The 119,897-nt window shown below is 38.6% G+C and overlaps 7 protein-coding genes across 10 annotated transcripts; 2 read left to right on the top strand and 5 right to left on the bottom strand.

The window, feature by feature from the left end:
* Positions 1-3,714: 3,714 nt before the first annotated feature.
* Positions 3,715-24,871, bottom strand: LOC110685515. 3 transcript variants are annotated; one of them, XM_021862051.1, is made up of 2 exons: positions 23,167-24,871; positions 3,715-4,332 (listed from the first exon to the last, which is right to left on the bottom strand). In XM_021862051.1, the coding sequence occupies exon 1, from the start codon at positions 23,979-23,981 to the stop codon at positions 23,307-23,309; it is 675 nt and encodes a 224-aa protein (XP_021717743.1). In that variant the 5' UTR covers positions 23,982-24,871; the 3' UTR covers positions 3,715-4,332; positions 23,167-23,306. The 3 variants fall into 3 exon arrangements, with proteins under 3 accessions (XP_021717743.1, XP_021717742.1, XP_021717744.1); XM_021862050.1 differs by lacking the exon at positions 3,715-4,332 and adding an exon at positions 22,290-22,570; XM_021862052.1 differs by lacking the exon at positions 3,715-4,332 and adding an exon at positions 22,290-22,508.
* Positions 16,724-18,167, bottom strand: LOC110685583 (uncharacterized mitochondrial protein AtMg00810-like). The gene is made up of 2 exons (XM_021862138.1): positions 17,710-18,167; positions 16,724-17,582 (listed from the first exon to the last, which is right to left on the bottom strand). The coding sequence occupies exons 1-2, from the start codon at positions 18,165-18,167 to the stop codon at positions 16,724-16,726; spliced, it is 1,317 nt and encodes a 438-aa protein (XP_021717830.1).
* Positions 20,252-22,463, bottom strand: LOC110685582. Its single transcript, XM_021862137.1, has 2 exons — positions 22,271-22,463; positions 20,252-20,709 (listed from the first exon to the last, which is right to left on the bottom strand). The coding sequence occupies exons 1-2, from the start codon at positions 22,461-22,463 to the stop codon at positions 20,252-20,254; spliced, it is 651 nt and encodes a 216-aa protein (XP_021717829.1).
* A 966-nt stretch (positions 24,872-25,837) lies between the features above and the next one.
* On the top strand, positions 25,838-46,474 carry LOC110685514 (protein PIN-LIKES 3-like). The gene is made up of 10 exons (XM_021862049.1): positions 25,838-26,099; positions 26,284-26,363; positions 26,458-26,582; positions 26,757-26,878; positions 44,274-44,465; positions 44,559-44,651; positions 45,051-45,151; positions 45,257-45,309; positions 45,415-45,600; positions 45,964-46,474. Exons 1-10 carry the CDS (start codon positions 25,965-25,967, stop codon positions 46,089-46,091), a joined length of 1,215 nt encoding a protein of 404 aa, XP_021717741.1. The 5' UTR covers positions 25,838-25,964; the 3' UTR covers positions 46,092-46,474.
* Positions 46,475-46,979: 505 nt separating this feature from the next.
* On the bottom strand, positions 46,980-67,874 carry LOC110685513. 2 transcript variants are annotated; one of them, XM_021862047.1, is made up of 5 exons: positions 67,705-67,874; positions 66,944-67,072; positions 53,643-53,693; positions 49,096-49,147; positions 46,980-47,521 (listed from the first exon to the last, which is right to left on the bottom strand). In XM_021862047.1, exons 2-5 carry the CDS (start codon positions 67,067-67,069, stop codon positions 47,295-47,297), a joined length of 456 nt encoding a protein of 151 aa, XP_021717739.1. In that variant the 5' UTR covers positions 67,070-67,072; positions 67,705-67,874; the 3' UTR covers positions 46,980-47,294. The 2 variants fall into 2 exon arrangements, with proteins under 2 accessions (XP_021717739.1, XP_021717740.1); XM_021862048.1 differs by having other exon boundaries at positions 66,953-67,072; positions 67,705-67,868.
* A 1,322-nt stretch (positions 67,875-69,196) lies between these two features.
* Positions 69,197-73,205, top strand: LOC110685512 (coiled-coil domain-containing protein 115-like). The gene is made up of 6 exons (XM_021862046.1): positions 69,197-69,551; positions 70,228-70,345; positions 70,683-70,817; positions 71,068-71,202; positions 71,321-71,428; positions 72,863-73,205. The coding sequence occupies exons 1-5, from the start codon at positions 69,387-69,389 to the stop codon at positions 71,413-71,415; spliced, it is 648 nt and encodes a 215-aa protein (XP_021717738.1). The 5' UTR covers positions 69,197-69,386; the 3' UTR covers positions 71,416-71,428; positions 72,863-73,205.
* A 1,024-nt stretch (positions 73,206-74,229) lies between these two features.
* On the bottom strand, positions 74,230-78,736 carry LOC110685511 (cytochrome b-c1 complex subunit 6-like). The gene is made up of 5 exons (XM_021862045.1): positions 78,605-78,736; positions 77,374-77,419; positions 74,978-75,065; positions 74,595-74,684; positions 74,230-74,507 (listed from the first exon to the last, which is right to left on the bottom strand). Coding segments are annotated over exons 2-5 (213 nt in total). The 5' UTR covers positions 77,376-77,419; positions 78,605-78,736; the 3' UTR covers positions 74,230-74,474.
* Positions 78,737-119,897: the final 41,161 nt, after the last annotated feature.

Below are 119,897 nucleotides of genomic sequence, written 5' to 3'. Positions count from 1 at the left end.
TAATATTAAAAAGGAATTTTATTATGGTTCATATAATTTTTATTGATGCTATAAGCATGAGGAAGGAGCTATATAAGTATTTATGTACACGAGGAATAAATTGTATGTTGGTGTCTTAGTGCACTTAAGGTGTTTTTAACACCGAGGGATAGGATTTGTGACACTTTATGCGTTTAAAGTGTCATTGGCACCGAGGTAGAATTAAAAAAGGATTCAACATTAAATATTATGTGGTCACTAATTATCCAAGAATTAAAATGGTATATTTGATTGATTGAATAATTATTATTGATTGAATGATTATGGTTGAGAGTCATCACCAAGTTAAATAATCTGTAAATAACGTAAAGTGAAAGAGATTACGCACCAAAACTCTTGGAACGGATATACCTTGATTATGAACATATGGGGGGGGGGAGTTATGTGACTTTATATTTGATCATAACTTCTACTGGAGTACAGGACGCTGTACATTCCTTTTATTATTATTATGCGCAGGAATTTCGCAACCTATGAGTGGTTATTGATGCTGACACGGTTAGCTCCCGTGTCAGTAACCTCAATTTATTCGGGGGAGGTTGAGTGGGAAACCCGTTCGATGCATAGTCAATACAAAATAAATTATGTAGTGTCTAGTGAGAACTTTTATTGATTGATGTATGCTTGAAACACAGGTGCAACCAGGTAAGTTGCGTGTTGATAGGAAATTATATGTTAGTGTGTTAATTACGCTTATGTACTCAGCTTTGCTGATTGTGTGTTTTGTGTGTTTGTTGGCCTTGTCTTTACCTTGGCCCTATGATGACCCATTTTTAATGGAGAGTATTGGGAGAAAGTAGAGATAAGCTTTTCAGGTGATGAGGCATTTTCATGAATGGGCATGAGTGAAGAGCGAATCATGCTAGCTTCCATATGTATATGAATGTGTTATTGCTTTAATTATTTATGACTTTATTTATTTTATGTGCCTAACGAAAAGGATTTTGGATTTCGATTTTGGTTAATAAAGGGCCTACAATGGTTCCAAGTTGTAGGTTGTTTTTTATTTTTACTTCGTTTGACTTTACTATCATTGGTTGACTGTTTAAGTTGACTTGTTTTGAAATTAGTCTTCCATTGTGTGTCTTTGATAGTTGCCTTAACAGTTAACACGGTGGCGATAATGTCTTAGATATTCCTATTTAAAGTTTGTAGACAGGGCAAAACATGTATTTTAAAAGGAAGGAATTTCTAGGGTGTTACAGATTTAATTGATGAGTTACCGATATTTGCGATGAATATCATGAATTTCAATTGACTTTTTGAATTTGTGATAAATTATTATGATTATTCATTATATTTATTATGAATTTGTTTGTTATTATGATTTTTCATTTTATTTATTGAGTTGATGTTATTTGTGTATAATTTTTGGGGAAAAAAATGAACAAGTGTAGTATTTTAAAATTGAACATTTAATACACCAAAAATGAACATTTAGTACATAAAAAATTTATAAATTTTAACGATTTATTTTATCTTTATTTTATGTTAATAAATATGTATCATACTATTGTGAATTTGAAAACCCCCAAATGAATATATGAAAATTATGTTCATTTTCAGCATATTCATAAATTTTTTTTTCGTATTCATTTTATAATTTATAATTTTATGATTATACTTCCACCGTTCTATTTATATTGCAGCAATGGACCTTTACGCACTATTCATCACTCTTGTGTGACCGTATAATATGATTTACAAAAACTTTTGCATGCCCCGGTTTACAATAATTTTATTGTACATCGAACATTTTGCGAAAAGTGACCCCTTTTTTTTTGTACAAAAGTGACCCTTTTTCTTCACAAAAGTGCTCCATATTTTCACAAAAGTGACCCCTTTTTTTCACAAAAGTGACCTTTTTTTACATAAAAATAAACCTTTTTCAAAAAAGTGACCATTTTTTTTACAAAAGTTACTTTTTTTTTTCTTCATAAAAGTGACCTTTTTTCAGAAAAGTAATCAAACTAACATATGCAAAACAGAGTATCAAAATTAACGAAACAAACACAAAAATTAACAATAGTCATGAAAAAACTATACAATCACTCAAACAAATCAAAAGTCATCGCCGGAACCACCGTTAGCGACGCCGATCGCGTTGAAACCATTGTTGATTCCACCATTTCCGACCATCTCACCAAGCAAAGCGATGAAAAATTTACAAAAAAAATTACAAATACTAACCTAGAGCAGAAACATCAACATCATCGATTATCACCAGAAACTAGAGGAGAGAGAAAAACAAAAGAAGTTGAGAAGTAGAGGAGAGAGAAAAAACAAAAGAAGATGAAAACTAGAGGAGAGAGAAAAAACAAAGAAAAAGAAGATTCAAGAAAAAAGAGAATTTGTAGAATAAAGAGGAGAGAGAAAATAAGATTTCATTTTTTCCTTGCCAAAATTGGGCCACCAAACTCACGCTTCCTTTCGATTTTCACTAAAATAGTGAACACCCGATTTAATAAAAAGTTTGTGTATGATTTATAAGTTTAAACAAAATATAGTCACGTGAAATCTTGTTGGATTCGTCTCATAAAATATTTTCACAATATAAAGTTTTTATAATTTTTACTCTAACACAATTATAGATATCTAGTACTATATAAAATGTGCTTCGGGATGAGTAATTTCATCCTTGTCGCAATATTAATAGAACGGAGGAAGTATATGATAATCATGCACATTTTTAATGTACTAAATGCTCATTTTTTTATTACCGAAGTTCATTTTTTGGTAATGCTAGTTTGGATGTAATTCTAGTCAGGACGTGTGCTAACTTTTAAAAATGATGTTCATGCACGATCCAAGGCCCACTAGCATGCTTATTGTTCGTGTTGGACTTGTGGTGAGCTCGTGTCGAATCAATCCATTATCCATTTTTGTATTGTATTAATAAATTCATTTTAGGAAAATTTGCCAATTACTACCGCAAGTTAATACCACTTTGTAAATTACTACCGCAAATTAAAAAAGTTGTGAATTACTACCGCAAAAAATTTTAAGATGTTGGGTTTAATGGGGGTTTGGTAGTAATCGCAACATCTTAAAATTTTTTGCGGTAGTAATTCACAACTTTTTTAATTTGCGGTAGTAATTTACAAAGTGGTATTAACTTGCGGTAATAATTGACAAATTATCCTTCATTTTATAATCATATAAATTCAGATTATTAGAAAGTATGTAGTACTGTATTACATAGTTAGGATTAATAAAGGTGAACCATCCAAATTTAAAATTTATATAACCAATTTTTTGTTAAACAAATTAAGAAATAAAATGTGCATGATCAAGCGTGAAATTCCAACTTTGCAATTAAAAAAAAAAAAAGGGAAGAATTATAACACAATGATTTACTATACATTACAATATTTCAACTTCACCCGATTTTTGTTATTTAAAGCATTTCTTCAGAGCTAGAGTCATAACTTGATCGCCGAAACTAAGTCAAGATGATTGGCAATACACTAGAAAGTCTAGAATGCAGGAAGAATAAGAATGTAATACAGTACAAATTATCCATGAACCTTCAACACAGCAAATAGAACTGATGATTATTCATGGTATAACTTCCAACAATTCACTGCAACTAAGATGAGCCCTCTCAGATGGGATACCGAGAACTATACATTAGTAGCATCGATGTATCAGCATATATATGCAATATTAAAACTGGCAATACAGAACCAGACAATGCTTAGTCTTCGGTTCTAACTAAATCTTTGCTCATCAAGTAACCATTAACTAACTGCGAGTGAGTGATAAATATTTTTGCCCAACATTTTAACAAGTCACTCGTACATTTATTTCAGATCAGAGAATTTATCAATAAAGAAACAGCCAAAGAATCAATATTCCTATGAAAATCATACAAACCATTTTGAAATTGTAATTAACGCATAATTGAATACATTGTTCTAGAAAAAATGCTACTGAAATGGTATTGCCACTAATCATTATCTACTGAAGTAAAAATTTAGATTCTTCAGAGTTTGCACGACATATGATGACTCTAATTACGGAAGCAGATAGATCCAGCTTCGGTGTAAATCGTGTAATACTGTAATAACCACACAAGCTCATATCATATCAAAGATTCATATACCTTGGAAGTTGCAGAAGACGGTGGATTCCCAATCACCTTAAAACATGAGTATTGTAGAAAGGGCCATAGCACAGGACAAGCAGCTTCAAGTTATAGCCCCGCTCTAGCTTCAAAAATTACTAAAGATGCATAAATCACAGAAGAAATTCTTGAAATAGTCTTGTCTTGAACTCCAATAAAAAATTGACCTGAAAAAACATCAATGATACCTTCTCTTACATAGCTTAATAAGCACTAAAATAGCTTTCAAATCATGAAGTCGTTCAATATAATTAATTTTAAACAATACTATGGAGTATATTACAAAATTTCACTTTTCAGCAATGACATTTCAATTAATCTCGGACTACAAAATTAAGGTAGCTTCTCCTTGATCTCCTAGATCCTTAAGAACAATACTAGGTCGTTAATTATGACAATTCAATTAATCTCTGACTACAAAATTAAGGTAGCTCACTTCTAGATCTCCTAAATTCTTGAGATTAATACTAGGTAGTTATTAAAAAACAAAAAAAAAAACAAAACAAAACAAAACAAAACAAAAAACAATGCTGTCATTTCTGAAGTGCATTATTATCTTTTAGGATAGCCATCCCTAAACGTATTACAAAAATTATGCTTCTTCAGCGTTTGCATTTGTAGGACTTAGAACCTGTTCTCTTTGCCTGACAGCAAGTTTTTTCATCCAAATTTATAAAGGCATGGTCTGGTGTGGTTTGATGTCACAATCAGACCAAACTTAAACCATATTATTACACTCTTGTATAAGAAGAAACATTGTTAGATTCATCTTAATGTCATAATGTGCACTTTCTAAATATTTGATTTTCAAAATTTTATTAGTATACATTTAATAAAACTTAGTAATAAGTGTTTGGGTCCAATTTAGTCCAATTGGGCCTGGTCACTGAATGATCCAATTAAAAGCCCAAGGCAAAGGTTCAACTCTCCAAATATGCTAAAGTCAAAAATCAACATCCTCAAAGCCATGTCAAGGTCAGTCAACGGCCCAATCAGCTTGGCCCAGCCCAACTGATTTCCGGGCCCAATCCGCCTCCTTCATTAGCCAAGGTATAAAAGCCAACAATTTGGTCAATTCTTGGTAAGAGAAAGACAAAGACAAAGACACAAAAGCCTCAAGCAACTAAACTCTTGCACAGCTTTCTCTCTCTAATATACTGACTTAAGCATCGGAGGGGCCTTCCTCGGCGTCCCCCCCGAGGCTAGTTTACGTGTATTTGTTGTGCAGGAAACCCTCGGCTCCTGCGTCGTTCGGACCGAGGCCAAGTTCCCTCAAGATAAAAGGATCTTCCGAGATTCGATTGTTTTCATCCGAAACAATTTGGCGCCGTCTGTGGGGAACGCTACTAAATTTCGCGTCAGTCATCAAACACTCCGGCAGTCGCCATGACTAAGAGTGGAAAGAGTTCCAAGAAGGCTAAGAAGGGAGGAGGCCGGATTACGGTGAGGGAACGCCAGCCGGTTTATCCCTCCCCGGAGCAAGCCTCTTCCGAATCGGAGGCCCCCATTTCTCCGGAAAGGGAAGCCTCAAGAGGTCCTAGCCTCCAGGAGGAGAACACCTCGCACCACACTCGGCAGCCGGGGCCATCCCCGAGACCGAGTGGCTCAGGAGCGAGGAACTCCCCGCCGCGCCATAGCGTGCAATCCAGGTCACATCCGCGGGAGACTCCTCCCTCCGGACCCTCCACCGAGGAAGTGGCCAGAGCAGTGGCCATCTGCATGGAGTTCCTTAAAGCTCAAGGGGCTCCAATCCGGATGCCTGATGATCACCAGCCGAGAAACCTGAAAAGGAGGATCGGTCAGGATGATGGTGGACAAGTTCCACCACATAGACAGCTCGGCCAGAGGTGGCGAGGGGACACCCGAAACTCCAGTAAGGAGAGGAGGAGGAACCCTCAACCCTCTGACCACTCTGAAGCTCAGAATTCCATGGGGCCCTCCAAGGACCCGGAATTCGCCCGCCAAAGCGTTCACGAACGCTTGGGTTCGAGGGAGGTGAGTGTGCATAGCCGCCTCACCTTCCCAGAGGATACCGGACCCCACCCAACCTTGTCTCAGCCGGGGACGAAAACCACTTCCACCTCTGAGAGAGGAGGGAGCGAGGTCCCTGAGGCCGGGTACAAGGGGAAGGCGGTCATGGTTCCATCGAACTCGCCCTTCCAGAAGTGGATTCTGGAAGAGCATGTGCCAACGGTCAAAATCCCGGCACATATTACTTACGATGGTACCTCAGATCCTAAGGATCACATTGCCTCTTACGAGGGGCACATGTATCTGAACCCGAGGTCTGAGGCTACCTGGTGTAAATACTTTCCTACGACCCTCAAAGGTGTTGCCCAATCCTGGATCACCAAAGGGCTCAAGGAAGGCTCCATAACCGGTTGGAACGACCTCTCCAACAAGTTCAAGAGCAAATTCTCTACGGCCAACCGCCGAGAGAAGACCACTGCAGAGCTAATGAGTCTGCAGCAGGCGGAGGACGAGAGCCTCCGCGACTATCTGACTCGCTTCAGCAACGAGTCATCCGGAATCACAAGCCTGGATCAAGGCCTGGCCGTGTTCGCGCTACGGAACGGCCTCCAAGCTGGAAAGTTCCTGGACTTCATGGTCATGCATCCCCCGCAGACCCTGGAGGAAGCCTTGGAAGCATCGGATAGGTTCATCCGAGCCGAGGAGTGGAACAGATCCAGGTCTCAGTCTCGTCCGAGAATTGAGAAGCCGAAAGGGCAGCAGCCCGAAGTCTCGGCGCAGAGGAAAGGGAAGGCTAAGGCCTCAGAACCGTCCTCTGCTGCCGAGCCGAAGAAGGAAAGACAGGTCTCAGTCTCGTCCGAGAATTGAGAAGCCGAAAGGGCAGCAGCCCGAAGTCTCGGCGCAGAGGAAAGGGAAGGCTAAGGCCTCAGAACCGTCCTCTGCTTCCGAGCCGAAGAAGGAAAGACAGGTCTCAGTCTCGTCCGAGAATTGAGAAGCCGAAAGGGCAGCAGCCCGAAGTCTCGGCGCAGAGGAAAGGGAAGGCTAAGGCCTCAGAACCGTCCTCTGCTGCCGAGCCGAAGAAGGAAAGACACTTTCCCTACACGGGAAGGTACGATTCATACACTCCACTCTCCCTTCCCCGTGCTAAGATTTTCAGCACGACGAAGGACGAGAGAAGATTCAAAAAACCTCGTCCGTTGCCTCCCTGGCATCAGACGAGGGGAAAGGACCAGTGGTGCGAGTTCCATGACTCACCCGGACATCGCACCGAGGACTGCGTCCAGCTGAAGGACCAGATTGAGGATCTGGTCCGCAAGGGGTACCTGAGCCAATACCTCGCGGACAGGCGCGAGGGGAAAAAAGCTGAAAAAGATTCTCGGCAGGACCTCAACTTCGCTCGGAAGAAGGATAAGGGACCTCAGGGCAAGGAGTCCCTCGACATCCTAGTTATTTCCGGGGGAATCTCGCGAGGCACAGCCAAACGCCAACTGAGGGGTCTAACCCATCAGATTCATCAGGCTGAGCTTCGGCAGTCCCAGTCACCGGCGCCGAACATCCTGTTCACAGCCGAAGACTGTGAGGGGGTGGTATACCCCCACGATGACCCACTAGTAATCATTTTGGGCATCGCCAACCGCAACGTCTGGCGGACCCTCGTCGACGGCGGTAGCGGGGCGAACATCCTCTTCCGAGGAGCGTTCGACCAGCTGAGGATGGGAGCCGAGCACCTGGCCCCCGCACCCTACCCGGTGTCTGGATTCAACGGCTCTTCCTCGTATCCTGACGGGAAGATTACACTTCCTGTCACCATCGGCGAAGGCCGAGCAGCTAGGAATATCATGGCCGAATTTTTGGTCGTAGATGCTCCATCTGCATACAACGTGATCATGGGGAGACCCCTCATTCACGGCATTCAAGGAGTCGTCTCCACGTATCATCAAATCATGATATACGTTTCAGACGAGGGACGCTCCGAGAAAATAAAGGGCAGTCAAAAAGAAGCCCGCCGATGCAATCACCTCAAGCCATCCACGTCTCGCCGAGGCGACCGTGGCGATGGGGAGGAAAAGCACCGGGACCGAAACGCCAAAAAGCCGAGAGGCTCAGACGTTTCGGCTAATGAAGCCCCAGACAACGAGAAATCTGATGGGGCCAAAAGGCTGACTCCGCCTCAGGGCCGAACGACTCTGATGGCCAGCCGCGGTCAGGAAAGTCTGCTAATATTGATAGCAGGCCGGAATTCGAGGAATCCAACTCTAAGAGCATGGAAACGGATGACCTGACCGAGTCAATAGAACTGACCGTAGGAGATCCGAACAGATGTGTTAGCATCGGGTCGTCACTGGAGCCAAACACCCGTGCGGCACTCGTCCAACTCCTACGGGCCAGTGGAGACGTGTTCGCCTTCTCAGCCGCAGAAATGCCCGGGATTGATCCGGACTTCGTCTCCCATAGGCTTAATGTCGACCCCTCCAGTCGACCCATTAAGCAGAAAAAGCGGAACTACTCCGCCGAAAAGAACCAGAACATCGCAGCTGAGGTCGATAAGCTCCTAGATGCTGGGTTCATTGAACCCTGTCAGTATCCGGAGTGGCTGACCAATGTTGTAATGGTTCAGAAGGCAAATGGTAACTGGAGGATGTGCGTTGACTTCACGGACCTGAATAGGGCATGTCCCAAGGACTCCTATCCGCTGCCGAGGATCGACCAACTGGTCGACTCGACAAGCGGGCATGCTCTGCTCAGTTTCATGGACGCATTCTCGGGATACCATCAGATCTTCATGCACCCCGAGGACCGAGCTAAAACAGCGTTCATAACAAGTTCCGGGTTGTACAATTACAGAATGATGCCCTTCGGATTGAAAAATGCGGGGGCAACATATCAGAGGTTGGTTGATCAGGTTTTCGCCGAGCAAAAAGGCCGAAACATGGAGGTTTATGTTGACGACTCAATCGTCAAAAGCATAAAAGAAAAAGATCATGTCACGGACCTAGCCGAAACCTTCGCCACCCTCAGAAAATACAAAATGAAGCTGAATCCGAAGAAATGTGTCTTCGGCGTGAAGTCAGGCAAGTTCCTCGGCTTCATGGTCAGCAAGAGGGGGATTGATGCAAACCCCGCCAAAGTACAAGCTGCTTTAGACCTCCCCGAGCCGAAGACAAAAAGGGATATTCAGCGTCTAGCCGGGAGAATGGCTGCCTTGTCCAGGTTCATCTCACGAGCCTCAGACAAAGGGCTCCCTTTCTTCAAGGCGCTGAAGCTCCAAAATTCAAAAGGCATTGAATGGGGAGACGAACAAAAGTCAGCCTTTCAGCAGCTCCGTGAACACCTGGCTCAACTCCCAACACTGGCAAGGCCAGTCGTAGGAGACATCCTATACTTATACGGAAACCACATAGGAGGGAGAACCTTAGCCCACAAAGCTCTCAGGGCAGGGTATTTTTGGCCTACAATGATCTCGGATGCAAAGAACATGGTCAGAAAATTCAAGGTTTCATTCGGCGCTGTCCGGGGTATTGCATAATGATGCCTTGTACCTCGGCAAGCCGTAAAACCTGCCAAAAAAGGATACAAGCCCGAAGTATTGCATAGTGATGCCTTGTACTTCGGAGAAGCTGTTCCTTTGGGCAAAAAGGCCATAGACTTATCCGAAACATAGCCTAAAAAATAGGAACTGATAAAGCCCCGAAGTATTGCATAGTGATGCCTTGTACTTCGGATGAATCAGTTCCGGGTGGTAGTTGCAACTCTGAAGTATTGCATGATGATGCCTCGTACTTCAGATAAACTGCTGCCCCGGCATGGTGTTTCGGATAGTTGTTCCCTTGGATGAATTGGAGAAAGTGTCACAAGAAAATGCGAGAAATGCCAAAAATTTGCACCGGTAATCCATCGGCCATGCCTAGATCTCCAGCCAATTCTTAATCCTCTTCCATTTGCACAATGGGGGTTGGATATTCTGGGGCCCTTTCCCGAGGCCCCATACAAAAGAAAGTGGCTGATAGTCGGAATCGACTATTTCAGCAAATGGATTGAAGCGGAAGCTGCTTCAAGCATATCTGAGCAAACTGTCAGACAGTTCATCTGGCAGAACATAATAACTCGGTTCGGCATCCCAAAAGTTTTTGTGTTCGACCACGGCAGACAGTTTGACAACCTGCCCTTGCGCCGATACACTGATCAATTCGGGATAAAATTGGCTTACTCCGCGGTTTGCCACCCTCAGAGTAATGGCCAAGCCGAAGCCGCAAATAAACAGATCCTTAACGCTCTCAGAAAAAGAGTAGAGGATCAAAAGTCCAAGTGGGTAGAGGAACTTCCGGGAACCCTCTGGTCACTCCGGACAACCGAGAAGGAGGCAACGGGGCATTCACCTTTTCAGCTGGTGTATGGATCCGAAGCAGTGCTTCCAGTGGAAGTGGGCTCAGAAAGCCATCGAGCCAGTATTCATTCAGATTGCGTGTATTCTTTAAGTCTTTATGCTTTCTACGGTTTTTCAAAAATTCAAGGTTTCATTCGGCGCTGTCCGGGGTATTGCATAATGATGCCTTGTACCTCGGCAAGCCGTAAAACCTGCCAAAAAAGGATACAAGCCCGAAGTATTGCATAGTGATGCCTTGTACTTCGGAGAATCTGTTCCTTTGGGCAAAAAGGCCATAGACTTATCCGAAACATAGCCTAAAAAATAGGAACTGATAAAGCCCCGAAGTATTGCATAGTGATGCCTTGTACTTCGGATGAATCAGTTCCGGGTGGTAGTTGCAACTCTGAAGTATTGCATGATGATGCCTCGTGCTTCAGATAAACTGCTGCCCCGGCATGGTGTTTCGGATAGTTGTTCCCTTGGATGAATTGAAGAAAGTGTCACAAGAGTACCATCTCTAGAGTGAAAACTCTCAGGTGGGAAATCAGTACTTTAAAAACAGATGTAGAAAATAAAGCAAAGTGTTCAAAGATCCTCGGCTTAGCCGAGAAAAATTATCAGCCATTCCAGAATTCAGAAGACCTCATCTTCAGATTTCTGGGGGGGCAGAGGGAAATAGAGAAATGGCACAACTGATCTAATACCCTTCAGCTCAGCCGAAGTTTGATACTTATGTCAGTTTTTTCACAAGTTGAAAACATCCGAGTACAAACGGCAAAAAGAAGTCTCAGCAGAAATGATTCTCGCTAGCCGAAGTTCTGCACTTAGCAAATATTTGAAAGATCATTCAAAGAAAGCAGTAAAGTGCGAAGACTGGTAAAGCGAAGAAAAAAAAAATACACAAGAAAGCTGAGAAAGTGAACTTCTTTGAAATAAAAATGTTGAATTACAAAAATAGTCGGCAGCCGCCCACAAGCGGAAAGTAACAGCTGCCGAAATACGTACAGGCAAAATAAAAATATAATAAGCTGTTGTACGATAAGGCAAGCTGAAGCAAAAAAAACAAAAGGCAAAAATTCAGAAAGCGGCAAGTCTAAAGTTGAGCGCATGATGAACCGCAAGATTCTGAAGACGACTGCCCGAGTTCCTATGCTTCAGCCTGAGGATCAGACTGATCAGCTTCATTGGGCCCAATGGTGGTCTCAGCTCCAGCAGCAGAAGAAGCAGGCTTTGCACTCTGCCGAGCCTCCCTTTCCCTCTGCTCAGCCTCCGACTCCATCCTCTCAGCTTCTTCCTCGGCTTCCTCAGCCTTAAGGATTTCAGCTTCGATTGGAGTGGCATACTTCATGTGAGGGTCTTCGGGATCTTGGACCCATTCAGCACATTTGGACCAGTCCAGCTTCGGCTCAGCATGAAGGCAGACCCTTCGGCACACTCTGAACCCGTTTCTAAAACCCATTTCATACTCTTCTTGGGTATAGATACGGACTTTGAGTAGAGCCTCAGCATCGGCCAACTTCTTCTTCGTCTCCTCCAAGTCTTCCTCGGATCTCTTCAGCTCATCGACGAGCTTGGAGGAGGAGCCTTTCAGCTCGGTAAACTCTTGCTGAACCTGGGAAGCCTCGGCCTGAACTTGGACCATTTCTTCCTTCTTGGCAGTGAGCTGATCCTCAGCCTCTTGTAGCTTAGCTCTTTGAGCTTCAGCAGCAGCAGCAGCCCTTGAGAGTTGGACATCCCTAGCTTGGAGCATCTCTTCAGCAGCCATTCTGCTGGCTTCAAGAGATTCTAGCTGATGCTGCACCTCAGCCTGTGCAGCAGCTCCTTGGATTCGGCTCTCGATAGCAGCCTTGAACTTGGAGATGTCCACCCCCAGGTGCTCTTGGAGGAATTTTTCCCCTTCCATCAGTGGGGGAAAAAACCTCCATCTCCATAGCATCACAGAAGGTTTTCAGAGCTTCGGCAGCTTTTTTACCGTACTCCTCAACCTCCTGCTGCTTCTCTTCAGCTGCTGCCTGCTTCAGCTTAGCAAGCTTTAGCTCTTCCTCGGCTACCCTTTGATCGTGCTCGGCAGCGTCCACCCTATCTTGTAGGGAATCTATCAGCTCTACAGTGAGAGTCTGATTGTGCACGAACTGAAAACAGGGGCACAAGTTAAAAAAGTAAAAAATTATAGCTGAAAGGTTGAGTTCAGAAAGAAATCAAGGCAAGGAAAATTACCTGCATCATCAGCAGTTGGTTAGACCTGGCTGGGTCAGGAACTGATCTACTGGATTCGCCCATCCCAGCAGTGGCCTTCAGCGACCAGATCCTTGCCCTGTCTACTTCGGACATGCCAGCAAAATTGCCGAAGTAGGCTGCAGCTCCTTCTCGGTTTTGACCCCATATGAGGTCCCAGATGTGATCTGGGATTGGAATTCGGGGGGCCGAGAAACCCATTTCTCCAGAATGCAGAGTCTGGAAAGAAGGGAAGGACGACGATGGAGCTTGATTAGCTTTGGTTGTCTCAGCATCGTCCTTCTCAGAGGAGTCAAGTACTATGACCTCCTCTTCTTCAGGGGTGAGGACGAAAGCCTCAACCTCTCTTGCGATATCTGCCGTGAAGCCTTCAGCACTTGACATCACGGCATCTTTATTTCCGTGCTCAGCAGCACTCTCCTTGATTTCTTCTTGGACCCCTCCCTTAGGTCCGGGAGTTCTCTGATCCACCTCCATCTCAGGAGGTGGTGGAGGGGTCTTTTGAGGAGATTGGGGTGTTGGCTGGGGAACCCTCGGCGATCCATTGCCTTCCTCAGGTTCCCTTATTGCGACGCCGATGGTCATCGGCCTCTGCTGAAAATCATGAGGGCCGATGATGGCCATCCTTCGGCGCCTTTTCAGAAGGGGCTGCTCGTCCATATCTGAGTCTGAAGACTCTTGTATTTGATCTTCGGGACGAACAGGAGCTTTGCCTTCTCTGTGTCTGTTACTCTCTTCAGACTGTAACAGACAGGGGGGAAGAAGAGTAAGAGTGTGAGTAAAAAAAAAAAAAAAAAAAAAAAGAAAGAAAAAAAGTTGTCTAAAAACTCACCGAGGTCTTCAGCAAAGCCTCGTCTTCTTCAGCTGCTCTAGCTGCAGCTTCGGCTTCAGCAGCTCTGGAGGACCCTTCTCCTCCTTCACAAGCTTCAATAACCCGTGCAACCTCTTCGGCTGTACGGGCAGCTTCAGCTTCTTCTTCCAGCAGCTGAAACAAGGGATCCCTCTTCTTCCACCAAGGCTTCTGCCTCTGATACAGAGCAACAGCCTCAATTTGGAAGTGGGAAGAGTCTAGGTGAACCTCTCGGCGCCTTGGTTCAGTGATAGGGGGAGCCCGATCAGTTACGACTCGTTCTCGGTTGACGCCAAGGCGAGCGTAATCAATGCCGATGTTGGTCTCGTCCCGTTCTGAAAAAGAAAAGGGGAGAAGTCAATTCAGTTAGTTCGGCACATCACAAGAAAGCAAAATGAAAGAAGAAAAGAGATAATTAAAAGGCCTCGGCCCCAGCCGAAGAAGATTACCATCCCTAAACTTTCGGCTGAGGCCGACAGCTGCCAGCATATTCTCTTGGAAAACATAGTGCGAATCGGGGAGCCAAGTCTCCGGGATATGCTGCATTCGGCCGCTGCCTCCCCGGTTCGGCAGCTTGCCGAAGATGTTCTGCTGATTAAGGTTCGGGTCTGGCCCACTATCTTCGGGAGGACCTAAACTTCCCATATCAGGATCCGGCTCGGCAAGATACCGGGGAGCGCTGAAAACATAAGGATGGCTCGGCTCCGTGGGCGCCCTAACCCAAATCCATTGACCTCTCCAGTCCTTGTCTGAAGAGTCGTTCGGCCACATGGTTAGGAACGGGGGCCGAGACTCAATCCGATACCACCCAGAACCATGGCTTCCGTGCCCACTCTGAATATTTGGCACTAGCCGATGGAGCTTTCTGAAGCAGTGCAGGTTCGGCACGTATCTGAAGAATTTGCAGACCCATAAGTACGTCATTACCCTTCGGATGCTGGTGGGGGTCAGCTGGCACAGGGAAATGTTGTAATGGATCAGCAAGTCTCGGACGAATACGTCCAAAGGGAACCTCAGCCCATACTGAAGCTGTCTCGTGTACACCCCCACATACCCCGGGGGTGGACGATGGATTCTATCGGATGCTGAGGGCATTCGGCACCAATATCCATCAGCTTCAAAAATGCCGTAGTGCAACTCAATTTGCTCAGCAAATCGATATTGATCGGCGTTCTCTACCCACCATGAGTAAGGACGGTTCTTTATCATGGCCGAAGCTACTTCGGCATCCTCCCACTCTGAAAACCCTGGGAGGATATCCCAAAGGACAGCGGGAACTTCATCATCCCGTCCTGAAGCTCTCACCCCCTCAGCCCTCTGAGGAGGAGCCGAAGAAATGGGAGTCGCCCTAACCCCTTCAGCAGGGTCAGACTCTGTCCTTCGTCCATTCCAGGTCCCAATCCTGACCCTGGGATCGGGGATTAGCCTTGCTCTTCTTGGAGCACGGGCTCCACCTCTAACTCCCCTCACCATTGACGAATTTCGAAGGAAAAAGTCGAAAAAGGGGAAAGAGTGCAAAGTCGAAGAAAGATGAAATAAAATCAAAGGAATTTACCTTGATCTGAAGCAAAAGCCGCCGATTTACGAATTGGTAGTGACAGGTCTCAGCTTCTAAGCTTAATGCTCGGGGAATTTGCGAAGTTTTGATGCGGGCTCTTGAGCGTTCTTGAGAATTCTGGGTTTGTGTTGATGAGTGAGTGGGGAGAGAAGACGCGCCTCTATTTATATCTCCAGAAATGGGAATTCAAGGAGTCTGCGTTTCAATTTCTCTCAAGCACCCCACTAAGTAGCCGTTAAACACACGACCTTGCAGTTAAATCGCCCACTACCCGTCCAACTTCCGCAGTCATCCACATTAACTGTTGTTATCTCATTAATCATGGGTTAATTACGGTTTAAATTCACATTTTTGGATCAGCAAATCATTCACTTCCCTCCTTTTCTGGTTAAATCAAACCCGACCCGTCATCCTTCCAAATCGGGTCTGGGGGGCAAGTTGTTTGGGTCCAATTTAGTCCAATTGGGCCTGGTCACTGAATGATCCAATTAAAAGCCCAAGGCAAAGGTTCAACTCTCCAAATATGCTAAAGTCAAAAATCAACATCCTCAAAGCCATGTCAAGGTCAGTCAACGGCCCAATCAGCTTGGCCCAGCCCAACTGATTTCCGGGCCCAATCCGCCTCCTTCATTAGCCAAGGTATAAAAGCCAACAATTTGGTCAATTCTTGGTAAGAGAAAGACAAAGACAAAGACACAAAAGCCTCAAGCAACTAAACTCTTGCACAGCTTTCTCTCTCTAATATACTGACTTAAGCATCGGAGGGGCCTTCCTCGGCGTCCCCCCCGAGGCTAGTTTACGTGTATTTGTTGTGCAGGAAACCCTCGGCTCCTGCGTCGTTCGGACCGAGGCCAAGTTCCCTCAAGATAAAAGGATCTTCCGAGATTCGATTGTTTTCATCCGAAACAATAAGTATATGAATATTAAAAGTTTTAGCCACATATGATATGATTTGGTCAGACTTTTACAAGGATGAGTGAAAATTTACAAATAAGTTGAATTGAACAAATAAGTGAAAATTTACAAATAAGTTTTAGCCGCATATGATATGATTTGGTCAGACTCTAATAACTAGAGCGCATTCATAACATACATTGCAGACTCGCATTATAACAAAGTTCGTATCAAAGAAAGCTACGTCATGTTACAGTAGTAAAAAACATTCATAAATATGCCTAATCTTGCACTCTCCCTATGGATTGACCTGACAGAGGCTGCAAAACCTCATTTCTAATTGAAAGAATTATATTCCGTGAGTATAACATTGGTATGCTTTGCAATATATACAGAGTCTAGGATAAGGTTATGCCTCTAATCTAGCTATAAACAAGGAAAGGAAATATTCCTACGGCTAAATATAAGGTAACCGAAATATACAAAAATATTTACACTTATCTTATCACACCCCCACAGTCGAAGCGGGAGGTGGACGGACCCTGACACTGTCCCTAAAATCATTAAAGAGAACGCGTGGGAGACCCTTTGTAAAAATGTCCGCAGTTTGATACCTAGACGGCACATGAAGTACACGGACTTCACCACGAGCAACCTTTTCCCGAACAAAATGTATATCCATCTCTATATGTTTTGTTCGTTATGCTGAACTGGATTGCCTGATGAATAAATAGCACTGACATTGTCACAATACACCATAGTCGCCTTTTTAATCGGAGAATGCAATTCAAGAAGAAGATTTCGGAGCCAACACGACTCAGATACTACATTAGCCACACCCCTATACTCGGCCTCTGCACTTGACTTTGACAATGTTGGTTGTCTCTTAGATGACCAAGAAACCAAGTTATCACCCAAAAATACACAATAACCACACGTTGAGCGTCTTGTATCAGGGCATCCACCCCAATCTGCATCAGTATACGAGACGAGAGTAGAAAAAGAAGAAGGATACAAGTGAAGACCATAGTCTATAGTACCCTTAATATATCTGATTACCCGCTTAAGAGCTGACATGCGATCAACCCGCGGATCATGCATATGAAGACACACCTGTTGGACGGCATATGAAATATCCGGCCGAGTGAAAGTGAGATATTGTAGAGCCCCTGCAAGACTCCTATACAATGAAGGGTCATCAAAAGTAGCACTAGAAGTAGCACTAACCTTTGGGTTGGTATCAACTGGAGTGGGAGACGGCTTACAAGAGGACATCCCGGCCCGGTCAATTATTTCTTCTGCATATTTGCGCTGTGAGAGGAACATACTACCCTTATGCCTAGTGACAGCAATACCAAGAAAATAATTTAGAGGACCGAGATCCTTCATAGCAAACTCGGAGCTAAGAAGATCCATTATGGAACGTCGGAGGGTATCTGAAGAAGCTGTGAGAATTATATCATCAACATACAATAATAAGTAAGCCATTTCCGACCCTTTCTTGAAAATGAACAAAGAATTGTCCATAGTACTGTTGGTGAAACTAATAGACAAAACAAAATCAGCAAAACGCTTATACCAAGCGCGGGGGGCCTGTTTAAGTCCATACAGAGACTTACGCAGAAGGCACACATAATCAGGATGAGTAACCTAAAGGTTGATGCATATACACTGTCTCTTGAAGCTCGCCATGCAAAAAAGCATTTTTGACATCTAACTGATCAATAGACCATGCCTTAGATAGAGCTATGCTGAGAACAGTACGAATGGTAGCCGGTTTCACAACCGGACTAAATGTCTCTCCACAATCAATGCCAACCTGTTGAGTTTTTCCATCACCTACAAGACGGGCTTTATGCCTCTCAAACACACCATTAGATTTAACTTTATGAGCAAAAATCCACATAGACCGAATAACATTAACATCAGGAGGACGGGGCACCAACTCCCACGTCTTTTTCTTAATAAGAGCATCAAATTCCTCATCCATGGCAATTTTCCAGTTAGGGTCACGTAGAGCCTCTACCGGATTTCGAGGTAAGGGTGACCTCGATACGGAAGTGTGAAGGGACTGCTGAGTGTATTTAGGATTGGGCTTAACAATCCCATGTTGACTTCTAGTCACCATCCTAGGTTGTTGGACTGGAATAGTAATGGGAGGTGGTAATGGGCCTGTTTGTGTTTGGGTTTGTGGGTTAATTGGTGAGGGAGAACTTTGTGGCGGTGGGTTGGAAGGAGAGGGAACGGAGTGGCAGGTTGGGCCGTGGGGGATGCGGCATGAGGCTGCTGGGCCGAAGGAGAAATGGGCCTTGGAGAAGTGGGTGGAGCGTGAGATTGGACCTGCTGATTATGTATTTGATGAATAACATATGGATGTAATCCATCCGCAAGAAAATCATATGTATTAGCATTAGGGACATGTAATTTTGCAAATGGAAAAACCGTCTCATCAAATAAAACATGGCGACAAATGATGATTTTATTAGAAGATAAATCAAAACATTTATAACCACGGTGGTTTGTAGGATATCCCAAAAAACACACGGTGTTGATCTTGGTTGAAGCTTGTTAATGGTAGTAGAGGGAATAAGAGGATAACATAGACAACCAAAAACCAGTAAGTGAGAATATGAAGGAACCCTTTTGTAAAGAATTTCTAAAGGAGACTTATTTCCTAAGAGTTTGCGAGGAAGAATATTAAGAAGATATGTCGCCATTTGCAATGCATGATGCCAAAACGAAGGGGGGAGAGATGCACGAGCAAGTTAAGTATGGGTGACATTATTTATGGATCTAATTTTTCGTTCGGCTTTCCCATTTTGAGAAGAGGTATGGGGACAAGATAGACGGAAAGACATGCTATGTGTGTTGCAAAATTCCCAAAAAGGACCATTATCAAACTCCCTTCCATTATCACATTGCACATTCTTAATATTACGCTCAAATTGGGTGAGTATATGTGTTTTAAAAGTTAAGAATTTATCAAACACATCCGATTTACGAGACAAAGGGAATGTCCATAAATAATTCGAAAAATCATCCAAAATCAACATATAATATTTATGTCCCAAAGAACTCAAAATAGGGGAAGACCAAAGATCGCTATGAATAATATCAAAAGGCATAGTTGTACTAGACAAAGAAGAAGCAAAAGGCAATTTAATGTGTTTTACCATTACACAAGAACCACAAATACTTGAATTTGAAATACTAGTACAATCAATGCATTTATTTTTCCTAAGAGCATCTAAGACGGGAGCCCCCGGATGACCCAAACGATCATGCCAAAGTTTAGGAGAGATGGCGGCAAAGGTAGATGTAGCTTGATTGTTGATTTTGGTGGTGATAGGATAGAGATCTCCTTGACAATTACACCTCATTATTGGCTTCCCTGCCCGAAAATCCTTCACACAAAACCCAAATGGATCAAATTCTAATTATCAGTTGTGAATTTACGAACATAAATAAGATTTTTAACTAATTTGGGTGCATGGAGGACATTATGTAGGGTAAGGGGAGGATTAGAAGAGGGTAAGATGGTATTTCCATAGCCAACAATCGGAATAGTACAACCATTTCCAACAATAATGCCATTATTAGAATGAGTGCTCAAATTAAAATAAGACGAGAAATTACCGGAAGAAGAAGTCATGTGAGAGGTGGCGCCGGTGTCCATGTACCATAACGGATCCGGTTGAGAAAGAGTCATAGTGTGCATAACTGCCTCAATATCCGTGCCTCAATATCCGTGGGAGTAGAGGAAGGGGACTGCTCATAGGGAGATGCTACATAGGCCTGCTGCTGTCCAGAGGGTCGTGGGCCAAGGATTCAGGAGGCCTTTGCTGCCGTGGCCTGGCCCATCCTTGGTTAGGATACGGGCAGGGAGGCATGGGCCAGGCCCCGTTCATCCATCCCCATGGAGGGAATTGCTGCTGCCAGAAAGGAGGAGTGGAGTTCGAATACGGAGCAGCTGTACCCGAGCCTCGACCGCCTAACTGCTGCCCCTTACCAGACTGGTTACCACCACCTGCACCACGGCCACCCGTGTTGGCGCCGCCGGCGCTTCCGTTGTTGCGCCGATTTCCAAAACTCCGGCGACCCGGATTCTTGCCTTTCGTCCCCCCCCAAATTGTCAGAGGAATGTGGGGAATCACCTTGCGACACCATCATCGCTGATTCGGTAGCCGCTTCTTTGGCCATACCAGCCTCTTCTTATGTCAGCATGGACCGAGCCTTATAAAAAGGGGGAAGCGGATTACTCTGTCGGATAAGAGTGCCGACAGCACGATATGCCTTTGAAAGGCCATCAACCATCTGTAGCACCATTCGACTGTGAGAAACAGGGGCCCCAACGTTTTTCAATTGATCAGCAATTGACTTGAGGCGTTGACAGTAGGACGACACATTAGGAAAATTCTCCATTGATGTGGTAGAAAATTCCTGTTCAAGAGCAACGGCGCGGGAATGTTTGTTGTCTTGAAATATGTCACGCAATCTATTCCAAGTGTCCATAGCCGTCGAATCGGGTTCAATGCTGGTGTTCAAAAGATCCCTAGAAATGGTGGAGTATATCCATGATATGACCGTGGCATCCAAAGTCGACCATAGTTCCTTCTCCTCATAAGTTGCGGGAGGTGGCTTCTCCTTACCCTTTGTTATGAACCGAACTGCTGTAAACAATAAAAACAGAACAAAGTTACCGGGAAATAGACTGAGTCGCGGACTATGTCGCTCTCTTTAGAACATTCACGGTACTGCCCTTTAATTTGTGCAAGCAGCTCGTACAACAACCGGATGTTCCCCAGGATAAAACAGTCTTCCTCTGTTGTAATTATACCGGTGGAACTGCACAAAACCACCGGGCAACTAAACACCAAAAAAGAAATGAAACTGCTCGAAGGTTTTGTTTTTGTGAGGAAAAATAGAGAGGAGAAGAAGATTGCTTTCTGTATTTTTTGTGTATGAAAAACAGGAAATCAACACGCCTTTTATAGGAAAAATTGCAACGTAACTGCTGCTGTTTAATTAGGCACTAATCACGCAATTAAAACGGTCATAAGTTGAACGTTCAAAACGGTTACAGAAGATTAATGCGTGGCAAAACGTTTAGCAAAAAATCAGTGAAAACGTTTGCATGATTAACGCTCCATTAATCAGTTTTGAAAAACGGTCAAATGTAATCAGTCAAAAACGTTTGGCAAAAATCAAGGAACTAATCACGCAATTAGCCTTGTCCAAAAAATAAGTTTATTTAATAAACCCGACCCGACCCGACCCGACCCGACCCGACCCAACCCAACCCAACCCAGCCCGGCCCGGCCCGGAACTCTCATTTCCCACCAATGTGGGACTTTGAGTTTTTTCACAAAATTCACACACTACACACTTGTTGTTCCAACAATCCCCCACTTGAATTTTTTGAAAACATTTTCGAGCAGAATCCATACATATATAGGTTGCGCATAAACAGAAGTGTTTTTCAACTTGAAATTCGACGTAGTGAGTACGATTCAGATTCAACAAGGGTGACTCGAAGTTTTGAACCCTATCTCTGACAACGTACCACACACAACCTACTCTTGGTGTTGTTCTAGACCCGTGCTATTTCGGCCATGCACGTCTATCCCAGTGTAGTGAATGCTCTAGAAATGCTGCCACACATTTCATAGGAAGCGGCCTAACTTCCACATTCACATAGGTGAATCTATCAAGAGTACTCCTGTAGCTTGGTACTCCACTCCAAATTGGAGTATAGATTTCATTAAGAGTTCCTATTAACTCATCCTTGATCGCTTCAGGAAATTATGTCTTTTGAACATATTCAACTCATAACACACCATAACTTGTTATTACCCTTTGAACCTATTTCTTGGGATCTCCAGTTCATAGGTTGGGTTACCATTATGTGTGGTTCATTTCAATGGCAATAGTCCCATTTTCTTAGAGGAAAAATGGACTTTCTCCCTAGCTAATCCTTTCGTCAAAGGATCAGCCCGACCCGACCCGACCCAACCCAACCCAACCCAGCCCGGCCCGGCTCGGCTCGGTTCGGTTCGGCGCGCGTGTGTGTGATAGATGGTTTACCATATAGGTCCTCCCTCTCCACAAAATGTGGGTAGCCCAAGGGCCACACCCCTTTAGCCCACTCTCTATATTATAAAGAGAGTAAAACTCTCATTTCCCACCAATGTGGGACTTTGAGTTTTTTCACAAAATTCACACACTACACACTTGTTGTTCCAACACCCTTAGGTGGAGTGATTATATGATCGAGAACTTTGTGAGAACGCGCGTGAACCTTAAAGAGTTCCACCCAAGTTGAGTATTGAACATTCTCCATCTCAAGAACAATGGGAATGCTACTCTTAATATTTGAGATTGTAAAAGCAGGATGAAAAGAAGAAGAAGAAGCTTTGTCCGACATCTTGAGGTTGCCGGAGAGAGGAAGAAGATGACGGAAAAACAGAGACTGGGCGGAGAAACAGAGTGTTAGGGTTGAGCGGAAGACGAGAGATGAATAACCCTAGCTAACTGATACCATGAAAGAATTATATTCCGTGAGTATAAAATTGATATGCTTGCAATATATACAGAGTCTAGGATAAGGTTATGCCTCTAATCTAGCTATAAACAAGGAAAGGAAATATTCCTACGGCTAAATATAAGGTAACCGAAATATACAAATTTATCTTAACACTAATCAAGTACTGTAGTGGTCAAACCATGGTTGTTCTGCGTTATTAATTTTGTGTGAATAGCAAAAACCTGCTTGTCGTTATTAGAAACAACAATATTCTATCTTTTAAAAACAGTTTTTCTAGAAGACTAGAAATCTTTCACTATTAAAGTTGCCTACTTATAAACTGCTCAAGATCCTGCATTAATTGTATTCTAATACTACTAGGTAGATTATATGATAAACCTATGCAGCAATGATTTCATCTTCATCATTGTTAAGACTCTTCCTCATCTCTACTATACAATATGATCACTCTTTCGAGATAAAGTCTCGAAGCTTGATTCATAAACTAATCAATGACTTACTACATTACAGTATTTTAAACAACCATAATGCACATACATTGCCAAAGCCATAATGTGAGTAAGCAATATAACCTGGAGTATACCTCTTACTAAAATGATTCGGATGGCACAAACTCGTTTCGCCTCAATTCATCGCCCGACATCCGGCCACAACCACATACACAATAAACAGTTCATTCATATACCCATTAATCCATCACCTCAGTCCAATCAAGTCTCATCCTCAGGCAGCCGGGGGATCGCGCCGCAAGAACTCATCAATCGTGGAAGGAAACTCAATCCCATCAAAACCCTCACCATCACCATTACCATGAACAAAAGCAGCCTTTCCTAATAGCAAATGAGCCAATCTAAAAGGTTCAATCTTTTCCTTTCTAAAATAACTAATCCACCCTTCTAATCTCTCCATTTCCTTCTTACATTTGGGACCCTTCACCCCAGCAATCTTCCCGAAAAACCCACTACCACAATGACAAGAATCACAAGTTTCCAATTCATAATCAGAATTTGAGTCACAATCAGATAACCCTAACCCTAGAAGTTCAATTAACAATCCAATTTCATCAAAATCTGTAATTTCTTCTTGGAGGGTTTCAGGTGGATTGATCAAAAGGGGTTTTTCTAGCAATGATTCTGCTTCATGGGTTGGCGGGAAATCTGATGAATTTGAGAGAAATTGAAGTGGTGTCTCACTGTCTTCTTCTCCTTCTTTAAGATTTGAAGATTGACGATGAAGTTGAGTGGTATTATTATGAAGATAAATTGGGGAAGAGAGAGATTCTGTTGTAGAAGTATTGATTTCTGGAGTTTGAGAAAGCGTAGAATTTGGTTGTTCAAGTTTCAACCTTTTCTCAACTTGCTTGAGAGAAGAGAAGAAGTTAGAATGTAGCCTGCTCATTGGCTTCGATTGGGAGGGATCGCCAAGGATGGACTTTGTATCACATTTTTCTTTTTTGCTTTTTTAAATTCGATAATAGAAAGGCATCTAATAATTTTTTATTTTTTAGTTGATGTTTAGAGAGCCATAATAATAAGGGTAGGTGATAAGAGTCGATTTCAAAATTTATTCGGGAGAAGAGCTCAAATCACTTGATCTATCCCTCACTCATAAAGGTTTCCCATAATATGAAGGCACGATCCACCCTCTCCTCTTAGACTCCTACCATAACAGCTTTTTTATTTTATTTTTTTTAAAGAAAAAAACAAGAATAACTTAAAAAATACAAAACAAGTCAAAAAGAAAAATACAAAAGCTCACTACAAGAATAACTTAAAAAACAAAACAAGTCAAAAAAAAAAAAAATACAAAAGCTGACAATGTTAGGCTTTCGTGGCCAATTAATGAGTCGGAGTAATCCAAGAACATGGGACCCTTTTTTTTTTTTTTTTTTTGACAAAAGAACTATCAAATAAATATATAAAGGCAATATTACAACCTAATGGAGCTAAAAGAAGCAAAAACCAACTTAATACTAACAACTACAAAAACTACCTTGTGTAAAGATGCTAATACAACACACCTAAACCTATAATCATAGAGCGCCTGCCGAAGAGAACCAGAGTACCAGAAAAGATTCACAGCACCCCAAATACTACAGAGTCTAGCCAACCAAGAGAATCGTACCACATACTCAATGCGGACCGAGAGATGTCGAATTAACCATAACATTCGAGATGGACAGAAAACACCAAATAACCTCAATGCAGAATACCGGAAGTAGCACTAGCATCGGAAAAAGAGTGCACACAAAACAACTCAAAAGAGCAGACTAGATATCACGCAATAACCACCCTGAAGAAATGGGAATAGGTTTGGAACCAAGCAGCAAGGACAATAGCGTAGAACAATTAGTGTACATTAGATCCCGATTGTAAGCTTTCCGAATACCCATTTAGAGTACCCAGAGACACACTTGTAATTCTGACAAGCCTTGGCACCGTCCCCAAAAACCTGCGAAGAATCAATTTTCCGAAGAATTAGTGTACCTTAGAATCCGATTGTAAGCTTTCCGAAGACCCATTTTAATGTCTACCCTTAACTTATTATTATTTAAACTAAATTAATGTATTATTTTAAGTTTTTATTATTAACTTTTTTTATATGTGATTTTATAAGGAAAAAAAATAAAAGAAAAAATATAAAGTTTTGGGAGGATAATTATTATTGTGAATGCGACATATGTACTTTTGGGATGATTCTCATAATTAATTTAGCATTTACTATTTACTTATTTAGTATAGATTTCTAATCTTTATTATTTTTCTCCAAAAAAAATTTCTCATTTTGTAACCACGCAAATAATAACCTATATCATTTCAAAGACCTACTATAAACTACTTCCTCCATCCTTAAAAGATAACCTCAAACAACTCCTTTTTTTTTTTTTTTTCCTTTGTTTTAAACAAAATGAAGATGTGAAGGGTTAATTTATAGGTTAGTTGTGCCATATAGTCATCAACTCATGTGTGGTTAAAATGTTAGATAGATATATTACGTATATAGATTAATAGATAGGATTTGTTGAGTTGAATTGAATTGTGATGTTTGTCAAAAAAGAATTGAATTGTAATGGTTCGTTGAATAGGTACTATTACTATACAATAATTATGATGGTGGACAATAAAATTGCGAACAATTGTACGTCCACGTGATGCAACATATTACCATAACCCATTTCAATCATTTCATCATAACTCCAATTTAATCTACTCCGTATGTTACGTGTAATAAACGTTGATCATAATATAAAAAATTAAAAAGCAAACAAACCATTTGAAACTATTATTAACATCTAATCTTTTTGGGGTATAAACTGATTTACATGACTTTGATTTTGTTACAGGACTAAATTTGGTCGGATAAGATAACTAAGTTGCCAAGATGAAGGTGCTAGATCTACTTGTTGTAGCTTCCATGCCCATTATCAAGCTTCTTCTCATCACCGCGATTGGTTCATTACTCGCCATAGATCGTGTTGATGTCTTGCGTGACACTTCGAGGAAGTACTTGAACAAGGTAATGTTAATATGTTTAGTTTTTGTTATTGTTACAAATTTATATGAATTTCTCATTGTTGGAACATCGAGTTATATATATATGGTCTAGTAACCGGAGAGGATCTATGTATCCCATTCTAATGTAACCGCGTTGATTTTCTATGTGTGTTTAATCTTGTTCATTTTCTTGTTGGATAATTTAGCTTGTGTATTTTGTATACAACCCGGCTTTCGTGGGTAGCAGCTTGGCACAAACTGTGACTTATGAGAGCCTACGCACACTGTGAGTTACATCTACTATACTGTGTATGTGTTAGTTCATTCTTTGATATATGTTTCATAGGTTTTTTTGTTTAATTTCCTGTGTTCATTTTTAGGTGGTTTATGCCAGTAAATGTTTTGATCACAAATCTTCTAGGTTCGGCGCTTGGTTGGGTACTCGTGAAAGTTACAAGAGCTCCAAGGCATCTAAAAGGCCTCATTATAGGTTCATCTTCTGCAGGTATATATATCGAAATAACATGCTAGATCGAGTCACATATATATATCGATTTAAGATACTTGAATGAAGTTGTCAATGTTTTTTTTTTTCAAGGTTAAGGTTGCATCCTTGAGTATAGGTTCTGTAAATAAGGCTTCTGCCTTAGAATTTACTATTTGAGTTTATCTGAATTAGGGAACTTGGGGAACTTGCCCATTATCATCATCCCTGCACTATGTAAAGAGAAGAGTGGACCCTTTGGCGCGCCTGATGTTTGTTACTCTTATGGCATGGCTTACGCTTCACTTTCCATGGCGGTATGATTGCTAACTTGAACACTTGTACATATGAATGGTCATCACATCGATAGTGTAACTTGAAATAGGAATGTGATTATTGATCTCGGATTGTGTTAAGATTAATGCTCAAAGACCTCCCCTCTCATTCATTGATCAATCATATTTATACAAGAGGACCTTGATCTCCAAGGAAGATCATAAACAATCTATATCAAACTAGGAAACTAAATAATATCTTTTCCTAAGATAAGATTATAGAGTATCTAGCAAATATATATTGTAGATTCTATCATATCTTTCCTAATACCCCCCCTAAAGTTGGAGCAGTTGGATCAAAGATGCCCAACTTGCTTAGAAGGTAATCAAATTGTTGTTTTCCCAAGGCTTTAGTAAACAAATCGGCTAGTTGCTCATTTGTACGCACATGATGTGGAATGATCAAGCCTTCTTGAATGGCATCCCTTACAAAGTGACAATCCACTTCGATATGTTTGGTGCGCTCATGAAATACGGGGTTTTGAGCAATGTGTATGGCCACTTGACTATCGCAGTATAGAGGTATAGCCTGAGGATGTTGAACACCCAAGCTCAAAAGAAGACCCCGTAGCCATTTCATTTCCATAGTGATTGCACACATAGAACGATACTCCGATTCACCCGAGGAAGTCGCAACTGTTGGCTGCTTCTTGCACTTCCACGCAATGGGAGAATGGCCCAAAAATACTAGCCATCCCGAGACTGAGCGGCGTGTTAGAGGGCAGGCAGCCCAATCCGCATCACACCACCCTTCAAGGGTGAGGTTGCTGTCCGCACGCAGCAATATACCTTGTCCTGGTGTACTTTTCAAGTAGCGTACAACACGGAGTGCAGCATCCCAGTGAGCTACTTGAGGTGCTTGCATAAATTGAGATAGCACATGTACGGAGTATGTGAGATCAGGCCTAGTAACGGCCAAATAAACAAGGCGCCCAACCAAGTGTCTATAAGGCTCCGGGTTTGCAAGAAGAGGGCCATTGGCACGTCCCAAATGATGGTTTTGCTCCATAGGGGTCATAGCCGGTTTCGACCCTAAGAGCCCGGTCTCTGAGATGATATCAAGGGCATATTTGCGTTGACATAAGAACAACCCGACGCTACTTCTTGCAACTTCAATTCCAAGAAAATATTTAAGTACTCCCAAATCCTTCATATGGAAACAAGTACTTAAATAATTTTTGAACAATTTTAGCGTTGTTGAGTCGTTTCCGGCAACAATTAGATCGTCCATATAGACAAGAACATTAAGTTGAACCGATCCCTTAGTGTAAGTAAAAAGGGAATAATCCGAGTATGATTGTAGAAAACCATACTTCGTCAAGGCCGAAGTCAACTTGGCAAACCAACACCTAGGAGTTTGTTTGAGTCCATATAGAGATTTTCGAAGACGACAAACAAGTCCCGGTTCATCTGTAGTGAACCCCGGTGGAAGCTTCATGTACACTTCTTCATTTAAATCACCATGAAGGAACGCATTATGGACATCCATTTGATGTAACTCCCAATTCTTGGAGGCATCAATGACAAGAAATGCCCGAATCGTGGTCATCTTGACAACCGGGGCAAATGTTTCAGCATAATCTATGCCTTCGGTTTGATGGTTACCAAAAACAACCAATCTTGCTTTCAACCTTTCAATACTTCCATCAGATTTGTATTTAATTTTGTACAACCATTGACTTCCAAGAGCCTTTTTCCCGGGAGGTAGTTTCTCTAATGTCCACGTGCCATTGTTTTCTTAAGCACGCATTTCTTCTTTCATAGCCATCTTCCAACCATGATCTTGCATTGCCTCTTTGAAGTTTCGAGGCTCCTTTCCTCCTGTTAAAGCTGCAACAAAATTTCGGTGTTTTGCAGAAAACTTATCACAACTAACATAATGTGCTATAGGATACGGCATACCTGAGGGAGGAGTAGCAATTGGATTGAGTGATACTTCGGATGGACTATTTCGAGCAACATGGGTATTGATCGGTGGACAATAGGTTGTTAGTTTATTATCCTAGATCAAAATTACAATTTATAACTCCTATCCTAGCTCTATCAAATTTTGCTTTAGATAGCGGTAAGGTAGGGTCGATTCCCAAGGAAACGGGGGTTTAACACAATTAATACGAAATCGAGGAGAAATTGCTAATAACAAAAGGTGGTATTTGAATTTGTGTTGAAGAATTTTATGGACAAACTAACTACTATTGAGCCTAGAATAAACTAGAAATAAGGGAAATAGATTAAACACTTTTAAAAGCAATTAAATGGACAAGATTATAGAGATAACAATGACAAAAGCACTAGGGAAAGGGGGATTCAATCATGAACAAAGAGTACTAGTGAAAACCGAAAGGAAACCGATTCTAGGAGTATAAACTCTACCTAAAATAGTTCATTCTCATGCAACTACTTAAGCAAGTCGACGAAATCATTCACACCTAGATTAAATCATTCTCATGCATTCAATCAAGGGCTAGATTCTTGGGATTAGAGGTGCACATACTAACTCCAAGCATATTATAGCTCAAATCATCAACTCAAGAATAAGTCCCAATCAATAATCAATAGATATTCAAATACACATGATTTTCACCCCCTTCCCTAGCTAAAAACCTAAGCTAGAAGGAAGGGAATGGCCATAACAACTAACATAAGCATGTATTCAATACCAACACAACCTAACATGATTCTAACTTGAAAGGAAAATCAAAGAAACTAATAAAGCTTGAATATTTATGGAAATAAACTCAAGTAAGAGCAATAAAACAAAGAAGATCAAAAACTAGAGAAACAAAAGTAAAGATTGATATTATAAAGATTAAAGATTACCAAATCATCAAAGTAGTAGCAACAATCTAGAAGAAAGCTTGAATATTTGGTTACAAAGATTGAATCTTGAACACTAGTGTTTTCTCTCTCTAGAAACCATGAACTTCTCTCTCTACCAATGATTTTTGGGGCCAATGGAATAGTGGATGCTAAGAAAATCAAGCAAGGGACTATTTATAGTCTTCAACCAAAAGGAAGAAAAAGGGCAAGGGAGAGGGCTCTCCGAACAGGCAGCCGCGCCCTCTCCAAGCTGGGTAAATAGCCTCGTAAAACCCAGAAAGCCGCGCCCGCGGGCCTAAGTGCCGCGCCCGCGGGGCTTCTCTGCCGCGCCCGCGGCACATATGCTCCGCGCCCGCGGCTCGCCATCTCCACTTTCTTCTGCTGGCTTCAGACTTTTCCTGTCCGCGCCCGCGGCTTACCATCAGAACAGCGCGCCCTCTCCATCCTGGCATCTCCACTCCTTTGCCAAGCTCCTTTGGCATCTCCACTCGAGCTATTGATTCGTGAATCGCAGATAAGCGCTGCGAGCTGTCAAAATACATAAAAAGGAGGTAAAAACTAGAAGAAAAGACAAAAAGGGGAGGAAAAATACGAGAGGGGGCTAAAGTGACTAAAATCAAGATAAAAGGGGTTAAAATAGGCATAAGAAAGTGACAAATCCGGGGGAAATCGGTAGTAAAAAGGGGTTAAAATGGTGGCATAAATGCCACGCATCAAAATCCCCCACACTTGCCTCTTGCTTGTCCTCAAGAAAGACAAAGAGAGAAAGAAAAATCAAACACCACAAAGACAAACATAATATGGCATGGTTTTGGGAAAAACAGCATAAGAGATCCAAAGAACAATTGCTTTATCTGGACTCAACAATGACAAAAACGTCAAAGAGTATTAGCTATTCTCAACTACGTGATGCATGCACGCCTCAAGATGTTAGAGATTGCAAGAGTCGAGCCTCAACTAAGCATAGAGAACTAGTGAGTCATCTTTCGCTCTAATCCCCTCTAAAACGGTCCGCGTTCTCCCCACTAGATACAAATCGTCCCCCTAGATGGCTCCTCATGATTCCACGAAGGAACCGGAAAAAGATTTAATTTGAGGAAGTAAAAGATCATCCCGACATCTCAACTATGCACGTTCTTTCCATAGGGTTGAGAACCATCTCCCTCCACCGTTTGTTGACCATGCACTCTTAAAGTCAAAGGGGCTTCACAAGGGTTGTACTGACACGGCTTAAGGTAGAGGTCGGAATATTCAATTTGAAATAGTGGCGGTAATTCCTAAGTGAAGCAAGAGAAAGGGGGATCCTCAAGGTCAAAACTCAAAACACAACCACAACTCAAACGAATATCCAAACATTTTGATTTCATTCGCATCACCACCCTTTATTCAAGTATATATACAAGATAAATAAATTTCTCATTTCATCAAATAAAGGTTTTTTTTTTTTTTTTTTTTTTTTCAAACTTCTTTACATATTCAACTCTAGAATTACAAACCAATTCCACAAATGATTCACGTTCACATTCATGACGCTCTTTCACACTCGCCTCGCAAAGCCATTGCTTCATTAACTAATAGGGGTTAGTAAACATAGGTCGCTAGGCTTGTAATGAGGTTGAGACAAGAATGGGAAAACATTAGGCTCAAATTGGTTGGCAAGAGGGATGATGCAAAGAGAAAAATCAAATTTGTAACTAAATAAAAGAGAAAATAAACAAAAATGAGAAATGGTGCCCTTTTCCTCTCTCAAAAGTCCAAGGTCGCGATCTTGGGAGCTAATAGTCAACACAAGGATTCAAACATGCATAGTCGAGGATCCCAATACGCCGCTCAACAAGTTGATGAAGGCATGAACAAGAGAACCTCACAAGGGATGAGAAAGGTAAGCAAATACCAACTAGAGGGCTTCAAATCCACTACAGGGAGCAACTCCATCTTACCACATCCCGTGAACTAGGGGTTCAAACGCCCTCACAAGTTCTTACCCTTGCTACCTTAACTAAGGCTCGTCTAATTCAATCAACAACAATCTCGAAATGTGCACCTCATCACATAGTTAAGAAAAAGGACAAACATTCAAGGATGCATCATCACGGAGATAGAATCCAAATGTAGCAAGCAAGTTCTAAAACACATTCATATCATCATGCCATAATTATGCTTATCACACAAAAGGAAGTAGAACAAAGGAAAGAGAGAATCAAGAAGGTTCATATGAGAGGCTTAAAGATTCAAATAAATCCCAATCGACATACAAGTGATCGTTCGGTCTCAATACCAACGATCCCAGGTTCCTTGGAACCGCATGCAAACATCCTCAAACCATTCAACTCTTTCCTAAGCTAAAGCCTAAACTAAACACGACACGAGAAAAGAAAAGAAAAGTAAAGGAAAGATCTCACCAATGTCTCTTGAAGAAAAAAAATAAAGCAACCAAGCATTTTACCGTGCCTCCACATGTTGCTTTCAATTTCTTCCAAGCTACAAAAGAGAGGAAAACAAAGAAAAACAAGGCAAGCACTACAAAGAAAAGAATGTTAGTACTAGAGAGAGAGAAAAAAAATCCATGAACTAAATTCTTTGGGTATGACCTACTACCCAAACATCCCATCATTATAGAGTCATTATCATCAAAAAATTGTCATCGTATCATCATCATCATAGAAACGGACATCATAGACACCAGACAACAACAACGCTACCAACGACACCTACACCCAAAACCCCTAAATAGTCCCTTGAGTCCTAGGTGCCTTCCCCCACACTCGCCTCAAGCATTCCCTAACACTCTCCTTTGACTCAGACACCCCCCCCACACTAGAGTAAAGCGTCGTCCTCGATGCGGCGTGAGGACAAGTAATAGGGGGGGGGAAGATAAAGGGAGGGAACAAAAAGAACAAGGGGGAAACTAATGGCTACTAGAGCCGGCACCGTCGTTATCCGCGCTCCCATCGTCGTAGGAGAAACCCGATAGGGGGCCATAGGGGTCCCAACCTCCGGAGTAGTCAGGTGGCCACCCATATAATGACCTTTGAAGAGGTCAAGCTGGGACGCGGATAACTGGTCATATGGCTCGGGTTGGACAAGGGGGTCGGGGTGAGAGGGGTCGACATAGGGGTAGTTAGGATCACCCCTGTAATCACTCCCACCCGAAACCCGATAATCATAATGACCGGACTCATCAGGGAAATCACGCCTAGGCACAGTAGGGTCCGAGGTCCCTTGCCAATATGGGTACGTAGGTAGGTTGTCACCCCCCCAAGATGGCACGGGCCCTTGTTGGGCCGGCACATAAGGGTAGTTGACCGGGGGAGTGACATCCCCTCTACGCACACTCAAATCATATAAGGCGTTGGTTTGGTAAGAGAGGTGTTGGTGAGAAGCAAACATACCTTGCATGCCGAGTTGCATGCTTTCCATTTGGGCTCGCATTGCCTCCATTTGTTGTTGGTAGTCAGGTTGATGATGTTGTTGTTGTTGCCTTGATCCTTGTTGTTGTTGTTGGTGGTGGAACTCATCCTCTGTGCTCTCATTGCTTTGGCCGGACCCTTCCCCCGTGACCATCCTAGCGCTAGGAAGGACGCCTGAGTCCTTCTTTACCCACCATGGGTAATTGACTCCTTCCCTTGTGAAAGAAGTGAATTCCGGCTTGGGCAGGAAACAGTGGTGCTCGTGGGAGACAAGTAAGCTCCAAGTCTTTCCTCGATCCTCGGTATCTGCGATGAACTTCATGGTTTTTAGTTGGTCGAGGTCGAGCCAGATATCACTCCCATCACTCTTCCCTACGGGGGTGCAAGATTCGAGCTTAGCCAAATGCCCCAGCTTCTCGGCTATCCGAGTTACCATCCCTCCAAAATGAATTTCCCCTTTCCTTGTACCCGACTGGACACTCTCAATGCATTTGGTGAATAGAAACCCGAAGTTCATTCTGTGCCCAATTTCCGGCTGCGTAGCTAGCCATAATAGTCGGATTTCCTCGGTTTTAATCTTCCCCAAGTCCTGTTTATTAAAGACCGTGTACCCAAGGATTCGATGCAGAAGTCTGATGGCTGGGTGCATGATCTGACTGGCTAAAGAGTACTTGGAGTTGAAGGCGTCCATTCTCGAAATGACCTTCCACCAGTGAAGGGGCTCATAAGCATGGAGGCCCGCATGTTCGGGGAAGAACATATCGGCATCGGGGTTGAAATCCAGCAGTTGGTTAAACTGGCGGAGGGTGAAGGTTTCTTTTTTGTTGAAGAGTTGGAAGGAGATGGAGAGATCATTATCTCCTGCGACATGAGTTTCGAAGGAAGCAAGAAACTCTAGGGTAGGCTCTTTGTAGGTTTGATAGGCACTTGACACAAAGGAACCGAGTCCGAGGTTGTTGAACAAGAACCAACAATCCTCATCGATACCAAGCTTGGTTGTGGTGGAGTGATGGTAATGCTTGGTTGGTCTCAATTTTCTGTTTAGGAGGTTGTCATAGATGGGTTTGTGGTTTTTGTTGTGGAATTTGAGGGGTGGTAGAGGTGGTGGAGCGGTTTGGGGTGTAGGTTCATTTTGTTGGGGGTTGGAAGAGGATGAACCTTGGAGTTCCTTCCCACTTTTTCTCTTCTTAGAACCGAAAACCATTGTCACCAATATCAAATTGCAGTCCAATTCCAAAACAATCACTCACAATAATCACACTACAACAATCTCCAAAACCAAGAATCACCAAGTTCAAACCACAAGCAAGCAATCTATGACAAGGAACAAACTAACACAAACAACAACTCAACAATTAATAATTCTTAAGATGATGAATGAATACAATATAGGCATGCACCAATCAAAAATTTCAACATGAAAATTCATAAACATACAATTTCTCAACCAAAAGCATGTTTCAAATTCAAAGGTAAATGAGAGTAAGGAAGAAATGTATACCAAAATGGATACCAATAATTGCTCCTACTATCCCCTTGAAGAAGAAATCAAGACTTCCTCCAAGAACCCTCCAATGGTGAAAGAAATTGCCACACAAAGAGGAATACCGAAATTGGGGGTTTTAAAGGACGAAATTTCAGATTTTTGGTGAGAAAAATTGTAGAAGAGTGAGGGAATTGTTGAAATTTGATGGAATTTGATGAATTAGGAAGAGAAATTTAAGAGGAATGGGTTAGGGTTTGGAATGGAGTAAGGAGTAGAGAGAGAAAAGGGGAAAAAAACTGATTGTGTTTTCGGGCATATGGCTGAAAATTAAAGGAGAAGTCGCAGACCTGAAGGGTCGCGCCCGCGGGCCTAAGGGCCGCGCCCGCGGCATGCTCTGACCGCGCCCGCGGGATCGTATGCCGCGCCCGCGACTTCAGGGTTTCAGGTTTCTGTTTTTCTGTACTGCAGGATGCCGCGCCCGCGGGGTGGAACTGCGCGCCCGCGGCGGTGCCTGTCCGCGCCCGCGGTGGAGCACGCCGCGCCCGCGGCTAACTCAGCCCGCGCCCGCTCTCTGTATCCCTGAGCCATCTCCATTTTATGTGGAAAAAAATGAAAACCCCTGCCGCGCCAGCGGGGCCTTCTGTGCGCGCCCTCTCCAGTTATGACCCAGGCATCTCCGCTTTATCTTGAAAACAGGGGAGGGGCTGCCGTGCCCGCGGGCCTATGGGCCGCGCCCGCGGGTGGCCTGTGCGCGCCCTCTCCAGGGTCCTCTCTGGGCATCTCCACTTCCTCTTTCTCCAAACTCCTTCTCTTCTCCAAACCCAACTTAATAGATCATGCACCCAAAGATCAAGGTACCTAAAGAATGAACAACGCACTCAATAAGAGATTAAAGGAAAAATCATCCAAAAATAGTCAAAGACAAAAAACACAAAATCAAAAAGGGTTGAGAATTCGGGTTGCCTCCCGAAAAGCGCTTCTTTATAAGGTCATTAGCTTGACCATTTCACATTATCATCAAGAAAGTGACTTAGGATCCGGCGGATCGAGCCTCATGCACTCAATCATGCCAATTTGATCATTGCAATGGTAGAGCTTCAAACGGTGTCCGTTGACCATGAACTTGTTCCCATTCGCTTCTAACTCAAAGGACCCATAAGGAGTTGTTTTTGAAATTGTGAAAGGCCCCGACCATTTAGACTTAAGTTTTCCGGGGAACAAACGGAGCCTAGAATTGAATAACAAAACCTTGTCCCCAACCTTAAAGCTCTTGTTCCTTATATGTTGGTCGTGCCACCTCTTGGTTCTCTCCTTGTAGAGTTTCGAGTTCTCATAGGCATCATAGCGGAGCTCCTCAAGTTCATTGAGCTTAAGTAGCCTCTTTTCGCCCGCCAAGGTCATATCCATATTGAGCCCTTTGATCGCCCACCAAGCTTTGTACTCTAACTCGACCGGCAAATGACAAGCCTTTCCATAGACCAATCGGTAAGGAGTAGTACCAATCGGGGTCTTGTAAGCTGTCCTTAGAGCCCAAAGCGTATCATCAAGTTTGAGAGACCAATCTTTTCTAGACTTGTTCACCATCCTCTCAAGAAGGTTCTTGATCTCCCTATTTGATACTTCCACTTGTCCTTGAGTTTGGGGGTGGTATGGTAGGCCGATTTTATGATGAACCCCATAGCGTTTGAGGAGAGCTTCAAGTTGTTTCTTGGTGAAGTGAGAACCACCATCGCTAATAAGAACTCTTGGGACCCCGAATCTTGGGAAGATGATCTTTTTTAGAAGCTTGAGAACAACCTTGTGGTCATTGGTGGGCGAGGGTATAGCTTCGATCCACTTGGTCACGTAGTCCACCGCCACCAATATATAGAGATTGCCACAAGAAGAAACGAAAGGCCCCATAAAGTCGACCCCCCATACATCAAAGGGTTCAACCTCCAAAATATTTTGTTGAGGCATTTCATCACGCTTGGTTATGCCCCCACTTCTTTGGCACTTATCACATCTAGATATGAATTTGTGGGCATCCTTGTGCATTGTTGGCCACCAAAGAAGAGATTGAGAAATTTTAGCCACGGTCTTTTCTACTCCTCCATGCCCACCACATGGCAATGAATGACAATGCTCAAGCACCCCTTCGATCTCATGATCCGGAACACATTTTCTAAAAAGCCCATCTCCACATTGCTTGAATAGATAAGGATCGTTCCAAAAATACCTCCTCACTTCTTTGAAAAACCTTTTCTTTTGTTGAGAGGAGAACTCCGGGGGAACGACACCACATGCTAAGTAATTGGCAATGTCCGCATACCAAGGGCTTGGTGTTGATGCAATGGCCATAAGAGCCTCAAAACCCAATTCTTCATTGATAGGCACATCTTCTTTAGTCTCAAAAGGAAGTCTCGATAGATGGTCCGCTACATAATTTTCCGCCCCCTTTTTGTCCCTCATCTCCATGTCAAAGTCTTGGAGAGAAAGAACCCAACGAATGAGACGCGGTTTTGCTTCCTTTTTGGTCATAAGGTAGCGGACCGCGATGTGATCCATGTAGACTATCACCTTTGAGCATATGAGGTAAGACCGGAACTTATCCATGGCAAAGACAACCGCTAGCATTTCCTTCTCCGTTGTGGTATAATTCTTTTGAGCTTCGTTGAGGGTTCTACTTGCGTAGTAGATGACACAAGATCTTCCTTCTTTCTTTTGCCCAAGCACGGCACCTACAGCAAAATCACTTGCATCGCACATTAGCTCAAAAGGCAAGCTCCAATCCGGAGCTTACACCACAGGAGAAGAGATGAGGGCTTCCTTGAGATTTTGAAATGCCTCAAGGCAACCCTCATAAAAATTGAACACAACATCCTTTTTGAGTAACTCGGTTAAGGGTTTGGCGATAGATGAAATTTTTTTGATAAACCTCCGGTAAAAACCGGCATGCCCAAGAAAAGCTCTCACTCTCGTGACGGAGGTAGGAGGGGGCAACTTAGCAATCACCGAAACCTTAGCCGAGTCTACTTCAATGCCCTTTTTTGATACTTTATGGCCTAGGACAATACCTTCCTCGACCATAAAATGGCATTTTTCCCAATTCAACACTAAACTCGTCTCTTGACACCTTTTCAAAACTTTTTCAAGGTTAATAAGGCATGTGTCAAAAGACGATCCACCAACACTAAAATCATCCATAAAAACTTCAATTTCATTCTCAAGCATTTCAGAAAAAATGGAAGTCATGCATCGTTGGAAAGTTGAGGGAGCATTGCATAACCCGAATGGCATTCTTCGGTACGCAAATGTCCCATATGGACACGTAAAAGTAGTTTTCTCTTGATCATTTGGATGGATAGGGATTTGGAAAAAGCCGGAGTATCCATCCAAAAAGCAAAAGAAAGCATGATGGGAGAGTCTTTCCAACATTTGATCCATGAAGGGGAGAGGAAAATGATCTTTCTTAGTGTTCTTGTTCAGCTTCCTATAATCAATGCACATCCTCCACCCAGTGACCGTCCGGGTGGAGATTTCCTCTCCTCCTTCTCCCTTGACAATGGTCATTCCACCCTTTTTGGGGACCACGTGAACCGGGCTAACCCACTTGCTATCGGAGATAGCATAGATTATACCCGCCTCACGCAATTTCAAAATTTCCTTCTTGACTACCTCTTGGAGGTTGGGGTTTAACCTCCTTTGAGGTTCAATGGAGGTGGATTGATCATCCTCAAGGTGAATACGATGCATGCATAAAGAAGGGCTAATACCCTTAATATCGTCAATGATATACCCTATCACATTTCTATATTTTCTCAAAACAACAATCAATTTTTCTAAATCAAGACCATTAAGGGAAGCATTGACAATAATGGGGTATTCTCCTTCATTTCCAAGATAAGCATATTTCAAAGAAGGGGGAAGGGGTTTGAGTTCTACCTTGGGAGGAGGATTAGAACTCTCCTCCAATTTTTCCTCCTTATGCTCAAGCTCATCATGCTTAGTACCGTTCTCTTCTTCCTTTTTGGCTTCTTCAATGGCCATAGCAAATTCCTTTGCTTCTTGGGAGAAGTAATCTTCCTCACATGTGAGAGCTTCGGCCATAGGATCTTTAGGAATCATGACAACCCTTCCCAAACGATCTAGCTCTTCATTGACAACATCGACCCTATAACACTTCTCAACCATGGGGGTTTTGAGTAGCTTAGAGAATTCAAAGACAATTTTTTCATCGGCCACTTCACATGTAATGGTATTATTCTTGCAATTGATTACCGCCCCAAAGTTTTAAGAGCTTCACGGCCCAAGATCAAAGGTGTATCCACATCTTCTTCCATATCCATCACCACAAAGTCACATGGAACATAGATATGCCCAACTTGAATAGGGACATCTTCAAGCTCGACACAAGGTAGCTTCACCGATCGATCGGACAATTGAATGGTTTTCCTAGTGGGGATCATCTCAATGTTAAGCTTTTGAGCAATGGATAGAGGGATTAAACTAACACTTGCTCCGAGGTCGGCTAGGGCACCCCTAGCTTCCATGTTCCCAATTTTGACCGGCAAGGTAAAGCTTCCCGGGTCCTTTTGCTTCTTGGGAATTTTGTGTTGAACAAGTGCACTCACTTGATGGGGAAGAGTGATAAGCTCATCATTGAGCTTCCTTTTGTTGGTGAGAATGTCTTTCAAGAACTTGGTGTATGAAGGCATTTGTGTGACAACTTCAATGAAAGGGAGGTTAATGTGTAAGTTTTTCATCACACTTAGAAACCTTGCAAATTTATCGTTCAATTTTCTCTCCGCAAGCCGACCGGGAAAAGGAACCGGTCCATCAAGGTTTCTAGCCTCACTAGAAGTTGAGGATGTCACCACATCCTTATTCTTCTTTTTCTCCATACTCTTCTCTTTCTCATCAACCTTCTCTTCTTCAACTTTCTTATCATCACTCATCTCTTCTTCTCCCTCCTTTTCCTTACCATCCTCTTCCTAGGGACTCTCATAAGATGTACCCGATCTCAATGTGATTGCCTTGCAAGAGTCGGGTTTTACAATATTGGAAGGGTTGGTTTGTGATTGTCCGGGAAAAGTGGAAGATGAGTTAAAAGAAACTCTCTCGGCCAATTATGCTAGTTGTGAATCAACCATCTTGTTATGAGCCTTGACTTCTTGCATTTGTTGATTCATGGCTTGAAGTTGTTGAAGAATTTGAGTTTGAGTAGAATCGGGTTGAGATGCTTGCTCTTGACTTCTTTGAGTTGCTTGGGTTTGATTTTGGTATTGGTGTTGATTATTGTGTTAGTTGTTTCTTGGGTAGTTTCCTCTTTGATTTTGGGTTTGGAATGGAGGAGGGTTTTGATATTGGGTGTTGGAATTGTATGGTTGTTGAGCCTGTTGATTCCATTGTTGAGGTTGGTTTGCAAATCCAGGTGGTGGTTGTCTCCAAGCTACTCCTCCACCATTTCCCCTATACCCTTCTTGCCTTGTGTTGTATGCCGCTACATGCTCCAGGCTCAACCCGCCACAATAGGATGTATCATGGTTGGTGCCACCACAATTTTGACAAGAGAAAGAGTTGACTTGGGAGGAGCTTGAACCACTAGCAACACTTGTATTCAACTTGGCAAGCCCTTTTGTCAACATCTCAATTTGATGTTGCAATTGATCGACCTTCTCCAACTCATACTTCCCACCTTTCTTTGGTGCATTCCTCCTTCTTCCTCCCCAAGAGTAATTTTTAACTACCTCTTCGATCGTTGCTTCAACTTGATTTTGAGGGACTTTGATCAATTGTCCACCCGCTCCCGCATCCAAATTAGCTCGGGACATCGGTTCCAAACCATCATAGAAGAACCTCATGAGTAAGCTTTGATTGTACTCATGGTGAGGACATGCTTGCACCAACTCCTTAAACCTCTCCCAAGCTTCACTAAGACTCTCCTCCGCCTCTTGTTCAAAAGATGCTATCTTCCTCCTCATCTCGGCGGTTTTCTCCTCGGAGATGAATCTCTTCAAGAATGCTTGCACAATTTCCCTCCATGTCGTGAGAGAATTAGGCTTGACTTGCTTGAGCCACTTCTTTGCTCTCCCCGCAAGAGATTGCCGAAATAGGTGCATCCGGATGTATTCTTGAGAAACTTGGTTGGTTTGTATCATGGCACATAGTTCGAGGAACCTATCAAGGTGCTCAATGGGGTCTTCACTTGGCAAACCCGAGAATTGCTCCGCTTGAACCATTCGTGTGTATTGAGGATGGATGGTGAAGTTAGTCTCAGTGACGGGTAACAATATCCCACCGGTGAGCTCATAATCCTCCGGATTACCGAACTCACGGAATAATACATCCACTTGTTGTCCCGCCATTTCGTCACCTTGGGAATGTGAGGAACAAGAATCACTTTCACTATCAAAAATTGCACCAAAACCTCTTCCCTCTTCTTGATAGAGTCTACGGACTTGTCTCAAGGTTCGGTCGATTTCGTGATCAAGGTTGTGAGTAGGTGGTCCTTGAGATCTTCTTTGCATTCACCAAAGCTAAACAAACAATTAGCAATGACTAGCAAGTGGAAAAGGAACTAAACAAAAAGCAACAAAATCCACAAATTACGCAAATAAGTGTGCAAAACTAGCCGTTTCCCCGGCAACGGCGCCAAAATTTTTGATCGGTGGACAATAGGTCGTTAGTTTATTATCCTAGATCAAAATTACAATTTATAACTCCTATCCTAGCTCTATCAAATTTTGCTTTAGATAGCGGTAAGGTAGGGTCGATTCCCAAGGAAACGGGGGTTTAACACAATTAATACGAAATCGAGGAGAAATTGCTAATAACAAAAGGTGGTATTTGAATTTGTGTTGAAGAATTTTATGGACAAACTAACTACTATTGAGCCTAGAATAAACTAGAAATAAGGGAAATAGATTAAACACTTTTAAAAGCAATTAAATGGACAAGATTATAGAGATAACAATGACAAAAGCACTAGGGAAAGGGGGATTCAATCATGAACAAAGAGTACTAGTGAAAACCGAAAGGAAACCGATTCTAGGAGTATAAACTCTACCTAAAATAGTTCATTCTCATGCAACTACTTAAGCAAGTCGACGAAATCATTCACACCTAGATTAAATCATTCTCATGCATTCAATCAAGGGCTAGATTCTTGGGATTAGAGGTGCACATACTAACTCCAAGCATATTATAGCTCAAATCATCAACTCAAGAATAAGTCCCAATCAATAATCAATAGATATTCAAATACACATGATTTTCACCCCCTTCCCTAGCTAAAAACCTAAGCTAGAAGGAAGGGAATGGCCATAACAACTAACATAAGCATGTATTCAATACCAACACAACCTAACATGATTCTAACTTGAAAGGAAAATCAAAGAAACTAATAAAGCTTGAATATTTATGGAAATAAACTCAAGTAAGAGCAATAAAACAAAGAAGATCAAAAACTAGAGAAACAAAAGTAAAGATTGATATTATAAAGATTAAAGATTACCAAATCATCAAAGTAGTAGCAACAATCTAGAAGAAAGCTTGAATATTTGGTTACAAAGATTGAATCTTGAACACTAGTGTTTTCTCTCTCTAGAAACCATGAACTTCTCTCTCTACCAATGATTTTTGGGGCCAATGGAATAGTGGATGCTAAGAAAATCAAGCAAGGGACTATTTATAGTCTTCTACCAAAAGGAAGAAAAAGGGCAAGGGAGAGGGCTCTCCGAACAGGCAGCCGCGCCCTCTCCAAGCTGGGTAAATAGCCTCGTAAAACCCAGAAAGCCGCGCCCGCGGGCCTAAGTGCCGCGCCCGCGGGGCCAATGTCGCGCCCGCGGCACATATGCTCCACGCCCGCGGCTCGCCATCTCCACTTTCTTCTGCTGGCTTCAGACTTTTCCTGTCCGCGCCCGCGGCTTACAAGCCCGCGCCCGCGGCCCATCAGAACAGCGCGCCCTCTCCATCCTGGCATCTCCACTCCTTTGCCAAGCTCCTTTGGCATCTCCACTCGAGCTATTGATTCGTGAATCGTACATAAGCGCTGGGAGCTGTCAAAACACATAAAAAGGAGGTAAAAACTAGAAGAAAAGACAAAAAGGGGAGGAAAAATACGAGAGGGGGCTAAAGTGACTAAAATCAAGATAAAAGGGGTTAAAATTGGCATAAGCAAGTGACAAATCCGGGGGAAATCGGTAGTAAAAAGGGGTTAAAATGGTGGCATAAATGCCACGCATCAGGTATGAGTAACAAAATCTCGATATTTTGTGTTTTCATATTTCGGCCGATGTCCACGCCCCAATAACTCGGGTGCCGTGGTGGCCTCATCAAGCCCGACCCCTGCTGCTGCCGTGTCAGTGGAGGCAGCCCCTGCTGCTGCCGAGTCCGGTCTGTGCTGGTGAGCCAGGGTGGGGTGGCAGGCACGGGGTGCTGCTGCACTGGCTGCCCCTCCTCACTGTCATATATGGGTGGCAAAGAATCCACATTGTCCCCCATATGAACTGTAGCTTGCATATTAGCCGTATTAGGGTCAATGTTGGCACATTCGGCATCCAAGTAAGGATATACATCCTCAAAAAAACGCACATCGCGTGACACAAAAAAAAACCTTTTTATCCAAGTCAAACAAATACCACCCCTTCTTCCCAAAGGGGTACCCAACAAAGACACATTTTCGACTACGACTTGCAAACTTATCTCCCTTTGCCCTTTGATTATGAGCAAAACACAAGGAACCAAACACACGCAATTCATTAAATAAAGGTGGGCTTCCAAACAACATTTCATAGGGAGTTTTATTGTTTAGAAGAACGGAAGGTGTTCGATTAATCACATGAGCTGCCGCAAGAGCACACTCCCCCCAAAAATATATTGGTAGCCCCCCCTAAAATCGGAGGGCCCGAGCAACATTGAGAATGTGTTGATATTTTCTCTCTACTCTCCCATTCTGTTGAGGGGTGCCTACACACGAGGTTTGAAACAAAATACCTTGGGCAAGGAAATAATTTTTCAAGCAAAGAAATTCGGTACCATTATCACTCCGGACAATTTGTATTCACTGTGAAAATTGTCTATCTACCATGGCAATAAAGGACATAAATATCTTAAACACTTCCGTTTTATCAATCAATAAATATATCCATACGGTACGAGAAAAATCATCAACCAAGATTAAAAAATAATGAGCACCACAAGAAGAGGGTTCGGCATAAGGTCCCCATAGATCACAATGAATTATTTCAAAAATACGAGAAGCTTTATTATCACTTAAAGGAAATTTGTCTCTAGTGTGTTTAGAACGATGACACACCTCACAATTTTTATTTAAATGACCACTAGAATTGCTAAGAAAAGGAAGTAGCTTTACAACTTTTTCGGAAGGGTGCCCCAACCGTTTATGCCAAAGTTTAAGGGTATCTTCAATCGAAATAGCCGCAATTGATGCCTCCTCCTGAAGATAGTATAGTCCATCCTTGAGATCATCCGTTCCAATCACCTCCCTCGTGCGTTGGTCCTGTATAGTACATATAGAAGAATTAGTTATGACTTCACAATTATTAGTAGAGCACAATTGTGAAACCGAAATCAAGTTGTATGATGTCATTATGTTGGCCTGTTATATTATTGCTTTCTGAACTGTCAACTCTGTCTGTGTGGCGATCAAATGCTTCAGTTAGGGGCCATAATTTGCTGGTCATATGCTTTCAACATTGTCCGCCTATCTGCATTGGAGTTCTTAGAGAAAGAAGTACCTGCAAGTAGTCGTACTGAAGTTAGTGATGAACTCAATGCGTCGACATCAGAGAGCTATGTAGAACCCCTTCTACGTAGAGCAAGTTATTCTCTAAGGGATTTAGGAAATGAGGTAAAATTTTCAAGTATTAGTTTACAACTGTTTGATCAAATAAGCTATTAAAATCTGCTTTTATATGATATACTCCTTTTTATGAGTCAACAGGTTCCTTCCTCATCTAGTATAAAGAATTGGATAATCAAATTCTTAGACAAGATCAGTCTCAAGGAATTGTTGGCACCTTCAACTCTTGCAGTGGTATTTCCTCATCGCCCTTCCTCTTAATATTCCATCAATGCTCGTATATTCTATCCTCGCTCCAATTGTTAATTACAGTTACATGTAGATGCTCCTTGTTTTAGGATGTCCTAAAAGGCTGAAACAGTGATAATTTGCATTGATTTTTACTGTTATACAGAGTATTATGTTAGTCACTTATTCTTTAAATTTGTGAGTATGCAATCAGGCTATCTTGCCATATTTTTTTAGATGTCATACACTCACACGAGTATTTGTTTGTCATTCATGTATTTTTAACCATAATTGATTTCATTATAGTTACAAAATCCATGAACTATCACATTCGCTGTCATATGTTAGCCTGCTAAAGCTAAATCTCTACTATGCTGATCGAGTAACTTTCTTATAATCATGCAGATATTTGGGTTTATCATTGGAATGATTCCTGCATTACGCAATTTGCTTATTGGCAATGAAGCTGTCCTGCATATAATTGAGGACTCCATTTATCTGGTTGGGTATGTAGTGCTGTAGTCTATGAACATACACTCTTGAACTCTTATTTCATTTCAGTATATCAGATAATAATATCATTCTTTCTATAAAACTGCTATTACAAACAGAGATGCAGCAGTCCCGGCCATGACCTTAATACTAGGGGCAAGTCTAGTTGGAGGTATATATATTTAGAAACTCAATCTACCTCCAATGTTCTATGAAAATGATTTCAATCTAACAGGTGTAAGAATCAAGAAGTTCTGATAAGTCGGATGAATTTCAGGCATAAAAGGATCAAGAATCCAGCATAGTGTAGTCATGGGAATCATAGCAGTTCGGTATATATTTCTTCCATTGTTGGGCATCCTTATTGTGCGCGGAGCAGTGCATTTTGGCATCATCCAATTCAATCCTCTGTTTATGTTTGTTCTTCTTCTTCAATACGCAGTGCCACCTGCAATGAACATTAGTAAGTAACATCACCTTTACAGCTTTACTGTGTTTGAATTTTGCTAATTTATACCCTTGGGATTATGGTCTTACGGTTAAACTTTTATTATTCTTCCCCAAAATGTTTCTCTACTTTTACAAGGCGCATAATTATATATATTGAGCTTTCACCATTAATTACACTATATTATATTTTTACAAGACGTACAAACTCTATGAAAAGATCATGGAAGTACATTTTAATATCAATATATAAACTTGTTATGGATCAACAATCTTGAATGAACATATATAGTTATCGACATTGGATGTTATTTTCTTTGTTTCAAGTCTAAAGTTTACGTTCTATGTTACGAGCTGCTCATTATGGATTTTACTGCAGGTACAATGACAGAGATGTTTGGAACAGTCGAGAGTGAAAGTTCAGTAATAATGTTATGGACTTATGCTTTGTCCCCAATTGCGCTCACTCTTTGGTGCACTCTCTTCTTGTGGCTTGTATCTTCATAGTTCGAAAGCAAATTAAAGCTAGTTTAATGTCTACCTAGAATCTTTAGCTTTGATTGTAGTGTTGCTCTAAGAAATTTGAAGGAAAATTCAAATGTGCCAGTAAATTAGTTGTTTAAATTGTAAAAATGTTGCATGTATTGTCTAATGAGTCACCATTAATGAAGAAAAATTCTGTTGTAGTCTAGCTACTCAGGATACTCGGCTCTCACCCAAGAGACCTAGGTTCGAGTCCCGGCAACGGAATATATGTTTTTACCAAGGTAAGCTTGGTCTAGTAGTAAGATTGTCACCTTCCAACCTTGAGGTTCAGGGTTCAATCTCCACTAGAGACACTTTGAGGGTGAGGATCCCTTACCTTTCCCCCTCACTCTCAAAGTGACTGACCCGCAAATACCGGACCAAAAAAACCATTAGTGTTGAGGTTTAGTCAAGGTTTTTCTCCTTACCTTAAAAAAAAATTGTAGAAAAATACATGTACTCATGTATTTATTCAGGGAGTGTTCTTCACACTTTTCTGCAATTTGTGAGGTGAAAACTGAGAAGGCGAGAAGGCGGTTTAATCATCCCCTCTTCTAAGTACTTTATTTATGGGAAGTGAGGAAAAGAAGAAAAGGGACAATAAGGGCTTGTTCTGATTGACTAAACTGAGCTGAGCTGAACTTAACTTAACTTATTGGAGCGGAGCTGAAGAGAAGAGGCCCTAATTCAACATAATTTTTATTCTTCAACCTAATTCCCAAATTCCGATCTTTCCAACACACCAAATGCCCCCCCATTCCTTTTAACCTTCCTTTACTACCTAAAGCAAACTCCTTCAATTTGGTCCACCTCTCCCTCCAATGGAGGATCCAAGAATTTAATTAAATATGCATACAAAAAAATTACATGTCATAGTTCAAAACCATAATCGGATACCTGAAAATGAGGTAAAAAGAGAGAACAGGTCATTCTCATTCATCGTTTTTGGCAGCAATTACAACATCAGGAATGCACGCTCTGCAGTCGTTAAACTAGGCAACCCAAAAAATATAGAGGGCATTCTTAGCTATCATACCTGTACATGTTATATTAGGTTACTTAATGCATCCGTATCAAAGCATATGGAGTGCCTGACCAAACTAGAGCTCTGAATTACCAGCATTACTACATAGAACAAGTCATTATTCCCAACCAAGACAAGGGATCCAAAGAAAAACCTTCCCCTTAATTCTTCTTAGTTGGATCATTTTTTTGTGCGGGAGGATCAGGAGGTTTCTCCATCAAATCTTTCTCATCAACTTCGGTTTGCACTCTAAATTTTAGAATCTTGTGGAGGGATGTTACAGGCTTTATATGCTTGGATGAACCCGAATTCGGGTCAGCTGTACGATCATTCTTGAAACGCTTAGCTTCTGAAGGTCCTATTTCTTCATGAATTAAAGATGTCTTTTCTGCCAAAAATCGTAGAAAATTACTGATAAGTAATTTACCAAATAATTAAAAAAAATTAATACGATACTTGTATTTCTTTGTTTAGATATACTCATATACACAAGTTGACAAGTAGAAGTAGGAGAACCATATAAAACAGCACAATCAATCTGTGCTTTCTTCAGTTGCATAAATGACAGTTCAAGTTGTGGTGTTCTTCCCATTTCAAAGTGGAAATAAAAAAAACGGATTTTTCACCAAATACCACTGAGTTAAAGCTTAATTCACCATATACCATAGAAAACTTTCTAATACACCGTATAACCTTCAGTTTAACTAAAATGTCACAACATGCCATTAATGACTAACGGACGTTAACACCAAAATGTCACAACATGCCATTAATGACTAACGGTCGGACGTTAACACCGTTAGTCATTAAGGCTAATAAGGCCACGTGGCAACATATGATTGGTTCCCTTTTAAATTACTTAATTTTAAAATAATTATATAATTTTAATTAAAAAAAAGAAAAAAACCCAGCCACCCACGTCCCTCCATCCAGCCACCACCATCCCTCCAGCCACCCACGTCCCTCCACCCAGCCAGCCACCATCGGTCGGCGAAAAACTCGACCATAACCCTTGCGTTGGCGCCGAATTTCGACCACAACCCCCGCACTGACCTGAAATTCGACGAGAATACCCCCGTCGGGCCGCCGTACTCCCTTTCTCTTGAACCACCAGCGAAATCCTAGAAGAACAATCGAACCACCGGTCACGAAACAGCCCATCTCCCTCGAAGAACCCTTCGCTAACCATCGGTCAGCGCCCAAACCCCCCTCCCCCGCGCCGACGAATCAATTTCGCCCGTATTGGTGCCATTTCCACCCCAAACTAAACCACCACGTATGTCGAAATCCTAAAACCAAAATCTAGGGTTTCGATTTTGGTGTTTTAGGGTTTCGGGGTGGTGGTTTTCGGCAAGTTGGGCGGCGGCGACGTGTGGGAGTGGATTTAGGCTGTCGCGCGAAGGTGGTGGCTGGAGATTTCGGGAGGGAAAGGGGAATTCGTAGGTGGTGCTTGGGAATTCGAGAGGGATAGGGATACTCGCAGGTGGTGGCTGGGAATTCCGGAGGGAAAGGTGGCTGGGGTCGGGAATTTCACCGGCGGGGAGGGGGGACGATCGCCGGTCAGCTGGGGGTAGGGTCAGGGCTAGGCTGGTGGCGGCGATGGCTAAGGTGGTGGTGTTTTTTTTAAAAAAAAATTTAAAATAATTTCTCTAAAGTTAGTTAATTAAATAAAGAATATTATTAAGAACCAATTATAAGCTGCCATGTGGCACAATTAACGTTAATGACTAACCGAGTTAACGAAAAGGGCAAGTTGTGAAATTTTCGTAAAACTGAAGGTTATATGGTGTATTAGAAAGTTTTCTATGGTATATGGTGAATTAAGCTTTAACTCAATGGTATATGGTGAAAAATCCGTAAAAAAAAAATGTTCTTCAACTCAATATTGCTACATGACTTTCTAATGTTTTATTTGATTTTTATTCTTTAAGACTACACATAACAGAGGAAAATATAACTCACCATCCTCTGAAAAGATTAAGCATGTTCCGACTGTTTCTTCGTATTCTCCAATCTGCAAATGGTAGGATATTGTTACAAACTAAAAATATATTCTAAAGTAGTAGGGGCTAAATGGGTCCGAATCCTCTATCCCACTCATATGTCCCATTCCATGTCCCATTCGTTTTGATTGGTCCACGTCACTTTAAATATCAATATTAATATTTAAAAAATTTAATAGCAAATTAAATTAAATAAATTTTACATAATTTATATTTTAGTCCTTATCTTTTTTTTTTTTTCTCCTTTACACAATTACGTTTAATTCAATTGCATCATTTTTTTCCTGTATACTACCTCTATAACTCTAGAAGAACCCTATTTTTTTTTTTTTTAAAGTTACCTCAATTTATTCTTTCTCTAATTGCATCCATAAATACTAAAGCACTAAAATTCACTTTAATGGATACTCCACGAGAAGTACTGACAAGCGATTTCGACAATTTACCATACGAGGTATGAATCTTATTGAATTGCGTATCTATGAAATACTATATGCATATGTTTTGTTTGTTTTTGGTCATTAGGGTAGCTATTAGATCGCATATTGATAATTACTATTAGTATAAGCCATAGTACTGTCAAAATTATACTGCGTATATAGTTGTTTAGGTTTTGGATGATTGTATTTTTATTGATTTTTATATGCGATTTTTGGTGGTACAGAATTATCATTTTGATAAAGAAATTGGGTCATTACAAACTAGTCGTAGATTATCTTTTGAGGAGCATGAGCAATTGAATGATAATGATGATGTGGTCAATAACTCTAAAAATAACTTTGAAGATAATAAAGTTGAAGAAGATAATTTTCTGCCAAATATGAATGAAATTCACTCAAAGCTGCCCAATGAAGCCATTCCAATGATAAGGATGGAGTTTGCATCAGAGAATATAGCTTATGATTTCTACAACAGATATTCTAGAGCTATTGGATTCGGAATTCGGTTAAGTAAATTCATAGAGATGACAACACTGGTACTATTCTAGATAGGATCATTTGTTGTTCTTTTGAAGGTTTAAGGGGAAAAGATAAAAGGGCCCCTTATGTGAAGAAACATCGAGCTTTGACACGAGTTGGATGCTCTGCAATGATAAAAGTAAGCTCCCGAATTAATGGACGATTTCGTATCATTAAATTCGAACCACAACACAATCATGTTCTGTCAACACCATCAAAGACTCATCTATTTCGTTCACATAGAAGTATCAACTCATCTCAAGCTAGTGAACTTGATATGGCATGCTCTTCTGGCATTGCACCAAAAGCAAGTATGGAGTTGATGAGTCTAAGGGCTGGTGGGAGAGATAATCTTGGTTTTCTGCATGTAGATTGTAATAATTATTTGAGGAAGAAAAGAGATAAAGAAATGAAAGTTGGAGATACCGGCGGGGTTTTAGAGTACTTGCAACGCAAGCAAACTGATGATCCAAAGTTTTTTTATGCCATACAAGTTGATGTGGATGATCTCATCACAAATATTTTTTGGGCTGATGCAAGAATGATGTCTGACTATGACTATTTTGGTGATGTAGTATGTTTTGATACTACTTACAAAAAACATAAAGATGGTCGTCCATTTGCTATGTTTGTTGGAGTTAATCATCATAAACAAACCATTATTTTTGGGGCGGCTTTATTGTATGATGAGACAACAGAAACTTTCAATTGGCTATTTGACACATTTGTGAAGGCAATGCATGGAAAGAAGCCTAAAACTATTCTGACCGATCAAGATCAAGCAATGGCAAATGCATTATCTACAAAATGGCCGGAAACTTATCATCGACTATGTGTCTGGCACATGTACCAGAATGCTCCAGAATGCTGCAAAACATCTTCACCATGTATTTGAGAAATTTAAGGATTTTGCTAAAGATTTTAGTAGTTGTGTTTATGATTATGATGATGAAGCAGATTTTATAGATGCTTGGGACAATATGTTAGTTAAATACGATCTGGTTGGCAATAGTTGGTTGGAACGGGTGTATAATTTGAGAGAGAAGTGGGCACTAGTTTATGGGAGACAGACATTCTGTGGTGATATGAGTACAACACAACGTAGTGAAAGTATGAATGCTCAATTACGAAGGTATAGTAGCAATAAAAATCACTTATGTCAGTTTTTTGAGCATTTTGAGCGTCTTCTGAATGATAGGCGTTATGAAGAAAGTGTGGCAGATTTCAAGACTAAACATAGTTCTCCAGCTTTACCATATCCAGTTCGAATTTTAAAACATGCATCAACTATCTACACTGCCGAAGTGTTTGAGTTATTCCAATGTCAAATTTGGAAAGCATGGGATTGTATAATAGAAGAAGAGGAGGTTGTTGGCACAACTTATAGGTATAAAGTTTATCCTCCAAGGAAAAAGATTGATCATTTTGTTACATATAACCCAGAAAATGATACTATTTCATGTAGCTGTAGAAAATTTGAGTTTGTAGGGATACTTTGTTCACATGCATTGAAGGTTCTTTGTTCAAAAAATATTCACAAGATTCCAAACCAATATATTCTACAAAGATGGAAAAAGGATGTGAAAGTTGAAATTTGTCAACAACATAAGTTGTCTACTCGACAAGTAGATGAAAAAATATGTTCGAGGATACGATTTCAAGAATTGGGTAAATTATTTACCCACTTTGCAGGAGTTGCAGCTCAAAGTGAAGATACTTACAAATGGGCTTTAGATGTACACCAAAAGTCATTAGCGGAAGTAGAAGCACGTCTAAAGAAATTGATATGTGGAGAAGAGGATGATAATGAGGAAGAGAGTTTAGATTGTGAAGAAAATGTTAATATAGAGTTGCAATGTAATACCTCAACAGTGAAAGGAATAAAAATGAGAGGCAATAGTCATGGGAGTAGGGGGCGTGGAAGAGGTAATGGCTCCAATAATGGTTCTACTCGTTGCAAGAGTTCCTTAGAAAAAGGTCGTACTCGCAAAAAACATTGCACAAACGATCAGGTATTTGGATTATACATATAGTCTTACAATTACTACCTGCAATATTTTTTCTTATTGATAATTACTAATATTCAAGCTAATGTATATATAACAGGTCAACAAAACAACTTTTTCAGAAATGAATTATACTCCTACTTCTGAGAGGCAAATGGATTATACCATCCCATTGTCAAATAATTACCCTATAACACATTTCAGTTATACTACTCCTTTCTTCTACAAAGATGTTGATAGTGTTGACCTTGGCTCAGGAAGTTTAACTCAACTCCTAAATGTAAGTTTACATATCCTTGTAGTACTATATCTATTGTGGACTTAATAGAAGAACTCATACAAGCATTTCTTAATAGGGACAAATGTCAATTGGAGTCCCACAAACATATAATGATCAAGAAGACCGACACCTTTTTTAGAGGTATATGACATACTTTTTTTTGAACCAAAGTATATGACATACTTGTAAAATTTGATAATACTTTTAATACTTTTTTATATTTTAATAGTTGGTTGGCTTGATACTTTGTAACTTTGATCTCTTGTTGGCATGTTGTAGAATGATGAATCACACGTTCCATGACTAGAGGGATAGATCTTATGGAAATTATGGCCTAGTTTATTCTTCTGTGCTCACATCTTTTCAACAACTAAGCTAATCTAGTTCTCAGTTTTATTTTTGTGTGTATGTTTTCTGCATTTTCAATTTCTTAAAGGTTTAGAATTTATAATGAAGTTGTATCTTTACTCAATTATGAATTTTTATAATAATGATTGATATGCTCGGATTGTTTTATCATGTCTATCAAGGATTCTTCTAGAGTTATAGAGGTAGTATACATGAAAAAAATGATGCGATTGAATTAAACGTAATTGTGTAAAGGAGAAACAAAAAAAAGATAAGGACTAAAATATAAATTATGTAAAATTTATTTAATTTAATTTGCTATTAAATTTTTTTAATATTAATATTGATATTTAAAGTGACGTGGACCAATCAAAACGAATGGGACATGAAATGGGACATATGAGTGGGATAGAGGATTCGGACCTTGGGCTAAATGCCTAAATCCAAGAAAGTAATGCACTTGGCAGTTGGCAATGAAGCATACTGAAAAGTTCACCATTTATTATCAACCATAAAAAAAAACAAACAAATAAATAAATAGAAACAAAGCCTAGTTTGAAATTGAAGATTGAATTTTTTGTTTCTTGATCTAAATCTTTAGTTCAGCCATAGTTTAATATGTTGATTTTTTTAAAAAAGAAAAGATAACAAAGGGATAACTTGGCCAGGAATCTGCTCCTACTGTATTCTGAGTCCTAGAAACAGTGAGATATAAGAGAAAATTGAATGCAAAATAACACAGAAATAGTATCTATAATAGTCCTTAACTCGACCATGCCCTTATACCCATTAGATGAGGTGATTAAACACAATCAGGGCAAGATAACTTTGACCAAATTCAGGATGTACTTAACATGAGAAGAAAAATGTACCTTGAGCATTAGCAAGAAATCATAAGGATCAAGAGACTCACCAGCTTCAATTTATTCCCAATGGTCAGTACTGGATTCTGAGTATCCAAACCCTGCATCAAAATTCTATATATCAAGAAGATAAAAATAATACCTAAATACAACATTACACAAAATCAAAACTTAAATAGTATTGTCAACCTTAATTATAAGAATGATTTTTCCATGCTTAAATGAAAAGGGAAAAAAAACATAGAGAAGGGAGGGCCCACCTTAAGGACACCAAAAATAACCCGCCAGAATTTATTTTGCTGTAGGCGGGGTTTAAGATGATAGAGATCTACTACCCTGTTGTGTGTCTCATCTTATACTTCAACCTCTCTTACTTTGACAAACTATTAACATTAACTAACAAAAGTACAAATAAAACCAATATGAACTACAGAAGAACAGCCTAGCAACAATGTGGCACAAAGAGGAGGATATGTGGCATGAGATAAGACCCTTAATGAGTTAAACGATCCAATTCAACTCTTCAGGAGATCAACATGTATGAAACCTGGCCTTTAGTTCAAAATAAAAACTTGTGAACTGTGGAGACATTTTCCATGACATATGTGATATGTAGGCTCAAGAATGCCACAAAAGCAGTAGATGCATCTAGGTTTGAAAGATAACCCATACAGTTTTCATATCATGTGATCTTAAGGGTCTACAGTGTATAAGTATAAGACCCCTATTGAGCCATGCGCCGCATGGCGTGCCTAGACAAGGGCACACTACGGCTTGGCTAGGTGCTAGGCCTTGTACATATTACTATATGACCCTATGGCATGGTTAATAAGTAAATAAAGGCATATGGTTGCCTCTATATATTAGCTTGGTAAGCTAAGGTTCATTGGATGGACGTTGGACCCAAGGGTTTGGGACAATAGTCCATTATTGTGTTTCTGTCACTGGCGTGTTCACTAGGTTTACAAGCGTAGAGCAAAATAAAGCTCTATAGGGGGAAGGTGTCTCTCATGGCTTGGTGCGGCCATGGGCGCATCATCGGCTAAGGCCATGATGCATGGTTCTAAGTATGGTGTGGGCTATCTAGAACTTGGGCACAAGGTTTGCTTGGTAACTTAGTGGGCTAAGTGATTTGGGTTTGAGCGAAGGCTCATGGCGAGTCTTTGCTGGTACGTGCTCTACATGGCTGCGAAGCGACGCGTCGGTTGGGCACCGGCGTTGGTGCGGAGCATTGCTCAGTCAACGGCACGCGGTACACCGAAGCGATGCAATGCTTGGGCACCGGTGCGGTGTTGCGAAGCAACGCGACGCTTGGGCTCTGGCAATGTGCTGACGAGGCAGCACGTGGGTGCAATACCTAGCGGGAGTTAGCACCGATGTTGGAAGTTATTCCGTATGTGAAGGGATGCTTTGGAATTTAAAGCAAGGCGTTGTTTGGAGCTTGATGACAGTTATGTGAACGGTTACAATCTATGGATAAGGATTGGATGCTTGGCCAAGGCGAAGCGACACTTCACAATGTGGATGACGGTTTATGGGCAAAGGCATTTTGAATGGAGCGAAGAGACATGAGTGATGATGGTGGCGATCCGCGACATATTGGTTAGGATTGCTGACTTGTATTAGATTACGGTTAATTGCATGAGCGTCACTTGGCATGCATGCGTGATTAGTGTCTATTCGCATTGGAGGGGGTTGTCCTCCTTTGCCTATAAATAGATGACCTTAGGTCTGTCCAAGGCATCCAGATTTATTGTTTAAATACGGTATTAATGATATTAATAAAAGTATGCTTTGTGGTATATCCTAAGTGTTCTATCGTGTTTATTATATTGTGCATTCTTATATAAAGTTAGTATGAGAAGTTAGGCTAGTTAGTATATCTAACGCCATCATAGTTAGCGAAAAATTTAACTGAGAGCGGGTTTTTACGATAGACTTGTTGCATTTATATGTCTCCTCCAAAGAAAATCGCTAAGAAGGTTGCTCGTCCTGTTGCTCCTTACTTACGAGAAATTAAGAGATTGAAGAAAGAGAAGTCTCATCGTCGCAAGGAACTTGATTCTCAAATTAAAAGATAGTGTTGAGGAAGGTTTGGATTACTTATTTCCCAATCATTGTTGTTACTCAATCAATTACCATCACAACGATCCAATCCCATTGAGAGTGCTTCCACCCCCACAAAGTCCTGGCCCTCAATCTTAGTCCCACAAAATTAGCATTCTTTCGAAAACTTCAGTCACTTAAAACTCGTAGAAAAATGTTGAAGTTCTCCGAAGAAAACAAGGTCTCTTTGGCCAAGATCGAAAAGTACTTAGGCTTGGGAAACGATGATCTTCCCCCTAGTACAATACGCGAATCAGTTCAGTTACTTTATGAATAACTGAACGAAATGAATGGGATGATACAAAATCTTGTGTGAAAGCAAAGGGAGATGTTTAGCCCTAATGGTACTCCTTTATACAAGAAGAAAGAAATGGAGACGTGTAGACACCCATTTGTGTCTCCCCAAAACCAAACCCAGTGATGAGTACCTTTCACGTCGAATCATAATCGAATGAAACGAAAGTGTGGAAAGGTCTAGTGTTGCGGAAAGTTTTATTTCTTTTCTTTTCTCTCCTCTCTGTTTTTTGAAAACTTTATTTTAAGAAAACAGCCAATCCAGTTTGGTTGGTCCATGATATGGGTCCAATAGTGGTGTAGTTGGATGGGGCTTGCAAAGACCTTTCTAACGATATATTATAAGCCCAATTCCGATAAATATTGAGGAAGTTATGGCCAATTTACTAAACTGAGCCCGGTTTGAGCTTTATGTACGGCCCAATGATCTAGGGGAGGGCCTAATATGATTTATCATTCCTAATGCAATTAGGAATGGTTTTGGTCTTCTAGAACATTCTAGAAGGTTCTCATCATTCTTAATTCAATTAGGACTCTTCAAAGTTTTAATTAGATCAAATAGCATTTTCGACTGAAATTATATTATTTTATCTTCCACTACGGTAAAATTATCAGATTTTCGGAAACGCGTTGAATTCCGAATTGGCGTCCAACCCCAGCGCCTGGAACCAGGATTGGCGCCAGACGCCAGCATTGGCGCCTGGTCCTGGCGCCAATGAGCCAGGTGTGGCGCCAATGTGTTTTTGTGGTCTTCAGACTCTGTTTTGATAAATTATCTTTTTTGGATGTTTTTTCTCTATAAATATCGTATCAAAAACTCCGTTTTCAATCATCAACAAGCATCAACAATCATCAATTACCATTCATTAATTCTCTTCATTCATCATCTACATTATTCATCAATTTTCAATAACATTAATTCTTTAGTATTCTTTTCTAAACTTTGTTTTACATACAAAATTCCGCATTCACAAGATCTAGAAACACCTAACCATATTTGAAGTTGCCTTCGCCCTAGACGTGAAAGGTTTTAATTTCTGAGGGTTTAGTCCCAAATCTCTCTTTCAATTATTTAATTTAATTGTTTTGATTATTATTTTCCTTGAAATTACTAACGTGTGTATTTTGTTATTAGAAAGAGGTACGAGGCATCCAAGTAACTACTTTAATTGATTAATTGATTTATGATATAGAAATCATGCTTAGATTGTTATTTTGATTCCTAGTATCATGTTTAGGGTAACTTTAATATTAAGTATGATTAAAAGTATGATGCCTTTTATTCTCTTCCTAATATTTATGATTGTTAGTATCATGTTAGGGCTAAAGATTTGATTTTTATTGCTTAGTGACATGCTAGGGTTTGTTATTAATCTTGTTCGTATCATGCCTAGGATCTTGCTATGCTTTAAGATGATTATGATTGATATTATTATTATTAATGATGTTGATTATTTATTATGTTGCTTGATATGTATTATATTTTATTATTTATTGCTTGATCACCTTTATTGCATGTTTAAAGGGAATTGGTACTTGTAATCACGTTTAATAAGATAATTAATAATCTTGTTTAGGGTTAATTGTGATTATAATTTCAAGTGATCGTCAATAATAGTTTATTTGTGCATTAAATTCAACCAACATAGATTAAACAGGTTTAGGGTTAATCCTATTGATTGCATATTAATCAGAAAGCGCACATGAATACGAGCAGAATAAAGTAGAGGCCTATTATTAGGGCAGGTTCAATCTCTTTTAGGTTGGATTTGTACCTTCATCCCCGAACCCTTATTTGGTTCATGACCTTATGGAGTTGACGATCTCTTGGATCGTTAAGGGGTGTAACCTTCACCTCGTGAACGGTTTACAAGTTCCTTAAAAACTTGTTGGCGACTCTTTTGCTCTATCTTCTTCCCTTTTGGACGCCACCGTACTTTAGTGTATGATCACAGTGAGGTTCAAGCTAGTGGGATTTTAAAGGCTTGAAATTATTCCCTACAAGACGGAAGCGGAGTTGAAGTATCTAAGAGAAGAACTTTCTCTTCTTCGCAAATTGGTTGAAGAGAAAACATCTTCATCTGGGGATCGTGCTAAGGTTTCAGAACCGAAATCGTTTGATGGATCTAGGGACTCTAAGACCCTAGAAAATTTTATTTGGGATTTGGAACACTATTTCAAAGTGACCAATCGGGGAGATGGTGGCAAAGTTGATTTGGCCGCACTGTATCTTTCCGCTGATGCAAAACTGTGGTGGAGATTTCGCCAAGAAGCGGATAGAGTAGCCAGAAAAAGATCCCATATCTTCATGGGATGTAATGAAGGAAGAGATCAGAAAGCAATTCTTGCCAACAACACTATAAACCACAAAAAATCAAACCTGCAATACATAATAAAGAGGTAGAAAAATATATGGGAACAATTATTTCATTGATAATTTGTGGGTTACAACTCTCGTAGATCTCTTGATTCCTCTCTCCAAAGGGCTAGGGTTTTGATATTTGTTTATAGTACGGGGCCTTGTCGGCTTAATTCATACTATGTACATACAATCTTTGGTAGTAGGGAGGAGGTGGAGTCTTTGAGACTTGTTCCATCTCAGCCTCCTTAAACCCTAGAAACGACCCTGTTTATATAGAGTGTCATAGAGTAGTAAACAAGATATCTATCAAATATTCTACGAGATCTTAAAAATAATATCTTATATTTTTTATATCATCTCCTTATTTACATATATCTGACGCCTAATAATTAACAAAATTTCGGTGTCAACAAATGCCCCCTCGAGACTCGTTGCAAAGATTTGATATCAGATGCAACTTGGTCTCGAAATTTTCTTGTAGAATTTGAAAGCAAATTTGACATGCCCCCATTATTTTTACGAATTTTGATACTTGAAGAGTGGAGATGAAGAGCGAAAATTGTCCCACCGAGCGTGCCAAAATTTGTTTACACAAATTTCGAGTCTAAATGAATAAAAACGGGAAATAAAGTAACAAATGATTATATATTAATATGTGAATTTTGGGTACAATCTCTGTATAAAAGTTTATAATATAATAAACTAAGTCCTCTAATTCTGTTCCGCAGCTTGATAATGACACGTGTGTGACACGTGTGTGACACCTGTAGGTTGGCGTTTGATGACGTCGACTTGAGTTTGAATGCAGGGTGACGTTTGATGATGTCAACCTGTATTCAAGGGTTTTGTTTGAATACACCTGAACAAGGGCTTTGTAGCTTAGTCCCGTTCAAATGTGTTTGAGTGTATCTGAACAAGTCGGCACAAGTTTGATGTGCTTGTAGACTTACTTCAGAGAGAATTCCTATTAATTTTATGAGCTCTTGGAATAATGATTTCTGGATCCCCTGAACTGATGAAGGAATGATGTATTTATAGGAGATGAGAACCCCTTGAGTGGACTTAGTAGGTTTAGGCCTGGCCTATTTTATGACTTAGAATTCTTTTAACCTGGTCCATTTGATTTATTTTATAACCCGAATTATATTTGACTAATTCGGATTAATTATTTGGGTGGGCCAAAAATAATTAAAATGGATTAATAGCATAATTTAACCCAAATTAATTTATTTAATTTAATGTAAAACACTCATAAAATTTCTGTGTATACAAACACGTCTTGGGTTGCAAGGAATAAACTGAAGGACGTGAAGCATTCTAACACCATTCGTGAGTATGTGAAACAATCTATGTCTTTGATGTTGGATATTAGTAACATGCCCGAGGAGGACAAGTTGTTTCAGTTCATGTCTGGTTTGAAGCCTTGGGCCCAAACCGAGTTGAGAAGGCATAAGGTTCAAGATTTGAACGCTGCGATTGTTGCTGCGGAAGCACTAGTCAATTGGAAACCGTCCAATGTTGCTAATAACAAGGGCGGAAAAGAAAAGGGTAATGATCGTGGAAAGAAAAGGAAGTTCATAGAGAAGAAGAGCTTCCAAAACAATGATAAGTCGGGTCAGAAATCTGACAACAAGAAAGAAGAAAACTCGTCAAACAAGAAAATGCGGTTCACGGGTGTTTCATTTGCAAAGGTCCTCACATAGCCCGTAATTGCCCAAAACGCCAACAATTTCTGCGTTGTTCGGTGAGTCAAGTGATGAAGAGGATTCCATTGAAAAGGAACTAGAAGAAGACGATGTCGCACCAAGAATGAATACAATGAAGATATTGAGTGCGATAAAGGGTGAACAAAAGGAACCGGTTAATGGCCTTATGTACTGTAAGGTCACTGTAAATGGATATGATATATGGGCTATGATAGACACTGGGACTACCCACACTGGTCTAGTTCGGAAGATGGGATTGAAAGTTCAACCATCTTCGCATATGATCAAGACGGTGAATTTTGCCGTTGCAGATTCCGTTGGTATTGTGAAAGACGTTCATGTCAAAATGGGGGCATGGAAAGGAAAGGTTGAATTGCTTGCCGTGGAAATGGACGACTACAAATTGGTTCTTGGCTACAAATTTTTCAAGCAAGCAAAGTTGATGGTTGCGCCCCACTAGGCGGTGTGATGATAACCGACGAAGCATATCTTTGCTTTATCCCTGGTAGGTTATCTATGCAAATGTTGCTTCAACTGATAGTTTATTGTCAGCCATGCAGGTTAAGAAGGGTGTTAAACGGGGTGAACCCACGTTCTTAGTCACTTTGGTTGAAATGAAGAAAGATGTGGAATTTAAGGGTTTGATGCCTGGAGATCTGCCCAAAAGACTTCCACCAAGGTGCAAAGTGGATCATGCGATAGAGTTGGAGCCCGGTACGAGGCCACCTCCTAAGGCACTGTATCGGATGGGGCCATCTGAGTTGGCTGAATTGCGCAAACAACTTGATGGGTTGTTGGATGCTGGTTTTATTAAGCCATCGAAGGCTCCATATGGCGCGCCAGTGCTGTTTCAAAAGAAGGTCGATGGTCGATGCGTATGTGTGTCGATTATCGTGCGCTGATCAAGGTAATGGTAAAGAATTAGTATCCCATTCCAAGGACGGAAGATTTTTTTGATAGGTTGTCAAAGGCAACTTATTTTACCAAACTTGATTTACGTCCTGGTTATTGGCAAATTAGAATTAAGGAGGGTGATGATCCCAAAACTAATTATGTAACTAGATATGGTTCATATGAATTTCTTGTAATGTCGTTTGGGCTAACCAATGCCCCGGCTACTTTCTGTAACTTAATAGATAATGTTCTTTACGAGTATCTTGATAGTTTTTGTGTCGTTTATTTAGACGACATTGTTGTGTATTCGAACAGTTTAGATGAACATGTTAATCATCTTAGGTTGGTTTTCGAACAATTACGGAAGTATGAGTTATATGTGAAAAAGGAAAAGTGCGAGTTCGCTAGAAACAAGATTATGTTCCTTGGTCACAAAATTAGCAAGGGTGGAGTTCGGATGGATGAAAACAAAGTGAAGGCAATTGTCAATTGGGAGCAGCCCAAATCTGTCCCTGGTCTAGCCAATTATTATCGGAAGTTTATTAAGGGTTATTCTCAAAAGGTGTCATCACTCACTGATCTTTTGAAGAAGGGTCAAGTATGGGCGTGGTCAGATAAGTGTGAGGATGCTTTCAAGACTATGAAGTTGGCTATTTCATCCGAACTAGTGCTAAAACTTCCGGAGTTTGATAAGCCGTTCGAAGTACACGGACGCTTGGCCATTGGTGCGGTCTTGGTCCAAGACGGACATCCTGTTGCTTTCGAGGGTCAAAAGCTCAAAGAAGCGGAGGAGAGATACTCGGCACATGAAAGGGAAATGCATGCAGTTGTTCATTGCCTTCGTACGTGGCGCCATTATCTGTTGGGTACAAAATTTACGGTTTTGACAGATAATGTGGTGAACATATTCTTTCAATCACAAAAGATGTCGCCGATGGATAGAGTTTCTTGGAGAATACAACTTTGCTTGGTAGCACAAACCGGGACGCCACAATAGTGTACCGGATGCACTAAGTAGGAAAACGCAAGAAGTGTTTGCGGCCCTTACTAGTGTGCAATTTGATTTTACACAGCGTGTTCGGGATGAATGCAAAGACAATGCGGAATATGTTAAGTTATGTGAGCAAGTGAAAGAAGGTTATGTGCGAAGGTACTGGTTAGAAAACGGGTTGTTGCTAGCACAAGGAGGGCGTTTGTACATCCCATCTGGGAAACTGCATCAAAAATTGTTAATATCGGTCCATGATGTTGTATGGGCTGGATACCCAGGAAGTGAAAGGACGCAAGCGTTGTTGGAACGCAGTTACTTTTGGCCTAGCATGCATGCGGAAGTGGAGGCATATGTGAAGTCATGTCACGTGTGCTAATTAGACAAGACTGAGCGTCACAAGGAAGCGGGCTTATTGCAACCATTGTCCATTCCAGAGAAGCCATAGGTTCAGTTTTGATGGATTTTATTTCAGGGTTTCCCAACGTGAACGGGCAAAAATCTATCATGGTGGTGGTAGATCGCTTTATGAAGTATGTTGTGTTCATCCCGGCTCCTAATGTGTGTCCCGCCGAGGAGGCAGCAAGCTATTTCTTGGGTATGTTGTTAAATATTTTGGCTTACCGCAAGATATTTTAGTGATAGGGATTTTGGGTTGCTTTGTTTAATTTGTTGGATTCGAAATTAAAATTCTCGACTGCCACAGATGGATAAAGAGTATCTAAGACATTATGTTACATTGGCTGGAGTTGTTAGATCCTACTCAGTTTTGCTATAACCTCCATAAGAGTTCGGCGACGGGAATGAGTCCTTTTGAACTTGCTATGGGTTGGCATCCACTTACGCCACATGAAGTCATAAAGCAAAGCAAAGATGTGGGCTGCCGCGCAGCGCATCGTTTTGCCACAAATGTAATACCCCGTATTTTCATACGTATTTTTTAATTAATTAATCAGGAATTATTTTATAAAAAGGGTATTTTAGTAAATTTATTATTTGGAGCCAAAATAATATTTGAATTTTGGCGCCAAAAGTAGTTTGAAAACTAATCATTATTTTGGATAAGATTTATTATCCATTTATCCTATTTTAAAAATCGGATTATTTACATATTTCGGATATTTTAATTAAAGAAAAATAATATTTTATTAATTATTTTATTATGGCCGAAATTTTCCAATAATTAGCTAGGATTTTCGGATTTTCCATGTATGGAAAATCTGATTTTTCTTGGTTATTTATTGGTAAATAATTGGTATTTAATTAATTAATTAATTATTTATTTAATTACTTATTTTATATTATTTATACAACTATTTTATTCCTTAAAAACCGTGCAAAATCTTCCTAAATATATTTATAGGAGTCCGAATATTTGAGCTATGGTAAGCTCAATATTTTCGGCCCTATCGAATTATTTTAGGGGAATTTAATTGGTAAAATTATATTTTTAATTATCTCCCAAAATCTCTTATTTTCCTTAATTCTAATCCTCCATCTTTTTAATATCTAATCATCATATTTTCTTGCCATTCATTCTTCTTAATTATTCCCCAAGTAATTCTGCTTTATTATTTTTCATTATATACATACCTTCCATATTCAAGTATACACAATCACCTTAATATCCAAACTTTCCTTAATTCTTTTACTCACTTCTCCAAGTAATTCCTTAAATCCTACTTACCATAATTCTTCCCAAGTTCTCTTGCCATAATTCTTGCATGAGCTAGCCTATAAATACCCCTCTATACCTCTCACATTCTTCACACCAATTCTTTACTTTTCTTCTCCTCTTTTTACACAAATCATCTCATTTATCTTTAAAGTCATTGACGTTTCACAGAAGATTGTTCCTCTCGAGGTTAGGCTCAAGAATCACCCAATTCGGAGTTATATCGAAGGAGTTATAGCCTCTGCAAGTTCTGCCTATTCTTTCCAACGCAAATCCAATACTTCTTTTCTCCTTGGTTAATTATCTTTTCTTCTTCTCTTCTCTTATTCAATTGTTATTATAATTATTATGGGGGAATTTATAAAATAAAATTATTATGACATGTATTAATTATATAAAATCAGATTTTTAATAATGTTTATGATAAATTAATTTACGAGGTTCACGTACATATAGTTGGGAGGTTTTTAGTTTAATTATTTGTGATTATTTGTTAACCTTATATTAATTAAGGTTATATTTATTTGTAGGGTGTGTTCGAGCAAGAATCTTAAGGTTTTGTTTGTGTGTTTTAATAAGCAAGGATCAAGGTACGTTAGGTGGTTAGATACCTTGAAAAAGATTGATTTGAATGAGTGTGTTTGAATGATCTCTTGTGATGATTGAATTATGGTTTATGAAATAAAAGCATGTTTCAATAAAATGCTTTTAATAAATAAATTGGAGTATTGATTTTATATCATGCTTTAAATGAATTAATTTTTATTCATGTTTAAAAAGGTTTTATTTTGAAAGCATGTTGAATTTAAAGAGGAGTTTTGGAATTATTATTAAAAGTTGGATGTATTGGATTTAAAGAGGATTTATTGAATTATTATTATTAAAGCTTTATAAGCATGTTAGTAATCCCACTATGCGGATTTGGTTTATTTGATAAGCCTATGGACTTTGTATGACCGAGTTTATCATCAAGAATAGCCTTGTAACATAAGGAGACTAACTTGGGGGGCGTGCACACTTGAGAGAGGAATTGGAATTGGTTTTGAGTAATTAGAATTGGTTTTAAAAGGAATTGGTTTTATTAAATTTGAATATTGATTGCTATTGGAATTGGCTTTGGAATCTTGAGTTGGAAATATTGATTTAATTATTGGAATGGATGGAATTGATTTTCAAAAGCATGTTTATGAATAAATTGAGTTTAATTATCTCACACTTATCGTACTTAGCATATTTTGTTAATCCTTATTTCTTATTTTGTTTTGGTTCGCCCTGTTTACCTTAATGGTGAGCAATGTTGACTAATTCCATGTGAAGTCATAAATGAGCATTTGAAGTCCCAGGAATGGTTCATTTAGATTAGAATGTGTTGGTTCTTGTATTTTATTTCCGAGTACTCATAAAATTGGTTACTATTTTTAGTCTATTATTAAATAAAAAGAGTTTTGAAGTTTTCGCTGCAAAGTATTGGTTTATTTGGTAAGTTTGAGTAGCCTTGCGTAATCACGCGGTGGTAATACGCCTAAGTCTTCAAGTGGGGGAGGTTTGTAAGACCCCTATTAAGCCATGCGCGGCATGGCGTGCCTGGACAAAGGCTTGGCTAGGTGCTAGGCCTTGTACTATTTACTATATGACCCTATGGTGTGGTTAATAAGTAAATAAAGGCATATATGGTTGCCTCTATATATTAGCTTGGTAATCTAAGGTTCATTGGATGGACATTGGACCTAGGGGTTAGGGCCAATAGTCCATTATCGTGTTTGTGTCAGTGGCGTGTTCACTAGTTTTACAAGCGTAGAGCAAAATAAAGCTCTATAGGGGGAAGGTGTCTCTCATGGCTTGGTACGGCCATGGGCGCATCATTGGCTAAGGCCATGATGCATGATTCTAAGTATGGCGTGGGCTATCTAGGACTTGGGCACAAGGTTTGCTTGGTAACTTAGTGGGCTAAGTGATTTGGGTTTGAGCGAAGGCTCGTGGCGAGTCTTTGCTGGTACGTGCTCGGCATGGCTGCGAAGCGACGCGTCGGTTGGGCCTGGCGTCGGTGCGGAGCATTGCTCAGTCAACGCCACGGTACACCGAAGCGATGTGACGCTTGGGCACCGGTGCGGTGTTGCGAAGCAACGCGACGCTTGGGCTCTGGCACGGTGCTTACAAGGCAACACGTGGGTGCAATGCCTAGTGGGAGTTAGCACTGATGGTTGAAGTTATTCCGTATGTGAAGGGATGCTATGGAATGCGAAGCAAGGCGTTGGTTGGAGCAAGATGACAGGTATGCGAACGGTTACAATCTATGGATAAGGATTGGATGCTTAGCCAAAGCGAAGCGACACTTCACAATGTGGATGACGGTTTATGGGCAAAGGCATTCTGAATGGAGCAAAGAGACACGAGTGATGATGGTGGCGATCCGCGACAGATTAGTTAGGATTCCTGACTTGTATTAGATTACGGTTTATTGCATGAGCGCCACTTGGCATGCATGCGTGATTAGTGTCTATTCGCATTGGAGGGGGTTGTCCTCCTTTGCCTATAAATAGATGACCTTGGGGTCTGTCCAAGGCATTCAGAAACTATTGTGTAAATACGTTATTAATCATATTAATAAAAGTATACTTTGTGTTATATCCTAAGTGTTCTATCGTGTTTATTATATTGTGCATTCTTATATAAAGTTAGTATGAGAAGTTAGGTTGGTTAGTATATCTAACGCCATCATAGTTAGTGAAAAATTTAACTGTGACAAAAAGCATGGTGAAAATCCACGTAGCATAAATGCATAATAGCACATAATGGAGGATACATGTGAGATGATTCTGTGATTACAATTGACCACATAAGGTAACGATACACTTATATACTCTTGTATGCTAAGTAATTCAAGTGAGTGAGACAGAAAAAGAATTAGAGAAGAAGATAATCTAACCAACTTCTATGCCGAAAGAGAAAACTTTGCACTATGCACAGTAGATAAGCTAAAACTTGAGGGGAAAACAACCATATATCTCATTAACCATATAAATTGATGCATGATATATTTTCTGGAGATTTTCAAAATGAGAAACTCCAAAAAGCTAGCATAAAAATGACCCAGACACATTTAATCCCATTGATTTATAGTCTTACAAGGATACATAGAGTACAAAATATTTTGTCTTCATACAATTGTACAATGTCATAATAAGCTATCCTACTCTACTAACAATTCATGTATCATATAAAATTAAACAATCTTCCTTATTGATATATCATATATGGCTTCTTCTCCATAAGTCATTCAGACAGGATTCTTGCAAGACAAGATATAATTGTCCAATAAAACTTACATAACTTACAGATAAAATGTATGGTTCATTTGGAGGAATGTCAACTTGGCCACAAACCGCGTCAAGATCGAGCAATACATACTCTTCTTCCTGATTGCAATCAATATTTGCATTATCTATCTCCATAATCTACAAGGCAACAAAGCACAATGTCATAAGTTGTAAGGTAACTGAAGTAGTAAGCTTCAAGGACTAAGAATGAAACTTGATAACTTATTTTAGGATACAAGATATGTACACAAAATTTCTCCATATTAAACTTAGTCTTAGGAAAGCCATCTGACCGACATTTCGAAATAATTTCTAAAAAATAATCATTTCTCTTCTCATATGGATTGAAAAACATAAGATCAAATTTGGCATCATCTCACTAGCTTTTAAAAACTCCCTCAGATGCAAAATAGTCCTAAATTACAAAAAAAAAAAAAATACAAGTGTTCACAGAGGCATTTCAACAAACAGGTTCTGGGCATTCCACAAAACTCTGATTTCTTCTTTCTAGAGAAACAAGGAAACACTGTCAAATTGTTCAGTTCATCAACTCAAGTAATCTTCAAAATAATCCCACTACAATTCCAACTTCAATCAAATAGTTCAATTTGATCCCAACATTTGCTGAATTATGCCCTTTAGTTCTTGATCATATCATGATTAATTCTTGAAATTGGAATTGGGATATATGGAAAGGAAATAAAAAGAAAGAATAGGGAAAATTATACGGAGAAATTATAATATTTTCTTCATCAAAACTCGGAACTAACCTGAATATTTAGGGCAATCGCAATTTGTGCTTCTGGATTTTGGGAATTGTATGCTCCCGCAAATTTGCAGAGAAAGGGAGGGGAGAGTATCACATAGCACCTTGGGAGTTTGGGATGAATAAAATGTAAATTAGAATAAACTTAGGCCTATTATCTTCGCCTTAATTTCATTTCAGTTGAGTTCGTTTTTAATTTCCTTCTTTTATAAACAATTCATTCCAATTTTATTAGTTCAGTTCAGTTCAGTTCAACTCACCTCGGTTCAGTTCAGTTCAGTAAATTAGAATAGACCCTTGGTCGTAGCTCCAACCCTCCAAGACATACTGCGTATATAGTTAGACCTTAGACATAATTAACTCTTAAGTCTCCAAGATACACGAGCTTAGTTCAATCCAACTAAAGGTGGGTCGTGGGCATAGGTTGAGCCAGCATGAGGGCCGACTGGGTATGACATGAGTTAATCACTAGTTCAACATGCATGAGAGGCACGTCAATAAGCCATGTGAGGTGCATGTATATCAGTTTAAAAATTTGACACAAGCAAACACTAAGTTAGCACGTGTGTTGACTTGATTACCTCGAACAATCCACCAACAATATAAAAATTCCTTCATCCTAAGGAGGCTTGCACAACACATGATGGGTCAGGCTATACATGCAGTTGCGTGCCTACACAATAAAATAACCAAAAAAAAAAGTAGATGAAAAGATAAATGTTAAAATATTAGGTGAATGTGAATCCATGAGTTAACGTGTTCGGTATTCTTTTGATATTTATTTGTTAGATTAGAAAACCTTAACATAAGCCCTAAAGCAAATCGGATTAATAGAAGTTCCCCATCATTTGGCATTTGCGCCAGCAAAGAATTACTCCGTATGAAATTAACAAAGGATTGAACGCTCATAATCAGTTACTAATTTCGCCAAACAGTTACCCACTTCATTAGGGTGAAATGTCTTAAACATCCACATTGGACAACGCAATTTGACTATCTTACCCCTTGATTTTTTTATTACTCGTATTTTTTAGTTCACAAATTCTTATATGAGGCTACTTCGTCAATGATAAAGACTTAAAGGGGTTATCGGTCAGTGTTATAGGGGTTATTTGGTCGATATTGTAGGGGTTATTCAGTTAGTGTTATAGAGGTTATTTTTATTCTTTTACAAGCGGTCACACGGTGTGGTCAATCACACACAATACAAACTGTTTTTTGGTTAATAGGAAAAAGGGCCTATTGTTCCAAAACTTCTCACATATCCCCCCGACCCGAGTAGGTAATTTTATCATTTTATATTTATTTTAGTAGGTAAGATGAAGTGTCCTATCAGATCGAAACCTCTCACAAGTCAATATGACCTGGGCTGCCGGCTAGAAGATTTGAAAAAATAAGAGTATATAAGAAAATTTCATACTTTATGGGAATTGAATCTCTAACTTCATAGTTAAAAGGTGCTCTCATTTCCACTCTATCAAACTTACCTCCCTGTAGGTACTTTTGAAGTTTTGATATACTAGTAGTCTAGTACTTCTCGTTTGGTATTCTATTGTTTCTCGTTTCATACTCCGTAATTTTTTGAACAAAAATATCGTGAGTTCCTCAATATTGCCAATTTGCGATCAGCAGAGCCCAAAATTAGTGAATCAAACCCTAAATTGAACCAAAAAAAAATCAATAAATATGTCTGAAATTGAATCCTCAATCACAGAATTGCATAATGCTGCTACTGCTGATCATGATGATCTAAAACAGAAGAACGACAATGATGAAGATGTGCTCAAATTCATGGATTCCGTTGATTCTTACCTTCTTTTACTCGATGAACTCTCCTCCACTCTTCGTCAGGTTCTATTTACTTACTTTGATTTCTCAATTCCTAATTTACTTTTTCATCAACTTGTATATCTGCTATCTTCTGCTAATTACGTTTCAATTTCTTGTTATAAATTGATTGAAAATCGAGGATGAATTTCTAGGGACGAAATTCGATTAATTTCTGCTCTATTGCAATTTATTGATTTTCTATTATAATTAAAACTTCAAATGTCTGTGTTTATCAATTTGTTGATTTTCTATTGTATGCAAATTGGGAGGTTTTTTTTTTTTTTTTAAAAAAAAAATTCCTTTTTACAGATTAATGTTTCTGAAAATGCACTCTTGTTTGTATTTTAGCTGTTTACTAAAGCTGTGGCAAGTTCTTGTTGATTATAATGGAAATACACTTTGTATATTACATTAGTTTGGAACTTGAATGATGTGTAAACAACTGAGGCATCGATTATTCAATTGTTATTGTAATGTCATGCTATGGTGTCTAGATTATCGGCGATTCTCCACAGTGATGATCTAATCGAATATCACCACTCCTAGAATAAAGCCCTTTACAATAGGGGTGAGGTTGGTGCAATCAATAGAGGAAGTGTGGTCTTATGTTTTTGCTTACTTAACCCTGTTGTCTCTTGATTATGATATTGTGTTGTTTCTGTTTTTGATACTTAAGCTTACAACACGTTGGTTTCAGGGATGGTTTGATTTTGCTAGTGCTCGTTATTCCATGGGAACTTCACGCGTCAATAGTGTTTTATTGGACCTTAAAGAACACTCAGCTGCCACTCGTTTGGAAGTAGAAAAGGGTGATGGTGAGAGTTTGAAATTTTACTATCATGAATTGGCAATTTTTTTTGATATGTTTGAGTATCTTAAGCTGTCAGAGATGATATTGAAATTGGATAGAAATATTGGACAGAAGAGAGGAGTCAGGGATACAATATGCATGTATTGTTTTCAGATGGTGATCTGAAAAGAATTGTTTCAATTAAATGTAGAAATGACGGTTCTAGACTTCTAGTACTAGAAAATATGCTAGTTATTTGCAGATTGAAGCTTAGTATATTTCTTTGGTACAAACTTTCTTAACAGTTTCATTTAACAAGTCTAGATATTTGTTTTTAAACTTTCAATATTAAATTGTTGCAGAACCACATTTTACTCTCTGCAAGTGGGTATCCGAGGATGCTGCAGATTCTGAGAAAATGAAAGAAGGAAATAGCGGGTTACAGCAGAAATCTGAAAGTATGCGCCAGCGACACAAAGACGTATCTCAAACAACAGGTAATAAACTTAGGTCACTGTATATGAACTGGTGAGCTTGAGCAATATGTTTTGTGTAATGTGAAACACTATCTGTTAAAGTGTTTATTAAGGATTTGGCTGGATCCTCGTTTCTAAATATTAGATTTAACGGCTTTAAAATCATTTTGTATCCTACAGATGTTTGTGTGCTGTTTCTTGTATCCTTTCTGGTTGGGTCTAGCTGTCCAGAGAGATTTACTGATAGTCTCCTTGTTGTTTGTCTGGATAGCCAAGGAAGATAGCTCGCCAAGTGGATCATCAAATCCTTTTGCACAGGTACAGAAGGAAAGATCAAAGTCACTTGCTGTTTTCGGCTCATTAGGTTCTCCTAAATTGGGAGCTGCTCAACTTTCATTTGAAACAGGTTTGAATGTTCTCTTCGTTTCTTTTTACTCATCACCTGTTCTATGAACTTTTAACATCTATTATAGCAACTTTTTGTTTTCTTGTAATAATATACATCTTATTTTTCTAACATACAGCCTTGGAAAAACTGGTTGAGATAGCAAACATGCGGGCATCAATGCTACATGCTTTCGAACAAGTACATCAACGCATAGATGGCATTGAGGACTAGTACAAGTCATTCGGTATCAATTCTAAATTTCATATGGTTGATCCTTTACAGTATTTGATCTGGAGGTGTCAAATCGGATCACCTTGTCTGTTTTTTCCCACTAATTAAGCTCCACATACACTGTCATTTTTCTTTAATGTTCTGCTCTCTCTTTTTTTTTTTGGATTTCTTTCTGCTTTGACCTTGTGCATTTTACAGTGTTCTATAAGTTTTATGACCTTTTGCATTTTACTCCACTAGTATAATTTTTTTTAATTGTTTCTAAAAACTGTTCAGCTGTTCTACTCCCTTAAATTTCTTGTTTCTTTACTTTGTGCATCTTATCTTTTTTTACTAAGATTAGCTGAAGGATCAAACTCTTGAGGTGGAGCTAGCACCTGTGTTGATGAAGTTGCTAAAAGCTCCCTGAAGAAATTTGCTCAAAGCCTCATCTTGTACAATTAGCCGAACTGTAGCCGGAAGTAGTATTGGTTTAACACATTGCTCAAGAATCAAAACCCAACTGTAGGTAGACTTGTTCTAGTCAAAGTATCTTTTACGGAGTATTTATTGCCTTTCTCACCCAGTGTCTCCTGCCCATGACCAACTAAATGTTTAACTTCTTTTTCAAAGCCTGACTTCTTTCAGAACTGTTCTTAGGCCCTCAACTCATGATAGTAACTTGCAGCCTCTACCCAATGAATTCCTAATGTTTAATTGGAAAGCTCAGATTAATTTAGTAAATAGGGTTTGCGTCTGTGATCATGAGCTCCTCTTAGTCCTCCCAGCATGAAGTGTAACAGGCTAACAGCTCTACTGATCAGGCTCCCAACAGGACTTAAAGTCTTAAACCTGTGGTACCTGTGATTTAAACCTCAGTATGACTGTGGGAACTCTACTGCAATGTCTCCATTTCTGGTTTTGAATTTACTCTTGAATCTTGATACTAGCATACATAAATCACAGAATATGGAAGTAGGCAAGTAAAATAGAGCTAAGGGATAATGAACTTTGTTAGGTACCTCTTCATTATTTCCAAGTTGTAAGCAACTGAAGAATTCTTTTGGATTGTCAACTTGGATAGACCTAGGAAGGTGTTGTTTGGGAGGAAATTAGTGGCCAAACCTCAAAAGAGATTCTATCAACTGATTCACCTCAAAGATAACGGTTACATTGGAAACATTCTCATCCTCTTTTCTTCTTCCTGCTTATGTTTACCAAACTTTAGAATTTACTCCTATACCTGGATGATTGGTAGTTTAGTAGTGAGTCCAGAAAATAACACTGACAGTGCCCCTTTGAATAACTTGGTGATATCCTTTGTTAAAATTTGCATTAAGTAGCATCATAAGCATTGGTGGTGTCCTCTGTTTCTCAGGATTCCTTATGAAAATGTAGTTGGCTCATGGTTAGACTATTCACTTTAAATTTTGGACCTTCAGCTAACAAAACGTATTTTCTTTGCTAGGTTTGTTCAATCTTGTTGGAGGAATTGCCTCAAGATTCATGACAGCACCTTTATCTTGTTTTTGGGTACACCTAAGAATTTGTAAGATGTATGACAGCTGAATGTGTTGTGTGACCATCAAGGTGACTTCCCTTTGATTCAAGCATCATATGCAGCTCATACATTTGATTTCTGAGGTGCAGCTACAGATTTGCAGGAGCCCTCTTATCGGGACTGAATGGGATTGAGTTGTGGTTGTCAAGTTTTGGTCGAAGGATAAGAATTGTTGAGAATGTGATTTTCCGTAACAATACTTAGCTTGGGTTGCAACCTAAGACAGAATAACTACTGCTTTGTCATTAAATCAAATAATGGCTACTTTTGAAGTTGGGTAACTTTTAGGAATTTAGCAAAACATTCACAATTCTCCTTAAAAATTCAATCTTCTTCCATCTTCATTGTATTGAACTTCCTTCATTTGTGAATCATACGAAAAATTAATTTTATTTATTAAATTTAAATTTCAGTAAATGCTGTAGTATTACAAGTATATACACTATGTATATAGGAGTAATAACTAATAATGACCTAAAGTAAAGTTCAAAATAAGTCGAGGTTGGAAGGCATTATGGTAGGAGAGTAGGTATAATTTATTTATTTATTTATTTTTATTTTTTTTTGCATGTTCACGTATGTTACTTGTTCCCTATTGCTAGGGATCATCATGGAAAGATACCCCTGGAAGCTGAGATTTTTAAACAATAGGCTATTCTTGCATATTTTGAAGTAATCAAAAATAGTGAGCGATGGTTGCACAGACAATTGTATGACTAGGCCATATGCACAACTTGAACCATTATGTAGCCTAAAATGATGATGATGGCAGCATAATCAAGGCGATCTATGAATTTTACCCCACCCTTTTTTCAAGTTTTCCTTTTGAAATAAGTCGAAGATACTAACATGTAAAGAGGATAATTTACGCAATATTAGAAGTGTACAAAATAGCTTAATAGCAAGGTATAAAATGTACTACCTCTGGTTTTTATTACTCGCAACAGAGAAATATTTTTTCTCACAAATAGTATAATCTCATGAGTTTAGCTCTTATGTGACCTTCCTATACCCTTTGGAGACTCCCTCCTCTCGGTTCTAGCATTCCCAACAATTTTACAAGGCTCATTTACTTGTTTCAATATGTTCTCCCTCCTGTTCAATCTCAGACTAACCAGCACCTTTCTCATAATGACAAAACCTAGCTAAATAGAGTAGAAATTCACATCGTAGATCATCCAGTAGTGCGTGCAATACACTTTCCTCCTTACTGTCTATTTGATGATGGGATAATTAAGTACATGAAAAGGCGGTAAATCACAATGGAGGGATTAAGTATCGCAAATGGGAAGGTGAGATTAGCGAATCTGTCAAAATAGAGTACACAAACTTTTATTCTAGAAAGAGTTTTCAGTGTGCTTAAAAATTAGTGTTCATTTCTGCTTTTTAAGAGAACAAAATTATAATTTCAAGGCATTCATTGTGCAACACAAAATCACAATGTGAGAAGAAAGGTTGAGCTTGCATCACAGCAACAAGAAATGAGTGTCTTCAATGCAACACCAGAAGGATGCCACTATTATTTCAGCTTAGCAAATAATCTTGGAGCAACCTGCATTTCACAGAAAAGGTTTCAGATGAAGATGAAAGGCTACCAACTTGAAATGTTTTAACCGAAGGAAAAAGTTTGAAAACTTACACATTTATCAATACAAGACCAGTAGTCAAAATACTGTCCAGTGCAATGCTTATGTCCACTTTCATCATCCTTGATCCTCTTAACGCATGCCTGCATTATAGCTTCTAACATCAGAATGCATTTCCAACCAAGCTTAAAATCATTCGTCATAAGAATAAATAAACATATATATATATGTTTATTTAGAATATATTAGGTCACATCGGCAAACTTTTGCAACTAAAAAGGAGCAGCCCATCTCTTTTCCTGTTGAGGAGAAAGTTTGGACAAAAGGTAGGTAGGCTTGAAAGCACAGATACATAATTTTCCAATTGATATCATCTCTATTGAAGTCCTTACTCACTCTTGCATTCAGAAAGATTTCTATATCAAACATGATTTACCTGGTAATCAAGCAAGGGTTTCACACATTTGGGCTTGCAGATGCTTTCTTCAATCTCCCTCTTAGGATCAACAGGCTCCTCGTCCGACCTACATATATTTAAAAAAAAAGGTGGAAAATACATAAGAAAACATTAAAGTACTATGCTACAAGGATAACTTAATACAATTTCTCATTTTTCTTTATTATTGGTAAATAGGAGGTGGGGTGCAATTTATTGAGTGAGATTTTGAGAGCTGGTCATCAAGTATTTCATATCCACTCAAATACTGTTACTTTAAGGACTTGCTAAATCCTACAATACCAGCTCAGAAACGAAGACGAAGGTGGATGATGCTGAAAACTTCAGTTGTCATGGAAAGACAGAGATGGGGAAAGACAGCACACATAGGAAATAGCAGCTATAAAGAAATGTGGAAAAAGGTACCAGAACTAATAGCCAAGCACTCAAAAAAAAAGAAAATAAATGTAAATCTTACGATCCAACATTCATTTAAACAACCCTATGATATAAACCTCAAATGAGTGCTACGCACTTCACCATTAGATTACACTGAAAAGCAGAATCAATACGTACTTGTCTATTGCCCTCAACTAATGAAACTTTAAGAGTAAGACTTGATATTCCGATCCTGGAAAATCTCAAATTTAAAATCTATAGCAAAGCTAGGTCTATTATGAAACCAAAATTTCAATCTTGACATTTGTATACTTTATCACTATCATTGTAGGTTAGTCAAAGTGATTTTTTTACAATAAAGAACACTATGAAAGGGTATGTAAGTCCCTTGCACAAACAGCGGTCTAGAAACAAAAACCATCAAGTCCAAAACCAAAGGAATCACGCGTTATATTCAGCCCAAAACCAAGAACAGACAAGCAAATAAGCAATATTCTAAGTGAAAGTTGTGAAATACATTTCCCAAGGCGCCCAACTAGATGATAGGCTTACATGAAATTCGATTACAAACTATTTCCTTTCTCATTTCAACAGCACCTAAAAACCTTGGCTATAAAAACAAGGCAGAATCTAATTAACTCAAAAGCAAAAGAAAAAGCTAAAAAAAGAGCTACATGACAATCATTGATCTTACAGCTCCTTCGCAAAACTAAAACCAGTTGGATAATAAATATTTTTAGGCTATCATTATGCTTATGCATATTCCCCTTAGAAAGATAATTAAAGTTTATGACTTTCCTTTGCTTCCAAACAGACTCAACGACCTCACATTAACATAAGCGCAAAGTCCATCATTTGTTCTCCTTCAGACTAAACATTGAATAGAAAATTCAATAACGTAAAGGTTATTTTCCTCTACAAACTCATTAATAAAGCTAGAGATAGTTTAATCAAATTGCTTAAGATTGTCATTCCGTGACAACTTCATTGCTCCACAGCTTTTTTGAAAAATACCACCCTACAAAGAACTAAAATATGTCTCAACAGATGATCCTGAACCAACATAAACCCAGAACGCACTCCAGATCCACTCTTAATACAAGATCCTTAGCAGCCAATATAAAATTCCAAGTAAACCACCTTCTTATCCCATTTCTTTACAATAAAAACACTAAAAGATAGCCTTCTCTTCATGAAAAAGCCTCTTAAGGATTATAACTTAAAACTATTCCATCAATGAAAGTTTAGACAGCTTCTCAACAATTTCAATCATAGGTGATTCAAGATAAAATGCCATTTCATTCCAGCAAAAGGAAACAGAATAATAATCTTCAAAAACATTGTTTCATATCCTAAAATACGATCTTTTGGGTCAACCTTCCCCATAAGCAAAAATGGTATAATTAATTTAGAGTAGTAGATAATATAAATGAAAACATGAACTAAAGGCATCAAAACAATAGACCTAGAGTGAAATCTGCAGATCAAGAAATGATTGTATTTATGAGAGCTAGAAAAGGTGTTGAAATGTACCCCATAAATGTAAGGATGCACATCACACATCGTTTATCAAAAGTTCTAAACCCAGATTTTCCTTGTTGCAAAATTAAATGGTAAAAAAGTAACATAAAATCCTTCTCAAGCTCCACCACCACTACCAGCAACAAGATGATCACCTAAAACTTAATGCAAATAAAATTTGCATAGACCAACTATGGCCATTGAATATTTCATGTTGCAAATTTTAAAAAATATATCTACGTGGTATTAGGAAAAACAAGAGACTTTTATTAAACAATAAATACTTGTCTTGTATTAACATAATGAAAATTGACTTTTCACGTAAAATAAAAATGGGGAAAAGGACACATGGAGGCAGTATAACAACTTTAAAAACTAAGGAAAATTGCAGGATCCAAGGAATAAGAGGCTCCATCCAATTATGTAATAATTAATACCCACATTAGTTTGTAAGTAAAGAGAACATATATACTTACATAATTAAGAAGTTGAAATGTGAGTAAACCAAAGATTATCCTTGCCCTGCAACAGAACATCAATGACTCATCAGAAACACATGTTTAAAACAATTCAGTACAACAGATTAGAAAACTACTATTGTTCAAAAAAAAAAGAAAAAAAGAACTTAAGCCTTGATTATTATACCTGGTGCTAGTAAGGAGCATTCAACTCTCACCAATTTATACACACAGAGAGGGAGAGAGAGAGAGAGAGAGAGAGAGAGAGGGAGAGAGAGAGAGAGAGAGAGAGGGAGAGAGAGAGAGAGAGAGGGAGAGAGAGAGAGAGAGAAGCACAAAGCCAAAAGCCAAGTGCAACTGTGCAATGCAAGGTGATATGAAATATCAAAGCGCATAAAAGGCAGGCAACAACTTATAAATAACACAAAGCCAAGAGCCTTTATTGATGATGCCAACACTAACAACAAATAAACAAAGGAACAAATAACAGAAAATGCTCCCCCAGTCGATTAACGCCTATAGGCCAATCTTGGCCATCTACAAGAAGTTAGCGAAGAACAAATACTGATACAGCCACACAGAACACTGATACAACAATTGGTACATACATTCCCCTCGTCCCCTCCCTGAGCCCCTGTCCGCCCCTTCCCTAAACAAAAAAAACTTCTCCAACATCTAAATCCAAGTAAAAAGCACTATGTTTCCAAACAGACAAGCAATGGTCAAAATTTAGCATATTTGCAATCAAATGCAATACAAAATCCTTCGAAAAAATGTATCGCCGGCATAGATTATATAACCAAAAATGTTAAAAAAAAAAAAAAAAAAAAGTTCAATGTTGAACATCATCTTGAAAATTTCAGATGCCATTTTCTAAGCATCCGTCGCACAACTCCCGATCAAAATAGCATGAGAATCAAATCGAAGTGTAAAAACATCAAACCCAACACAATAATTCGATTCAACGAACCAAGCGAAGTAATCTTAAAATGTTATGAGATTAATCAAATAAAAATGAGGTCAAAACATGGAAATTAATCCAGCTAAATGAATTCAATTAAGGATAAAAAATCCCTGATAAAATGAAATGAATAAATAAAAAATAAAAATAAAAAACCCCTAAATTATACATGTAAAAATTGTGATCTGATGATTTGATAAGATTCTGCTATACTACTACCATTGTTGAACAATCAAAAATTGTAAAAGACGAGTAAATTGGAAAGAGAGAGAAAGAGAGAAGTCGCACCTGTAGATCAGTGGGGAAAAATGGCTCAGGAAATTGTGCTGTGAAGAAAGAAGTAGATTTGCAATTAGGGATTTCAGACTCTTACCTTTTATTTTATGTGCTTTTCTTGTTTTTTTTTTTTTTTTTTTCTTTTTTTTTTTTGGGTTGTTGTTGTTTTAGTATATGGGTTACTGTGATCGGGCCATGGGTTATGAGGCCTTTTATTCCTGCCTTCTCATTTCATCACCAAAACCAAATCCAAATCCGAACATTGAAAATGCGGGTAACCGAACCAAAATGTTAAGAGCCTGTTCGCATTGCTGTAGTTTTTTTTGTTTTTTTCGGTTTTCGTTTGCGCAGGTACATCTACACATCTACGTCTACCACAAATTTTTGGCCCGGTTTTTTTCTTCGGGAAACTCTACATTAGAATCCGTAACTTTTTGAAATTCTACGTTGTGCCCTTACTTTTTAAAAGTTCTACACTGTAACCCCAAGGTACAATTAGTTAATACGATCTAACCGTGCCGTCAAGTGTCCGCTAACGGGGTTCCGTTTATTATTGTTTAATTACTGTTTAGATTGGGTTGTTAAGTTAGGGGGGAAATTTTCCCACCAAATCAACAGGTTTCCCCTTTCCTTCCTATTTTAATTTCCCTGTTCCCCCTTTCCCTCAATTATAAATTTTAGGGTTTCAATTTGTTTTCTTTCTCTCATCTTCATCCTCTCACTGCCCCTTTCCCAATCATGTCATCTTCAACCTCTCACTGCTCCTTTTCCTCCAATTCGTCTTGTTCGTCGGAGTTTGTCAGCCCACGATGTTGGTGCAGGCCACACAAGCTTGCGAAGTTGAAGATTTCAAACACAATTCGCAACCCAAGGAAAGCTTTTTCTAAGTGCAATGACTATGGGTTCTTCAAGTGGCTGGACGAAAGTGATATTTTGGGGTTGAATGCTGTAATGAAGAACAACAATGGGATAGATTCATTGGTTTTACAGTTGACAAACTTTGTGTCTTATGTTAAGGAAATAGTGAAAGTTGGAATTTTTATGTATGTGTTGCTAGTTGTGATTCTGTTGTTTAAAAATGGGGGTAATTAATTGTACTTGCCATATAATATTATAGCTTATTGTAACACAAGTTAATGATATGAAATAAAAGTCTTTTTTGGTAATTCTTTTTTTTAAATGCACTTGTTTCTACGCATAAACCAAAATAATATAACAGCAAAAGAGGCTTGGATTATATACACAGCAAGCAATGTTTACACAAAAATTTCCCCAGAATTAAGTATTGTAGTTTTGTAGTCATAAAAATCACCCCTAATTACATCATATTAATCCTATTTCTGCCAAAATAATTATAATGCAACACCTTACATCAAGTTATAGCATGGATAGCCTGTGTAGAATTTTCTGCCTTATTGGACTTATGCTCTGGTGAAATACCCTGCTTGGTGGTGGCTGAGTTGAAGCACCAGCTCTTGTATTTGATGGTGTAGGGGTCCGCCTTTTTGGCTGGCTGGAACTTCCTCCTACAGCCGGTATCCTCTCACTTGCTGCTCTTGGTAGTGGCTGTTGTTGTCTCTCCCTTGTTGAATTCTGGCTTCCTGTACAGTTATTAATCATAAGGTCAATTAGGTTAGTGTCAGAGGACTGTGATGAAGGTTGTTATCTTGTTGACCCTTTTCCCATTAGCATTCTTGGTGGTTGCCTTCCCTTATTGCTCCTTCAACTCCTTCTTTGTTGCCTATCCCTTACATGTAAGAGTGTCATGGCCATATTGGGTTGCACTTGCTGCATTTGATTGTGGCACTTCTCTTCCCTTTCCTTTGTTCTCCCTCTTCTCTTCTTTTATTCCTAGAGGGTCTGTCTACACTCCTCTTAATTGGTGCTGGCAACAGTTTTGGGTTATCCATCTCTAACCATTGCTCTTGATCAGGCAGAGGTAAAATGTTGCCACTGTAAGTGGCCTTGTACCTATCCAATGAGTATCATTCACTGACATAACCAGTTAGTTCCTTTCCAGCATGCAACAGAGCCCTCATTCCATGCCTACATGGAATACCGATGATTTGCCACCTTCCACAGACAAAACTCTTTGAGTTAAGTGAAATTGGGAGCATGTTCTTCCCATCTGAGGTCTCATACTCTCCCTCCCAACTGGGTAAGCATGGCAAGATCTGGATTCCTTGATAAGAACTTTAACCCTCCCCCTTATGTTAGGACAAACACCTTCAACCCATTCCTCACTTTTCTGTTTCTTAGTAGCATGCCTTACCATAGCAATCCTTCTCACACCTGCACATAGATACACACAATTAGAACTTGGTACATAAGGAGAGGTTAAAACTAAAGAATTTCAATGTTTACCTTCCAAAAGAGTAAGAATATGGTAGGTTCCATCCACACCAATTGTATTATTGAAGCATTCAACAAAATTGTTGGTATTTTCATCAGAGCACAACTATGGATCAAATCTCCATTTCGTCAATCTTTCTAGTGGCCCTATCTCTTTGAACCACTTCACAACACCTAAACCAGTAAGTGCTTGAAGCTTGGTCATTGCCTTCCTGAAGCTGAACTCAGAATAGGCATTTGTTACTGACTAGAACACCTTATGCATCAACATTCATGGGTATTCTGACTAAATTTTTTTGCATAGATGCCTTGCACAATACCTCCTAGACACCTTGGGCCAAATTTGATCCTATGAAGGGTCAATACCCTTGCATTTACAACATAACAATAAAAGTCAGCATCACATCATTATAAACAATTAAGAATAGTAACAATACAATACAAGCAAAATGTTCACCTTTTGTCTATCTGACATTATGGTCCAGTCGTCTCTTTCCAATTTCAGTGTTGATAGTCTTCAAATGGTGGAAAAACCACCACCAGCTAGACTTGTTTTCTAAGTCCACCACTGCAACATCAACAGGGAAGATCTCATTGTTGGCATTCAATGAGACATCTGCTGACAACAACACTCCTCCAAAATTCCCCTTCAAGTGGCCCCCATCAACACCAACCAAACCCGTACACCCTTGCACAAGACCTCTAAATTATGTTGCAAAACTAATGAATATGGATTTGAATTGCAAAGGCTACTTAGGCTATTGCAATACTTTCCATGTACAAAAAGCAACAAATTTAGGATTCCTCTCCTTCAAAAGATAGCAGTAATCAGTCAACTTAGAGTAGGAATCATAATGTCCACCTTGTATCATCCCCATTGCAATTCCTTTCATCTTGTACATAGTTGAATCAGCCATTTTAATTCCATACCTCTCCTACAACAGTTCATTCAATGCCTTTCCTTTGATGTCAGGGCTGGCTCTGATCTCTTCTAAAAGCTTCTTAGCTGCCTACTCACAGTTAGCCATGGGATTTTTGATTAGATTCATGTCACACAAATGCTTGTTTTTTATACTCTTAATTGCCTAGGTTTATCCATCGGGAGAGTGCTTGCATGTATTCTCCAACTGCACCTAATTTCATCACACTCAGCAGTGTACCAACCACATTCTGCTCTCCTTGCAACTATGGAAAAACCTTCTTGGATGTAGTAGTCTCTAAGGGAATCCTTTAAATGCTCTCTATCAACAAACAATTGTCATACTCTAAGCCTTATCTTGCCTAGCTCAGCATCATCATACACTTCACCATTTCTATACACCTTCCTCAAATAACCCTCATCCTCAAATTCCCTCTCATGTGATTGAAATGGTATCCAATTCCCATCAACAAAGTTCTAGCTCAGTAAATCACTCAGATTCTCCTCCACTATATCCTCATCATCCCCAATCTCACTGTCTGTCGCCTGACGCTAATACCTGTCGCCTGGCGCTAATACCTGTCGACTGGCACTAACTCCTGTCGTTCGCGACATGAGGTCTTTTAATCCGAATGGGACTCGAACTCTTTTCTATCGTTTTCGGATTATTTTTTCTATAAATAGGTCATTGGCCTTCATTTTCAAATCATTCACAATCATCAATCTCTATTCTCCCTCTCTCTAAAAGCTAAAAGCTTATTCTCTCTCTATTCTTTTTCTAAACCTTCCCTCTTACAAAATTCCACATACATTAGTTCTAGACACACCTAGCCAAGTTCGAAGTTGCCTTCTCCCTAAACGTGAAAGGTTTATTATTTTTGAGGGTTTGGCCCCAAATCCCTATTTCAATTATTTATTTTGATTGTTTGATTTAATATTTTCCTTGAAGTTACTAACGCGTGTATTTTGTTATTAGAAAGAGATACGAGGCATCCAAGTAAGTAATTTAATTGTTATTATTTTGATATAAAAATCATGCTTTAATTATTTTGATTCTTAGTATCATGTTAGGATGTTTTATTGCTTCCTAGTATCATGTTTAGGGTAATAACTAAAATTTCTAATATCATGTATGTTTTTATGATGCTTCATATTTCTTCCCTAATATCATGTTAGTATCATGTTAGGGCTAGAGCTTTGATCTTTAATGTTTAGTGACATGCTAGGGTTTGTTATTAATCATGTTAGTATCATGTCTAAGCTAGGATCTTGCTAATATATTATGCTTTATTGAGATTATTATTATGATGTTGATGATGATTGTGATTATTATGTTTCTTGATATATATTATTTATTGTTATTGTTTTATCAAGGCTTTTTTGCATGTTTAAAGGGAATTTGTACTTGTAATCACGCTTAATAAGATAATTAATTATCTTGTTTAGGCTAATATAATTGTAATTCAAGTGATCGCCAATAATAGATTCGTTTGTGCATTACATTTCAACCAACATAGATTAAACAGGTTTAGGGTTAATATATTGATTACATGTTAGTCAGAAAGCGCACATGAATAGGCAGGTTCAATATTATTAGGGTAGTTACCACTATGGAGTTAACGATCTCATGGATCGTGAAGGGATATAACCTTCACCCTGTGAACAATTTACAAGTTCCTAAAACTTGTTGGCGGCTCTTTTACTCTAATTTTCTTCCCTTTAGACGCCACCATGCTTAAGTGTATGATCACAGTGGGGCCCAAGTGTGGGATTCTTGAAATATTCCCTACAGAAAGGTAATCATATATATATATATATATATTTATGGTTAATAATGCAGAGTATTATTTTGGGTTGAGAATTAATTAGGAGCTGAGATATTTATGAATCGAATTGTTATGTTATTTAATTTAGGAACCTGTGCCATTATTGAGATATTATCTACTACTTTGTTAATGGTTATTTGATCAATGTATGAGATCAAAAGGGCGAACATTATTATTTTGTTCTTAATTTGAGGCTCGGTATTATATACCTTAGTTCTTGGCATGTTGTTAAAGAGATAATGATCATGAGTTAAGATTAAAGAATGAGGTACAATCTTTATTATTTATTTTACAGTGGGATTTGGCCCGTATGTGGTCTGGTTCAAGGTGTTTTCTGGTTATTCATAGGAAAATTTGTCAAAAATAACACCATCTTTGGACGGTCTTCCCATAATAGCACCACCTTTTGATTATTCCAAAATAACACCATCTTTCATATGTATTTTCCAAAAATGAAACAACCGGTTGGTAACCGGTTGTACTGGTTTTCTATTACACGTGTCACAATGTCATTGGTCAATTATTTTTATTTTCATTTTTTTAAAAAAACCTAAGTAATTAAAATAAAGTTAAAATTAAAAATAAAAAAACCACCACCTAGCCTCCCTGCTGCCTCTCCCTGCCCAACCCCACCCTCGCCAGCGCCCCTCCCCCCACCCTCGTCGCCGATCGACCTCCCTAGCCTTCCCCCTCCCCTGAACGACACCCCTCCACCCATTCCCCCACCCTTAAACAACCCACCACCGAAACCCTAGCCTACGGAAATCAGGGAGAGGAAGCCGAAATTGAAAAGGGAAGGAATGAGGGGGCAGAAATCGAAAAAGGGAAGAGGGGAAAGGGACGCCCGGAAAGGGGTAGGGAAGGGGAGAGGGGTGGTGCAAAGGGGTCGAGAAGGGGAGGTGGGTGCCGAAAAGGGGTAGGGAAGGGGAGGGGGTGCTGGAAAGGGGACCGAAAACTAGGACGGGGGCCGGGGATAGGGTTATTTCAGGTGGATGGTCTTGGTGGGGGTGGTGGATTGGATGCCGGCGAAAGGTGGTGGATGCCGGTGAAAGTCGTGGGAAGGGGTTTTTTTTTGTTTTTTTTTTAAGTTTTTTCAAAGTCCAAAAATAAAAATAAATAAATTGACCAATCAAACTAGAACACGTGTCCCAGGGTTACCTGTAAAACAGGTTACCGGTTTTTTGTTTCATTTTTGGCAAATACATGTGAAAGGTGGTGTTATTCAGGAATAATCAAAAGGTGGTGCTATTATGGGAAGACCGCTTAAAGGTGGTGTTATTTTTGACAAATTTTCCTTATTTATATTATTCAAGTTTTTATACTTGTTGGTTTGTTTTTTGAATTACCCATGTTCAAGGCTAGGTATAAAATAAAGAGCGTGGCACATTTATGGGACGGATGAGTTGACTAAAGGTTCGTATTATTATTCGAGGTTGAGTTGATAAAGGTTATTTTCAAAGTACAATGTGTAATGTAGTTTGAACTACATTGTTTAATTGAGCTAGTAATGTTGATTATTTATTTTGTATGTTATACTCTCTATTATGATATGTGGTTATTACTCAGCTTTTTGCTTACGTGTGTGTTGTTTTGTTGTACAATTTGTGTTTGCGACCATGTCTTTTTCTTATGGTCGCCCTACGACGATCTATTTTGGAATTTGTCCTTAATGGTGAGCAGTCAAGATTATTTAAGCAGGTTAATCAAGTGATGATCGTAGCTAAAGGAGCTCAAGTGTTTTGATTAGTGTATTATAACGAGTTTGTAAAGTTGTATAAATAGCTTACTTAGTTTTATTGAGTTGTATTATTGGGATTTTGTATGCCTTGGCACTTGACAGTTTGTTGAGTATGGCGGTAATACCTCCGATTTAGGTGTATGCTTCCGCAATTTTATTTAAAAGTCGTTTATTTTCCTTTAATTCTTGTTTATTATTAATTAGTAAATCGGAAATGTTACAGTTTTGTATTACAAAATGGAATTAGTGTTTAACTAACTTTGATTCAGAATAAGCCTAGGGCTCCTCCTATTTTCAGTTGGTGAAGATAATTGGGATTGAGAGGAGGCAATTAGTGATACATGGGGAGGAGACTAGAAAATTTCTTCCAACAACCTAAGTAATCTCCTCCCACCGCTGTTCACTTGGAGGAACTGATTTTGTGGAGGGGAGTTATGAACAGGAGAGTGGTGGGGAGGGGAGTCAAGTAAACTTGTATTTTCTAGAGGTGTTAGTCTTGGGCTCTTTCTCTTTACTGGAATTTTTGGTCTAGGTGGCTTGGTTGACAAACTAGAAGGACCAGCTTTTTTTTAGCAACTTTACCAACTGATGGGTCAGCTGGTAAAGAGGATGCATGAGTGAGATGGGTCAGGAGCTTGAAATTGGGTATCAACAGAAGAGTTGGAGGGGCCATGAGGTTCAATTTGTGGAGCATGAGGTGGGTTTGCAAATATTTGGGCTTGTGGCTTAGGTTGCACTTGTTGGGGTATAACAATTTTGGCCAAATTTAATATAAATGAAGTCTCACTCAAATACCCAACCCAAACATCAATCTCCTCTCAATTTTTTCAAACATTTTCATCATTGTACCATCGTCAACCAACTTAATTGATTTCTCTTTAAAACAGTAGTGCAACCTAGGGTATTCAGGCAACTCAAAACCTCTCCTACCAAATTCCTCAAACATATCATTTATCACATCAATTAAGAATAAACACTTATCAACATCATCAATTATTAAATCAACACAATTTCCACCATAATGAATTTTCAACATTCTCTACTCTAAGCTTCTTGATGCGGTTCCAAGGCATCAATATTGTTATTATAATTATTTTTATTGTTATTTTTTATTTTATAATTAGGTGACCGAATTTATTAGGATATTTTTGTTAGTTTAATTCGGTTAGTAGAAGATAAGCTTAACTATAAAATCATATTTGCAAAATATTATCTTTACAAGTTAGTGTTAGTTTCCTAGTATGATTAGAATTTATTTTACACGATTTTAGGCTAATTATTTAGCTTATAAATACTTGATGGTGTTTAACGAAAAGTATGATTGATTGATTTGAAATTTATAAAGTTTTACGTAAGCTTGTGCTTATGTATTCTTGGCCTAGTTTAGAATTAAAGCTCGTGTTGCTTAGTGTTTCTTGACCGAGACTCAAGATTCCAAACCTTTCAACTGCGATTGAAGGTTATATCCATTAAAATCCATATCACTTCCATCTGCAAATTTAAAACCCAAACCAAACTACAACCAAACACCCATAAATTACATTCAAATAACCACATACATTACACAAATTTTAACCAAAATCAAACTCAATTATGCCAAAAACCCAGAAAACGAACTAACTATGCACATCCAGAATACTTGAGCTAAATTTTGCATATTTAAGCAAATATTGTAACAATTATGCCACAGAACCACTAAATTATAGCAACAAATAAACAAATTTATCAACTTTATTCAACCAAGAGCACAATCCAAACATTTGTCAACAACATCCAACCACAATTTGCAAAATTTAAACAACGACAGACAACACATATACCTTGAACAATGATAAATTCCGCACACAATTTTGCACCAGAAAACCCTAGCTTTCTCGCTTCAAATCGCACCAACAACAACTTGAAGATTCGCTCTTTTGTTTTCGCAATTTAGGATTTCAGATCAATTTTTTCCGAAAACAAATGAAACAGGGAGTGAGTTTGGGAGGGTTTTGGAGAGAGAGAAAAGATCAGTAGAAAGTTAGAGTTAGGTGACGTCTTAAATGCCCACCTAACGTCCGTCATAAATGCATGATGACGTGGTTATCGTACAGTAACTAATTGTACCTTGGGCTTACGGTGTATAGGGTTGTTCATAACCAGGTACCCGACTTTTCGGGTACCCGCCTTTGCGGGTAGTCAAGTACTCGGCCCATGACCCGACTCGCAAACTCCGGGTACCCGGATTTTACGGGTCGGGTCAAAGGGTACCCGTGAAAAACCAAAATAAAATACAATTAATTATTAAATATAAATGATATCTATATCAGTATATTGTATTCATATGCTACAAAGAAATACAAACAATAATTTACCCAAAACTAAAATTCTTTACTCTTACAATTTCGTTAATATAAATGCAATTACAAATTACAAAAATCCAAAACTCTAAATTACAAACTTAAAACTCATTTCCCCCAAATTACAAACTTACTACTCATTTTCCCTAAATTTTAAACTTACAAATTTACAATAATTTCACCCAAAACCAAAATTGAAGACAGTTGCAATTAATTAAAGACAAAACCCAAGTTCTAACTTACAATTCATTTCCCCCAAAATTGTGTACTTACTCACTTCGTCCTCGTCGTTACCGTCGTTGGCTCCGTCTTCTTCGTTGGTCGAGAGTGGTGGTGATGGAGTGTGTAGATTTGAGGAGGGAGGGTGATGAGGAGGAGGTGGAGGAGGGTGAGGAGGAGGTGGAGCCGTGGAGGAGGGATGGAGCCATGGAGGTGAGTAGTGTTTATGAGATGAGAGAGGAGAGGTGAAGTGAGGTGTGAACTGTGAACTTGTGAAGCACTAAAGTGGCAACTCACTAAGTGAGTAAGTAACCTTAAAGTGCCTTCCAGCCTAAAAATAATAAAAAAAAAATCGGGTATTTAACGGGTACCCGTTTCCCTCACAAGGCGGCCCATTAGCCGACCCGCGAATCTAGTATTTCAACGGGTCGGGTACCCAACCCGCAAAAATTGCAAAATTTCAAAAAATACCCGCGGGGTATTTTGCGGGTCAGCGGGTCAACGGGTCGGGTCAAACGGGTCGGGTATTTTTGAACACCCCTAACGGTGTAGAAGGTTCAAAAAGTAAGGGCACAGTGTAGAATTTCAAAAAGTTTCGTGCTATAATGTAGAAATTCCCTTTTTCTTCAAATATCACCCCATGAAATCTATAAAACTTCAACCCTTTAATTCTAGCTTATCTCCTTTCATAATTTAAGCATCATCGATCTCTACACCTACAAATCATCCATCAAGTCAATTTCAGAGATAGAACGTTTTCATTGTTGATGCGAAGTGTGATGTTTCAAGCATAGCATAAATTAGACACAAAATATAAGGATTTGGATCTTAGTCTTACTTCAGACTACATATACACAAATCAGAATCCAAACATACAAAAGGGGAAATAAACATTAATTTTATTTCTGAGGTTGAGGTAGTGAGTAGTAGAATAATTCTTAGTGATGCCTTTTATTCCACAGGTATGGAAGAAGGGAACTTAGTATCCCACACCCAAACACTATAATGATTTATAGCTATGCAATAGATGATTTTCTTGGCCCATCAATCATCAAAGTCTAGTATCAAACGAGCCATTTTATGTTCAACTCAAATTTAGCAAACGAGCTGAGCCATTTTATGTTCAACTCAAATTTCTTATTCACCTTGAACACTATGTTCGAACAACTATAGTGAAGCAAAAGGGAAAGAGAAAAATAGAGGGATGGGAAAGGAAGGTGAGAGGAAGGAGAGGGTGACATTCTATTTTCCTTTCAAATCTCTCCAACAATGGAGGGATTTGTTTTATTAAAAGGGGAAGGAAAATGGATCCTTCCAATTCTCTTCCCTTCCCTTCCCTCCTAACATTAAATATCAAGTAAAGGATTATGCATCCCTCCATTTATCTTTATCCAAACATAGGGGAACAAAAGAAAGGGAATGGAAAGTAGACGTGGGCTCATGCTTTCCGACCAAATATTCTCAACTTCTGAACAAGTTAGGGTTTCTTTGGTTCCCTCTAGGGTTTCTCCCTTGGGAGGGTTTTCCTAGCCTCCATTGCTAGGTTTTTTCAATTTATATATTTTGAAGGTTTTCCTTCTCTCTTCTCCCTTTTCTCTTCATCTCTGCCATCTATTTTCCTCTTGGTCTCAGTTGTGAATCTTTGTAGGGGCCTCCACTGGTGTTCTTGCCGTTGGTAATCCCCAAGAATCTTTAATTTTCTTTCAATAAACAGATTTCATTCTTGAAATGATGATTTTTCTCTTGAGTTTATTTTCTTTTTATGTTTCTATGGTAAGAGTTGAAGATCTAGGGTTTCATCTTCTCTACAAGAATCCGGAGGGGCACATGAATATTTTCACTCAAACGACTACGCATCCGTGGATTTCAAGCCGAATCAGTGCGAACTCACATATTGTATTGCTTCAGATGAAGTTTTTTATAAAGGCGATTGTTAATAAAATCTACGATGTATTTAGTTTTAAGGTGTGTACTTGTGTTGGAATTATTGATTTCTTAAGAATTATATGTAAGTGTCGTTTGGTGATATTTTATTAATGAAATTCCTTTTTCTTCTTGTCAAAAAAATTCAGAACAAGTTGGTATAAATAAGACATTGGATCCTTCCATTTTCCTTTCTTTCTCTTCCAACAAGCTAAGTCATATCCAAATGAAAGAAGTTGCATAAATCATTAATTTTTCTATGATGATTACCTCTTTACTAAAATATATAGGATAGTGTGGTTGACTGGTTGGTGTCATCTTTACATGTGCATTTCATAGTAGTTGTTTGCACAATATTTAAAGAAAGCAAGGGTACAAATGATCAATATCTTTTTAATTAATTTTAGTTATTGAAAATCACAACTCATGGAATTACTTATTATCATTATCTTACATTGCATTGTTAGAGAAAATAAAAGCATATAATAAATGTTGGTTGTGAATTTTATAGGCACATTATCTCGATGGAATAGAATCTTTCAGATACATGTGGTTGTGGCATGGCTGATATTGCTCCTTATTTCTCTAGATTTTTCTACTAGCTTGTATTATGCAAGCTACTAAAACGAACTAAAGAAGTCTTCACATTGAAAGTAACTAAAAATATGGTTCATGAATTTTCTAGAACATCATGGATACAAGAATGATGAGGGGACTTCTAAAATATTGTGCTCATTTCTTCTAAGCTCCATCTACAATATAAATATAGTTTATGGGAATTCAATCAATAAAATTACACACTAGAAGCCATACCATACACATAACCTTTCATTCCTTATAATTTCTTACCAATATACCTTCTCTTTACGAATCCATTGTTTCTTTTGTACTACCCTTTTGTGAGTTCGTATAGTGAGAGTTTTCTTGTACTGAATGGTTATTATACTCTCCTATTTTATTTCATATAGTGTATTATTTTGGTTTTATCATTTGTGGGGGTTTTTTTTCTTCATATATGTCCATTTTTTTTACTACTTGTCTTGTGTTTATTTTTCTCATGATTATTTTCTCAATTATCACATACATCTTTAATTTGTTTCCACGGTGTCCTCACCAACCCTAACTGTAATACCCCGTATTTTATACGCATTTTATTTAAAATATGTATTTTATAAAAGTATTTAAATAATTTTAATGTTTTAATTATGGTATTTTAATTATTTATTCTATATAAATTTACAAATATTTTATAAAAAAGGAAAGTATATTTAATTAATTATTTTATAAAAGTTAGGTTTTATTTTAGGAAAATATGACTTTAATAAATTTTATTAGGGAAGGGATTAGGAGAATTAAAAATTGGAAAGTTTAGGGAAAGGGTTAGTAGAGAAGGGGTATAAATATCCCACTTATGACGCAAATCAACTTTGCCCAGAGTGAAGAAAAACCCAAGGTAAATTTCTCTCTCCCTTCTCCTTATTTTTCTTTCTTTTCTTTCTCTTTTTCCCCTTCCCCTTTCTTTGTTTTCAGCTGCCCTCTCCCCCACCACTGCCGACCACCGGCAGCAAGTGGTCGCCGCTGCCAGCAGCGTCAGCCGCCGGCAGCTGGTGGCTGCCGTGCTTCTCCCTTCCCCTTTTCGATTAAAAAATAACAATCTTTGTTATTAAAAATTTATCTATGCTTGAATCTAATTATAAATTATGAGTTTTGGGATTTGATTTTGATGTTTGATTAAAAGTACTATATTAATTAATTTTCTGATTTATGTTTTAATTAAAAAACCCCAATTTTTGAAACCCTAGGTTCTTGATTTATGAATTATTGAAGGATTATGATGTTTTATGGTTTAGATTTATGATTAAAGTGTTTTAAGACTTAATTACAGCAAGTTTTAATTAAAATAAAGTGCTGGAATTTTTAGTAGAGCATTTAAAATTAAGTTTCTTTAAGAAATTTCAATTACCCATTAATTGGGACTTAAGTATGATGTTTAAAATATAATTTCAGCTTATTTTAATTAATTTATGAGAGGTTTTATAATAGTATATATTGCTGGAAATTTGTGTAGAGTGGATTTTAATACTCTTCTATGATTTTAAATTGTAGGAGACTTCAAAGTGAGTAATTTCTATTAGTCGTGGCGATTTAAATATCGTATTCAAGGTACGTTCGCGTACTTAGCATATTTTGGTGTTGTAGTATCATGCTAGGCTTGATTTAAATCAATTACAAGTAGTATCATGCTAAGGTTTATGTTTGGAATTGTGGATTATTGATGTTGGTGATTGAATTGTGAAGCATGATTTATTTGTGATGGTTTATGGATTGGAAAATTATATTTTTGGCATGATTATATGGACTACACTTTTATTTGTAGCATGTTAGAATGCATGTTTAATTAAACTACATGTTTAATTTGACTTGGAATATTGTAAAGGAATTTATTTATGGTTCATATAATTTTTATTGATGCTATAAGCATGAGAAATGAGCTATATAAGTGTCTATGTACACGAGGAATAAATTGTATGTTGGTGCCTTAGTGCACTTAAGGTGTTTTTAATACCGAGGGATAAGATTTGTGGCGCTTTATGCGTTTAAGCACTAGGTGAAAAAAGGCATTTGGCAGCGGTTCAAACCCGGTCTAAGGCACCGGTTTGAACCGCTGCCTATGTGAGGGGTGCCAAAAACCAAGTTTTTGGCACCGGTTCAAAACCGGTGCCATAGGGTGGAATAGGCACCGGTTAACCGGTGTCATAGGGTAAAATAGGCACAGGTTAACCGGTGCCTAAAACTGCTCTCCCGCCAATTTTTTTTTTGGTGGTAGATATTTTAGGCACCGGTTGCTGCCTAACCGGTGCCTATTCACCAATTTTTTTTTTTTTTTTTTTTTTTTTCCATCGTGCAATAATATTTAAAAAAAAAACTTGTTTCCAGCAATAATAATAACCTGTAATTCCAGCAATTATATTAAATATAATAATTAATAATATTATTATTATAATAACTAATAATAATAATAATATTAATTATTACAATAAGATACAAAAATAATATTAAAAACAAGAATTCAATAATATATATAGATATAAATATTCCCAAACGCAATACAAAAAAAAAAAGTTTCTTACATATACAAATAATAGTAAGTACATATATAATGAATAATAAGTTATATATTTCAAAAGTTAACATAAATAATTTACAATTACAATGCCATTTACATGTTGAAGGTGATAAAAGACGCCAACATGTCACGAACTTCATTAAGATCCTTGATTGTCAACGGACCATCCTTTTGGACCTTGCAAAACTTGAAATACAAAAACATTATTTTAAAAATAATTAATTAGGCAAAACAATATGTATTTTATCAAATATTACCTATATGACTTCTATATAGCCCATTTCCTACATTACTTATCAAATGAACTATTTCTTTCTCATAACATGTCAATATTGGATAGTTGTATGTGTGTAAGCCCTAAAATTGTATAGGAGAGCATTTCATTAAGGTTTATGACGCTTTTTACTCAAAATGGCCCGAATATGGCCTATATGACTTTACTTTGCCCATTTACTACATTTCTTATTAAATGAACTTTATTTATCTCATAACATGTCAATATTATCTAGTTATAGGTGTATAAGGAAAGAAATCACATCAAAAGAGCATATTAACACAAAATGGCCCTAATATGGCCCATATGACTTCTATTCAGCCCATTTTCTACCTTTCTTGTGAAATAGCCTTTTTGTTTCTCATAACATGTCATATTTGGATAATATTAGGTGTCTAAGGCTAGAAATCACATCAATATAGCATTTCAATAAGCTTAACAACACATTTTACTCAACATGGCCCAAATAGGGCTTATATGACTTCTATGTAGCCCATTTTCTACATTACTTATCAAATGAACTATTTCTTTCTCATAACATGTCAATTTTGGGTAGTTGTATGTGTGTAATCCCTAAAATTGTATAAGAGAGAATTTTATTAAGGTTTATGACGCTTTTTACTCAAAATGGCCCGAATATGGCCTATATGACTTTACTTTGCCCATTTCTTACATTTCTTATTAAATGAACTTTATTTATCTCATAACATGTCAATATTATCTAGTTATAGGTGTATAAGGAAATAAATCACATCAAAAGAGCATATTAACACAAAATGGCCCTAATATGGCCCATATATATGACTTCTATTCAGCCCATTTTCTACCTTTCTTGTGAAATAGCCTTTTTGTTTCTCATAACATGTCATTGTTGGATAATATTAGGTGTCTAAGGCTAGAAATCACATCAATATAGAATTTCAATAAGTTTTAGGACTTACCTCATCAAGCTGTTGAGTGTCCGTACAATGAGTCACAATGTCAAGCATGAATCTCATCACATGCAAAACACAATCAAGTCCATTCTCTTGTTGTGCGCACTAGCATATGACAAACAAATCACATCAGTGAAACATGCAAAGGAAATGAGAAAATATTTACTAACATAGATTTTCAAGATAATCACAATATCATGTAAATTACCAACGGTGTCTTCCATGTTGGACCCTTTGGAGCACGACAATGTAGCTTCTTCATAACACTGTAGTAAAAAAAAGTACATTCAAATTTGATTAGTCGTATGATTACTAAATTAGTTATTATTAGCAATAATCATCACTAGGTTGCTATATATATTTACTTTTGCAATATAGACTTCACGAGCCACTTCTCCGATGATCGAGCTGAATCAAGGTGATAAATTGTGTTAGTGTAATTACAAATCACCATGAGGCTCCAATGCTCCCTACATAAGTTCACAATAGACAAGGTAATTAATATTTAGGAGTCAACATATAATGAGGCCAAATCGATTGAATTTGACATGGTTAGACTTACTATCTATAACATGGGGCGAATATGAACTTGTCTCCCGCACGCGCTGATTCCCTTATACTCTGTTCAACATAGTACAACACGTCATGGGGGTTGCCTATGATTCTAGTAGTGGATAACTGCTCGGGGCATAACCACCCAACTTTACAAGGAGAATCAGTGTCAGTTAAGTGCTCTTGTAGTGCTCTGCGTGCATGAACATTGAATAATTTATCAGATGTAGGATAATCACCATCAATTTGAATAACTTGAAAAAAGTATAGATTATGTGGGCATTGAAGTACCTCATGAATGTTTGAATGAGGGAAATGTTAAGCTTTGCACCACGTAGAAATTCCTTCACATCTTCTTTGCTAATCCATGCAATTGCATCCTCGTCATAGTGGAACATTGCCTTAGGAAGTGCAACTTCCATGGGATCGACCAAATGACAAGCACGGTTGTGAAGAAAGGTCATGTCAGCAGAGAGCGACTGAAGAACAATGTCTTCAACAAGTGGAGTAGGTGGCATGGGTGAACCTTTCGAAGAGTGCAACTTTGACGCTTGTTCACTCTTGGACCGTTGTTCACTTAGCTTCTTCTTAGGTTGATCAATTCTTTTAGGCTTCTCCACCCTCTTTCTCTTTAAAGTTTTTCTTCCATTCGAAATCTGAAATAGTTTGAGAAATAATAAGTTTCAACTCACAATAACTTATACATATGTAATTATGATATGGTTTGAGAATGTATAAGTTTATTAGTTGAGAAATGAAGAAAATAGGCAAGTGAGTAGCCATTTCGGCTCAAAATGGCTTTATTATGATGAATTGGACCCAAAAACTTAGAACTTGGCGATTTTTATGTAATTTCAAATGACAAACACTTAGAAATATGTGATTATGAGTTGTTTTGATATGCAAAGAGTTTATAAGTTGAGAAATGAAGAAAATAGGCAAGTGAGTAGCCATTTCGGCTCAAAATGGCTTTATTATGATGAATTGGACCCAAAAACTTAGAACTTGGCGATTCTTATGTAATTTCAAATGACAAACACTTAGAAATATGTGATTATGAGTTGTTTTGATATGCAAAGAGTTTATAAGTTGAGAAATGAAGAAAATAGGCAAGTGAGTAGCCATTTCGGCTCAAAATGGCTTTATTATGATGAATTGGACCCAAAAACTTAGAACTTGGCGATTTTTATGTAATTTCAAATGACAAACACTTAGAAATATGTGATTATGAGTTTTTTTGAGATGCAAGGAGTTTATAAGTTGAGAAATGAAGAAAATAGGCAAGTAATTAGCCATTTCGGCTCGAAGTGGCTTTATTTTGATGAAATGTGGCAAAAAAATTAGAACTTTGCTTCTTTTATGCAATTTCAACTCACAATCACTTATACATATGTAATTATGATATGGTTTGAGAATGTATAAGTTTATTAGTTGAGAAATGAAGAAAATAGGCAAGTGAGTAGCCATTTCGGCTCAAATGACCTTGATTTTGATGAATTGGACCCAAAAACTTAGAACTTAGCGATTTTTATGTAATTTCAAATTACAAACACTTATAAATATGTGATTATGAGTTTTTTTGAGATGCAAGGAGTTTATAAGTTGAGAAATGAAGAAAATAGGCAAGTAAGTAGCCATTTCGGCTCGAATTGGCTTTATTTTGATGAAATGCGCCAAAAAAATTAGAACTTTGCTTCTTTTATGCAATTTCAACTCACAATCACTTATACATATGTAATTATGATATGGTTTGAGAATTTAAAAGTTTATTAGTTGAGAAATGAAAAAATAGGCAAGTGAGTAGCCATTTCGGCTCAAATGACCTTGATTTTGATGAAATGATGAAAATTGCTAATTTTTTTTTTTTTAAAATATGCAACTTCCGCCACACCGGGACACCCGAGGGAGCCGCCCCCGCTGCCGTAACAGCGAAGGCAGCCCGCGCCGAGGCCACAACAGCCCCGACAGGTGGCTGCCAAGGCTGTAGCAGCCACGGCAGGTGGCTGCCAGACTGGTGCAGCCTCGGCAGCACCTGCCTGTGCTGCTACAACCATGGCAGCCACCTGTTGAGGCAGCAGCAGCCCAGGCAGGCTGCTGCCAAGGCTGCAGCAGACTGGCAGCCACTTGCCGTGGCTGCTACAGCCTTGGCAGCCACCTGTCGGGGCTGCTGTGGCCTCGGCGCGGGCTGCCTTCGCTGTTCCGGCAGCGGGGGCGGCTCCCTCGGGTGTCCCGGTGCGGCGGAAGTTGCATATTTTTTATAAAAAAAAAATTAGAACTTGGCAATTTTTATGTAATTTCAAATTACAAACACTTATAAATATGTGATTATGAGTTTTTTTGAGATGCAAGGAGTTTATAAGTTGAGAAATGAAGAAAATAGGCAAGTAAGTAGCCATTTCGGCTCGAATTGGCTTTATTTTGATGAAATGCGCCAAAAAAATTAGAACTTTGCTTCTTTTATGCAATTTCAACTCACAATCACTTATACATATGTAATTATGATATGGTTTGAGAATGTATAAGTTTATTAGTTGAGAAATGAAGAAAATAGGCAAGTGAGTATCCATTTCGGCTTAAAATCAACTTGGCGGACCTTGCATATTGTAAAAAAAAAATTGAGAACTAAATAGTTTACCTCCTTATTAATCAACTTCACCCATGCACTTGGCCAATCAATGAAGCTACCTACAGCTTGCCAAAGCGTTGTTATCTCAACCTCCTCTATCGGTACGGGTAGTGGGATGTCTTCGAACCCCACAACTACTGAATTGATCCCAACCAAGTAATGATGTGGCCCCGCCGTAGCACCCGTCGTCGATTGGGCACTACCATACGCCACCAAACTCAACGCCGTACTATTTGCATGCCCCGGGGCTAGAAGTGCACACCGGGTGTCTTCTTACACAAGTATATATATAAAAAGAAGATAGTTAAATAGGAATTTTACAACAGCATAAATAATATAACAAAATTCATTAAGGTAGAGGGTTACAAATCACCTGTAACTCTGGAAATTCATGCGGTGTTTGATTTTCAAGCTCCCTCGAGTCCGCACGTGTAGGAGTAGGAACTTGCAACAGTACATCAATCATTGCACCTCAAATCTCAATTAACTCAGTATTTTAAAACTTTTAATAACCCAATTGATTTTACCTCAGGTGGCACATCTTCACCACGTATCTCATCTCCTCCATGTCTATCACCTTCTCCTTGTCCTTTTGGTTCTGAACATGAGTCAACCGGGGTACTCGTGAGGAACAACAAAGTTGATAAGTTCATCAGCTTCGCCCAAGCATTCAATTCACCAACTAACTTGTTGCGTACTTGTTCCTTAATTTATGCCACCTTGGCATCCAACTCCCCCGGTGAGTTAACACTGGCTCGAGATCTACCCGATTTTGTGTATTCGGGACCCATCACCTTATTCCATCCAAGCAATGACCCTCCGGAAACTACTACTCGTCCTGGATGATATGGCTTCCCAAAGCCATGGTGAAAGGGTCATTCTCCACACTTGGTTCAAATTTGCCATCCACCATCTCTTGAGTGTGCTCAAGCTATAGCATAAGGAAAAATGAGGTCAGTAAAACAGTTAATGGTTTGTTGACAGGGTAAAGTCGTATCCCCTAATAAAAAATAATTACCTAAATCACTAACTAAGGTAGATAGGGAAGTAGGGTCGATCTCCACAGGGAAACAAGTCTTTTTACTCCTAATTAATTATTATAATCTAAATTATTTAAGTAACCAATATTTATAATTAAGTATGAAACTAAACTACAAAGAATAAGAGTAGGGAGAAAACGATATATAAAGGGATCTAGGGCATAGGTTCACCAATAAATAATACTCCAGGGTAAAACATAGTAATCAATCATTGACATTGCATAAATAACATGATTAACAGGCTCTCGCAATTTATTAATCAACATAGATCTAACAGGTTCTCGCAATTTACTAGATCTAAGTCCTTATTGAAAATAGCCTTTAATATCAAATTAACATCTGCTCGATTCATCAATTTAATATTGCTATACTTTTACAAGCCGCAATTGTAAAACATTAAAACAATCCAATAAGAAATTATCATGCAATACCAACAATCAATAATAGTCAATCATCAATGCATCAATTAACCAGATTGTAAAGGGCTCTCACTACTTATTACAACCACACAATTAATTTATCGGTATTAAATCTCATCTCTCGAATCTTGACTTAACCATTTATAAATTAACTAGCCTATTGAAACTAGACCTAAACATTAATTCTCATCTCTCGATTCTTGAATCAATATTGTCAAACTCATGCATAAAAGATAGGCCTAATCTAGTCACAGGGCATTAAATCAATCAATAGGAAATTAATCTAGCATTGATAATCAACAACAATTTACCCCTTCATATTATTTATTAGATCCCCATAAACCCTAGAAACTAAACTACTCACACATATTAAAAACTAAACTAATCAAAGTAATAAAATAAATCATGATGAAAGGAATAAAATAATAACTAAGATTAAAGGAAGAGAAATCGTTACCAAAATAAATCTGGAATTAATGAAAGAATTAAGAACAAAGGTTTAGAGAGAGATTAAGAGAGAGAAAACTAAGTAGAGAGAGAAAGTCTAAGAGAGAATAATACTAAAATCGTATTACGGAGGAGTATTTATACTCCCTACAAAAATCCTAAACTAAAACAAATTAAAACGACGCTAATCGTCTCCTAAAAATACACGCGCCCGATCGGGCGAGGCACCGCCCGATCGGGCGCGCCTTTTTGACTCCAGTACTAATCTCGCGCCCGGCCGGGCGCGTCACCGGGCACTTGACCAAGCTTCTCCCGCCCGGCCGGGCGGCTCATTTGGGCCAAAATTTGGACTTCGATTGGGCTTTAATTCTTCGGGCCAATCTGGGTTTCCTTTTTGGGTCTTGAATACTCGGTCCAAATGCCCCGATATCACCTATACCGAGCCCTTAATCACCGGTTCGATGGCTCTAACCGGCCCTGGGCTATAAAATCTGGTCGTGTTTCTCCAATGCTCGTGATTGCTCCAAAATATCTCGGGAGAATACTCCAAAAGCATAAATCCCTGCAAAAGTCAACCAAATCTACGAAAACACTGGAAAACACCAATTAGTAATAAAAGTGGCTCTAAAGAGCCAAAAACACTACTAATTATGACCAAGGGACGGGGGTAAAATACTATAAAAAATAGACACATCATTTGTACAGTGATTTAGATGTAAAAGTGACTTAATTTCAACAATTCATAGGTAACTTACAAGCTTATCCGCCAGTTTTTTTGCTTCCGGACCCTTGATGACCCATTTTTCGGTTTTCTTATCAAACGAATGGAGAGAACAAAAGAAATCACCGGCACGACTCACCAATGTAGTGATTGTGGAACTAGAGGGTTCCTTCGATGCCACTAGAAGCGCTTTAGGGTATAAACCCGAACCGACCCACTCAGGTCTCTTTTCACCAAAAGTCTTAGGACCCATACGATGGACGTATTCCTTCTTTTCTGCATTCGCTTAATTTTGCTCTCGAAGTTCCTACAAAACAAAAAATGTTAGTCTCATTACTACAAAAAGTGTCAAGCTATTATTCAATTGAGATCAGATTTACACAAACTTACAATGGCTTTCTTTTGACTATTCATTCTAACGAACTCTTCCCAATCATCTTTTGACACGGTCGGCCATATTTGCCACGGGAGACGGTTATCCTCTTTGGCATTCTTCTTCTTTGTTTGCACCTTCTTCTTCTTGTAGATCCACCGATTAGTCAATTTGGTCTTAAAGCCTCTGAATCTTTCCCCTAATAAAGATTCAAACACCCTTCTCTTCTCGGGATCATTAGGAATAGAAAACAGCCTCTGCAAGCACAAATTAAAACCGATTATTAGTTTCTATTTAGTAACAACCATAAGGTTAAGGTATCTTAAATTGTCTAAATGTGCCAAAAACACACTTACCCTTGTATCATCCCAAAATGCTTGAATCAAACCCGGAGGTACTTGCCGCATTACAAGTGTAATGGGGATTTTCCGCGAACATAAGCCAACTTGATTAGCATATTGTCGAAGCCATTTGGGCCCGGGTTGGCCTTTGTTTTCATACTCCAAGACCATGGGACCGTCCAGTTTCTTAAAGCTTCTCGTCGGACCCCTTGTTTTTCTTTCAGTCGGTGCCTTTCCCCCCTCCACCACCTATGTTGTTTTCATCTTGTCCTTGGCCTTGACTTTCAGGAGTCGGGTTCTCACCAACAATCTCACGTGTTGTATTTACAATGGTCGGTGCACGTTCAGCTGCAATTTCAAAATCGTCAAGCCTACACTCGAACTCATCTTGAGCCTGATCCTCTGGCTCACCCAAGTCATCCTCCTTATTCACATCATAAGGCACATCACTATCATCGGAGTCGTCATCCTCGTACTCGTCCTCATACTCATCATCGTCAATGTCCTCTACCAAAGGAGGATCATGATCGTCCTCCATGAGATATAAGCACCTGTCAAAGCAATCATAAAACAATATTAGTGTATAGTAAAGTATATGCATGATAGTTATTATGGTTATGTAGAAGTTATTTAAGCCATTTTCACCTACTTATTATGGTCCTATAACCTTGTATATGCATGATAATGAGTACAAAATGCCAATTTCAATCTACATATGGAAAATAGGTTGTTAGAATGAATAAATGTTAGTTCATACACAAAACAAAGGAGTTGGGTTAAGTAGAATCTATTTATGCCAGTTTCACCTACTTATGGTCCTATAACCTTGTATATGCATGATAATGAGTACACTTTGGCAATTTCAAACTACAAACATGTTAAATATATTGAATGTAGGTTGTTAGAATGAATAAATGTTAGTTCATACACAAAACAAAAGAATTGGGTTAAGTAGAAGCTATTTAAGCCAGTTTCACCTACTTATGGTCCTATAACCTTGTATATGCATGATAATGAGTACACTTAGGCAATTTCAAACTACAAACATGTTAAATATATTGAATGTAGGTTGTTAGAATGAATAAATGTTAGTTCATACACAAAACAAAAGAATTGGGTTAAGTAGAAGCTATTTAAGCCAATTTCACCTACTTATGGTCCTATAACCTTGTATATGCATGATAATGAGTACACTTAGGAAATTTCAAACTACAAATATATCATTTTCGCCTACTTATGCTCCTATAACCTTGTATATGCATGATAATGAGTACACTTAGGAAATTTCAAACTACAAATATATCATTTTCGCCTACTTATGCTCCTATATACATGATAACTAAACTATATTTGCAATGAAACCATTACTAACTTTAAATCAAACTACCTCATTATGAAATTCCTTCATTGTGGTCTGATCGCATATAACCTGCTTCGTTGTCTATGTCATTTAGTACAACAGGTCTAGGAACAGTGAAAGGTGTTGAATCATCAAACGCATCATATTCTTCCTCATCCTCAACATCTCCAATGCCTAGGATTCTTCTTTTGCCAACTAGCACTATAGACCATTTTGAATCCATTGGGTCAGTTACGTAGAACACTTGCTTAGCTTGAGATGCAAGGATAAATGGTTCCACACTATCATTCAAATGGCCAAGATCTATAAGAGTAAAGTCCTCATGTTTGACGTTACACCTGATATTATCAACCCACTTACACTTGAAAAGAGCAACCGTGAAGTCACAATAATCAAGCTCCCATATTTCTTGAATTCGACCATAGTATGACAACTCTGCATCGACAGGTGATTTATCCTTAGAACTTGCAAACTCCCTTGACGATGCCACAAGAGTTACACCACTGTTTTGGGTTGAGGAAGATTTCAAATCACGAGCCTCTGTCCAAAAAGTGTACCCATTGATGTCATATCCCTCAAATGAACGGATATCATCCCTAGGACCATACGCAAGCCACCGTACTGTATCGGTCACATTAGTATCATTCGATCCACTCATTACTCGATCATGAAACCAATCAACAAATTTCTTATTATGCAACTGCATAAGTTCCCTTTCACCTTTGGATGGAAATTCGGCACGCAAACAAGCCGTGTGCTCGTCTAAATATGGGTGCACATCTGAAAAATGGTGCAACACATAAAGGTGTGCTTGTAAGAACTGATCTCGGTCTGGTGACATTCGTTTCGACCCAATTGTGCCATGTGTAGGAGTTTATAGGTACTACGCAGCGGAAAAACATGAATCAATTCAATCAAGTACCAATCCCAAGAATCACATGCATAACACACAAGACACATAATCATACCTTTGACGCGTGAATTCCACGAAGCTATTTGACAGGCAAATCAGGGAGAGAATAGAGCCCCAAGCGTTGCTCCTCTACTTAGTCCACGAGATTCGAACGAGCCGTCCACCAATACTAGATTGGTCGAGTGATTGAGGAAAACCGCGATCACCACCTTTACGGACAACCGACCACCGCACGAACCACCACCACCGCAACACACCGTCTGCGCCGAGGAGGAGGAGAGAGCCGTGTGAGAGAGAGAGGACTTTGAGAGGGTTGGTGACAGGGTAAAGTCGTATCCCCTAATCAAAATTAATTATTACCTAAATCACTAACTAAGGTAGATAGGGAAGTAGGGTCGATCTCCACAGGGAAACAAGTCTTTTTACTCCTAATTAAATATTATAATCTAAATTATTTAAGTAACCAATATTTATAATTAAGTAAAAGACTAAACTACTAAGGTTGAGAATGAGAAGAAAACAATATATGAAAGGATCTAGGGCATAGGTTCACCAATAAATAATACTCCAGGGTAAAACATAGTAATCAATCATTGACATTGCATAAATAACATGATTAACAGGCTCTCGCAATTTATTAATCAACATAGATCTAACAGGCTCTCGCAATTTACTAGATCCAAGTTCTTATTGAAAATAGCCTTCAATATCAAATTAACATCTGCTCGATTCATCAATTTAATATTGCTATACTTTTACAAGCCGCAATTGTAAAACATTAAAACAATCCAATAAGAAATTATCATGCAATACCAATAATCAATAATAGTCAATCATCAATACATCAATTAACCAGATTGTAAAGGGCTCTCGCTACGTATTACAATCACACAATTAATTTACCGGTATTAAATCTCATCTCTCGAATCTTGACTTAACCATTTATAAATTAACTTGCCTATTGAACTAGACCTAAACATTAATTCTCATCTCTCGATTCTTGAATCAATATTGTCAAACTCATGCATAAAAGATAGGCCTAATCTAGTCACAGAGCATTAAATCAATCAATAGGTAATTAATCTAGCATTGATAATCAACAACAATAATTTACCCCTTCATATTAATTATTAGATCCCCATAAACCCTAGAAATTAAACTACTCACACATATTAAAAATTAAACTAATCAAAGTAATAAAATAAATCATGATGAAAGGAATAAAATAAATAACTAAGATTAAGGGAAAAGAAATCGTTACCAAAATAAATCTGGAATTAATGAAAGAATTAAGAACAAAGGTTTAGAGAGAGTTTAAGAGAGAGAGAAAACTAAGTAGAGAGAGAAAATCTAAGAAAGAAGGTAAGTGAAATTAATCGTCCTAAAAACGTACTTAAACAAAACTAAAACAACTCCTAATTAGAAACTAATTGCTCGACAAAAGCGCCTTTCCAGAAACACGCGCCGGATCGGGCTAGAGGCCGCCCGATCGGGCGCGCCTTTTTTCTCGCACTGCTCTTCTCACAGCCGCGCCCGATCGAGCTAGCAGCTCACCCGATCGGGCGCGGCTCTGGCCACGCACCAGCACACATCTTGCGCGCCTTGCCCGATCGAGCTAAGCTGCCCGATCGGGCCCTTGCTTCACCTCGAGGCTCGGAGCTTCGATTGGGCTTATTTCTTCGGCCCAATCCGGATATCCACTTAGGGTCTTGATCACTCGGTCCATATACCTCGGTATCCCGATTACCGAGCTCTTAATCACCGGCTCGATGGCTCTAACCGGCCCTGGGCTATAAACTCTGGTCGTGCTTCTCCAATGCTCGTGATTGCTCCAAAATATCTCAGGAAAATACTCCAAAAGTGTAAATCCCTGCAAAAGTCAACCAAATCTACAAAAACACTAGAAAACACCAATTAGTAATAAAAGTGTCTCTAAAGAGCCAAATACACTACTAATTATGACCAAGGGACGGGGGTAAAATAATATATAAAATAGACACATCAGTTGGGTTTCGTGTTTGCTAATTCGGGTTTGATCACACTGATCAGTTAATTGCTTCCTCACTGCAAACCTAGGCACCTAGTCTATTTATAATCTCATTATAATTAGACTAGGGCACGAAGCCCAAAACTCCCTTGTCCACTCCATATGGCCGGCCACCTAGAGTGATGAGGCCCATGATGGGCCTCGTCCTCTAATGCTCGATCTAGCCCCTTTGTGTGACATTATAAGATCCGTCCAATTGGGCTTTGGGCTATTTTACTAGTCCAAAGATCGTTAGTACCTCTAGCTATGGAAAAACGACGACCTAAATGTACGAACTTAATTATCTCCATAATTTGATCCATTTATATATCTAGTAATTGCACACGACGAAGACATAACTCCTTCAATCTCCCACTTGTCTGAGACAAGGGTGCAATATTCAAATTCCTTAAGTCAATATATGTGTTGATTTGATAATATGATTGCATCACATGTCGAGATCATATTACTCTACAAATCGTTTCTTGAAATCTGAGTTAGAATTACAAAACCAAATGATTATTGTGTAATGCATTTGAACGCGGCCACGTATTTTCTGAATTCTCCCTCTTCAAGCGGCCATGACACATTTCCTAATTTAATAGGTAGACTGATAAATGCATAATATACTATATTTTTAGTCCCTAATATTAGTCCAATGGCCGCTTTATATTGGTTATTTTATGATTTTATTTACTTTTATTATTTTAGATTTTATTTTATTCATTATTTTATTTTATAGTTATTTTTATAATAATTGATACTTAATTTTATGTTGTGTGTTTTTGGTAGGAAGAAAAATATTCGCAAGCACTACGAGCCCAATAGCAAAGCAGACTAGTAAATAAAAAAAAGGGGAAGAAGAAAAAGGCACGTGACTTAGCAACATTAAACAATAAGAAAGCAAAGATAAGAAAGCAGCAACAAATAAAGAAAAGAAAGGAGCGTGAAAACCAAAGATATCCCAAAATCTTATTAAGGTTCATCTTCAACAATATCATCCGAAATTCAAGCAAATAGAAGATGAATTTCCATCTTAAATTTTATCCTTCCAGCCTAGAAAATCATGGGAGGCTGTTGTTTTTGGCTGTAAAAACCCCAAAACAATCATCTCAGAGGACACACAACTTAGCCAATAATTATACAAAGAGTACGAGAGTTCGAGTGAGTCCGTAATTGGGCAATTGGTGAAGAGAAGATAGCCATTGGAGGGCAGCTTAGTCTCGAATCCAAGGTAGAACAAGAACGAAGGTGAATCGCGGGGTCGAAGCCGGGTTTATTCGGGTGTTCTTCAGAGTATATTTTATAAGTCTTCTTCTGAACTTATTTGTTCAATGCTACTGATTTATTTGATGTTCTTTGCTAAATTGATGAAGTACTTTTATTGGATTATTGATATTATAATTGATTCTTGATAGTATTATTTTTTCGATTTAATGGGTATTTGAAATTTGCTCGTTCTTGATTATTAAATTTTCAATTTGACATTGATTGTTATCTATCATGTTATTAGTTGTGAATTATTTCTATCTATATGATTTGGCTTAGTTTGAATTATATAGTGAAGTAGTATCTAATTTTTATCAAGTCTGCGATTATGGTTTGGTTTAAATTAGAGGGAATTTTCAATCTAATTATTCTAAGCATTTATGTGATTAGTTTAATTAGGACTAATGAGGTCTCCTAGTTGTTAATGCTTCCGTATCTAACTCATGCAAGTTGCGAAATATTTGTGTTAATTAGATCGGTTTAGAGTCAATTTCGGCTTAGTCCAAATTTGGTTTCAAGTAAGGGAGATAGGGAGTCTTTGTTACTATAGTCTCTACGATTAGTCTAATCGTTAAATTGAGTATTTTGCAGAGTCGGTCAATTGTTGTTATCAATAGTTTAGTATGAGTAGTGCCGAAGTGGAATTGGTTAGTTGTGTCGTCAATAGTAGTTTATTAGTTTAGTTCCGTATTAGTTTTATTAGTTTAGTATTATCTAAAACAAACCCCCCCCCCATTCTATGTACATATGTGAATAAATGTATAGTATGTAAGTTTCCGTAATATATCTAGTTAAACCTTGATTAAAGAGTTAAAAGTCTCCTCGTGGGATCGACCCTTGCTTACCCTTTTACTAGTTGTTAATATTTTTGAAGGTTAAGTTAGGAAAATAAATATTTAATTTTATACGGTAAACGACACGTATCATAGACTCTATCCAATCTTGTGGTTACATGACTCCCACTCAACTTCTTAAATAACCGGGAAACACCCTTTATAATCTTCATTTACGGCTAGACGTTTGAGTGTACCACAGTCCACAACATCCATTGAATGAAATCAATGTTCCACTCATGTCAAAGGAATCCACTAATATATACGGAAGCTCTATACTTGAACTTCAAAGTATGTCAATAGTTCGATCATGCATCATTCATGCATATCCAAGTGATTGACCGAGCATCACTATGCCTCTATAGCCCATGAAACTGCGTTATCCAATCAATCTTACATGCTAGTTCATTTATTGAAATCATTTATGTCCACTTTAATGATCTCGAACTAGGAACTTTAAATAATATATGAATTTTGTTCACCTGTGGGGTTTCAATTCACCAGGTCATCAACCTGATGAGCCCATCAATTCATAATTATTTTGGACATTTTATTTAATTTCCAAAACCATAATTAAATAAGAGAAATAATAATTTCTATTTTAAACATAATTCTGCAAATTGATGCATTTCTTATGTAATATGTTTTCTCAAAACATATACAACTTAAAATACACAACTTGCTTCAATCGTCGGAATTTAATATGACTCTCATACCTTAGTCCATGGAAGGGGTTTAGTGATTTCTCACTCATAATAAAACTTTGCAGAACACGACCTTCCGCTGGTCAATGATCTCATAATTGAGGTGATATCTCATATCCTTTTGTTTAGATTTGTGATGTGACTCTGGCTCCTTTGTTTTTGGGCAAAGGTGACCTGTTAGTCACATGACATTCTAATCCGAACTTCCTCTGTAACTATCTGACTATAGTTTAATACACATATTCTGACATTGAGTATGCAACAGTGCTCTGCTTTGAACTCTTCAAGCTCACTGTTCTTTTCCTTCCAGACACAAACATGCATTCAGATCACCATCTAGAATCATCTTGCTTGTTTGGAAAACTTGCATTCGTGTAACCTTTTGACAACTTGCTTAAATTACCATTTAACACAATAGCTAGAAATATTCCTTTTAGTGCTTCTCAAGTACTCAAGGATCTATTCTTAGTAATTCTCCGTATGCTCATTCTGAATTTTCTTGAAACCTGCTACATATGTACGAGTCACATGCAACATCTTTCTTTGTACATTTCATGGCACATATAATGAACCTTTTGCAGAAGCAGAAGGTAAAATATTCATATAACTCAACTCTATTAGCTTTTGAAGGCACTGAGTTTTACAGAGTGTAATACCATGAAACATGGGAAGATATCCTATCTTAGAGTATTGCTTCATGAACTTGTCGAGATCCTTATCAACATAAGTCTCTCGATTCATTCCAATCATTCTTCAATATTCAATTCATGGATTTTAATTCCCAATGTGTACTCAACATCTTCTAAGTCTATCATATTGAAACAATCTTTCTAACCATTGCTTGATTTATTCAAGCATTGATATGTCATTTCATATGTACTGTATATCAACTACATACTAGACTAAAAAGACCAATTTCTCCCACTAAACTTCTTGTCTCTACAAGATTCCTTTGTTCTACTAAGGAAATCAAACTGCTTGATTTCCTAATCAAAACGAATGGTCCAACTCCTTAATGCTTACTTCAATCCATAAATGAATTTCTGAAGTTTGCAAAACTTTCTAGGAATTTCTGGATTTCAAAACTCTTGAATGTATCATATACACTCTTACCATCAAGAACATTTCATGAAAGTGATTTTGATATCCAATACTAGAATAATCTGAATAGGCTTACCCAAATAGGTTTGACTCTATTTGTAAGACTATTATGGACTAACACATTTTTACAAACACGGAGTCCATACTGGATTTCATAGCTTTAAGCCATTTCCTGAGTTGGCATTTGTCCAAAGCTTGCTTGTAGGCCATGGATTCCAATCATTCCAATAGGAAAATTTTATAATCCACCTTTTCTCAGAACTTCAACAAACTGTTTGTTTTGATCCCAAGTAACCTACGATAGGTATGAGCCACAATAGAATTATTCTCTTCAACTCTCTGAAGCCTTTCATTCTAGTGGGACGATAGAAGCCTCGCTAGTGGAATTAGCTTGCTTCGACACATGGTTTATCAAATTATCTGATTTCATATGCCTTCGTCTCTGATGTAGTGTTATCCACATCCATTTGTTTCTTGTCTCGAATCTCATCGAGATCTAACTTTACTCCCACTTGGCTTTGTAGGAAGACATTCTTTCTATAAAGACACTATCGCGAGCAACAAACATTTTGTTTCTACGCGATTGTAGGAATAATACCTTTTAGTTTCCATGAGAAAAACCCATGAAGAACTAATTTTCTGATTTAGGGTGTATTATGTTATCTTTGTAAACATTTTACATTGATTTCATAACCCTTAATCCTGTTTAGAAAAGATAACTTTTGGAACATTTCCAAATCATAACTCTTATGACATCTTTTCTACTGCTTTGGTTAAGTTTCTTGTTTAGTATATTCGCAATTGTTGTTGTTCTAATGCATATCCTCAAAACGATATTTGTAAATCATTAAATCTTGGATCGAACAATGGCAAGCAAAGTTCGATTCCTTCTTCATAAGCATACAATTTAATTGTAATGTTTCTAGATTGTGAATTAATTCAACAATTCCCTTTAGATGATCATTCCTTTTTGAGTTAAATATTTATCACAACAATCATATTGTGGTGTTAAATTGTTTATCTCAAACTGATTTTACATTTCATTTGGAAATTTTGAACATTTCAATGTTTCCAAGCTTTACTTCATTAAGTAATTATCGATATATTTACTTAAATCGTTAGTAAAAGCAATGAAATAGTTAAATCTCTTTGCTAATTTTGAACTTATTGGTTCATGTACATCATATGTATGAGTACGAAAAAGTCATTTTAGCTTCTTTTACCCTTTCTACTAAAAGGCAACTTGGTCATTTTAACTTTTATCAAGCATGACTTCTAATTCTCAAGTGATTCATAATCATATAAGAATGAGAGTCCATCCAAAACTTTGGATGTGCAAATGGTTAATGTGACCTAACCTTACTTTGTTATAAGTAAGTGTATTTTGAATCATCTAAATCTTATTTTGTGATTTACTAATATCAATGTCATAAAACAAAATTAACTCATGTCTAGCAAAATGAAAATAATTTATTACCTTGGTCATGGATCAACACTTGTCCAAGCCAAGTAAACCAAATTCAGTATTCAAAACAAGAAACCGAAATATTGTTTCATCAAAACTGGAAATTTGTTCTAAAATCATGATAAACTAATCAAAAATTTAAAACTATGAAGCTATCTCTGGCCACTCAAACACTTCTAGTGCACCTTCAAGCTCCATTTCCATGCTAGCTTCACTTGTTTGCAGTTCCTGCGCAACATCACTATGTTAAGCACTGCAACTTGGTATCACATACCTAAGTGAAAGTTAAAATGTTTATAACATTATACCTGAGGTTGATGCTCCATTCTTCTTGAGGAAGTCATGGTATTTCTGGCAATTTCGCTTCCAATGCCCCTTCTTATTGCAGTAAAAGCATTCACTTTCACTTGCAGCCTTGGGCTTTGGAGTCGTCTTAGGCTTTTCAGGAGCCTTGGAAACTTGCTTGCCCTTGCTCTCGGCATTAACCTTTTGCCCCTTCTTCTTGAACCCCTTTCCCTTTTGAATCATAAGAACTTCCTTCTTAGGTTCCTTAAGGATTTGTTTTTCAGCACTAACCAACATTGCATGCAATTGATTCATAGTCTTTGCAGTGGCAGTCATGTTAAAATTCATGATAAACTGGTTGAAACTTTCTGGTAGTGAATGGAGAATGATGTCTGTTGCCAAATCATCACTGTATGGGTGCCCCAGTTTTTCCATATTTTGAATTAGGCTGATCATTTTGAAAACATGATCATGAACTGTGGCTCCCTTCTCCATCCTACAATCCAGAATCTCACGATGGAGCTCATACCTTTCAACTCTAGCTTGTTTCTTAAACAAAGCTTTGAGTTCTTGCATGATTGAGTAGGCATCCTGGTCCTCAAAACGCTTTTGAAGACTAGGCTCCATGGTAGCAATCATTAAGCAAGTGATAGGTATAGCTCTGTCATGAGCTTCCTTGTGCTTCTTAATCTCTGCCGCAGTTGGATTTTCTGGCAGAGGTCCTGGTAATGGGGTATCAATGATATCCTCTTTACCCTCAGATTTCAGAACAAGTCTTAGCATTCTTTCCCAAGTGGAAAAGTTCTCCCCTGTCAACCTATCCTTCTCAAGGAATGGTCGAAGGTTGTAAATGTTGTTGTCATTGTGGTTACGGCTACCCATCTATGTCAAAATAAGGCAAAGTTTAATAATTATGTTTAATTTAAAATTAAAGTACCATAAACGCATTCATTTGGTAACTTAAAACACTTTATTCAATAATTAATTGATCCCAATTGAAATTAAGTGATTCCAAGATCCTTTATTTGTGCAATAATTGACCGGACTGAGGCCCTACCATCAACAATTACATTTTCAAGGTGAGTAAACTCTTTACTGATTACAACTCTTGGTTGAATAATTAATCATCACATGCTTAATTATTACCCTTAGCTTCAAGGTTCTAAACTCTTTAGGTAACCTTGTTGAGTATAACCAATTAAAAGTGTAAAACGTGATTTACCCCCACTCCCCTAAGATATAATATGACACCCAGCTGAGGCATGACCCATCATAAAATATCAAAGGTTTCATCGGGTTTTTAATTGGAAAAGTTATCTCAATATTACTGGGACCTAGATTTATTATGTTGTGATTATTTAGTGAACTCTAGCGCATCATCAATCAACATAAATAAAATCTAACATGCATAATCTACTAATGCAATAAATCATGACATAGTATGGCCCCTTAGTCCTAAGAAAATTAGAAATAAAAAAGCTCCCACTTGAATCGTCATGGATCTCCATCCACCTTGCTCCTTTGGGCCTTCACTTCATGGGCTTCTTTGGACTAACATTATTTCAATAACTATTCTATTTACTTTAAATAAAAGTTACAAAAATACTTAACGGTACGCAGACCGTATTTTAGATTACAAAAATACATCACGATGCGCAGATCGTATTTAAGAATCTATGGGCCATACTAGTCTATATATAGCAACATAATATCATATATTATAAAAGTTCCATATAATAAATCACTCAACATGTTTGTCTAAACTACAACATCGAATGTTCATAATAAAGTCAACGCATTTCCTAAAATATCTTATATTTTAATCATAATTAGATAATATCATATATTATTCATGACCGTTTATTAAATATCATATATTTAATTTAGTCATGAGATAGAATCAAATCATATTTTAATCTAGAAAGATAAATCATATTTAATCTTTCATGATTATCCTAACAAATTTAGGAGATTCTATCCTAATTACTAGCCAATCAAATAATTTTAAAATCAATGATATCCTAATCTAATTATGGGATAATCACATTATTTAAATCAATTATTATCCTTTTGGAATATGCTCAGAATATCCTAGTCAATCTTATCCAGAATTAACCACTTTAATTAGGATAATTACCAATTTAACAACTTTAAATATGGATAATATCAAATATAACAACTTTTGAATATTTGATTTTATCCTAAATAAAAGATTTTATCCAAATAAAACCAACTTTATCTTTTAAAATAAAAGATCATATTTTCAAAATATTTTATCTTATCCAAAATAAAACTGATTTTATCCCAAAATAATTCATAATTATCTTGAAATAATTTTAAAAATAAGATAAAAACAATTTTTTTTTTGAAAGAACCGTGACTGCACGGTTGCTGGCCACCGTGGTTGGCTAGCCGAGGCTAGCCACGGTGGCTGGCCGCTTTGCAGCAGCCACTGCCGCAAGGCAGCAGCAACCAGCAGCAGTGGCAGCCACGGCAGCAGCGTGCAACGCTTGCACAGCTGCTGCCTCAGCCACCAGGACCACCGCCCTCCCCTTCCCCTCCCTCTTGGATCGCCACCTGGTCGGCAGCCGCCGTGGCTACGCCACCCAGCCGCGGTTGCCGACCACCTAAAACAGTTTTTTTTTTTTTTTTGTATTTTAATTTAATTAAAATAACATTTATCATAATTAAATTAAATCAGTCCATAAGATTAAATTAAATCACATTTAACTTTAAAATTAGGGTTCTTCATAAAATTAATCCCAATTTAATTTTAACTTTTAAAATTAAATTGATCATCATACATAAAACACTTTTATGCATAAATCAATCCGATTAAAATTATGAATCATAAAATAAATCAAATTAAATCAAAATCAAGCACAAAAATCATATTTTAGGGCTAGGGTTTTCGGAAAAATTCGAAATTTAGGGTGAGGGGGTTCGAAAAATTTCGAACAATTTAGGGCTTAAATTCGGTCTCTTCATGGCTATTTTGAGCATAATTAAATCACATTTAATCAATTCCAAAAGTTTAATCACATTAAATATAATAATTGAACCATAATTAAATTAATTTATCCCTCTTAATTGATTATAAAATTAATGTGGACATCAAATAATCATATTATTATGATCTAGAGCGTTCATGCAAAAGACTAACTGATACCACTGTAGGAGTTTATAGGTACTACGCAGCGGAAAAACATGAATCATATTCAATCAAGTACCAATCCCAAGAATCACATGCATAACACACAAGACACATAATCATACCTTTGACGCGTGAATTCCACGAAGCTATTTGACAGGCAAATCAGGCAGAGAATAGAGCCCCAAGCGTTGCTCCTCTACTTAGTCCACGAGATTCGAACGAGCCGTCCACCAATACTAGATTGGTCGAGTGATTGAGGAAAACCGCGATCACCACCTTTACGGACAACCGACCACCGCACGAACCACCACCACCGCGACACACCACCGACGCCTAGGAGGAGGAGAGAGCCGTGTGAGAGAGAGGACTTTGAGAGGGTTGGGTTTCGTGTTTTCTAATTCGGGTTTGATCACACTAATCAGTTAATTGCTTCCTCACTACAAACCTAGGCACCTAGTCTATTTACAATCTCATTATAATTAGACTAGGGCACGAAGCCCAAAACTCCCTTGTCCACTCCATATGGCCGGCCACCTAGAGTGATGAGGCCCATGATGGGCCTCGTCCTCTAATGCTCGATCTAGCCCCTTTGTGTGACCTTATAGAATCCGTCCAATTGGGCTTTGGGCTATTTTACTAGTCCAAAGATCGTTAGTACCTCTAGCTATGGCAAAACGACGACCCAAATGTACGAACTTAATTATCTCCATAATTTGATCCATTTATATATCTAGTAATTGCACACGACGAAGACATAACTCCTTCACCATGACCATCAAGTCTACCTTCATGTCGAGAAGTAGGAAGACCAATAGGTTGAGCAAGGTCTATGTAGTCCGCCACAAAGTTACCAATCTCCTCACCCACTGTCCCTTGCATTATACTTCCTTTAGGGTGAGCTCGGTTCCGTACTTTATCTTGTAATGTACCCATGTGTCTTTCAAAAGGGTAGCACCACCTCATGAACACTGGACCGCACAACTTAATCTCACGCACCAAATGAAGAACCAGATGAACCATTATGTCAAAAAATGAGGGTGGGAAATACATCTCAAATTTGCACAAAGTCACAACCACATCTGCTTGCAAAGCATCTAGTGTACAAGGATCAAGAACTTTGCTACAAATTGTATTGAAAAACGAACAAAGGCTTGTAATCGCTTCCCTCACGTGTTTTGGTAGAATACCACGGATTGCAATCGGTTGGAATACTTGCATCATAATGTGACAATCATGGGATTTCATACTTGTCAGCTTCAATCCTCCATTTAAGGTTAAAAATCTTTTCATGTTAGATGAGTGCCCTGATGGAACCTTAATGTCGTACAAACATGCACAAAACATACGTTTCTCTACCCTTGACAATGTATAGCAAGCCGGGGGTAAATAATTCTTTTCATCCTTCCCTTTACCCTTAACTTTCTTCTTTGACGCATCTTTGGCCTTTCCCTTTCCCTTGCTCTTTTCCTTCCCTTTTTTCAAAACATTTTCATCTTCTATTCTCGGCTCCTTCCCCTTTCTAACCTTTTCTTGAGGCCACAATTCGGGACGAATCCCCATCTCTTTCAAATCTAACCGTGCACCCTTTCCGTCCTTTGTTTTGTCTGGGATATTCATAAGTGTCCCCAAAAGAGCATCACACACATTCTTCTCTATATGCATCACATCAAGACGATGCCTAACGTCATGTTCTCTCCAGTACGGCAGCTTCCAAAAGATTGATTCTTTCTTAAACAGAGCAGCTGAGACCACAGTTTTTTCTGATTTTCCAAACACCGTTCGTATCCCTTTCACCCGAGCACTAATCTCAGCACCACTCAATGGTCTAGGCACAGTATCCTCTTCCACGGTTCCATCGAAAGCCTTTTTCTGCCTACGGTACGGGCGATCACGCCTAAGGAACCTTCGAGTCCGTAGGTAGACATGTTTGTGAGAATGAGTCAGGTATACGCTTGATGTGTCATCAATACATATGGGGCATGCTTTTTTCCCTTTGACCTTGTACCCACACAAGTTTCCATATGCAGGGAAGTCATTCATGGTCCACATAAGGGCTGCACGCAATGTGAACATCTCGTTCTGATGAGCATCGAAAACGGAAACCCCTTCGTCCCACATCTTTCTCAAGTCGTCAATAAGCGGCGCAAGGTAAACATCTATGTCGTTTCCAGGTTGCTTAGGACCAGTTATTAGCAATGAAAGCATTACATACTTACGTTTCATGCACAGCCAAGGAGGCAAATTATAAATCACTAAAAGTACCGGCCATGTGTTGTGTTGGGTACTAAGAGTGCCAAATGGATTCACCCCATCCGTGCACAACCCAAGCCTTAAATTTCTGACTTCATTACCAAATTCCTCAAACTTCAAATCAATGTTCTTCCACTGTGGAGAGTCAGCTGGATGCTTCAGCATTCTGTTTTTCTTTCTTCCCTCTGCATGCCACCTCAAGTTTTTAGCGTCTTTTGGTATTGAGAACAGACTCTTAAACCTTGGAATAATGGGAAGATACCACAACACCTTAGCAGGAGGTCCCTCCGTGCCAGGATTGCAACTCATGCGCTTGTACCGCGACCACTTGCATCGTGGACACTCCTGTAGTTTTTCATACTCATTTCGATACAAAATACAGACATTAGGACATGCATGTATCTTCTTATACTACAAACCAAAGGGACACATGATCTTCTTTGCGTAATAATAAGACTTAGGAATTTCATTCCCATCAGGCAACATATCACTTAATGCGGTCAACAATGAAGTAAAACTGATGTCCGTCCACCCATGCTTCGACTTAATGTTGAAAAGTGTTAGCACGACCGATAGTTTGGAGTATTTTTTGCACCCGAGATACAAAGGCTTTTTGGAAGCCTCTGATAATAATTCAAACACTTCATCTTCAACACCATGCAACATCTCATCCACTTGTTCATCCTCGACCTCATCCGCCTGATCTTCATCGGCTCCATCCTCACCATTATCAACAATATACTCATCATTCTCGTATTCCTCGTCCACATGAATCTCATTGCTTCTAACACGCACATCATTCCGATCAAGATCCCCACTGTACTCTCCACTTTCTTCGTGCCAAATCCACACATGGTATAATTTCCTAAACCCACGACATAATACATGATCTCTAATGATTTCAACACTATCGACCACATTCACATTATTACAATCAACACAAGGACAATAAAGGCCTTTGCCTCCAAGTGTGCGTTGATAAGCTAAAGCCCTCTCGCAAAACTCTTGAACCCCATTCCAAAATTCCAATGTATCGCGTCTACCATACATCCAACCACGATCCTTCTCCATTTAGTAAATTGTCTCTAAACATATATAGCACCATATAATTATAATGTGTAAGTGCTACATATTTTATGTAAATCAAATTCATGTACAAAACATGAATATACCATTCATATAGTGAAAAAATGCATGTTTCCAAAGGGTCCTTATCACTCCAACCTAACCCATCCTTGAATGTCTACTCTCACTAGTGAATGTATGTCAACTTTCCAATTTTAAGGAAAATTCGGCAGCATTTCCCCCTAGTTCTCCAAGTACATGATGTAGATAATTAATTACCCACATATGTACCCAGAGAACATAGTGAGGAAATGGTAAGCCAAGATGTTCCTTAAAATCGAAAAGAAAACATACATTCGCCACCTAAGTGAGAGTACACATTCAAGAACAGTCCCAACCGGGGACTATTCAAGACTTTCTCCTAATGAGAAAGCCTTAAACGGGTATCTAGGCATATGATGATGCAATTCAAGCATTCTATATATTGTTGTATTTATTTGCAATTAAACAGTACACAAGTTGAAATTTCATGAATAAACTTTTATTAAATGGATAAATAGAAAGAAATATAGCTAAGTAAAGTTTATTAGTCATACCAATATAGCAACTACCCACTTGAGCTCAATATGTAGTCCTCAAGCTAATTAAACTCGTGCTTCAATTCACAAATCTGTTAAAAAAACACAATATACAAAAATTAGGTTAAATATAAGGTATGTACTATTTCTTTCTCATAACATGTCAATTCACTAATTTATTTATAAGCTAAAACACATCATTCATTGAACTAACAATTGCTAAACTAACAAGGTTACTAATCTCTAATTTTTTCAAAATTACCCATCAAAACAACTTAAAAGTAACCATTCACCCATTCCAAAATTCATCTACTTTAGTACCAAGCAAGGTTACTTAGCTAATCTCAAATTAATTCAAATATACCCATCAAAACAATTTAATATTAACCATTTAAACATTCCAAAATTCAACTTATTTAATAACAAATTTAACTAATCTCTAACTTATTTAAAATAATCCATCAAAACAACTTCAAATTAAACATTAAAAGTAAAATACCAAATTTCACCTATTTAATTAAGTACCAAGATTAATATATTTTCTATAATTATTTCAAAATTATACACCAAAACACATTAAATTAACCATTAAAACATAATAAAATCCAACTAATTGAGTAACAAGGTTACTAATCTCTAATATTTTCACAATTTCCCAATAAAAAAACCAAAAATTGGTAAAAATTGAAGTAAAATTATATTTAAACCTAAATTTTAATTTGCTTAACAATTCTTCAACAAGAAAAGAAATTAATAAAAATACATAATTGATAAAATAATTGTGAATAAAGGAAAAAAATTATACCTAGAACAGCCGTGGAAGGTGGTGCAGCCGTGGAAGGTGGTGCGGTTAAAGGTGGCGCGGCGGCGACGTTCAGGGCTGCGGCGCGGCGTCTTCAAACAGCCCCAGAGGAGAAGATAAGAGGAGAACATTAGAGAAGAGGAGAGGAGAAGAGAAGAGGAGAACAGCAGACCGAGGCTAGGTTCAGGGCAGCGACGACGTTCAGGGTTGCGGCGCGGCTTCTTCAATTCGAACAGCAGAGATGGAGGGAAAAGGAGGGGACGGAGGCTAGGTTCGGGTTTTCTGGTGGTGTTCAAGGTGGCAGCAGTGGTGGAGGGACGGAGGCAGGAGTGGTTTGGGTTTTTCCGTTTGAGTCGAATGATTGGAGTATGTGAATGGTTAAGGAAAGGAGGAAGAAAGAAGGGGGAAGAAAGGAGGGAAAAGGGCCGGTTTTTTTTTTTTTAAAAAAAAACCACCGGTTCAAACCGGTGCTTTTTATTTTTTTTTGGCACCGGTTTGAGTTGAACCGGTGCCTTTTATCAACTTATTAAATCCCGCCCAATTTTGGGCCGGTTTTTGGCACCGGTTTGGCTTGAATCGGTGCCAATAGGGGGTTGCCTTTTTGAATTTTTCTACTAGTGAAGGTGTCTTTGACACTGAGATAGATTTAAAAAGGGTTCAACATTAAATATTATGTGGTCACTAATTATTCAAGAATTAAATTGGTATGTTTGATTGTTTGAATAATTATCGTTGATTGAATCATTATGCTTTGAGAGTCATCACCAAGTTTAATAATATGTAAATAACGTAAAGTGAAAGAGATTACGCACTAAAACTCTTGGAATGTATATACCTTGAGTATGAATTTATGGGGGGGTTATGTGACTTTATATTTGATCATAACTTCTACTGGAGTACAGGACGTTGTACATTCCTTTTATTTATTATTATGCGCAGGAATTCCGCCACCTATGTGTGGTTTTGATGCTGGCACGGTTAGCTCCCGTGTCAGTAACCTCAATTTAATTTGGGGAAGGTAGAGTTGGAAACCCGTTCAATGACGCTTATGTACTCAACTATGCTGATTGTGTGTGTTCGTGTGTTTTGGCCATATCTTTATCTTGGCCCTATGATGACCCATTTTTAATGGAGAGTAGTGGAAACAAGTAGAGATAAGCTTTTCAGGTATTGAAACATATTCATGACGGGGCATGAGTGAAGAGCGAATCATGCTAGTTTTCATTAGTTACGATGTGTTTTATGCTTTAATTATTCATGAGATTATTTGTGTACGGAACTAACATTAGGTTTTGGTTTTCGGTTTGGTTTTAATAAGGGCATTTAATG

The sequence above is a fragment of the Chenopodium quinoa genome, unplaced genomic scaffold (genome assembly GCF_001683475.1).
Source record: "Chenopodium quinoa cultivar QQ74 unplaced genomic scaffold, ASM168347v1, whole genome shotgun sequence".
NCBI classification, from domain to species: Eukaryota; Viridiplantae; Streptophyta; class Magnoliopsida; order Caryophyllales; family Amaranthaceae; genus Chenopodium; species Chenopodium quinoa.
The sequence above is the reverse complement of the archived record's forward strand: the minus strand, read 5'-3'. Positions and strand labels throughout refer to the sequence as shown.

Bases quoted from the DNA above. Each gene is read 5' to 3' on its own strand.
- LOC110685583 (XM_021862138.1), bottom strand. From the start codon at position 18,167: ATGGTGACTAGAAGTCAACATGGGATTGTTAAGCCCAATCCTAAATAC. The intron at 17,583-17,709 runs GTATATGCATCA...TTTGTCTATTAG, and splicing joins GGCGAGCTTCAAGAGACAGT to TTTCACCAACAGTACTATGG.
- LOC110685582 (XM_021862137.1), bottom strand. From the start codon at position 22,463: ATGTCGGACAAAGCTTCTTCTTCTTCTTTTCATCCTGCTTTTACAATC. The intron at 20,710-22,270 runs GTGTGTAGTGTG...TATTGTTTACAG, and splicing joins TAAGGGTGTTGGAACAACAA to CAGTTCGGTTCATAACAAAG.
- LOC110685515 (XM_021862051.1), bottom strand. From the start codon at position 23,981: ATGAGCAGGCTACATTCTAACTTCTTCTCTTCTCTCAAGCAAGTTGAG.
- LOC110685514 (XM_021862049.1), top strand. From the start codon at position 25,965: ATGAAGGTGCTAGATCTACTTGTTGTAGCTTCCATGCCCATTATCAAG. The intron at 44,652-45,050 runs GTATTTCCTCAT...ATAATCATGCAG, and splicing joins CACCTTCAACTCTTGCAGTG to ATATTTGGGTTTATCATTGG. The intron at 45,601-45,963 runs GTAAGTAACATC...ATTTTACTGCAG, and splicing joins GCCACCTGCAATGAACATTA to GTACAATGACAGAGATGTTT.
- LOC110685513 (XM_021862047.1), bottom strand. From the start codon at position 67,069: ATGGAGATAGATAATGCAAATATTGATTGCAATCAGGAAGAAGAGTAT. The intron at 53,694-66,943 runs GTAAGTTTTATT...ATTTTGATGCAG, and splicing joins ACATTTTATCTGTAAGTTAT to GGTTTGGATACTCAGAATCC. The intron at 49,148-53,642 runs GTGAGTCTCTTG...TACCATTTGCAG, and splicing joins TTGGGAATAAATTGAAGCTG to ATTGGAGAATACGAAGAAAC.
- LOC110685512 (XM_021862046.1), top strand. From the start codon at position 69,387: ATGTCTGAAATTGAATCCTCAATCACAGAATTGCATAATGCTGCTACT. The intron at 69,552-70,227 runs GTTCTATTTACT...CGTTGGTTTCAG, and splicing joins TCTCCTCCACTCTTCGTCAG to GGATGGTTTGATTTTGCTAG. The intron at 70,346-70,682 runs GTGAGAGTTTGA...AAATTGTTGCAG, and splicing joins GGAAGTAGAAAAGGGTGATG to AACCACATTTTACTCTCTGC.
- LOC110685511 (XM_021862045.1), bottom strand. The intron at 74,685-74,977 runs GTAAATCATGTT...GCTATAATGCAG, and splicing joins AACCCTTGCTTGATTACCAG to GCATGCGTTAAGAGGATCAA. The intron at 74,508-74,594 runs GTAAGTTTTCAA...TGTGAAATGCAG, and splicing joins GGTCTTGTATTGATAAATGT to GTTGCTCCAAGATTATTTGC.